The 144,179-nt window shown below is 38.7% G+C and overlaps 1 protein-coding gene and 1 pseudogene across 1 annotated transcript; both read left to right on the top strand.

Moving 5' to 3' along the window:
• The first annotated feature begins 52,554 nt into the window (after positions 1 to 52,554).
• LOC149184662 (mitotic checkpoint protein BUB3.1-like) lies at positions 52,555 to 112,777 on the top strand. The gene is made up of 9 exons (XM_089417645.1): positions 52,555 to 52,831; positions 52,948 to 53,078; positions 87,624 to 87,706; positions 107,547 to 107,813; positions 108,851 to 108,926; positions 111,175 to 111,255; positions 111,365 to 111,443; positions 112,176 to 112,276; positions 112,488 to 112,777. Exons 1-9 carry the CDS (start codon positions 52,706 to 52,708, stop codon positions 112,570 to 112,572), a joined length of 1,029 nt encoding a protein of 342 aa, XP_089273771.1. The 5' UTR covers positions 52,555 to 52,705; the 3' UTR covers positions 112,573 to 112,777.
• Positions 112,778 to 121,433: 8,656 nt separating this feature from the next.
• On the top strand, positions 121,434 to 127,755 carry LOC149184661 (calcium-dependent protein kinase 18 pseudogene; annotated as a pseudogene).
• Positions 127,756 to 144,179: the final 16,424 nt, after the last annotated feature.

Here is a 144,179-nt window from a genome sequence, read left to right as displayed (position 1 = left end):
GAATTAGGAAAAGACCCTTTCTTTACTTCTACAGGAGAACAAATTGTAATCAAGGAAGTAGAATCACCTAAAGAGGAAGAGGGAGAAATTCCTCCTCGTTCGCCATTAGTAGAAGAACCAGAGGACTCTGAAATCTCTGAGGAACTATCATGACAGAGGAAGTAGTAAACGGATTTGGAGGAGGAGGTAGAAGTCAAGGTAGAGGAGGAGGAAACAATGGAGGAGGTAGAGGTAACAACGAGGGAAATAGGGATGGAGATAACTCATTTGGATTTCCTATAGTTGATGAGGAATCTCGTACAACAATGAAAAACATTTCACCATCTGTCCTCCCAAACTTTTATGGGTTGCGAAGTGAGGATCCTGAAACATTTCTATTTGAGTTTGAAGTCGTGTGCCGAACTTATGATTATATGGAAGACTCTCAAAAACTCAAATTGTTTCCTTCAACATTGAAGGGAGTTGCTCTAAAATGGTTCATGGGATTAGTCACTCAATCTATTAGGACTTGGAATTATATGAAACAAACATTTTTGGATAGATACCTGGACTATTGTATGCCCACCAATCATAAGGACGAGGTATTCAAAATGGTGCAAAAAGAAGATGAAAACTTGGAGGATTTACTTGAAAGATTTCAATACAACCTGAAAAGAGAAAAAATGAATAACCTAGATGAGGAAACCTTGAAAGCCCTTCTATTAAAAGCCATTAGAGATGAATGGATAGATATTTTAAACATGATGGGAAAAGGAGATATTTCTCAACTTCCACTTCATGATATAGCAGAACTATGTGTCCATCTCTCAAGGGGAAAATCTAAAACTGGAAAAGGGCCTAGAGATCCTTCTCTCATTAGAGCAAACAAATCTGCAACTGGATCAGTAAGTAGGTTGAGATTGGCAACATGCTTGATGAGTTCGAAACTGATATTTTAGGGAGCCTTAGTGAGCAAATATACACCCTTAAAATACAAAACAAGCAGAAAGCAGAAGCTGAAGCTTTGGCCATATTTTGTCCAAAATGTAGGAAGAAGCATGCTCTAAGGGAATGCCCCTTGGATACAAAATTTGTATAAACATGTCTGATTTGTTCAGAAAGCCATGAGACCAAGGATTGTCCTTCAATTCCTGGGCTCAAAGCTGTCTTTCAAGAAGATCCAAATTCAATTGAGTCTCTCTGCTTTGTTTCAAGGAGTCCTTGGCAGGGGCAACAAAATCAAGGGTTTAACAACCCCATGAACTTTCAACCCCCACCAAATTGGAATCCTTGGCAACAACCTTGGTCCCAACCTCAAAATCCATTTCAATCATGGGTACAAGGTATGCAAAATCCTTATGGGAGACTTGCTCAATTTTATCAATATCCTCCATCTTTTCAAAATCAACAAGTTCCACAACTTCCAAATCGAAATCCACAACTTTCATTGCCATTTCCACAACAACAACAACCTTCTCAACAAAATCCAAATTCCCAACTCTTGCTTCCATTCCAACAAAATACAAATCAACTACCTTCCCAGCCATTGCCGAATCCCAATAATAAAAACCTTCAAAATGCTTACATGGTAGAAGGACAACAATTTCCTACCTATATGATTGTTCCTCTCAATGATGTACAACTCAGATCCGGTAGAGTTTTAGAAAAGCCTTCTATAGATGCTCAAAAGCAAAGCATTTATGAGGAAGATTCTCTTGAAGCCAATAAAGGTTCTGAAGCATCTCTTCAAAACCCAAGCACTCAAAAAGAAAAAGAAAAAGATTCAACCCCCACAACTCCTATAGTTGAGCAACCTGCATCTTCATCCACACCTCATTTTCCTGAAAGATTACAAATTGACAAAGGAGTGGAAAAACAAATCTTGTTGCCTGACTATGATTTTCTAGATGAATTAAAGAATGTTTGTATCAAGATTCCCTTGCTACAAGCCATTAGAGAGATTCCTATTCTAGCAAAAACAATAAAGGAGTTGAGTCTCAAAAGACTAGGGAGGAAACCAAGAGATACAAGAAGAATCCACCTGGTAGGAAAATTTGCAGATATCATGATGGGAAAAATTACCATGCAGAAGTATGTAGATCCCGGTAGTCCAATTGTCAAAACCCATATCAATGGGGTAGAAATTCCAAATACTTTGATTGATTTAGGGGTTGCTATCAACATTATGAGTAGATAGACTATGGAACAGTTAAAACTTCCTAATCTTCTTTTTACACCTACTCTACTGCAACTTGCAGATCGATCAATTATCAAACCAGATGGTGTATTAGAAGACATTTTGGTCTCCTTAGTTTCTTGGGAATATCCAATAGATTTCATGATTTTGACTCCCAAGAGTAATCTAGGAGGGCACCCACTCATTTTAGGAAGACCTTGGCTAGCCACAGCGGATGCTTTCATCAGTTGTAGATCTAGGGATATGTATATTTTTGATGGTAATTCGACAAAGAAATTCAATTTGTATCCTCCAACAAAAGCAATTACAGAAGTAGGAGATAATGAATGGGTCGATAATGAGGACACTATACAACCTGTCTTAACCATTTCTGAAATCAGTAAAGATAGTCAAATTCTGAACACATTAGAAAATTTTGAAACATCTTCAGAATATGACCACACACAATTTCAGTTAGATTCTGACATTGAGTATCTATCATCTAGACAAATGTCTCTTTACTCTATGGAAGAGTTTGGAAGTTCCGCCATTGAGATTTTTCTGGGTAAAACATTGAATATCAACAAAAACTTGGAAAAATCACAACAGGGAGAGCTAACCAAAATCTTGCAAAAACATTCTATTGCATTTCCATGGGAGTATACCGATATGAAAGGTATTGACCCTAAGACTTGCATTCATCACATCTACATCGAGGAAAACAGTATACCAATCAGACAACCTCAGAGAAGGATGAATCCAAACCTTAGGGAGATAGTGAAAGAGGAGCTCCAAAAACTACTCAATGTAAACTTCATTTATCCAATTTCAGATGGCGATGGGTTTCTCTTTTGGTTATAGTACCCAAAAAGAATGGTAAATGGAGGGTATGCATTGATTACAGGGAATTGAATAAAGCAACTTTGAAGGATCACTTTCCTTTGCCCTTTATCGATCAGGTATTAGATACTCTAGCAGGCAAAAAGTACTTTTCATTTTTGGATGGTTTTAGTGGCTATAATCAAATTCAGGTAGCACCTGAAGATCAAGATAAGACCACATTTACCTGTCCATGGGGAACTTTTGCTTACCGAGTGCTTCCTTTTGGATTATGTAATGCACCCGCAACATTTCAAAGAGTAGTACTAGGAATCTTTTCTGATCTAATCCATGATTGTGTAGAGGTTTATATGGATGATTTTACAGTTTATGGTAATTCATTTGAAGAGGCATTAGAGAATTTGGAAAAAGTCCTTATAAGATGTAAAGAAACAAACCTTTCATTGAGTCATGAAAAATTCTTTATGATGTTTACTGAAGGTATTGTTTTGGGACATCACATTTCAGGGGATGGGATTAAAGTTGATAGATCAAAAGTTGAAGTCATCTCCAAGTTGCCTATTCCAAATTGTCAAAAAGATGTTAGAAGTTTTCTAGGATTTACTGGGTACTATAGAAGATTTATAGAAAACTTCACCAAAATAGCATCTCCACTCTTCAAATTGCTTACAAAAGACTGTGAATTCAAATGGGATCCTGATTGTCAATCAGCATTTGAAACTTTGAAAACAAGAATATCTGAAGCACCCATCTTAAGAGGGCCAAATTGGAAACTTCCTTTCCATATTTCTACAGATGCTTTAGATACAGCTCTAGGAGTTGTGTTGGGTCAAAAGGATTTAGTTCCTTATGCCATTTACTATACCAGCAAAAATTTTTTAACTCCCACTGAGTTGAACTATATTGTGACTGAAAAAGAGTTCTTAGTTGTTGTTCATGCAATCAATAAGTTTAGACATTTATAACATGCTATGAAACTTTTGTCCATACTGATCATTCAGCGATTAGATATCTAATGAACAAACCTGTTACTAATGGCAGAGTTACAAGATGGCTCTTACTTTTACAAGAATTAAATATTACTGTGTTGGATAGACCATGGAAACAAAATACAGTAGTTGATTTCTTGTCTAGGATCCAAAATACCAAAGAAGATTCTCCTGTAGAGGATAAAGTTTCCATATGAATATTTATTTGCAGTAACTACTAAGACTCCTTGGTATGCAGATATTGCTAACTATTTGGTTACTGGGAAACTACCTCCACATCTATTTCCTAGTGAAAGAAGAAAGATTATTTAGGAGAGTTCAAAATATTCATGGATTTCTAACGAATTGTTTAAAACAGGGCCAGATTTTGTGATCAAAAGATTTGTTAGGGAAGATGAAATGCCTGACATTCTCAAGGCATGTCATGATGAACCATGCAGTGGACACTTTGCTGACAAAAGGACGGCCTATAAAATCCTTTCTTTAGGATATCATTGGCCTTCCCTCTTCAAAGATACAAAAGAATATGTCAAAAGGTGTGACAGCTGCCAAAGAGTAGGGAGTCTAACTCTTTCAAATGAAATGCCATTACAAGCACAGGTACTCATCGAACCCTTTGAAAAATGGGCTTTAGATTTCATTGGACCCATTAATCCACCATCTAAACAAAAGAAGTATATATTGGTATGTACTGATTATATCACTAAATGGGTAGAAGCCAAAGCATTACTTTCTGCTACTGAAAATTCAGTTGTTATTTTTCTTTATGAGGATATCTTTACTCGCTTTGGTGTCCCAATAGAAATTGTGATAGATCAGGGAAGTCAATTTACATCCAACATGATGGAGAAGCTGATGGAAGAATACAAAATCAAGCACAGAAAATCTACTCCTTACCATCTGCAAGCAAATGGTCAAGTGGAGTCTTCAAACAAAGTTATTGAAAGCATCATCACCAAAACTGTTCATCTACACAGAAGAGATTGGGCAGAAAGGCTTCCTGAAGCCTTATGGGCCTACAGAACTTCATGGAGGAATACAACAGGACATTCTCCCTATGAACTTGTTTATGGGAAAGAAGTCCTGCTCCCCATTGAGTTTCAAGTCAAAACTTTCAAGATAGCAATTCAGTTGGGGATGGATCTATCAGAAGCCCAAAAGCACAGAATGGAGCAGTTGAATGAGCTGGATGAGATCAGACAAGAAGCAATCCTAAGAACTGATCTAGTTCAACATCAAAGAGCTAAGTGGCATGACAAATACATCAAAGAGAAAAAGTTTCAAGAGGGAGATTGGGCATTACTATTTGATTTCAAGTTTAAAGACTTCAAAGGTAAATTTCAGACTCATTGGCTTGGGCCATATGAGATTGACAAAGTCTTTAACAATGGAGCGGTAAGAATCAAGACCATTGATGAATTTCAAACTCCTCTTATTGTGAATGGCCACAGATTAAAGATGTATCATAAGTCACTCTCAAAAGAGGAATTTGTCAAAATGTTTCAAGATAATTCTGCAATAAGGCTGGTGAAGAAGAATCCTTCTTCTCCACCAGCCTAGCCTTTGTTCATTTCTGTTAAAAATAAAAAATAAATAAAAAGTAAAAAAAACAATAAAAATAAATAAATAAAAATAAATAAATTTGTATAAGCCTGAAAACCAATCATTGATTGGCAGTCTTATACAGAAAATATAGAGTGAAAATCAGGAACACCTGACACCCTATATTTTCCAAAAAAAAAAAATCTCTCTTTCTTTCCCATTTTCGATGCACTTCACTTCATTTTCATTCCACTCCATTTCATTTTCATTCCATTCCACTCTATTTCATCCCACTCCATTTCATCCATTTCATCAATAAAAGTCTCTTTCATGACCAATTTCATTCAGTTAGTTATTTCCTAACTATCTTTATTTAGCCAAGTGGTTGTTGTGCTAGTTTTCGCAGCTGGAATCAGTTTCCGCAGCCAGAAGCAGTTTCCGCAGCCACCACTCTGTTTTTCAAATTGACAGTCAAGATGTTAGTTCAATAATCATGAAAATGCAGGTATGACTGAGGATATATTATGAATACATGGAGCATCTAAAGGCATCAATAAGGAGCAGTTGATTAAGGGATAATGGACAACAAATGGCAAAGATTCTAAGGTATGAGTAAAAATTTCTTTCAAATATCAATCAAAGGCACAATTTTGCATAGTTATTAAACCATAAGCTCCACTATATGCAATGATTACCACGATAGCTCCATTACCATTCCACGACATTCCTCCACGAACCATGCATTTATTCCCTAAACGGTCTCATGATTAATTCTCAGGTTTAACTCGTAGATGACTGCACTTTCACACTCCACTTGTAATCATGAGATGTGACCTATTTAATTACGGCTCCTCTCCACCGCATAATTTCCGCAGCCATTTCATAAACGTGTTAACATCTCCTACGCAGTTGTTCAGTTTAAAAATTCCGGGTTCACTTCACTCCCCTGCCATTTTATCAAAGCCACAGCTACATTACCACCTCGTTCACATACGACTCCACTCCATTTCGTGAACTCACCTCGGCTGCCTGTCCTCTGTTTCCGATTACAGTCCTTGAACACTCCCGCTGCCTGTTCTCTAGTTTCCATTTTCAGCCACTGTTTTCTTCTCCATAAACCCCGTAACCTAGCCGTCTTAGCATACGAATTTCAAACAGAAGAAAGGATGGGTTGGTTATTGAGGGCAGAACCGGAAGGGCCCAAGTTCTTAAAAGGATACCTTCAAGTAAAAGACTTGCTGAAAAAGGCAAAATGGCTACGTTTCATTCAAAAATTTAAGGGCCACAATAAGGAGATAACAAAAGCTTTTGCAAGGTCTTTTAATGGCCAGGTGGTGGAAATTGGGGACCTTAAATTCACAGTCACCGAAGCATCCATAGCAGCTGCTACAGACCTGCCCCAGGAAGGTGAACGCTGGTTCAAGAACAAAAGTTTGGACGAGCAGGCTTGGAGAGTCATATTACGCAACCCAGGTATGGACGTAACTGTATTCACAAGAGGAATTCATGTTCATGCATTAAAAGAAGAGTGGGCCAGCTTACTGTTAATCATTCAAAAGTTCATTACTTGTGAAGGCCATTTTGGAGTAATGTACATGTATCATACTCAGTTATTGATGAACTTTTTGGAGAACCAAACCCTCAATCTACCCTACCTCTTATTGCTGAGCTTGAAAAAGATGTGCACAACAGTCCAAAAGAACATAGAAGACATAGAGCCTCATTTATATAATCATGGGCTTGTGAGAATTCTAATTGAATACCAATTAAAGAAAAATAGGGATACCTGGGAATGGCTTTTGGTGAGAAACTGTTGAAAAGTGTGCAACAAGAAATGCTTGTTGAGAATGCAACAAGATGATGGAGCTTAGTGAAAAGAGTCGCCTTCACTAAGTGGGCCTGCAGGCAAATTATGGCGCAAGTTCTATTTTTGATCACAGTGTGGGTGACCACAGTATGAGTGATCACAATGTGGGTGACCACAGTGTGAGTGATCACAATGTGAGTGATCAAAGTCTATTTTTAAACTAGCTGTCAAAAATATAAAAGTCAAATATTATTGTCTCATAATAATATTTGGACTATAAACTTGATCTTATTCCCTTGGAGCACTTCAGGATGAGCTACGGATGTGGTACATGCAGATCCTAGAAGGAAATACGTGGTTACCTATGGGATGACTAATATTTGCATGCAGGACTTCAGTTAGAACTCAAGTGAGTTGAGTTTAGTGGACTGGAGGTGCAGTTGATGGAGTTGTGTTCAGTTTAGCTTTATTAAACTAGTTGTATTTAGTCTAACTGATCAATAGACTAGAGATGAGTTGGGTGAATTAGTTATTAATAATTCACAAGTTATTAAATCATAATGCAACTATATAATACATCAGTTAACTCAGTTTCATGTCAGTGCATGTTCAGTTCAGCAGTGACAGGTGTTAGAGGATCAGATTACTATCAGTTGTGACTATAGCTGTGCATGATGATTTGCACAATCAGAGGGATTGAGTATGCCAATGAATTGGCCAATATCAAGATCTGTAGCCTGTGCTCACGTCCAACAGAGTGTGAGTGATTATTTGCAGGTCAAATACGAGTTTGGTAAGCCATTCTCATCAATTCTTGAGCAGGTATTGAGCAGTGGAGGCAGGCAAGCAATGGAATAGATTTGGATATCAGATCTTAGCTGTATTGTGTGTAACAGGTGGAGCTGGTACTGGATTGCTTGTGATAAGCATTGTACTTTGTAATGTTACATGGTCTCAATCATTAATATATAGATAGTGTGGGGTTTTTAGCGAGATGCTTTCCCCGGGTTACATACTGTGTTAATGTGTGAATGTTCTTGATGTTTTATTGTTATTGATGCTGCTATATTGATGATCAACGTAGAGGAGCTTATGTATTGTGTATGTTTTCCGCAATAGTACATGATCAGGATAATCTCCATTGAATATGTGTTAAATTAATCAAAATTTCTACATGGTATCAGAGCGAGCTAGATAATTGTAGAAAAAGATTCTACATGGTATCGGAGCTGCTTGATTTGTAGAAGAGATTTTTACAGGATATCAAGCGAGGATTGATCATCGGATCTATTATTCAGAAAGTGGTTACATTTTATTTCTTCAGGCAGAGTCTGTAATCGGGCCAGGTAGCCTCTAGATTCATCCTTATTTTGGAAGGTGAGATATCTGGTGAATGCCCAGACAGTCAATCTCTGTACAAGAAATACTTTGTTCTCACGAATTCTAGATCGGAAGTGGTTGCGTTTTTGAGTTCGTGGAATTCGAATTTAATTCCAAAGTAAGAGATAAAACTCAGAAACATTAAGTGTGAGAATGGAGACAGTATGCCCCAGTATCTCACGAAGTTCACCCAATGTCGGGATGAGCTGGGAAGTGTGGGGGTGACTGTCGGATGAGGATGGTGAGTCTAGCACTCCTTGACCTTCCTAAGAGTTGGCATAGCTACCAGGACTCGGTGAATGGAAGGGAGAAACTGCCAAATTGGGAACGACTATGGTCGGATTTGATGCAGGAGGAGATTAGACAGAGCACCAGAGATGGTTCTTCATCCATGCAGGATGAGGAGAACTGTGCCTTAGCGAGTAAGGCGAAGAAGGGAAAGAAGAAGGTTTCTCTTTCCGAATCCAGTTCTTCCAGTGGTGGGAAGAAGGTTGAAAAATCGAAAGTGCGATGCTTTCGTTGTCATGAGGAGGGTTCACGGGTCAAGAACCTGTATGCTCTTGAGGTTCAAGATGCATGCAAAGCCTTGAGTAGTGAGGCAATTGATGGAGACTTGGTGGTTGAGAGGGAAGGTATGTTACCTTTCAACATGCAGAGCCAGAAGAAGTCTCAGACGATTGTGGAGGAGCCATGATTGGTGCAGCAGCTTCAGGAGGTTGTGGAGGAGCCACAACAAGGGAAGCTGAGAGGAGATCGAGTAGAGACATCTACTCATGCAGAGACCTCTAGTAGGGGGAAACTTCGAGCCAGGTGGGCTGAGGGATCGCATGCAGCCATACCTCCAGGTAGGAGGTGGGGTGATGTGGATTGATTGTCCCAAGGAGGAGGGGCAGGATCCTTGAGGTACCCAACCTCTTGGATGAGACCTTGCTACGGGAGCCCCAGATGTGTAGTAGTAGGAACTGACTGATTGGGTAGAGACAGATGCGGATGGAGCGGCAGAGAGAGCGACAGTGCAGGGAATCCCAAGACAGTGCATAGCTAGCAGGCTGCAGCAATGCAAGAGGCACAAGTGTTTTGCACAGTGCTAGGTGGCACAGAGAGGTGTGCAATGGTGCGAGATGCATGGAGATGTTGCAGTAGCGCAGATGTCAGAGAGGGAGCACTTGTCAGCAGCAAGTAGAGCTTCAGCATCAGAGGGTGTTTCTAGCCCAACAGGGAGATCAATTGGGAGGTGCAGTGCAGATGTAATGCTGGGAGATAGAACCAGCAGCAGCACGGATGCAGTTAGAGATCAAAGTGACAGAGGCTAGAGCAGTCAGATACTAAAGAGCACAGAGATGCAGAGTCTTCAGTCGACAAAGGCAATAGCAGTCAGAGACTTTGATGACAAAGCAAGTGGACCGGCCAAATGTGTTGCATGGAGAACATTCCAGAGTTACAGGATCGGGTTTATGAGGAAGCCTTTCTTGGTGAGAGGGAGTGTTGAAAAGTGTGCAACAAGAAATGCTTGTTGAGAATGCAACAAGATGATGGAGCTTAGTGAAAAGAGTCGCCTTCACTAAGTGGGCCCGCAGGCAAATTATGGCGCAAGTTCTATTTTTTATCACAGTGTGGGTGACCACATTATGAGTGATCACAGTGTGGGTGACCACAGTATGAGTGATCACAGTGTGGGTGATCAAAGTCTATTTTTAAACTGGCTGTCAAAAATAGAAAAGTCAAATATTATTGTCTCATAATAATATTTGGACTATAAACTTGATCTTATTCTCTTGGAGCACTTCAGGATGAGCTACGGATGTGGTACATGCAGATCCCATAAGGAAATACGTGGTTACCTATGGGATGACTAATATTTACATGCAGGACTTCAGTTAGAACTCAAGTGAGTTGAGTTTAGTGGACTGGAGGTGCAGTTGATGGAGTTGTGTTCAGTTTAGCTTTGTTAAACTAGTTGTATTTAGTCTAACTGATCAATAGACTAGAGATGGGTTGGGTGAATTAGTTATTAATAATTCACAAGTTATTAACTCATAATGCAACTATATAATACATCAGTTAACTCAGTTGCATGTCAGTGCATGTTCAGTTCAGCAGGGACAGGTGTTAGAGGATCAAATTGCTATCAGTTGTGACTATAGTTGTGCATGATGATTTGCACAATCAGAGGGATTAAGTATGCCAATGAATTGGCCAATATCAAGATTTGTAGCTTGTGCTCACGTCCAACAGAGTGTGAGTGATTATTTGCAGGTCAAATACGAGTTTGGTAAGCTATTCTCATCAATTCTTGAGCAGGTATTGAGCAGTGGAGGCAGGCAAGCAGTGGAATAGATTTGGAGATCAGATCTTAGCTGTATTGTGTGTAACAGGTGGAGCTGGTACTGGATTGCTTGTGATAAGCATTGTACTTTGTAATGTTACATGGTCTCAATCATTAATATATAGATAGTGTGGGGTTTTTAGCGAGATGCTTTCCCCGGGTTACATACTGTGTTAATGTGTGAATGCTCTTGATGTTTTATTGTTATTGATGCTGCTATATTGATGATCAACGTAGAGGAGCTTATGTATTGTGTATGTTTTCCGCAATAGTACATGATCAGGATAATCTCCATTGAATATGTGTTAAATTATTCAAAATTTCTACAGAAACTACTTCCAAGAACCATCCGAGGCACCTGAAACCAGAACACCACAAACACCAAGAAGGAGTAGGAGAAAGGAGAAAAGTGCAATAATTCAAGACTCCCCTATTAGCAAAATTAAAGAAGTTGATCAAAAGGAGAGGGAGGAAAGAACCAAGAATAGAAAACAGAGAAAATTGAAAGGAAAAAGAAGCATAGAGGATGTCTACCAATCACCAGAACCATTTGTAGAAGAAGACTATCAAGTGTTGTATGAAAGACTAGTACATCTTCGAAAACAAGCGGCTACAGCCAAGAAGAAAGAAAAAGGAAAACAGAGTATGGAAGAAGAGAGTACTAGCCCACAGCATTTAAGAAGAAGCAACAGGCTTAGAGGAAAGTGGACGAAAACACAAATAAAAGGACCCCACTTTATTGACTTGGGTGAGGAAACACCCGAGAAACCTCCAGCTGGCCGTAGCCCACCTCATCTTCAGTCAAATATTGAAACCAGTCCTCCAGATGTTGATATAAGTCCTTCTCGGCCAGAGTTAGAAATTAGTCCTCCTCAACAAGACTTTGAGGCCAGCCCAAGGAAAACACCCGAAATAGATCCAAATCAGCAAGAGGTGTATGATTATCTAGACTCCTTAGAGAAGACAGCTGCAGGCCTGAGCACGTCATCCACTCTGCTTCACACAACACAAGAAGCACAAGTCCAATCATTGAAACAAGAAGTGTTTGAATTAGAGGTCTTAAACAGACACATTAAACAAGAAAATGAAGCATTAAATGAGCAAAGCAAAGTGGACAAGATCATTCATGACAACACTATGTTACATCTAGGACTGTGGCAGAAAAAGAACAAGAAATTAAAGAAAAAGTGCAGGAAGTTGAGCAGGGAATTAATCAGTCTCAAATTCAGATGTTTGATGAGGAAGCCCAGGATGGTAATAGCACCAAGGAAGAAGAGAAGAGGACTGGATGTACTGGCAGAAGCTTCAGAACACATGGACTAAAGAGGGGATGATCAAAATTTTGGTTGCATGAGGACATGCAACACCTTCACAGTGGGGGTATGTTGAGACCCAAACTTACATCTTCCCTATACACCTTTCTAAAAAAAAAATCCATTTACTTGGACCTCCTAAGCTGCCAAGTCATTGCATATTAGTTTAAAAAGAGCATATAAAGTTGTTTCCTAACTATGTCTTGTTTCTGCTGTTTGATTTAGATTTTTGCTCATTCAGTTGCGGAATCTTGTCACTTTCCGCAACCAGTTCAACTTTCCGCAGCCTTTTTGTTGAAGTCTATGTTACAGGTGTCTTCAAGCGAATCCGACCACATGAGCAAGTTGCAAATGACGTGGACATGGACCGTGTCCTATTGGTTCAGTCGAATCCGTCAAAGAAGGTCGTGGTCAAAGATAGTCAAACGGTGGTCAACCTAAGAGTCCTACGGTGATAGAACTCTGTTTTTCACCACGTGAAGACTTGCGTGACCGTTTCTAAATCTCAGGAGACGTGTTAACACCTGTGGATTGTTCCATGAACCGAATCCAACAGCCACCCTCCTTAGATTTAATCTTCACCGCTACCATAATGATAGATTCTTGGACGTGGTTGCTTCACGTGTCTTTTATCAGCGCAGATTTTAGGAAAGTAGTTATGTCATCCTTTCTTATAAATAAAGCGTTCTCATACGCATAGTAGTTAGTTCTAATAATGTAATTTTGACTCTTAATGAGCCCACTGTGTCGTGACTTTATCTCTATGTTATGACTGCATTTTAATACATGAGAAGACTCTGTTTATAAGCTCAATTTGTGGTTGATTGCTGACTGCCCGAGGTTGTGCAGAGGGCCCCTGTACACACCAAGGTTTTGTTAATTGTTGTATAGTTTCATGCTTTATTTCTTTTTGTTCATTATGCCATAATCATTTATTTGTATATATATTGCACTGCTTATGGTATTCATGTTGATTGTTGTCCATAATTTGCATGCTTTCTAATGTTGTTAACTGATCAGTGTCTTTGTTTCAGATTACAATAGGCAGCCCGGGCATTTGCACATAGCTTTATAATGACTAATGACATGGAATTATTCTTGTCCTTCTACTGATTTATTTGCTTAGTTCTAATTCCGGCGCTGTTTATTTCTTTCAGTTTTGTTCATTTACTTTTCTGCAAGATAGATATTAGATTACTCATGTCATTTTCAGTTACCTCCAAAAGCCAGAGCGAGTCAAATGGTGAGGGATTGAAGTATGAATGCGTAGTTTGATATTAGTTTATTTTTCTGCAAGTTAGTTATTGAATTGCTCATGTCATTTTCAGTTACCTCCTAAAGCCAGAGCGAGACAAATGGTGACGGATTGGAGTATGAGTGTGTAGTTTAATATTAGTTTAATTTTCTACAAATTAGATATCGGATTGCTCAATTTGTTTATGATTACCTCCTAAAACCAGAGTGAGACAAATGGTGAGGGGTCAAAATATGAGTTGATGTAGTTTGATCTTAGCTTTGCTTTGCTTGCAACTTTTGGATTTCTTTGAGTTTAGTTTCTTTTATATTTACATAGCAGCAAGCATATTGGGTTTCATGGTCACTAGCTCACTATTTGTTTAATTAGAATATTGGTACATTTTCATTCTCTTTTAGGAATTGATTTCAGCATTGCAAGTTTTAAAAACTTTTGAAAATTTTGAAGTTTGGAAATCATTTTAAAGGACACCATTGCCTTGAACACTTATATCCATACTTGACTTCTAGAATTGCCATCTCACATTAGGGAATCAACGAAGATAAACCCAAAAACAAACTAAAAATAAAAAACGACAAAAAAAAGAAAGAAATCGGTTATCTTGCATATATAGTGCACCTCACTTCAGCAGTTTACGACTCCCGGATTGACAATTAATATAGCAATTTAGGACACTCTAAATTGACCAAACAATTACCCTAAGATTCCTTTTAGTATTAGTAGTTATCACCTGCTCTGTAGATACTAAGACTAGGTTCTGAGGATCATTTGGGAAGTATATTCACCTTTGTTGCATCTTGAGCTGATCAAATGTGACATTGCACACATTTATGACTTTGTTTTGAGGTGGAGGAGTGATTCCCATTTCTCCAAATGGGAGATGACCACCCGTGAGAGGAGGTTCTTATGGATAACCCGGTTCATCAACAATGGCTTGGATGGTATCCTCTTCCCCTTCCCCTTCTTTCCTCTTCTTCTTTCAATTTCTTCCTGAGCAAATAATATTGCTTCCTCTTTTCCTCTTCTTCTAATTCTCTCATGTTCTATTCAACTTGAATAGCTCATGTGTTCAAAGGATCAACTTTCCATTTCCTGTTGCTTTCTATTGTCGAATCATACTTGATCCTTTTCCTATGAGCTACACTCTTTACTTAAGGGGTTATCTTCTCTGCCTCCTATACCTGCATATCTTAAGCTTGTGGATCTTGGGGTGAATTAGTATCCATTATTGAATGTATCTTTCTAACTTCATTGTACCAGTTCTTCACTTTCTTGACTTTTGCAGTAGACATCGATGAATATCCCCAATTGTAATTGATCCTTTCAGAATGTTTCTTACACACTCTCTTAGGATCATATCCATGAAAGTCCTTAACTGCGAAGTGCAAGCGATCAAACTCTTATATTTTTATAGTTGTTGCCCTGTGGCTCTTCAATTCATACAATCTGATCCTAAGAGGGAAGGTGGGACAAGAGGCTTTATTCCTTCTCCTTATGTTAAGGACTCTTGAAAAATCTTTGTCCAATTGATATGCTACTTCTTGCAAGACTACCTTATTGGTCACATATTGCGACATGAATTAAGGGGAGATATGACATCCAAAACACCTGATATATGTGCCCTCAGGTGTTGTAAATGAATCTGCAATATCTTGTAGTGACTCCTTCACCTGATCAGTCATGCAAGGAGGATCGATCTCATATATCATATGGAATATGAATGCGAAGGAGTGCCCTGCTAACCTGTCATATGCGCCTCTGAAGCTTGATTCTGACAACACCCTATGGGGGAAATAGACTAGAAACTTGTTATGAGGGGTCTAGTTCCAGTAAATTCATAGAAAAGCATATCATGCACATATCAATCTAATAGAAATGCAGACATATAGAATTGTGGTGTCTAGTTTGCCCTCAAATATGCCTTTACCTACCCCACGTGACATTGTAACTCACAATATATTTGCCCAATTGAAGATCTTACCACAAGTAACCACTATGTTGAGCATACATATCCAATTTTCCTCAAGCACATCAACGTTCTTTCGCCCATGCAACTGACAACACATAACAATAAGATATCAATATGCATCCCTGAGAATCCTGGTAAGATAAATTGCAGATAGGCAGCGATGGAACTTAGTAGGATCGCGACACCAAGATTTGATGATGTCACTTGTGTCGAGATCAACCCATATGGTGTAGAAGTTATTATTTACATATCCTGTGAGCCTTTGCATCTGGTAGTAAGTCTGCATGTCCTCTCCATAAGAGGTGGTGATTTGACCACTGCTTTCACTGTGAAGCATGGGATGAGAATCATCCCCATTTGTAATAAACCACTTAGTCACTTTTGCACAAGGGATTACTTAGAATCTGCATATGATCCTATGCATCCTGGATCGCTTGATATTTGTAGATGCTTGTTAATCTTCCGAGTTTTCAGCAAATTATTTCTACATGAACGTGTCTTTTATATTGTTCCATGTGAGCTCAATAGACTTATCTATGAAGCACTGCATATCTACATATATGGGAATGGTAGGCTTTGTCACTTCAATTGCTTCCTTAGTGCTTGCCTCTGAAGCTTCTTTGGAGGCAGATTTACGTGTAGCAGAAGGCATGGTTCCAATAGATGATGAAAGAGTAACAATATTTGTACCTCGAATACTTGTTTATGGAAGCACACTCATCGTGACAATGATTAACTTTATGAAATATCCTAACTGATAAATTAAGCCTATCAATGACGAGACAAGGTTACTTGCATGGGAATGAAATATGCATGAAAACAAGGAGGGAAAATTTCCAAAGCACGAAAGGAGTTCAAGGGTCATCCAGGGCTTTGAAGTGCACTCAAGCAAGAGAGGGAAAACATCAAGGGCGCAGGGTGCACTGGTGAAGCACAAAGGGGAAACATTCAGGTCCTCAAAGTGTGCTCGCGTGCTCAAGGAGACTGAGAGGGTGCACTCGTGCACTTCAAAGAGATGAATGAATGAACCTTTGGCCCTTAGGCTTTCAAGTTGTGTCCACACGCTCATGGACAAGAAGGGTGCACTGCCACATGTTGAAGGGACAAAGGGAAAACATTCAAGCCTTCAAGGTGTGCTCATTTGCTTAAGGAGGGCGCACTTCTTTGTGATGAAGGAGTGTGCTCAAGAGGAAAACTTGTCTGTTATGGGTACAATTTTATGACCTAGTTGGGCTTTGGGATCCAAAAGTGTGCTCTATCAGGGAATGGCACAAGGACAATTCCAACAACAATATTGCATTATAGAAATGTGGAGAAGAAATATCTACAACTTTTGATGGGCGTTGATATAAAGATGAATAGAATGTGAAGAGTTAAGGAAAATGTAGAGTCACAACACGCAACAACAAATTAACACTTGTAGAGGAAAGAATGATAATAAATGCCAGTAAATAAACTGAAATGAAAATAAATGCCAGCAAGGAAAGCAAGATTAACAACAAAAACATGAAAGGCAACAAACAAATTTGACATGCAAAACTTACTTGGAATGAATATCAACGAAGAGTTTCTTGATCCAAAGATGTGCACCCAAGAATGATTATGAGAATGAACGATTAACTAGTTAATTTTGAAAGATATTACATGCAAATCAATCTCATGCATGCTCGCCACTTGTCGACAAGTGACTAAGCTAGTTAAGAGAAGAGAAGTGGGCTCTTATTTTCTAGGAGTGCGTCCACATGCAGCAAGGAAACTCATGCATGAATTCTAGAAGGGCGCATGTCTTCATGCCTAAGGAATGCACTCAAGGAAGGAGCACTTGCTAAGCAAGGAGTGCACTCAAGGAGGGCACACCTCTTTAGCCTAAAGGAGTGCGCTCAACACAAGAACAAGCCTTCATTAACTTGAAGTGCACTTTTTCCTTAAAGGGTGATTTTCTTGTTTTTGTGAGCTTTCATGTATTTTTTTATGTGTGTACATGGCAATAAAGGCTAGTTTCTAAGTCAAGAAAAGCTATGAGTTCACCTAACCATGGGCTAGATAACACAAGCACTTCTAAGGGTTAGGTGACGACACTTAGGAAACATTGACTTAGGAGGATGTGACACTTAGAGAAAACATAAAAATAATAAATCAAACAAAGTGATAACACTAAGGGGCTTGAAACGATAGTTCATGTAGGCTCCAAAATCCACTTAGGAAAAAAAATAGGAGGGTTGTTGTTGCAACGACAACATAATCAATCCCTTAATGATTCACTAGGGAGGGAGACCTGCTTCCTCCTTGGAAACGACACCAAAATGTTAACTCTCAAACTAGCAATGGTCCTAGGAGGGGTTCCTATAGAGAAACTACTAGGTCAAGTAGAAACAATGGAGCAATAGCCCACTATCACCTCAACTAAAGCTCCCCGCTCTTTATAGACTTTCACTGATGGTAGGGGTTCCAGTATTAGGGAAATCACCAGGAGAAATATATCAATGGTGTTTGGGTAATGATTTCAAAGGCACATTCAAAGGAGAGACTCTAATGATGGGGATTGCTTCCTTTGTAAGCAAGGTGAATGACTCTCCAAGAAGTGATGGAAGAAGACCTAGGATTAGGGTTGAGGGGTATTTCTTAGTGTGAAGTGCCTTAGACAACAAAATCCTATAAGAATAGGGTTTCCAAGCAATCTTTGTGAAATTGGAGTGACAAGGTTACGAGACCACGAAGAAGCCCTAGTGGACCCAAACGAGGTTGAGGGTTTGGTATAAAACTTCAAACAAATGGACTTAACTAAGTGAGGGAGGAGAAAAGGATCAAAGAGATAGGATTTGACTAGGATTTTCAATGCAATGATCCTTAATGAAGCCCATAACTAAAGGAAACCTTGGGAGAAAAGGTTCTTGAGCTAGGGCTTGGGATAAATTTAAATCCCACTGTCAGAATGGCTTGAAAATTAAAGGACCTCTCAAGGACACACCATCACAACTCTTGACCAATTTTCACTAATTTTGGATGCCTACAATTGATGTTATGTGATGCCCTAGGAAGCCTACTATGGTTAAGGCTTAGAAAAAGAAGAAAGAGGTGGAGAATATCTTCATTTTGGTGATCACCTAGGACTAGACCAGTAACTAGCCTATTGGGAGAATGGAGTCAATATAATTCAATGTTTAGAGATGTTTGCACCCAACCAAGGAATTCCCCAACAACTTCGCATGGCTCAGAGGAAACAATTAAGTTACTAGGAAAATTTATACTTCTTTGATGCTGCAATTAGTGACTTATCAAGGTGATTATGAAAAATCATATACCCCTAGGATATTAATTCACTATAATTTGCAATAAACATATGAAAAATCCCTCACAAAGACAATATTAACAAATTCACATTTCATTAATGTAGTTTCACCAACTTCATGAGTGAAATTTCTTCATATATTATACAAGTGACAAAATGCAAAATAGACCATGAAAAATATACTTACAAGTATAGCGAAAATATTCCAATCATCACTAGGCAAAAATCAAAGCTCCAAGATTAACGAAAAGATCTTTCGAAACATCAAAATGCATTAAGATCCAATTCATCCATAAATAAGGCTAGCAAAATTCTCAACAAGCAATAAAGATCCAAAACCAAGTGATGATCAAATGAAATGATCATCGCATCAATATATATCCTCCCTAAGGGGTTCAATTTGCCTAATTAGGCCTACTAATGCCTCAAATAAAAAAATAATGTACAAAAATAACATAACTTGGTGACAAGCCCACCAAGATAGCTCCATAATACAACAATAGGCCTCTCAAGATGGAAAAATAATAGATACAATAGGTCAAAGGGCCATTGAGGAGACTTACTGGAGTCCAATGTGTGCGAAGATGAATGAGTGAGCTCCAAACATAGTGATAGAGGGGTTGGCCCCTTGATATCCAAGCAAATGACCTATGGTGCCCCCAAGTGACTATGGGGCACAAAACATCCTCATGGGTCTCCAAATGGATCAAACATGCCTCTATCCCATCTACAAGGGCTTGAAGAATGATGCAAGCCCTCCCATTGTCTCTCATGGTGAGACACATCCTCATATGGGCCTTGGATCAGCGGCTAAGTGTGTGGTGCAAGAGTGGAGCCGATTGGGCAAGATGGTCCAGGTGCATCATCATTGTCCAATCGGTGGAACATGAGCAAGGAATAAGTGGAACTGAAGAATCCCATGAAGTGGATATCTTCTCTCTATTTTGGTGGAGACCTTTGGCTCTCAACGCTCACCCTACAAATTCTAATATGACCCTCTGGAGGGCTTGGACTCTGTATAGGGAGACCAAACCCCAGACGAAGACCCACTTGCAACCTTGTATAAGATCCAATGTGTCCCCTCACCTTCCATTACAACCAAACATTAGTGCAATGGAGTAAATGAGCTTACAAATCATGGATCCAAGTGGACACTTTCTAGTGGCATGGTCTTCCATAGTGGGCTTTAGAATGTACAAGTGTCTCCAAGTTCAAGAAGAAGGTTAACCAAGGACCTTATTAAGTGGTTTCAACCTCTAAGGTGGGGTGACATGTCCATGGTACATCCATCAAATGGCAGGTGGTATGTGAAATAATGATGGAATGGAGTGGGGCATTAGGAGAAGGCTCCAAGCCACATGCCATAGTACAAGGGTAGCTAAAATAAGGGAAGCCCATACTTAGGTACATGAATGTAGGAGGGAGCAATCATGGTACATGATTTACCATGACCATTGTTTTTCCACCCTTTTTCTTATGCCTTTGCTTTTTATATAATTTCCTTTTATAACTACTTGGGGCTCTAGGGGATGAGAGAATGATATGTAATATATAAAATGAATACCCCCTTAAGGTGGGGCAGTTCGTCGCCCACCAGGGGTCGGTACAATCGTGGTTCTTTAATGATGTAAGGTGCCAATATGAGGGGCCCTAAGAACCAAGGTGATGATCGCGATGATAGGGGCAGAGCTCATGTTTAGCTTTTTCCCATGTGCTAAATTTGTATTCCCAACCATCTTTTGCATTTTATGCTACATTTCCTATTGAGAGTTGCCAAATTATGCTTTTTCTTTTCCTTTAGCAGCATCAACCTCTAGCTCATCATTCTAGGCCCAACCTAGAGTGTGGACAAGGGGAAGGGGAGGCTAACTCCTTCTGGACCCAATGGACAAATGTGGATCCAAATGGGAAATATGGTGAATGGGGTTATAACGAGTAGGGGCGAGTGATGTCTATGGTGTCGGGAAGTGGGACCATGCAACAAAAATTAGGGTTTCCCATGTAGTGCCACCCCCAAATCTAGTAGCCAATAAAGGAGATCCCGCAGGACTAGGATACAAGGTTAACCGTCAAATTGGACAAAGGAGACAAGAGTACAAACCAAGCCCACTCTTTCTGCCAAATACCCACATTAATCCATGCCTAGAAGTGTCCATGATAAGTAAACAAAACTACCCAACTACATAATGAAATTCCATACCTTTGGGGTTGGAAGGCCCACCTTCAAACACACGATCATAATAAATGGGTGAGGGAGCATATGGCTAGCTAAGGTGGCAAAAGATAGTGGCATATCGAGCTAACTCGTGGCTGCAAGGGGTTCTTAGCTTCCGATTGAGGACCATCTAGGAGAAAACAATTCTCCTATGGATATTACCCACGGGTGGTGGGTAACAAAGCCCAACTCTCAAATTCAACATCCATATGGTCTTTGGAAAGCTTATTTCTTTTCTGTAGAACTAAGTTTTGCATCTTGAGTGTCTCATCCTTCACTTCAAAGGAAAATTGTTTTTGGTAAACACTAGTTGCCTTCGTGGTATCCTTGTGGGCTTTGGTTATACATTGAGGAGGCTTCTCGGAAATGAAATTTTGGGCATTTTGCTTAGACCTCCATATGAATCCCCTTTTATTGGACTTTTGACCGATGTCATTACTTTTTTTTACTTTGTTAAATGCAAAAACATGATAGGAACGGTGAAAGGGAGGCAATGAAAAGGGACAAAATAAAGAGAGTGTGCACAAGAGGGAAGGATTAAGGCCTAGGAGCAGTTATAACATGGAAAAAACTAATATGCCATTCTTAATCTCAACAATTTGCATATGTGAAGCATAAATTATAGAACTAGGAAAGGTTGAGCCATGTAACAAGTATTAAGTCTAGCTAACTTCAAACTTGGGGAAGAGACCATCACCACTACTGAATCCAATCACCCCACACCCTTCCATTGACCTTTTGTTTTTGCAATTTGAGAGGGCTAGAAGAACCAAAGCCTTTTTTATTACATGATAATGTTTGAGGTCAGTATGTAAGCATAACTACGTTAGAAATTGAAAGATTGATGAGATTGCTTTGCATTGATACCCCCTATCCTCCTACTCCTCCATAACACTACACCTCAAACACTAATTTTCATGTGCATTGGACTCCTTGAGAAATGTCGGGCTTTTCCATTTCTTAGTAGATGACATCCCATCTAGATGAAGGAAACATAGAAAATGGGAAAACAATATATGTAGAAAAAAGGGAAATTTAAGATGAAATCCTGTAATTACCATCCTCGAAAAAGGGAAATTTGAGAGAAAACCATGTATACATGTCTACTTACTCACCTCTCTTTCCTAAAAAAAAACTCTAGAATGATATAAGAAAATTAAGTGCAAGAAAGTACATCATTAAACATATACAATTTTTTGCACCGAGAGATGCTCTATAACCCAACTGTACATTAAAAAATGAAAATAAAAACAAAGTGGCTTAATTAAATAATAATAATAATAAAAAAGACAAGTCATGTCATGTGCACATATATTAATGCAATTCACTTGGTAGAGCACATAGAAGGCCTTGGGACAAAGCTTGGATATTGCCGAAGTGAGCTTATGAAATAGAAAACATTTGAGGGGGATGAAATATACCTCTATCTATATACACAAGTGTTCAAATACTCTACTATTTTTGAGTATATATCTTACAACTATATTACACACATTAACTCTATTCAAGTTTCTTTTGAGGTTACAAATTGTTATCTTCTCTATAACTAGAAAAGTAATCGAATAACACTCTCCCCTTGAGTACTTATATTGCATCTACAATACACACATTAATTATTTTAGGGTTTCTCTAGCTTATGCATCGTGGAGGGGAGTATTAATGAGTTTCATTCTAGGCAACTAGAATAGTATTAAATATCACTATCCCTTCAAGTACTTATCTCTCTCTCTCACACACACACATGGAATGAAAGGACATGAAATAGGGAGTACTTCCCCACATTTCGTGGATGGTAAACTCGGTAAATTATCGGCCCTAATTACGGAGCCTCACCCCAAGGGAATTGAAGAGACTAAAACTAGTAATCAACAACAACTAGCAACAATATCAAAGCACTAACCCTTGGGGCTAGTACTTATCTTATATATATACATAGGTTAATATTTTCGGGTTTCGTTTTAGCTTATGCATTGATGAACAAGAAATATTTGAAAATTTAAAATCTATTAATGCTAGTATATTAATAGATATCATTCCCACACAAATCTCTCTAACATGAACAACCAAAAATTACACATTTTTATTGCAATAAATATTCTATTTATTATAACTAAAAATAACAAATATAATTTAAAAAATAAAATAACTGTCTCTAACAACTAGACGATTTGCACAGATTTATAAGAAATATCAAATGTGTTATTTTCATAGAAATTTTGTTTATTACAGATAAAACTAACTAAAAAAAAAAAACTATTTCTAACCATTAAAAGTTCCACCCAGAATTTAAAAAAAAAAAAAAAAATATATATATATATATATATATATATATATATATATATATATATATATATATATATATATATATATATATATATATATATATATATATATATATATATATATATATTATACACTAAAACTTATTATAAATTATAATGAATATAAATATTAATACCTTTTAAATTTTATTTAAAACAAATTCAATACCCATCCCAATAATTTCACTTACTTATTAAGCCCCAAGGGTTAGCTCAACTGGTCAAATAAGTGCCTCGCCATTCGGGAGGTCACAGGGTCAATTCTCCCCGAAGCCCTTAGGGTTAGGCCTAGCTATTGGCCGCGGGGCTTGATACCCTTGATCAAACTCAGATATTTCCATGGACGTAGCGGCCACCCAATGACCACAGGTGTCCGTGAACCACCAGAAAAAGAAAAAGAATAAAAATAAAATAAAAATTCCACTTACTTATTATGTGCTATAATAAGTATAGTGTTGTTATTTTCACTGACTCAAAAAATCAGAAAATCAAACACCAGACCATCCGTTGAGAAGATCTCACTTTCCCATAACACTAGGTCATTTCAAATCCCAAGCCTCATGCTTTGAGGAAAATAACTTCTACACATATCTAAGAAAATCAATCCTATGTCATCCTATCTTTTCCTAGAAGATCCATAATAGACCACAGAAGAATTGAAGAAGCCTACAGAAGCTCATCATACTACCATGATCCAAGCATTGTAGATACCGCCTGTTCCAGTTTTGTTTTAAATCATTGCCGCCATATTTCATTATTTGAATCTGCACAGATTGTAATTTTTTCTTCATTAGAAGTAAAATGTCTCGAGTGTTAGTCATCTGTAAATCTAAGCACTCTTGTTGAGTTGGTTATACATGAGAACCATGATCCTCGAACTGGTGAAGCACCTCCTTCCACATCCATAAATCCATGTCCAAACCCGAAATGTACAGATATACCATTTCCACACAAGTCTAACCATGTTCTCGTGATGCATGAACTACCTACTCTAGAAGATCCAAGGCTGACAGAAATGTTTAGTAAAATGAGGCCAGGCAACATGCCTAGATATGGCCTAGGATATCTAGAACAGATGAACGACCTTATTCTAGAGTCTAGATTTTTCTCTTTACCACCTGACTGTAAAAAGCCCTCTATACCAGAGATGCATAAATTCTTTACCTTAATGGATGGTTGCAGAAAGACCAAAATAGAATCCCAGTGGATGAAAGAAATGTTGAATTGGGATATCTACACTCACCCTGAGGCAGAACAATTTGGTCTCAATCATACAGTTGAGGAAAAAATTAAGTTATCTCAGGAATGGAAAAAGTATATGGACAAAACAAATTCCTCGATTTCTTTCTATGTTTGGAAAAGAAATGCCTAGTCAGAAAATGTATTGATGACTGGTACAACATCCTCCTCATCAGCCAAACATTCTTGGACTACTTTAGATGGTAGTAAAGTAGAAACATCATCTACCTTCCCTCCATACAAAGGTATCATCCTTGGAGAAAATCAGAACACTGTAAAGGCCATTCCTTTAGTTCTTAAAGATGACCATGCACTGGGTATAGATGCAAGAATACAAAAACCCAGTGAACAAATTAACTGGACAAATACTGCAGTCAAAGGGCTTGAAATGAGTGCAGCAAAATCAGTTGAAATAAAAGAACAGTTTGACATTGTTCAAGTTTCTCTTAATGATGTAAATAAGTGTCTTAATGATGTACAATACTGATCTTCTGTTGTAAGATCTTATGTAAAAGAATGTCTCAATAAGATTGAAGAAGTAGAAGAAAAGATGGTAGACCACATTGGTACTACTAAGGGATTGTTAACAGACTTAACAGAAAAAGTTGACAAAATGAGTCTGTCAAAGACAGATAAACCAGTCCCTACTTCTTTCTTATGCAAGAGAAATGTACAAATACAGAATCCTGTCAAACCTATTAACAGATTCCCAAAGTTGTTTCCAAAAGAAACAACTCAGACCTCCTCAGATAAATCTGAAGCCACATAACAGATTTCAATAGCCTCCTTATTTAAAGAAGAGAAAGAATCAGAATCTCATATTCTTCCCATCTATGAACCACTAGAAAGTCGATTCCATAAATATCCAGCTCCTGACTTGGACGGAAAAGGAAAAATTCCAGAAACACACACATTCTTTCATGAATCACACAGAGAATGGAATATTGATAATCTTAATATTGGACAGATCAGACAACTGATTGACATGATGTTCACAGAGTACAAATTAATGTGTCTCAGAGGGAAGAATGAAGTTGAAGCTTCTAAAGCTATCATTTAGTGTTTTACTGGAACACTTCTCAGATGATGGGAGACTGAATCATCTCCAAGTTTACTGGTAAAAATGGAGAACGAAATACTCAAAGATGAAGCGGGAGATATTATACACAATTCAGATGGGACAACGCAGAGAAATATGATTAGAGCTCTGACTTCTATGATCTTAGAACACCGATGTGGTTCTAAGACGGAGATTGCTGACAAGCATGAGGTCATACTCATGAACCTCAAATGTAATAAGATGTCACAATTTGAATACTTTCACCGAGATTGGATGCAGAGAATATATGAGGTAAAAGATTCAAAAAATTTGCTATGGAAACAGGTATATCTTGCAGCTTTGCCTTCCAGATTTGTTGATTATATCAGACTGCAAGAAGTATTTCAATTACCATTTGAATCATATACCTGGGGAGAAATTTATTCTCTCATCACCAAAGCATTGGTCAGTCTGTGTACTAGCTCTAAGGTAAATAGATCCTTAGACAAATTATCAAGGCTTCCAGATAGTAAATCTATCTGTAGTAGATATGGTCTAACCATTGATGATCCTCTAGTTAGAAGGAGAAAAGCTAAAAAGAAAGCTAAGAAAGAACACAAACAGGCTGCCAAATATCACAAAGGCAGAAAACAGGTCTCAAATAGACCCAAGGCCTCTTCAAGGCCCAAAAAGGGATATTACGGATATGTCCCTAGAACACATTACTACAAGCCTTCTGATATACACTTGCATACCTCCAAATAGGAGAAATGGAATAAGCTTACATGTTTTCTTTGTGGTAAGACTGGACACACTTCAAATAAATGTCCAGTAGGAGAAGAGTCAAAGAAAAACAGAGGTAAGAAATCTCAATCCTCGTTCAAACGAGGAAAGACTATCAAAACAAAGACCCAAATACAATGTATGAAATGTGGGTCAAAAGGTCATGCAACAAATCACTGTCCTAATTTCGTGATCAGAGAACAAATCCAACAGCAACAGCTGGAGGAATCATTTGTTGATTCATATAGCTCCTCTTCTGATTCTTCATCCATAGAAGAATTAAATACTTATACGCAACCTTGTGATTGCTCAAATTCAGAAAATTGTGAATGTCAGGATTATTCTGACTCTGATTCAGATGCTTAAAGTGAATCCTCCACCGAGGAAACTTATGCAGCACCACAGAAAGAAAAAGTGTTGATGGTCCAGACAGAAGAAGAAGAGATGAAAATCCTTTCCCAAATACACGCCCTGGAAGAAGGCAAAATGAAGAATAGACTCACAGAAGCATTTATGGACCAGCTTCGTTCTTCCAGTTCTTCCAAAAATTCTGCTAAAAAACCATTGTTCGTGGACGCCTCCTTTGAGCGAAACACCAGGTCTTTTTAGAAGCACCAACTGCAGGATAAGGTTCGCTCACTCACCTTGGGGGAGGTAAGCAGAGAAATACATAATCTCAAAACTGAAATCTCTATTTTAAAGTCTAAAATGGCAGAATTAGAAAAAGGAAAACAACCTGTAGAAACAAATGCAAATGAAGGGAATGCCATAACTAACTTCAAAGAGCCAAAAGTTGAGATCATTGAAGGAAAGAAAGATCCTATTTTAGGATTCAGAGAAATGCGAATTCTAGCCATTGAATGTCAGCAGCATCATGTACAGGTGAATATTTGCATACAAGGTGAAATGTTTTCTTTAACTGCACTACTGGATTCTGGTGCAGATGTAAATATATTAAATATGAAAGTTATTCCAACAAAATACTGGATCTCTGCAGAAAGAAAGGTGGTTGGTCTGGGAGACAAAACACTCAAGTATGTGTTGCACTAAAAATTGTTACCTTGACATTTTGCAATCTGTCTGAGTCCATTATCACTCATACTTCCCTCCTTTGTAAGTCTTAAGCCTCAGTTCTTCATATCAAGCCTTGAAAATAAGAGAAAGCCCTCAAAAGTCTATAAAACTCTGGTCCCACACTTTCTCTTAGCATTACCTGCAGTCCCGCACCTAAAGGTCATGTCCCCTGCGCACCTGACTGCTCTGTCTCTGTGTTATGGGTGCAGACCCTTGTAAAAGTCAAAAAGGCGCAAGTATATTCTTAAAAACTCACTTTGAGTCATTTCTAGAAGCTTCTAGAAGGAATCTTGAGGTGGAAAGTTCGCTCCTTTGAGGTTCATGCATCCCATACCTTAAGGAGCTAACCCCTTGATGTGAGGAGCTTAGCCCTTTGAAGGAGGACTCTATCCCTTCATAGGTGGACCTATAACCTCCTTCGTTTGCACTATAAAATGAAGCATTGGGCTGGTTACTTGGGGGGTTGAAAGCTGAATATTTTTGAGGTGAAATGTTGCTGGAACCTGGTCTTCCTAATTGAGCTTTTGTAAGAAAAGATTACATACCTCTTTGATCTCATTTGGAAGAGTGTGAGGCTTGCCAAAGTAGAGGAGATTCCTATTTTGGACCCTAGGAGCTTGTACAACATCAAGGCACCAAAGGTTGTAAAGTTCTTCTATTTTCAAAGTTAATACAATCAATTTTATTTTTCTCAATAAGTTGTGTTTTATGGTTTATTTTATGAATTCCTTGATCATCATAATGAACATGATTTATTATATTAGTTATGCAGGTGTTATTTGATGTGTGCTTGTTTGTGATTGCAGGTTCTCAAAAGGAAACTCTTTAGAGAAAGGTAGAATTGCTTGTTCTACTTGTTGCTAGATATCTTTTGATACTAGGGAGATCGGCCTTGTCCGCAAGATCGATTTATCCGGCCAACAAATTGGCGACTCCGCTGGGGAACTGAATTTGGTTTTTGGTTTTCCTTTTTCTTTGACTTGAGAAACTTGTTCTTGTTTCTGGTTTTTACTTGATGTGTGTGGGATTGGGTGGTTTCTAGGATCTGGATTCTTTTTGTTTTTTCCGAAGTTTACAGGGAACCGCACTTTCGTTTTACAGACAGTGTGGGCATCTTTGCATTTTCGTTTAAAACACAAAGGGGTATCGCTCCTGTTTCTTCTGGAAGCCTACGGACCCTGTCAAATTTTTTAAAAACCTAAAATGTTTTCTTCCAGTAAAGTTTAGGTTTTATTTATAGCTTTTAGTGTCTACCTAGATCTGCATGTGTTCTGTCAAAAATCTCTTGCAAGTAATTTCCATTGGTATTTTTGTTTTAGATGATTTTCTAGAAGTTTTGCATGCCTGGATTAGTTTTCACTTGGTCTTTGTAGTGACTCAGAGATTAGAAGCCTAAGAAACCTTAGATTACCCTGGCCTTTTTTGTCTTCTTGATGAGTCTGACTGGTTTGTGAAATCTGCCCTTGGTGAGAAATAGATTTCGTTTTCTCTTTGCAAAGCTTTGAACGAACTTGGTTATAAGTTTTGAATTTATTTTTATAAAAGAAAACACATTTGGATGTTTTTTGATTGATTTGTTATTCTGAACTAATTGATCCTTAGTTTATTGAATAACTAAGTAAGACAACCTCAAAAAGGTTTGAAGCTTTTATTTCGATTAGGTTTTTAGAAATCTTTAGATCTCAAGATTAGTTTTTTGTAGTTTTGAGTGTTTTCTAAAAATTGTAGAATCTCTTTTGAAAGAATTGTTTTTTGTAGTTTTTGAGTTTTGAAAAAAGAGAAAGGGATTTTTTGTGAGCTTTAATTAGTAGTCTCGTTTTGAGTTTTTATTGAAAAAGACAAAAGGATTTTCTTTTCATTTCTATGTTGAAAGAAGGATTTGTTTCTTAAAGAATTGCATTTTCGAACTCTTTCTTTTAGCTAGAAATTCATTGAAGGAAAAACGAATTGTTTATCATTTTAGGTGCATTTTTAGTGTTTTTGGAGTCGAGTCTTCACACCATCAAAGTTTCATTTCCATACCTATTGACTTAAGAAACAACCCATAAAAGTAACGCTTAATTAAAATTGATCTAGCAATCTTTTTTATTTCTAGGGCTCTTATCACCAATATAGCTTAGGCTAGTATCTTGGAGTAGGGAGTAATTAACTCTCCAAGATAGTTAAAACAAACAAGTAGATATATCTTGCAGTAGGAAATAAATCCAATTGTAATTGATATAATCTGGGAAGCTCCTCTTAAAGGAGTCAATCACAAGATCATGTCCAAACCTTTGAGACAATCAAGTCTGTCTCATTGGGAAAGATAGAAGATTTGCGTGTATTAAAAACGGTAAACCTCGGATTAACCATTGTCGAGGAGCCTGGGGTCACTTGTTGGTAAACCTCAGATTGATCATGTCGAGGAGCCTTCAAGGGGATTGAGCTTTGTTACTCTGCCCTTGCGCGTAGATCAGATCGTAGACTATTCCCCCAGTTGTATTTGTTGTTGTTGGTAACCTTAGTGTCCATATACTTAAGATTATTTCCTAAGGTGATGGTGAAGGACGGGTCTCACTGTACCTGGAGCAGACGTCGACTAGACTCACTTGGACTCTCTGGGGGTTCTCTTCACTCGAGATGGTTATGTGAAGAAACTTGTGCCAGTCTGTTTCGTTAAGCGAGTTGTCAAGGTAACTGTTCCAACTGCCCTTTCTGTATTAAAATTCTACGACGCTGGATTTCATCACCAACTAGTGTTTTTAGTACGGGAAGTTACTGTTTGTGTGTGGTTTGAACTCTTAGATTTTTTAGGCGTGTGATTCAATTGTTTGTTTCTTTAGAGACTCTAGGTGGTTTTATTGAAATTTTCTTTCTTTGTGTGTGATTATTTTCATCCTACACCCAGAGATTATTATTCTTGATCGATCATGTCGAGACAGTCATCTATGTTTTCCCAATCATCGGAAACATTTTTATATGGAGGTCCTACTGTTCCTTTGGGGTACCAATCACTTTCTGGTATTTTTTTAGGAGTAACTCCTCGACCAACTGAACATCAATTATCACCTGGTAATAATGGAACTAAAACGTTGAACGTAGAACAAATCTTTATGATGTCTGGTAGTATTCCAAATCCTCAACCTCAAGGTAGTCAGTTACCGCCTAGGGGGAAAGGTAGTCAGTTACCGCCTGGGGGGCAACCTCAAGGTAGTCAGTTATCACCTGGGGGGTAACCCCAAGGTAGTCAGTTTCCGCTTGGAGGGCTACCTCAAGGTTTTCAACTTTCAGGACAGTACATACCCCAAGGTCAACCCCATATTCCTCAGGATGCTTATCAACCCCAAATTTAGTACGTGCCTCAGGGTTATCAACCTCAAGGTCAGTACCCAACTCAAGGTTTCCAACCGTCTTATGGTCAGTCATTTTTATAAGGAACTAGAAATGTACCTCCTAATTATCAACCCTACGTTCAACCAGGTTATGGTCCTCCTTATGTACAACCTTTTATGGGTCCCAGAATGAATATGGTGTGGGATCCATCTCAAACTCAACAGACTTTGCAACCTAATGTGCAGTTATCTAATCAAACTAGACAACCTTTGGTTTCTGGTCCAACCCAGCAACCTGTCCAACCTACGGTTCAAACCTCTGCACCTAGTTTAGTTTAGCAGCCTGGGCCTAGCTCACCTCAGACTCTGCCTCGAACTGCTGTTGCAACTGCTGCATTTTCTGTTCAATCTACCACACTTGTTTCTGGAGTATCTGTAGCTCCGGTTTCTACTATCCCTGCATCAGTATCAACTCCTCAAGTCTCTGTGCCCCAATCAGGACCTATAGTTCAGACTTCGGTCCAAATGCCTGCAAGACAAGCTGGTCCAAGTACAGTTTCCACGAGTCAACCGTACCAGGGACAGTATCAATCCGGTCCTACTGTACAAAATCCAGTTTATCAGTATCAACCGTACCCTGGCTATACTTATCAACAGCCTCAACAACCCCAGTTTGGTCCAGTTAATCCTGGTTTCCCATGAGGTTATAACATTCCTAATGCAAATCCGATTCCGCGTTATCTTAGATATCCTCCTCCTGGAGCTGGTCTCATTACACAAGGTTTTCGTGAACCTAACTGTCAGTTACCATTTATTGCAACTTTGGATTTACCTGATTTGTCACGCCTTACGAACGATTCGATTTACTATCTTCCGTACTGGTCGCCAATGCCTAATAAGTTGCCCAGTGATATCCCGAAATTCGAGGGTAAGTCAGGTGAGGATCCATCAAATCATGTGATGACTTATCACCTCTAGTGTGCATCTAATTCCATTATTGATGATTCGATTCACTTACGTCTTTTTCAAAGAACTCTTATTGGTCTTGCTGCCAAATGGTACATTGAGTTACCACGAGGCTCTTTTTATAATTTCAGTCAGATAGCTACTTCTTTCTTAACTCATTTTTAGTTGCCTGTCAGATACGACAATGGCACGGAATTGTTAACTTCACTAAAACAATCCACGTCCACATATATTTCTGATCATATTCATGAATGGTGACGTAGAAGGCGTTTAGTGAAAGTTTTCATTCCGGATCAAATTTTAGCAGAATGGTTTGTTAAATAATTGTTACCTAAAATCACTGAAGATGTAGCTAAGGCAGGAGTTGTCACTGAAGAGCAAGTCATTGCTTGGGCTCAGTACCTTGACCTCGTCTATACGCAGTCAGGTACTTTACACGAAAAAATCCCAAATCTTCCAAAAACTACAGCTCTTTTAGGGTCTCATGCTTTTGATGGTATGATTGGTTCAGTTAGTATTAAAAGTAAGAAGAATTCTTCTCCTACAATAACTTTACCTGATTCCCCGAAAGGAGATTCTTTCGCTGAAGTTTCTACCGATGTCCATGTCGTAGATTCATCTATGACCAAATCCGGTAGTAAAGAGAAGGGAAAGAACAAAAACAATATAAATTCAAAAGATAAAACAAATAAGAATGAATATATTGACGAAAAATGAAAACCTCGCTATCCTTGTTTCATCTGCGACGAGGAACATTTCACTAAAGAATGCCCCTATCGAGCAGAGTTTTCAAAGTTCGTTAAAGGTTCTCAAACACCTGTTGTCTTGAAGGATCCTTCTCCTACTCAAGATAGTAAAGCGGTTGCTTCTTCCTTGAATACCTTGGAAGAACCCATTATGATGATGTCTCATGTCAGGATTGCAACGTGATCGCAAGATTATGGTAGTAAAAATCCTGTTGATGGTAAAGAAGCAGAATCTTATAATTCAAACCCATCAACTTCAACTCCTTCTGGTTCTGATCTGCTACAGATCGAGAAACCTAACCCAGACTTAGTAACCAAACTGCCTGCTAAAGGTATATTTCGGAAATCAACTTTCAATCCATATGCAAAAGCTGCTCAGAATTATAACATTGTTGAAGACTTAGCTGTTGCCCCTTCAGCAATGTCAGCTTTGGAAGTGCTGCAATCATGCCCAGCACAGCGTAAATTACTATTGTCTGTTATAGGAGCTGTTGATCTTCAAGATTCGAACCTAATAATCTTCGATTTAGAGGATAATACACCCCGCCTCCCTCATCAAATGGCTTTCCAGATTCCAGTGTTAGTACAAAATAAGCCTTGCTTTCGGACTGTGATTGATGAGGGAGCTTCTACGTGTATTATGTTGATCCAGTGTTGGAAATCGCTTGGTTCTCCTACACTCAATCAGTCTCCGACAATTCTAAAGGCTTTTGATGGCCGAGGGTTCCATCCTGTTGGTATTTTGGAAGATTTATCTATAGGGGTCGAAGGCAAAACTGTAAATCTAGATGTGGAAGTGGTTGATGCCCCTCTAGATTACAACCTTCTCCTGGGTCGCAGTTGGTCTTATGCTATGACTGCTATTGTTTCATCGGTCTTTCGGCTTGTTAAGTTTCCTCATAACGGAAAGATTGTTACGATAGACCAGCTGAGTTATTTCTCATCTGACCCAGCCTCTACTGATAGTGTTCAGCACGTCGGTAAAACAACTATCCCTTACAAGGATGTTGGGGTAGGTTTGATTAAAGATTATGGTTTACTAGGAAATTTTTCCGTCCCTCCTCCTAACGTATCGCCTTCTATTGCATCTATTCATATGATTTCATCGAACACTATTTCTTTTGATGATCCTTGGATCGTACCTTCTGATTCTAAGGTGGATTTATTTGATGGCGCGACACCTTTGAATCCCTTTGTGTTGAGATTGCAACAAGATGATGGAGCTTAGTGAAAAGAGTCGCCTTCACTAAGTGGGCCCACAGGCTATTTTTGGCGCAAGTCTATTTTTTAGACTATGTCTATTTTTAGACATATGGATCATGTCTATGGATTGCAGGTTGTTGTTTATGGATGATTGATCAAGTTGGGAAAAAATAGATGGACTTCTATTTTTGATGAAAGTGTGAGTGATCACAGTGTGAGTGATCAAAGTCTATTTTTAGACTGGCTGTCAAAAATAGAAAAGTCAAATATTATTATATCACAATAATATTTGGACTATAAACTTAATCTTATTCTCTTTGAGCACTTCAGTTTGAGCTACAGAGGTGGAACATGCAGCTGTCAGAAGGAAATACGCTTTTCTTATGAGTCAGTTGAGTTGTTGCATGCATGACTTCAGTTAGAACTCAATCAGTTGAGTTTGGTGGAGTTGATTGTGGAGTTGATGGAGTTGTGTTCAGTTTAGCTTTGTTAAATTGGTTGTATTTAGTCTAACTGGCAAATAGACTAGAGATGAGTTGGGTGAATTAGTTATTAATTAATTCACAAGTTATTAACTCATAATACAACTAATGAATACATCAGTTAACTCAGTTGCATGTCAGTGCATGTTCAGTTCAACGGGGACAGGTGGTAGAGAATCAAATTGCTATCAGTTGTGACTATAGTTGTGCACCAGATCTTGCACAATCAAGGGATTGAGTATGCCAATGAATTTGCTCACGTATTTGCCCACATTATAGCTTGTGCTCACGTCCAGCAAAGTGTGAGTGACTATTTTGCAGGTGAAAAACGAGTTTGGTGAGCCATTCTCATCAGTTCTTGAGCAGGTATTGAGCAGTGGAGGCAGGCAAGCAGTGGAAGAGATTTGGAGATCAGATCTGAGCTGTATTGTGTGTAACAGAGGTGGAGATACTTGTGAGAAGTATTATGTTGTGTAATGTTACATGACTCAATCATTAATATACAGATAGTTGGGGTTTTTAGCGAGATGCTTTCCCCAGGATACATACTATGTTAATGTGTGAATGCTCTTGATGTTTTATTGTTATTGATGATCAACGTAGAGGAGCTTATGTATTGTGTATGCTTTCCGCAATAGTACATGATCAGGATAATTTCCATTGAATATGTGTTAAATTATTCAAAATTTCTACATGGTATCAGAGCTGTTGATCATCAGATCTACTATTCAGGAAGTGTTTACATTCTATTTCTTCAGGCAGAGTTTGTAATCGGGCCAGGTAGCCTCTGGATTCATCCTTCCTTTGGAAGGTGAGATATCTGGTGAATGCCCATATAGTCAATCTCTGTACGAGAAATATTTTGTTCTCACGAATTCTAGATCGGAAGCAGTTGAGTTGGTTGCTGGTGGAATTCGAATTTGCAGCAGTGTTTTCTTGGTGACAACGCAGCAATGTCTTTCAACGGATTGCGATTGGAGTATGCTCTTGAGGGCAGCTCAAACTATATTGCATGGAAGGACAGGATGGAGGCAGTATTGGATGATAACGGGCTGAAGGAGTTCATAGATACGGATATCCCAAAGCCTACTGATGCTGCTGAGGCGGAAGTTTGGCAAAAGAAGACCGCAAAATGTCGAAGGATTCTGTTGGAGGGCGTGAAGGATCACATTGTGTCCAGCCTCCATGGAAAGGCTACTCCATATTTGATGTGGAAATCATTAACAGAATTATTCCAAAGCAAGAGCGATCAGAGGAAGCTGGCGCTCAAAGATAAACTCAGAAACATCAAATGCGAGAAGGGTGACAGTATTCCCAAGTATCTCACGAAGTTCACTCAGTGTCGAGATGAGTTGGGAAGTGTGGGGGTTACTGTCGATGATGAGGACTTGGTGAGCTTGGCTCTCCTTGGTCTTCTGAAGAGTTGGCATTCCTATCAGGACTCTGTCAATGGTCGGGAGAAGTTGCCAGGATGGGAAAGACTATGGTCAGATCTTGTGCAGGAGGAGATCAGGCGGAGTACCAGGGACGGATCTTCGTCAAAGGGAGCTGATGAAGAGAATTGTGCTTTGGCTGCCAAAGCAAAGAAAGGGAAGAGCAAGAAAGCTTCTCAGTCTGGTGCGAAAGGCAAGAAGCAGGATATGTCCAAGGTGAAGTGTTTTCACTGTCACCAGCACGGACACTATGCCACAAATTGTCCGCAGAAGAAGAAGAACAAGCAAGCTGCTGGATCTGCAGGGGGAGAGGCCTTAGCTTCTCAGTTTGAGCTTGATTTTTCATTGATCGCATGCTTGGTTTCAAGTGTGATGGGATCAGTGTGGTTCTTGGACAGTGGTGCGTCTTTTCACATGACGGGAGATAGAGATTTGTTCTCTGATCTGGAGGACAAAGATCTTGGAGTGCACATCGAGATGGGCGATGATGGTAGATACAGTGCGACCGGTATCGGTGCCATTTCCTTTGAGAGGGAGTCTGGTAAACCCTTCGTATTGAAGGAAGTCATGCATGTTCCAGGATTGAAGAAGAATCTCATCTCAGTGGCGATGTTAGAAGACAAGGGGTATGATGTTGTTTTCAGCGAGGGAAAGGCCTTCCTGCGCAGCAAGACAACTGGTGAGACCCGGAAGATAGGGGTTCGAGTGAGGAACCTTTATCAGTTGCATGTAGATGGATGCGCAGCAATGGCAGGCATGGCAGAAGGATTGGTGAGCCGGGATGATGGCGAGTTGTGGCACAGGAGATTGGGTCACCTTCACCATGGAGCCTTGAAGATACTGCAGCAGATCACTACAGGGCTTCCTAAAGGCACACTTGCGCAGTCAGATCAGTGCAAGGGGTGTACTTTGGGGAAGTTTGTGAAAGCCACCTTTCACGAGAAGGATAGTCGCGCCACGACGATCCTTGAGAGAATTCACACAGACGTGTGTGGACCTTTCTCAGTTGCTTCGACAACAAAACACAGGTATTATGTGATTTTTGTTGATGATTTCTCTCGTAAGTGCTGGATCTTCTTCATACAGAAGAAGAGCGAGACATATTCAAAGTTCTGTGAATTCAAAGCACTGGTCGAGAAGGAGTCGGGGAAGAAGGTGAAGGCTCTTAGGAGCGATAATGGTGGTGAATACATCTCGGACGAGTTCAAGGATTTCTGCAAGACAGAAGGGATTCGTAGAGAGCTCATAGCTCCCCATAACCCACAACAGAACGGGGTAGCTGAGCGGAAGAACAGAACGATTGTGGGTGCTGCACGGGCAATGTTGCATGATTAGGGCTTACCCCTTCACTTGTGGGCGGAAGCATGCAATACAACGGTTTATGTGCAGAACCGTTGTCCTCATAGGATACTTGGCATGAGTACACTTGAGGAGACTTATTCTGGTAAGAAGCCTGATCTTTCTCATTTGAGGATTTTTGGTGCTAACGTTTACATGCATGTGACGAAGGATGCCAGGAAGAAGTTGGAGCCGACCGCAGAGGTTGGGATATTTGTGAGGTACACTGATACGCCCCACAACTATCGTGTGTATTTGCTAGACAGTGGTAAAACTGTTGTGCGACGGGATATAAAATTTCAGGAGGAGAAAGCCATGAAGTGTTCGCTTGAGAGGGAGCTACACTTGCATGCAGATGAGGAGTTATTAGTTCCTAAGGATGAGCTTCAGGACGTGGATCAGCCACAGGACGAGGTTCATGGAGTGGAAGAGACCACTCATGCAGCGCCAACCATCAGAGGGCGAAAGCGCTTGACAGAAGCTGAGCGACTGGCTCAAGATGCAGAGAAAGTTGTAGGACCACCTACAGCCCAACGCAGGTAGAGACAGTCACCTGATCGGTACACTGGATACATGGCTCTTATGAGCAAGTGTGTTGTGACTGAGCCATCCTCTTTCGAGGAAGCTGTGGAGGATCCCGCATGGGTAGATGCCATGGTGGAAGAGTATGATTCTATTGTCAGAAACAGTGCATGGGAGATTGTTCCTAGACCGGAAGGGAAATCAGTGGTGGGTTCAAGATGGATCTACAAAGTTAAGTAGGCAGCTGACGGGAGTGTGGAGAAGTACAAGGCAAGATTTGTTGCCCGAGGCTTTTCACAGATTGAGGGGATCGATTATGAGGAGACCTTTGCACCTGTCGCAAGGTATTCTTCCATACGGACGATTCTTGCTCTCTCAGCGCAGATGGGATGGCACATTCATCAGATGGATGTGAAGACTGCATTCCTCAACGGAGTCATTGAGGAGGAGGTGTACATTGAGCAACCCGAAGGCTTTGAAGTCTTCAGCAGCGAGCCGCATGTGTGCAGGCTCAAGAGAGCGCTGTATGGGTTGAAGCAAGCACCACGTGCTTGGTACACACGGATAGACAGCTATTTCACAAGACTTGGATTCTCCAAGAGCGAGGCGGATCCGAACCTATACCAGATTGTGGTGGAGGGTAAGTTGCTTATCATTGTACTGTATGTTGATGATTTGATTCTAACGGTTGATGAGCTGTTGATACTGTCATGCAGGAAGGATCTTGCTACAGAGTTTGAGATGAAGGATTTGGGCCTCCTTCACTATTTCCTGGGATTGGAAATATGGCAGCGTAGTGGTGGACTGTTTGTTTCTCAGGGCAAGTATGCTCGGGAGATACTGGAGAAGTTCAACATGCATGGCTGCAAGCCTGCTGATACTCCTCTTCCTGGAGGTTGGAGGAAGGAGGATGCCACTTCGGGAGAAGAAGTGGATGCCACTGTTTATCGACAGTTGGTGGGGTCGCTGATGTATTTGGTCAATACACGACCTAATATATGCTATGCAGTTAACCAACTTTCACAAGCTATGGTTAAGCCTACCAAGCTCTTCTGGAAGGAGGGCAAGCATGTATTGCGCTACTTGAGAGGCACATCGGGATATGGTTTGTGGTACAGACAGGAGGATGAGGTGAAACTATGTGGCTTCACGGATGCAGGTTGGGCAGGGAGCCCAACGGACAAAAAGAGCACATCAGGAGGGGTCTTCAGTATTGGATCGACAACAGTTTCTTGGTACAGCAGGAAGCAGAGATCCGTGGCACTCAGTTCAGCGAAGGCCGAGTATATGGCAGCAAGTTTGGCTGCATGCAAGGCTATATGGATGAGGAAGATCCTAGTTGGTTTGTTCAGTTCTCATTTGGATCCTACTGTGATTTACTGTGATAACCAGAGTTGCATTAAACTCTCGGCTAATCCTGTATTTCATGATAGATCTAAACATATTGACATCAGGTACCATCATATCAGAGATTGTGTGCAGCGGAGCATCATGTTACTTTCGTACATTCCAACGGAGGATCAGGATGCTGATATTCTGACGAAGGCTCTCACCAGGAGCAAATTCGAGTACCACCGAGGCAGGATAGGGGTTGCTGATAATCCATATCTTGTCGAGAGGGAGTGTTGAGATTGCAACAAGATGATGGAGCTTAGTGAAAAGAGTCGCCTTCACTAAGTGGGCCCGCAGGCTATTTTTGGCGCAAGTCTATTTTTTAGACTATGTCTACTTTTAGACATATGGATCATGTCTATGGATTGCAGGTTGTTGTTTATGGATGATTGATCAAGTTGGGAAAAAATAGGTGGACTTCTATTTTTGATGAAAGTGTGAGTGATCAAAGTCTATTTTTAGACTGGCTGTCAAAAATAGAAAAGTCAAATATTATTATCTCACAATAATATTTGGACTATAAACTTAATCTTATTCTCTTGGAGCACTTCAGTTTGAGCTACAGAGGTGGAACATGCAGCTGTCAGAAGGAAATACGCTTTTCTTATGAGTCAGTTGAGTTGTTGCATGCATGACTTCAGTTAGAACTCAATCAGTTGAGTTTGGTGGAGTTGATTGTGGAGTTGATGGAGTTGTGTTCAGTTTAGCTTTGTTAAACTGGTTGTATTTAGTCTAACTGGCAAATAGACTAGAGATGAGTTGGGTGAATTAGTTATTAATTAATTCACAAGTTATTAACTCATAATACAACTAATGAATACATTAGTTAACTCAGTTGCATGTCAGTGCATGTTCAGTTCAACAGGGACAGGTGGTAGAGAATCAAATTGCTATCAGTTGTGACTATAGTTGTGCACCAGATCTTGCACAATCAAGGGATTGAGTATGCCAATGAGTTTGCTCACGTATTTTCCCACATTATAGCTTGTGCTCACGTCCAACAAAGTGTGAGTGACTATTTTGCAGGTGAAAAACGAGTTTGGTGAGCCATTCTCATCAGTTCTTGAGCAGGTATTGAGCAGTGGAGGTAGGCAAGTAGTGGAAGAGATTTAGAGATCAGATCTGAGCTGTATTGTGTGTAACAGAGGTGGAGATACTTGTGAGAAGTATTATGTTGTGTAATGTTACATGACTCAATCATTAATATACAGATAGTTGGGGTTTTTAGCGAGATGCTTTCCCCGGGATACATACTGTGTTAATGTGTGAATGCTCTTGATGTTTTATTGTTATTGATGCTGCTATATTGATGATCAACGTAGAGGAGCTTATGTATTGTGTATGTTTTCCGCAATAGTACATGATCAGGATAATCTCCATTGAATATGTGTTAAATTATTCAAAATTTCTACACTTTGAAATTGCATATCAAGCTATACAGTGGTTTTCTGATTCCTGACCTATTGCGAGGATAGTTTTTTCCTGTCTCAACCTCGTTAAAAAATGAAACCGGATGTTGCGAGGATAGTTTGTTCCGGTGTCAACCTCGTTAGAAAATGAAATTGGATGTCATGAGCATAGTTCCTCGTCTTGTGTCAAGCTCGTTAAAAAATGAAACAAGGAGCCGCGAGGATAGTTTCTTCCTATATCAACCTCGTTAAAAAATGAAACTGGATGTCTCGAGCATAGTTCTTCGTCTTGTGTCAAGCTCGTTAAAAAATGAAACAAGGAGTCATGAGCACAGTTCCTTGTCTTGTGTTAAGCTCGTTAAAAAATGAATCAAGGATTTTAGAGCATAGTTCCTTGTCTTGTGTCAAGCTCATTTAAAAAATGAAACAAGGGTTTTGAGGATAGTTCTTTTCCTGTGTCAACCTCATTTAAAAATGAAACAACTCCCTTTCCAAATTGACTCTTTGAGTCTTTCCAAGATCTCGAAAGTGAACCTTCATTCCATCCACCTCGTTGAATGTAATGAAGCTTGGGGGGCATGTACCTTGTTTTGAGTCATACCTCGTATTGAGTCATTATGCTGGGGGCATGTGAACTTATAACAAGCATAGTTTTTCGTTTCAAGCTTGCGTAAACATGAAACCGAATCCAAGCAGAGTTCTCTATGGTTCAAGCTTGTGTAAAAATGAACCCATACCCGATTTACATCTCATGATTGTCGTCTTTATCCGCTAAATTCTGTTAGATGAACCTTGGTTGTTTTCATTCCATCGCTACCATCTCTTTGGCTAATCATATGTTTTCACTTGGTTGTTTACCCTTTTAGAGGGACCGCATCTATGAGTGGTTTTATTAGCTAGCCTCTTAACCATTACATGTTTTGAGCAGTTCCTCCTTTACCGGAACCAGTTGCTACGCTTTATACCACTCGTTCCTCTAGGACGAGTCCTCTTTAAGCTCTTTTCTGACTCATAAAATATGAAAAGATTGCCGAGTTTTTTCCTTGTTAACTCGTTAAACGAAATTAAAAAGATGGTCCACTTACAACTCTTTTATGACTGTATAAACATGAAAAGATCACTGGACTTTTGTCATTTCAAGTTCGATATTGGTTATAAAACGACGTGTCTTTGATCACTTTTTTACTTTTTCGGATTAGGGCCACTAATTATGAAAAGTACTCCTTGATCATAATGGTCAAGCAGTTCTCTCAAGTATTATTTTATACTTTTTCGGGCTTGGGAGACACAAATTTACGAAAAAGGACACCTATGGAGTTTTCTTAAGTTTTTCTTCTGACTCCCTAAAATTGAAAAACACCAAGTTTTTCCTATACTGGACTCGTTAAAATTTAACAGTAAAGGACCTGTTAAAAAACAGGAAAGAACCACTCCTTCTTAGGGTTCGAATTTTAAACTAAGTTGGACTCATCCAAAGGATGAGCTTATAAACAAGCAAATGTTATCCTCCTCAAGCTTGTCAAAAATAAAGAGGTACTTGCTAGAAATGGTGGGGGAAAAGAGAGAAAAATGAACCTGTTTGTTATACTTTGTGTTTTAGAAAAGCAGTTAACCACTCTTGAACATGACACTTTTTGTTTACCTGGGTTGGGAAATCCTTTGCCTAACAGTTAATCAAACCATATTGAAAGTCTTCAGCCAGTTTCTGGGTATTAGCTTTGGGTCAATTGTCACCAAACCATCTGCAGTGTCGTTATGTGTTCAAGAGGTCAGTTCAAATAAACCATTCATTTGTAAAATATCTGTCATCCATTTTGACCATCCCTGAGTTAGTCCTTGCCAAATATATTTCTTCAAACTTGATCTATGATTTCGTGTTGTGGGCTTGCCTACGACAGATCGATTTCTATCGACTTCAGCTCATTATCTAGAAAGATGATCTAGAAATCATCGGTACCTTGGAATCTGCATGCCCTAATGGCAGGTTTCTCGCCTTCGACAACAGGTTACATCATTGACCTTCGATCAAAGGATTCTATGACATGTTCGACATCAACTCATCTATTCACATTTCATGGATTGTACTGAGTACTTTGAGAGCCATTGACATTACTGGTGGTTTCTCTCACACTTGTTAACAGTTCACATTATTGACTGGTAATCAAGTGGTTTCTACCATGTTCGACTTCAACACATTCATTCACATGGATAGAATCGTACTAGTTCGGGAAGCAGAAATCAAGACCCTGGATCTAGTTTCCACCATCCAGACTGCGAGGAATTTTGTTATTTAGTGGACTATCCATAAACAGATGGTTGCGTCCATACTGTGTCTACACATGTCTATACTCGTGATGTATTACAAAATCATTCCTGTACCAGAGTAGTTTAGTTAGTTTTCTAGTCATTTTTAATCTGAGTATGGGAATGCCTACCTCAGCGATGATATGTTCACATATATATTTTGCATTGAATGTTTTTACACGTTCCGACTGGGGTGTCCACTGGATGATCCTTGAAATGATAAAGTACTTTCACTCTTAGTACATGAAAGACTTCATTTTCATCTATTATAGACTTCGCACTTTAGGGGGCAATCTGTTGCACTAAAAATTGTCACCTTGACATTCTATAATATGTATGAGTCCATTATCACTCATACTTCCCTCCTTTGCAAGTCTTAAGCCTCAGTTCTTCATATCAAGCCCTAAAAATAAGAGAAAGCCCTCAAAAGTCTATAAAACTCTGGTTCTGCACTTTCTCTTAGCCTTACTTGCGGTCCCGCACCTAAAGGTCATGTCCCCTGCGCACCTGACCGCTCTGTCTTTGTGTTATGGGTGCGGATCCCTGTAAAAGTAAAAAAGGCGCAAGTATATTCTTAAAAACTCACTTTGAGTCATTTCTAGAAGCTTTTGGAAGGAATCTTGAGGTGGCAAGTTCGCTCCTTTAAGGTTCATGCATCCCATACCTTAAGGAGCTAACCCCTTGATGTGAGGAGCTTATCCCTGTAAAGGAGGACTCTATCCCTTCATAGGTGGACCTATAACCTCCTTCATTTGCACTATAAAATGAAGCATTGGGCTGGTTACTTGGGGGGTTGAAAGCTGAATATTTTTGAGGTGAAATGCTGTTGGAACTTAGTCTTCCTAATTGAGCTTTTGTGAGGAAAGATTACATACCTCTTTGATCTCATTTGGAAGAGTGTGAGGCTTGTCAAAGTAGAGGAGATTCCTATTTCGGACCTTGGGAGGAGCTTGTACAACATCAAGGCACCAAAGGTTGTAAAGTTCTTCTATTTTCAAAGTTAATACAATCAAGTTTATTTTTCTCAATAAGCTGTGTTTTATGGTTTATTTTATGAATTCCTTGATCATCATAATGAACATGATTTATTATATTAGCTATGCAGGTGTTATTTGATGTGTGCTTGTTTGTGATTGTAGGTTCTCAAAAGGAAACTCTTTCGGATGGTTGAAGGATGGCTGCTACAAACTAGCGTTGGACTTAAGGTAGGGTCTAAACACCTCTATAGTTTTTATTAATGAATCGCAATATGTTTAGAGAAAGGTAGATTTGCTTGTTCTGCTTGTTGCTAGATATCTTTTGATACTAGGGAGATCGGCCTTGTCCGCAAGATCGATTTATCCGGCCAACAATATGAAGTACCAAAGGCCTCTATCTGTTTCGACCAACATTGTATAAAGCTAAAGTTTGCAGTTGCAAATATTCCAGTAGATTGTATTTTGGGCAATATCTTTTTGGGCGTAGTTGAACCACATGGTTCAATAAGACTGAAAGAAAATAGAGCTAGCTATTTTATCATTGTTCCAACTTCTAAAGGAAGTTCAAAAAGAATAGAGATGCCATACATCTTGTTGGGCAGTGGAGGTCCCGCGTAACTGTTTTGGGGCTGAGAGCCTATAATTTAGGATAAAAATATTGTAAAACTCCGAAATATGCAGAACGCGAAATGCAAAAAGTAGAGTCAAAGGGTTGTACGCCCAAAGAAATAATATAGAATAATAGGGAGTTAGTTGGCCTACCCATGGTCCGTGGACCATGGGAATGTATAAATAGAGTGGGGCTCTAAGGGTAGAAAGCAATTTTTCGGAATTGGAATGAAATATAGTGCTATGGGTCTGTGAAGATTGGATGTGCGTCTGTAAGTCCGAGTCGAGGGTATTGGGTGGTAGATAGAGGCTCTGCAGCTGAGTGCGCAGAGGCCTGGTAGAGTCCACAGCTGTGTGTGCGGACCCCTGCAGCTGAGTGCGCATGGTAGATCTAGATGTATCGATGATAAAGTGGAAATAAAAGATAAGTTGATTCTGAAATACTGTGTTAAATCTGAACTATTGTGGATCTGCTTGATTTATGATTAATATCTTTGATGAATCTATATGCGAATGTTTATGTTCTGGGTTAAGGCAAATCTATATCTTTTCTGAATGCGCGCACTAGTTACCTTGATTAAATGTTTGCTTAAAGACCCTCATAAGTAGATCTGATCAATTAAGTAATAGTCTTAAGGAGTAGCCCTAGTTCGGATCTGTGCAGAAGCAGAGCAACGCGAGGCCACTAACGGTGCGTGAAACCTCTAGATCACATCAAGACATCCCAAGGGTTTGGAAACCTGGTTACAGCACCCTCCCCTGCTACCTTAGGTGAGACCTCAGTTCGCGCTCCGCAGGCTGTTGCCGAAAGGGACGGTAGCTGCGGGATTTGTTTGGCTAATTACGTCATCCGAACCTGAGTCAGGCCCATACAAGCCAACACATCTCTATCTAAGAGTTTCTACTATGGTCCAGACAATTAAAGACTGGAAAAAGTTGAAGCTAAATTGACAGATCTCAAAGATCTGAAATCTACAATACAGGTAGAAGAGCAGTTGAAAAATCCTCTGATCAAAAGAAAAATTGTTGATCTCAAAAAGAGGATAGAAGATGATTGTTGTTCAGAAGAGCCAAATGCCTTCTGGCACAGAAAGCAGCACACAATGGAACTGCCTTATAAAGCAGAATATACTGGGAAACCTTGCAAAAGTAGAGCAAACCCAATGAATAAGGAATACAAAGAACTGTGTGAAAAAGAAATCAAGCAGTTACTAGACCAGAAGGTTATCAAAGAATCTGATAGTCCATGGAATTGCTATGGATTTTATGTAAACAAAAGGTCAAAGCAAATCAGGGGTATTCCAAGACTTGTGATAAATTATAAACCTTTAAACTTTGTCCTTGCTGATAACACCTATCCTATTCCTCACAAAGGAGACCTTATAGGAAGGATAGCAGGAGCAAAAGTATTTTCAAAATTTGATTTAAAATCAAGTTTCTGGCAGGTTGCCATTTCTGAGAAGGATAAATTCAAGACTGCTTTCAGCTTTCCCGTAGGACATTATGAATGGAACGTAATGCCTTTTGGTTTGAAGCATGCTCCCTCAAAATTCCAAAAGGTGATGGACTCCATTTTTAAGCCGTATTTTGACTGGATTTTGGTCTATATTGATGATATTTTAATCTTCTCCAAAAATATCCAAGATCACTTTAAACATGTACAGACATTTGTACAAATAGTCAAGAGAAATGGTTTGGTCTTGAGTAAAAAGAAGATAGAAGTATTTCAAACTTCTGTAAAATTCCTTGGGCATACTATATTTAATGGCCAAATATCACTGCAAAAACATGCCCTGGAATTTTCTGATAAATTTCCAGATGTCATCACTGATAAGACCCAACTTCAGAGGTTTTTGAGATGTCTCAACTATGTTAGCAATTTCTATCAAGACTATGCAAAAGACAATAGCTTGTTGAATCAAAGATTGAAGAAAGAACCACCTCAGTGGTTAGAAGAACACACCAGAGCAGTTCGACAAATCAAGGCCAAGGTAAAAACACTCCCTATTTTGTATGTTGCTGATGATGACGCTTTCAAGATTGTTGAATCTGATGCCATTGACATTGGATGGGGAGGCATCCTTAAACAAAGAAAGGAAGGAAGAGAGCAAATTGTTTAATTTGATTCAGGAACATGGAACCTTGCAGAACGAAACTATTCCACCATAGAAAAAGAAGTTAAAGCTGCGTGGAATTGTATAGATAAGTTTGAAGTCCATATGGTTAACAAAAAGTTTCTACTTAGGACAAATGCCTTGGCTTTAAAAAAGGTATTAACCAAAGATATAAAAAAGCCAGGTGAAGCTAAGTTTGCTAGATGGCAAGCCTTATTTGCTAACTTCGATTTTGAAGTAGAGCACATTAAGGGAGTAGAAAATTGTTTGCCAGATTTTCTCAGCAGGGAATATATCCAGCAACAAGAACATGTGATGGTGATTGTTACAGAATGGGATCAAAGTCAAAAACAAGAAACTCTGAGAACAATCCCTGATAATCAGAGTTGGTTTGAGTATAGAGAAAATTGGAAGCCAACCTGGCAGTTGAGAAATACAAAAGTATTAGATGCAAACTTGCAAGCACATACAGATATTTTGCATCTAGTACCCGAAAGGAAAGTGTACCCTAAAGGTAGGAAATGGATCCATGACATGGTCTATACAAAAGTAGAATAGATGCACTCCTTGCAGAAGATGCCCTTAAAAGTGATTTCCACGACATCACTATGATTTGGTCCCATGGTGGAATTCAAAGAGGAATCTATAACAGATATATCAATATAAATCGCACTAGAAATCTTTCTTGGCCAATAATGACACGTAATGCAGCCTTATGGCCTAGAAATGATCCTAAGCTTATTTTTCCTAACACGGTCTATGACTTTGCAGGATATAAGAAGCTCTGGTGGGACATGCTAAATGTTGATGGAAAATATGAAACCCACTACACCAAAGTAAAATTTGGGACAACTAGGATTATGTAAAGGAACCAACAGTGCGAGTGGTTCCAAAAATGGTGGACAGATTACGGGGTTAATAGAACAACTATTGATCCAATGTACTATGAGGCATACATGAGGCTAGGTTGCAACATATATTTTGAACATAATTTTCCTGATTGCTTTCACTCTCCCTATAACACTGTTAAAGATATGATGCCACTCTCTAATAATGAAATCCTAAGAGAATATATGGGAAGGCATTATGAATGGCTTGTCCTGACAAAAATAAAACATCAAGTTATTTTAAATAAACCCATGATTGTCAGGAGGATTTTTACTAAAGCATGGGATGAAAATCTATACAAAAGATTTCGGTTCCCCGAAATCACAGTCTTTTGAAGGTTCCCGTGGGCCTGTCCTTAAAAGGTTCCACTTTGTAATAATGATGTTCAGTCATGAGGACTATTCATGACCAATTTTCTCGTGGGCTTTTCTGTACAAAAGCATCCACATTGTAAAAATCTTGTTAGAATATTTTCCGTGGGATTTGATAAATCATCCACAGTGTATTCCAGTACAAAGATTCTTCAGTCACGAGACTCGGAGCACTTCTCCGACTTTTGGTGTGCTTTGAGCCACATCTCCATGACTGACAGAATATTGGTACAAAAGTTTGTCGGCCCAATGTCTGGATGTTTGTCCCCTCCTTTTCCTATATAAGAAAGGGGTAAGGCTCATTCAAGGCATTCGAAGTTTGAGAGTCTTAGAGTCTTAGAGTTTAAGAGTCATAGAGTCTTAGATTTTAAGAGTCTTAGAGATCTGAGAAGCCTGCGGATCAGTGTGCTCGGCATTGGTAAGAACCTAAAGTGGCCGGATCTAGTGGAGTTTTAGAGTCTTTAGTCTGTATATCCCAAGACAGAGTCCGTGTGTTGCCAAGAAGCCTTCGGTAGTGCTTTCTCCTCTATGAGAAGCCGAAGGTCCGATAAATGCAAACATAGTCAATCTCTGGAAGGGATACTTGTTAATCAGTTCCATTTTCAGAAATAATATAAGAAGAGTGTTATCCTTCATTCTGCATCTGAGTACTCGTGAGCTTACATAAATGTTTTGCTGTGTAGTAGTTGTTTTCTATTTATCTTTGCCTTGAAGTTCGCCAGAGGTTCGCCAAAGGATAGAAGGGACGCCAGACCGTTAAAAGGCGAGGGAAGTCGTGTGAAAGGTCGACAGAGCGTGAAATATCCAAGTAGGTTCGTGTATGGGTTCATGTTGGGTTCATGTAAAGGAAGATAGTTGAAGACAAGCGAAGAGGCACAGCAAGGCCAAAGGTGAAGCAAGCTTGTGTGAGAAGCCCCTGCTACACTTATATTAATAATAAATTTTGTGATAAAGAAAATAAACAACAAAATCTTAGTATTTATACACTTATATTAATAATAAACTCTGTGATAAAGAAAATAAACAACAAAATCTTTTTTGTTCTCATGGAACATGGACGTAATAAATAAAATATAAAAAATACAATAATGCTTGGATATTGCCGAAGTGAGCTTATGAAATGGAAAACAGTTGAAGGGAATGAAATATACCTTTATCTACATACACAAGTTTTCAAATACTATTTTTGAATATGTATTTTAAATCTATATCACACATTAACTTTCTTCAAGATTATTTAGTGGTTACAAATTGTTATTTTCTCTATAACTAGAAAAGTGTTTGAATAATACTTTCCTTTTGAGTATTTATATTTTATCTATAATACATACATTAATTATTTTAGTGGTTTTTTAGTTTATGTATTGTGGAGGGGAATATTAAAGAGTTTTATCTCTCACACACAGATGGAATGAAAGTAAATGAAACAGGGAGTACTTCTCCACATTTCGTGGATGCTAAATTGGATAAATTGTCGGCCTTGATTATAGAGCCTTGCCCCAAGGGAATTGAAGAGACTCAAACTAATAATCAACAACAACTATAAACAATATCAAGGCACTAACCCTCTCAAACTAGTAATCAACAACAACTATCAACAATATCAAAGCATTAACCCTCTCAAACTAGTAATCAACAACAACTATCAACAATATCAAAGCACTAACCCTTGGGGCTAGTACTTATCTTACATATATACATAGGTTAAATATTTCGGGTTTCTTTTTAGCTTATGCATTGATGAACAAGAATATTTGAAAATTTAAAAATTAATAATACCATCGATAGATATCATTCCAACATAAATCTTTCTAAAGTGAACAACAGAAAATTACTCATTTTTATTGCAATAAATGTTCTATTTATTATAAGTAATAAATATAATTTCAAAAATAAAATAATTGTCTCTAACTATTAGAGGATATGCACATATTTACAAAAAATATCAAATTTTATTTTCATGGAAATTTTATTTCTTACCACTAAAATTAACATATAAAACTTGAAAAAAAAAAAAAAACAAGGATCTCTAACACTTAAAAGTTTCATTCAAAATTATAGAAAATGTCAAATTAAGAAAGACAATATTATATATTAAAAATTACTCTAAATTATAATAAATATAAATATTAATACATTTTAAATTTTATTTCAAACAAATTCAACACCCATTACAATTAATTTTACTTACTTATTATGAGCTATAATGATTATATAGTATTTATATGCTTACATTAATCATAAAATTTGTGATTAAGAAGATAAACAACCATTTTTTTTGTTTTCATGGACCTAATAAATAGAAAATCAAAAACGAAATAACAAGTTTCGTCATTGAATAAGAAAGAAAGAAATAAAATTATTTTAACGTCCACGAGGCTAAAGATAGCCTATTGGACATATTACTTCTTCATTTGGTTGATGTATTCGACCCTTTTCCCATGAAGCCTCACAATAAGCTCTCCCAACTTTTCGACAAACCCCTGGCTAAATAGATTATCCCAAGAGCTAGTTGCCATAATATCTACATAACTTTCCCTTTTGTCTTTAAAGGCCTCACATTCTAAAATGAATTTATTATTATTATTATTATTATTTTATTTTTTAATTTTAATTTTAATTTTATTATTATTATTTTAATTATTATTATTTTATTTATTTTTATTTTTTATTTCGGAAGAACAAAAAATGCATACTCTTTCCTCCCACACTTCTTTTGGCCTTTTCCAGCGCCCTGTTTCACAACGGAGTTGATGAGAATTAGTCCTTAATTGAGCAATAAGAATTTTGGCTCTCCAATAAATATTGACCTCTATGAACACTTTTTATCGATGACTATGAGTGAGATTAAACACTTCAATATAGTATTTTTTCTTTCTCTCCAACTCCTTATCCCAAGTACGCTTGTGGAACTTATCCATTACAAAAGCTTTTATCCTTTTACTGTTTATGGGACACGTGTTCAAGCAAATACCCCATTTACTAAACCATTTGTTATTTTGCTGCATCCAAGTCTTTTTTCTTTTGCACAATATGTCATTAAAGTCCACCTTGGGCCATCTTCCCTCTTCCATTTGCTCAATTTTTTTTAAATACCTTATGACTTGCACCATAACAATTGCTTCAATAGGAGCAACCCTTGTTTCACTTAACAAGATAGCATAAGGATCTAGACTTTTAATTTTGAATTTGTTTGTAATCAAACACTTTTAAATTTTCTCAATTTGTTTTCACTGCATGTCAGATGTACTGTTAGCCCACCGTTCACAACCATAAAGAATCACCAGAATCACTAGAAGCCCAAAAAAGAGTTTGAGTGGTTTTCCAATCCCATAACTCTGCCTCTCTACACCTATTTTGAAAAACACAAAATGCTTTCCACCCCCCCAAAGTTTTTTTCTTTCTACATCCATCCCAACTTAGATTTTTGTTGAAGTCAATTCCGAGGTATTTTTAATCCGCAACTTCTTCCAAAATGTTGCCTCCAAAGTATAACTTATGCTGGTTATGTTTTCTTTTTTTAGAGAAAACCACTACAAATATTGACTTGCATCCCCGCCCTTCTACAAAAATGATTAAGGGATAGTAAGTGCTCTTGTAAACCACGAGCAGATTTAGCAATCATAATAAGGTCATCTGCATACAAAAGAAGCCTTATAACAAACTTGCCCAAATAGATACCATCACCCCCTTGCAAATTTAACCACTCCTAAAGCTTGTTGATATATAAACCAAAAAGGGTAGGAGACAGTGGGCAACCTTGCTTGACCCTGATATCACTTCTAAAACTTTTAGAAATGCCTATTGAAGTTTTAATTTTGACTTTCACTTCTTCATACAACCTATGCACAATTGCTCTCAAATGTTTAGGAACCCCAAGTTCCTCCATTTTGTGCCGAAGCTTATCCCTAGGAACTGTGTCAAACGCTTTTTTTTGAAATCAACAAAGCAACAAAAGACTTCTTCCTTTTTCTCCCAAACATTTTCAATGATGTGTCTTAAGGTTATACAATGGTCAACTGTGGAATGTTTATGTCTAAAACCTACTTGCCCTTTAGCACATTTATCTCTTTCTTCTGCCCACTTGCTAATTTTATTTTCTGGCATGCTTCCACATAACTTTGCAAACAAAGGGTTTATCACTATGGTCCTATAATTAGAGGTATTATTGACGTCACTGCTCTTGAAAAGAGGTATTGCTAGAATAGTTGTCCAATCTATGGAAACCCCTGTTGTATGATGTTACTGATTTTTTTTGTTTTTCCAGCATCCAACTTCTTGATACCCATCTCTACCTCTTGCACCATGAAAAGTTCAATATCAATGTTGACCAAGAGGAGAGGGTCAACCTTGGGATCCTCCTCATAGAGTTGTCTTGCATAGTCAAACCATTTCGAAGTTGTAATACTATTTTTAGTTTGCATCTTTCTTGGTTGGAGCTCATTCCAAAATAATTTGGGATTATTTTTCCAAAGCTCGAAACCATGAAATTGACCTTTTTCTTTTTTAATATCTACTTATAAGCTTTGAGTTTTATGTTATCTTTATTTGGTTCTTTCCACATTCTCCTTGCCTTTTTGCATTCCTCATCAAACCAAGCATTCACCCGAAAACAATTTATTTTAGACTTCTTAGTTTTTACTCTTTACAAAATGCCAAGTTATAGAAATCTTTACCAAGATAAATAATAATTATTATTTTTTAACTTTTTACACCATATTTACATTTCAATAAATTCAATTGAAATTTGTTTCTTCACTCCACTTGATAATTTTTAAATTACAATACATTCAGATTACTTCAAACCAAATCCTACCAAAATCTTAAACTCCTCCAGAAAGAAAATAAATTAAATAAATATTTATATCGAAAACTCATCATTCTGCTGGGTAATGGGGGGAAGTGGGTTCGTATTCAAATTTGTGAGCTAGCAGGCCCGCCATTTGTTGATACATGAGCAAGGTCCGAGGGTACCAAAACTGGAGCTACAGTGTTAAAAATCACTTTTTTAAATATTTAAAACAGTTCGGCTTATATTGGCCAGCGATCAAAGTCTGCCAGAAGAAGCGTCGATTTAACCTCAGGAGGAAAGGGGGAGGAAATCATGGCGGCAACGTCTCCCGTTGGTGCCGGCTCGGGACGGGAGCTCGCGAATCCTCCCACTGACGGCATTTCTAACTTGAGATTTTCCAATCACAGCGACCATTTGCTCGTCTCCTCATGGGACAGAGTGAGTAAATCGTTTTATTATTCTTCTTCTTCAATGGCTGCCTTCCCGCATTATCGGTACCTACAAGAAACTCACATTTTTATTATCGTTAACCCTTTTATTTTTATATTTGACAGAAGGTGCGATTATATGATGCAAGCGCGAATTCGTTAAAGGGTCAATTCGTACACGGAGGTCCGGTTTTAGATTGCTGTTTTCACGACGACGCATCGGGTTTCAGTGGAAGTGCTGACAACACTGTGAGAAGGTATGGCTATTCAGCTTCGTGTTGTTTCTTTCTCGTCCTTGAGGGATACTAGGGAAATTTCAGTGGTTACTTAGACACAAATGCAATGCCCAGATTTAAATAAAGTTAGGGTATTTCAGCATGTTCCGCGAGGGTTTTAGCGAAGCTTAGGGTTTTTGAGCAATTCCGCTAAATAATGTGCCGAAGTTCTCCAGGTTATCCTGGTGGCTGTACGTCTACCACAGAGCTTTAAGTACATTTAAGGTCCTTAGGTTCAAGTTGAATTAAATTTAGGGTATTTTGGCAAGTTTCTTTGAAGGCTTATGTGAAGTTTAGGGTTTTTGGTAACATCCACTCGACAATTTGGCGATGTTTTCCTAGGTCATCTTGGTGATTGTATGTCTACCACAGAGCTTTAATTACCGAGCTCGGTTTGCTGATAGGCACAGCGTCGGTGTTTTCATCCAAGTTTAGCCTGACCGCACTGTGTGCGTGTGTGTGTACGCGTCCGTGAGCACAATTCCTTGTGCAGTTTAAAATGCATCTGTTGGCAATGGCATAGTGTTGCTGTAATTATATTGGCAATTTCATCATCACTTAACTAGTTGACTACCATTTGCAGGCGAGTGGTAACTACTGCACGGAAACTCAAACATTGTTAATTAAAATATAGTATAAGCCACGTAATTTATAGCTACAAATGTTCCTTTTTCTTTTTCATTACAGCGTACAACCTAATGACATTCTTTCTTTGTCAACCAGCGCTGTTTTTCCACAATGTGACAAAACTAACTGCATTTGATTAATGAATAACTCAACTGCAGACAATTTTCTTGTTTCAACATACTTCACTTCCAAATGCATGGGATTAAATGACGCTCTATAACTACACTAATTCCTTGTAATGGCAGAAACTGAAGTCACATTTGGAAATGGCCAGCCTAGCTGCTGTGCCACTCCATCTTATGTCTAGAAGTGGAACGGATATGCTGTAACAGCTTCATTTCAGTTGGCTGCTCAATCTTTCATGTGCACGTATTATAAAACTAGTTCCACCTGTGTTGACAATATGCCATTCCATTTGTCTAACCGAACAGATAATTTGTGTGATTTGACATTTAACCATTGTATTCTTCTTAGAACACTTGTCTAATGCTCAAGAAGAGTATTCAGTGGCTCCTTCTCTAAGCAAATATTCACATGTAGACTAGGACACTCTTAGTTGTGAGCTTGTGCCTTTTACTATAATCATCAAGAGAGTTTGTGGTCACAAGCAGATAATGCGAATACTTGTTTTGGCATTTTAGAATTGTTGCATTTTGTGGCAACGATTGAATTCTATCCAGCAAAAAACCGCTCTGAATTGTATAGATTCCATCACACCAATAGTTTGCAGCATTCCAGTATTTCATCACCATAAGAAAAGGTGCTCTTTTTTTTTCATAGCTCACTATATTGAAGTGTTAGACGTTTGCATAGGCACATTCTTTCAAATTTAAGCATGTACAGAGTTAAACACGTGTTCTAATTAATGCGTGCCGAGAATTTTGTATAACAATATAGTGTCTGTAAAGTACAATAGACCTATGTTGCAGGAACTGCACCCTCGGTCCTCCCCCTACTCCCCCCCTCCCCCTGCCTGTCCTGGTTCTGGAGCCTGGAACCTCACTCTGGACAGAACCACTCTTGAGTCTGTGGTTCCAAACTTTGGGACCACGGTCCCTTGAAATTAAGACGCTCCCTGGTTCAGTATTGCAATGTTTAGGCTATGTTATGATCTGCAACATCTCATGATGCTAAAGGCAGGGGAACGACCTAATGTTTGGGCGAAACTGATAGCATTCTTAGCACCTAAATTCATCTAAAGCTTGACGTCCAGGTTCAAGTTTACTATTTCAGATCTGAGTTCATCACTATGGTTACTGCTATGATATTTCACCTAAACGCTGCACATAACACATGATCACATCATCTAGTGAAGCATTGAGTAACTTGACACACTGTTTCATCTGGTTTTGGGGTCTTAACTCTGTTACTGCATCAGTTATGATGAACATGTGATTTCTGTTGTCATTTCTTTGGTCCTAACTTATGTAGAAATACACATGTTTTCATATATTGTGCAACTAGTTTGAAATTTTGGATGTTTCTTCCCCATTATATATATATATATATATATATAATGTTTTTGGAAAATGACATTTCCGATGCTTCTGTTCTCAAAAATGTTCTCGCTCCATGCAACCTTGCAATAGACACCACTTTTGCAAATTATTGACTTGAATATGAAATGATAGCAAAAATAAACTCAGAAGAAATAAAAGAAGGAGATATTTATCTAATGCATTGATCCAGGTGGATATTGGTGGCCACTCGCCAATTCCACTTGGACCCCCACCATTGCTTCTTTCAATTTTTCAGTTTTCTTAATTGTAGCACAATTTACTATTTTTAGCAGTTTTTGGGTCCTAAACTTCTGGAGCCGTTTTGAGACCCTAAATGGCGTTTTTTGGAAATCTATTGCCAATGATTTTTTTGTCTAAAATCGTCTTTTCCGTCGTAGTCCTTGGAGAGATCTTTTCAACGGGCTATCATGCGCGTCAAACGGAGATCATATGACCAAGTCACGATGTGGGGAAGTTGGTTTCCAACTCACCCCAACGGGGCCCATAAACTCTTGGTGTTATGTCTCCTCGGGTTAGGGTTTTGGTTGTTTAGGGTTTGCTCTTATTGTTCAATAATAAAAAGGTCCTTGAGCCTCATTGTAAGGCAGTTCAGAGGCATGTAGCCTCCACATCTCTTCTCAGAGATAAGCTACTATCGCCCTAGCTGGTTTATTTCCATTTCTGTTTGTAAGCATATTTCAGTATTTCACATTAATGAAATGAAGTATTATTTCCGCTGCATCTCTGTGTTTATGGTTATCTCTGTAATTTGTTGCGTTCCTATTTAAATCCTGATCAGTGGTATCAGAGCAGTTTGCTTTTCTTCTCTGTTTTCCTTTGCATGTCCTCAACGAAGTCGGGATATAAGGAGTTAGGGCTTGAACTGGTCGAACCTTTGCAAGACTAGCCTCGTAAATCCCGACGGCCTCCCATGGTGGATGAAAAGAAAGACGAGGGGCCAGGAGATCCTATCAAAATCTTGCTCGAAGAAGCCCTTGAGTGACAAAGGAACGCGATGATGGACAACTTTGCCCAGATCCTTCAGCGGCTACCCGAGGCGAGCATCGGCTTCCAACAGCTACTCTGAAAACTCCACACCGTTTAAGGTACAAGTTAATTTTGAAATCCCCATATTCGAGGGTCAGATAGACGTAGATGCCGTCGATAAATGGTTAAATGTGCTAGAGGGTTATTTTTCTGTTCATGATTTTTCCAGTTGGGAAAAGATTATTTTCACTCTTCTCAAAGCAGCCCCCCATGTCAAGAACTGGTGGGAAACCTACTGCGAGCAGAAGGATGAAAGTACATGCTCACTATTTTCAGCCGCACCCACTTGGAATTCATTTCGGGATGCCATCAAGGAGCAGTACTACCCTGTCGGAAGCTATGAAGATCAATACATAAAGTGGACCACGCTGCGGCAGGGAAGGGACCAAGACGCGTCTGAGTTTACTAATGTTTTCCATACCCTTCGCACAAAGTTGGGTATTAAGGATTCAGAGCAGCATTTGGTACTCAAATACCGCGGCTGCTTGCACAAGTATATCTAGGAAGAAATAGAATTCCCGAACATCTTCTCGCTTGGCACGACATACCGATATGTTGTCAAGGTCGAACAAAAGTTTAAATAGAAGAAGCGAGACTTTGGATCTGCGAATTTGAAGCAAGGGAAAGGTGCCCCCAAACTGCAGAACAAGGACAAAGCCAAGGCGGGGCGGTCCAACATACTAGACACTCTTGGAGGGTCAGCATGTTCCAGATTTTCACCTCCAGGATGCCCTGTTATGCCACTAGGGTCACCTTTGTGTTCCTTCAAGCGAGCGTGCCAAGATGATTTGGGAAGCACACTTTAGTCAGTTGCCGAGCATTTCGGGGTTGAGAAAACGGTGGGAGTACTGCAGAAGTATTTTTCTTGGCTGAATCTTCGACAGGATGTCGGGAAGTACTTCAGATCATGCATTCCCTGCACCATTGCCAAACCGACCATCAAAAAGCAAGGCCTCTATACCCCGTTGCCTACCCCTAGTTGACCTTGGGAATCCATCTCCATGGATTACATGTCAGGGTTTCCTTCCACCAAGCATGGAAATGACTGTGTTTTTGTGGTCGTCTACAGATTCTTGAAAATGGCCATTATGGCGGCTTGCAAGAAGAATATCACAGCAGAAGCCACTGCTAAACTCTTCTTTGAACGAGTGTGGGTACACTTTGGGATCCCACAGAATATCATCTCAGATCGGGACAACAAGTTCCTCAGTACATTTTGGTCCAGTCTTTGGTCGATGCTGGACACCAAAGTCACTAAGTCCACAGCCTTTCCATCCTCATATTGATGGCCAGATAGAGGTTGTCAACAGGATGATCGTACACATTCTGCGGATGTACAACTCAAAGCATCCACGCACATTGGACGAGAGCCTCCCCTGTGTTTGGCACAGCTACAATCGCGCTCTCCACAGCTCGATTGGCCACAACCCTTTTCAGGTGGGCTTGGGATTCCAGCCACTATGTCCCATTGATGTGGCCATGCCATTTGCAGCTATTCATGCAGATTCGGCTCATGTCCAGTCGGAAACAGATAAGGCAAACAACTTCATTGAGCACATCCAACATATTCGCCAACAGGTCCATGACATTCTGGAGAAATCAAATGCCAAGTACAAGCAGCGACATGATCAACATCGGGTACCACACAAGTTTCAAGTGGGAAACAAAGTCTGATTGCATTTGCAAAAGGAACGCCTTACCGGAGCCTATCAGAAATTTAGACCATTTCGATATGGTCCTTACACCATTAACAAGGCCGTGGGAGACAATGCATTTGAGCTCAACATTCCCCCATTCCTTGGCTTGCACCCAGTGTTCAATGTGGACCGCCTTCGGCCATACTTTTCGCCATTACTAGACACATCTGACATTGCAGAACAGCTCACACCCATAGAGTTAAATCCAGATTGCATGGAACAAGCTGCAATTGATCAGATCATGGACACATAGATCAAGCACAGTCGCCAGTAGAATATCCAACTGTATCGAGTTGTCAAAGTAGGCTAACTCCTTCACCAGGGCAAGTGGCTCACCAGGGACCAAGTTCAGCAAAAGTTCCCTCATCTCATGGAGGAACTCAACGCAATGGGGACCATTGCTTCCTAAGAGGGGGAGGAATGATCCAGGTGGATATTGGTGGCCACCAGCCAATTCCACTTGGACCCCCACCATTGCTTCTTTCAGTTTTTCAGTTTCTTAATTGTAGCACAGTTTACTATTTTTAGTAGTGTTTTGGATCCTAAACTTCTAGAGTTGTTTTGAGGCCTTAAACGACATTTTTTTGGAAATCTACAACCAATGTTTTTTTTTTGTCTAAAATCGTTTTTTTCCGTCGTAGTCCTCGGAGAGATCTTTCCAACGGGCTATCATGCGTGTCAAACGGAGATAATATGACAAAGTCGCAACCCCGGGAAGTTGGTTGTCCAACTCACCCCAATGGGGCCCATAAACTCTTGGTGTTACATCTCCTCGGGTTAGGGTTTGCTCTTATTGTTCAATAATAAAAAGGCCCTTGAGCCTAATTGTAAGGCAGTTCAGAGGCATGTAGACGCCACATCTCTTCTCAGAGATAAGCTACCATTGCCCTAGCTGGTTTATTTCTATTCCTGTTTGTAAGCATATTTCAGTATTTTACACTAATGAAATGAAGTATTATTTCTGCTGCATCTCTGTGTTTATGGTTATCTTTGTAATTTGTTGCGTTCTTGTTTAAATCCGGATCATGCATACAAATTGCAGAAGGGTTGGGGGTACTTGCACATTGAAGTAGATTGCACTTGCAAATCCAAGTATTGGAGGCCGAGTTTTCTAAGAGATCTCAATGAAGAGTCAAAAGTAGATTTCATTGATTGATTGTTAGACAAAATCAAAACAATGAGGGGCAAATCCCAATACAAGATAGAGTGTTCAATCCTTAACTCATGGCCCCAGCTACCTTTATGGGGCAATTAGTCCTTTGTTCTAAACAGATTAATTATCCATTCTTCAGAAAATAATCCATCAATTTTTTTTTGCATCAATTTATACCATGCAAATTTTATAGAACTATAAAAGAATCAATGATTGTTTAATTAAATTTGCCATTTTTTTTTTTAATTTAACTCTCAATTTTTAGTTACTTTAAATAGTTTTCTTTTAGTATTGAAAAAATATCAAAACACGACAAAATAATTTTATGTTATTATAAATCCCTAAGTTGTATTCACTATTGCATCCCATGGCTTGTCATTTTCTTGAGGATTTAACCATTTACTTGTAGCTTGGTGACTTTGCTTGATGCCGTTGCGGCTTGTAACCTTCATGCTTGAGCCTTGACTATTTGAGTTGCAGTTTGTGTTATGTGTGTTGCAGCCAACATGTGCCCAGTCCTCAACAAGGGGCACGATTATTCTAACTTCTACAGGTTGCATGATTCATATGAGTTTGGACAAACTGTTTTGCACTTGACCCATGACTCTTTTGCAAGAAATAATCTCTTTCCACGATTGGATTCTATCTTAAAGTTATATCATGCGTAGAATATCATATAAGGTTTCTTTTCAAACTTAGAAATTTTATGTCTTTAGAGATTCCATGAATCCAATACCTGTGAGTTATCAGCCCATTGTCAACAAGTTTCAAGTTTCAACCCTTTAGGACAATCTTTTCATGTATAAGCCAAATCTGAAATCTCTGCAATTAATGCAGATTTACATCAGTAAATTTGTCCTATTATTGTTCAATATCAATGTTAAATTCTCTAACAATTCTAACCTTTGCTAATGTTACATCAACAAAACATACAAGTGTTGGAAATTACCAAACCATGAAGACAATGATAGCGAAAACTCAAATCTATGATAAGACAATTTGGACCGCTGAAAGCTTCATAAGAGATGAAGTTCAAATACATCCTCTTAGCTTGGGCTTTTAAATACATATTCTTAGCTTATCCCAAATTGGCATGGCCCTTCAAGCTCTCCAAAACCTTAGCTAGGGAAAACTAAGAAAAACCCTAGTTTCGTTATAGATACTTCAACAAGCTAGAATCACCTACAACAAGTCCTCCTTGTCCTCATGTAAGGCATCTTCTTTTCTCTTCTTCAGCAAGGGTCTATCACCAAGCTCTAACTCCAATGCCTTCTTAGGGATTAAAACCTAGCCCTCGACTTTAGATAAAGATTGTTAAAGTACAAATAAGATTTTGTGTGTGTGTGTGCGTGAGAGAGAGAGAGAGAGAGAGAGAGAGAGAGATTAGTGATCCTCTTACATATCTAACCCAACTGTGAAAAATAGTAACCATAAGTGAATGATTGTATATGATAAAGATTCTCTTTTTCCTCCTCTATTTATACAAGAGGTAAGGGATGTCTATAATGACAAGTGGATGTAGCCCACTACAAGCAACCAACATGTTACGAACAAAGTTCGTACTCACAAGTTAAATACTCCAGAATACTTGGAATATGAAGATGTTTGTTGAAGATATACATATCTATATATATATATATATATATATATATATGTATACATATATATATATATATATATATATATATATATATATACACACACATGATGAGAGTGTCACAATGAGGGCCCGCTTATATACCTAGGCAAACACCCTTTCATGAATGGTCACGTTCGTAGAGACATGCCTCTTCTATACTAATCACTAATTAATCATTATTATGATTGTTTATTGTTATTTATATTTACATTATTTTTATATATATTATATTCATAACATCGCCTTCCTTTCTAGGAAACTTTGTCTTCAAAGCTTATTGCTGATAAGACTTGTCATTTGTTTCTTTGTCTTGTAATCTATTCACATTTTTCAGATTTTTTTGTGTTGTCATCTTTGATGATACAAGATGTGTTGAAAATGTAGCGAGCAAGGTCTTTTGGCTTGTGCCTTAGACAATGAAGACCTTGAATTGTCCTTCGGAGTTAGACTTCAGTTGTGATGAGTTATTTCTAGTTTACTAGAATAATCATCAAGTGAACATGCATAGAGTTGGAGCTTTAGTTAAGTGGAGTCTTCATCAGTTTGTCTACAAAATGAGGTGGCAATTAACAGTTTAGTTAGAACGAGTTAGTCTTCAGTCTTGATTGAAGGAAGAGTGAGTTAGATCTCCAGTGTTGATTGGAGAGAGCACAAGTTAACAACTGCAATGATTATAGGAAGGAGAGGGATTAACACTCTTAATTAACTCGCTATTAGAGCTTGAGTTCTAAATTTGAACTAGCCTAATTTAGCATGGATCAAATCTATAAAAGAAGGACGAAGACACAAGGAAAATACAATTGTTTTGTGCACGAAGGATTGTGACAAGATGGAGCTCAGGAATTAGTGTGAGAGAGCCTTGATTGTGGAGCGCAAGAATGGTGTCCTAAAGAATAGGAACACAAGTGCGCTAGAAAATAGGAGATTGATTGTGCACAAAGACGAGGAGTCAGGTCCTAAGAATAAGAGGCAGGAAGTGCACAATGATATAGGGATTTCCCTTATAGAATAGGAGTTGATCTGCGCTAGAGAATAGGGCTCATGTGCGCTACGAAATAGGGACCTAGTGCACAAGGATTAAGGAGCCTCTAGTGAACAAAGATCAAGTTGAAGAAAATAGGATTTGTAGAGCAAGTCAAGGAGGCAATAAAGGAACAATTGTGTGCTAGAGGGCTGAGATCAAGCAGGATCAAGGCTAGCCAAAGATTGTATCAACTGAGAATTGTGTGAGAAGCAGAATGCTCTCTCAAAGAGAGACAAATTGCTTTGTAATAGATTCAATTGCTCCAAGAACAATCAATAAAATAACCACATCATGTAAGCAGGTTTTCCTGAGAAAAGTATGTCAATTTGTGTGATGTGTTTTTATCTTTGTGTTTTTATTCTGCTGCATATGAATTGCTAAGAAACTCTGTATCTTGGTGAAAGTTGATTAGTTTCAATTTTCAGTTATTCATCTAAGTAGTTGCAGAGTTTCATGGAAACTTTAAGAAGATGATAGGATCCTCTGAGTGATAAACAAAATTGTCGCACTAAGAAGGGATTTGACCATCCTAAATCAATATTTTGTGGAACTTTGCAATTATTTGATAGCTGGGATAAATTGTTATAAGAAGAGTGGATTATGCAGACATCAGTGTTCTTTGGAACATAAGTTTGTTGTTTCTATTTTGAGGGACAACAAGTTAAATTCTCCAGAACACTTGGAATATGAAGATGTCCATTGAGGATATATATATATATATATATATTGTATGAATGAGAATATGATGATGAGATTGTTACAAATGAGGGCCCACTTATATACCTAGGCAGGTGCCCCTTCATGAATGGTCATGTCCTTAGAGACATGCTTCTTTTACACTAATCACCAATTAATCATTATTATGATTGTTTATTAGTATTTATATTTACATTATTTTTATATGTACTATATTCATAACATAGCAAGACAGAAGTAGGTCAACACATCAATGAATATGAATAAGGAAGGCTCCAAGGCATGAGTGCCACTCCCCAAGGTTCAACTCACTTCCTCTAAGGTTCTAAAGCTCCATGGATCTCCAAGATCATGTGCTTCCTTGGGGACTAACACACCTACATGTCCACTTCCTTAACCTAAGCATCCTTAAATCTAGTGCAAGCCTCCATGCAAGAAGTCAAGATACCCCATGTTGTCTAGGGCTGAACTCTCACCTTTGGAATCCTTAACACCCCTCCAGTGAAAGGTGTTCTCCAAGTAGGTAACCTTCCTCCATGTGCCAACAAAATAAAGAAGTCTTCAAACTGCTTAAGTCTCCAACGTTCTTAGGAAAAATGTCATACAAGCATCCACAAAAGATCTAGCATCTAGCAACTCAAGGGTTAGCCACCTCCATTATATAATTCCATCATGAAACATCAAGGGTTAACCATACACTATGCACCCCGCCTCTCATGAAGTATCCCCAAACATGGTATAAACATGACTTTTAGAGTGACCTTTCTTTTGTAAATAAGATAAGTTATATTACTGAATAGAAGAGGTATTTACAAAAGTTGGTTTGTGCGAGACTATTTCTCCAGCACAAGAACCAACGATCCTGGCGATTTTGACAGTTAAATTGACAGACATTGAGACTTAACAAAAAAGAAGCTTGGTTTGCTTTGAGAATTACAGTGATCAAAACAAGGTAGACAAATAGAGACCAAAATTGTTGTTGACTCCAAAAAGAGACCAGCAGACTGAGTTGAGTCGAGACTGTTAGCACTAAGAGCCTTTATTTTCTGCTCTGTAGTCGTTGTCGCGTTCTTTGCCGCGACCTTGCATCTAAAAGGGAGACATATCAAAAAGGATCTTGCTGCACTCATTAGGGGTTGGGACTTTTAGAGTAACCTTGAATGGTAACACTATATGTTTTTAAAATTTGAAAGTTTTGAAATAGTTATCATGATGACCTTAATGACAATTTTTTTCATAGATTTTTCCATTATATATATATATATATATATATATATATATATATATATATGAATTTCGTTGTTATTGAATTTGAACATGAATGCAAACCCTTGTACAAATTTATAATACATGTTAAGCACATAGTGCCCATGACCTATGACCTCGCATTAAAAATAATGAGCTTATTAACGATAGCTCATTTACATATGATTTTGTTTTAATAACAAAATTGGTGTTTTTGGAGACACAACATGCTCTTCCTCTTGGGAAATTTTGTTTCCAAAGGTTGAGTCTTTGGCCTTTTATTAGACAAGTTCACTTGCATCAAATCTTAGGTTGGAAATTGAAGAAGCATCTTGTGAGGTCACGTGAAATGATGGTAGCTTGAAGGTTGATTTGCACTAAGAAGTTGAATAGGATGGTAATTTGCTCAATGTTGGAAATGTTCCAAGTGGTTGTAAGGATCTAGGTATGTCTTAGACATTTTGTTCAACAGGTCTGCATTACACATGTACTAGTATGCTTGAGATGAAGAGAAATACAACTCTTGTATTTTTCCACCTGAGAGCTCGATGTGCTACTATTCTTCGCCACCTGAGCCAACCATTGTGCACCCTCGCTCATCTGTTATGATTGTATGTTTGAAGGTGGGCCATCCAACCCCGAAGGTATGATCTTTCGTTATGTAATTGAGTGCTTATGTTTGCTTTTCTTGGGCACATTTGGGCATGGATTAGCGGGGGGATTTGGTGGAAAGAACAAACTTTGAATGTACTCTTATTCCCTTACCTCCACCTGGGGGTTAATTTTGTATCCTAGTCCTGTGGGATCTCTTTTATTGGCTATTAGCTTTAGGAGTGGCATTACATGGGAAACCCTGATTTTGCATGGTCTCGCTTCTCGATACCATTACAGGCCCTTTTCACATTTTCCCCACCTTGGTCACAATTTTTCCATTGGGTCCACAAGGTGTTAGCCTCCTCTTCCCCTAGTCCACATTTTGGGTTGGGCTTGGAACGATGCCCCAAAAGTTGATGCAGCTAAAAAGAAAGATAAACGCATAATATGATCACATACTACAAGAAATGTACCACAAAATGCAAAAGATGGTCGGGACAATAAAATTTAGCACGTGGACAAAAGCCAAACATGAGCTCTACCCCTTATCATTATGGCCATCACCTTGGTTCCTAGGGCCCCTATGAGTGCTCCTTGTATCATTAAGGAACCCATGAATGTCCCAACCCCTGGTGGGCGATGAACTGCCCCACCTTAAGGGGGTAATCACTACTATATCTTACACATCATGCTCTCATCCCCTTGAGCCTCGAGCAGTAAAATGAAGAAAAATCAATAAAAGGAAAAAGGCAAATGACGAAGGGTGTGAAAACAAAGGTCGAGGTAACTCATGCACCACGATTGCTCCCTCCTTGCCTTCATACACCCAAGGTGTGGGCCTCCTTCATCATAGTTACCCTTGAACCATGGCATGTGGCTTGGAGCCTCCCCTTTTGCCCCCACTTTGTTCCATCACTATTTCACATGACACCTGCCATTTGATGGATGTACCATGGACTTGTCACTCCCTTAGAGGTTGAAATCTCCTAATGGGGTCATTCATTAACCGCTCCTACCAGGACGGTAACATTAGTACATGCTCAAAGCCCAAATTTGAAAGGGCATGCCACTATGAAGTGTCCACTTTTGCCCTTGATTAACAAGCTTATTTAATCGATTGCACTAGTGAATTGTGTTGGAGGGTGAGGAGACACATTGGATCTTATACAAGATTGCAGGTGGATTTTCATCCTAGACTTGGTCTCCCTAGACGGGATCCAAGCCCTCCAGATGGTCATAATGGCACTTGTAGGGTGAAAGTTGAGAGCTAAGGTTCTCCAACCATGCATAGCATTGATTGACACACCATGGTCTTCTTTAGCACCACCACATTGCTTGTTCGTGCCCTAGTTATACAGAGATGATGTTGCACTTGGATCACGTTGCCTAGTCGACTACACATTGTACCCAACACATGGCAACTAATCCAGGGCCTAGAGGAGGTTTTGTCTTTTTCAAGGAGACATAGGAGGGCATGTGTTCTCTTCTAGCCCTCATTGATTGAGCATCGACTTGATTATGAGCCCTAGGAGATGCATTAGCGCATTGCTTTTGCCCTAGAGCCATTTGGAGCACCACATGATGTTTTGCTTGGAAATTAAGGGGCCATCCCCTTGATCATCATTCATGAAGCCCTTTTCTTCGTTATAACACTTTGAGGACTCATTTAGGTTGTCCAACGACCCTCCTACCCCATTGTTTCATCATTGCGACTAGTTTTGGATGGCTTATCATTCACTTTTTGAGCTATTTGGTGGGCTTGTCACCAAAGACATGTTATTTTTACACGCTAAAATAATATTAGGGGAATTCTTAGGTTGATTCTAACTTGAAGAGGCTCATATAAATAGAGATAATCCTCATTCATTTGGATCATCATCACTTGAACTTAGATATCTCTTCTTGAGAATTCCACACTTCCTTTTTGGTTGTCTATTGGAGATCTCTTGATGCATTTCGATATTTTTGGAGTTGAAATTTCGTTCTCTTGGAACCATCTTCTTGAACTTGGATTGGATACATCTCTTGTTGTCTTGTGAGTAATCTTGTTGAAGATGTTTACATGAAAAATGTCTAATGTGTGGAAATTTTGTAACTATCTCTTTCTCTTGTGTCCTAATAATTGAATATCATTGTAAAGGATTGTTAGATTGCAAATTTATACATGTTACTTGTTGATAACAAGTAGATGAATGTTCCTATTGGAGTAGAACTTGTCTTCTTTCCATGAAAATCCGTTAATCTTGGGTGGGTAAATGCTAGAAAGTGCTCGCTAGGGCATCATTTTCTTGCCTCCTTGAAGGCAATTTTGGCCAAATTTTGAATCATATAGACTCCATAGCTCAAGGACAAGGCACTAATCTAAGTAAATTTGGTGATCATCCCTTCTTCCCTTCTCTTTTTCTCCTCCAAATGTTTCGGCCTCCAAACCTTATGACCTAGCTAGGGCTTATTGCGAAATTCTTTATGGAAGGAATTTTTCACATCCACTTGGATAAAGTACTAAGCTGGTGTCTCCCTTAGGATTCCTCAAGGTTTCATGAAATTTCCACTGTTCATTTGCAAGAAATCAGAAGCCATAGCTCTAACCTTGGAAACTCATCTTGAATGTTTTAGTGTGTTGGCTTTCTTGAGGGTTTTGGCGCATAGTAGTCGGTGGAATAAATCATTCAAACACTTTCTTTCATCCCACCTTGACCTAGAGTGTGCTTTGAAGAGTCTTCTCCCAAGATTATACGTAAGCCATAGGTTTCGTGTGGTCCTATTCTAGGTCCTTCTCAAGAATAGCGTAAGCTTATGTAAAGGGATATAACCATCTTACAAAGCTTCTTGAAAGGTCCCTATCATCTTTGGAGCCTTGAATTTAGGTCTTCTTCTCATCATTGAATATCATAAGCCCTAGGTCTAGGTCTCCTCATAGGTCTTTCTTGGAGAGCCCTTTTGCTTCTCTTGAAGCATTGAGGCTTTATTTGAACTTCTCTTATGAATGGGCCTTGGAAATCACATCATAATTTGTTATTGATTCTATCATTGTTGATGATTTCCATCATATCGTGACTCCTCCCATCGGTGAAAGTCCGTAAAGAGTAGGGGACACTGACTGAGGTGACAGTGGGTCTTTGTCCTGTTGTTGTCACTTGGCCTAGTAGTTGTCCCTTAGGTACCCCTCTTAAGGCCCTTGCTAGATTGTGTGGTAACAATGCCCTATCTACTTTGAGATCGAGTGATGGTTCTATTGCTTCTTTAGGGAGTCTTAGAGTTTGATTCTTACTTCATGGAGAGCCAAAACTAAAGTATATCTTCACTACCTTTTCGCTTTCTATTCCTTCCTTGCCCATGTGGGTTCCATGCTTGTGTGAGATTAGCTCCTCGCTAATGTCTATGCCGAAGGTTCTCCCTTACTTATGGATTCTCACCTCCTTATACGTGCCTATGTACCCTTTTGTGCATGGTTACTTGTACATCCCCCTTCTCTTACTAACATGAACTTTTGCCCGGTTCTTATGCAAGGATTCTCCTCACACTTGCATCTTCTTCTCACATTGCACCCTCTTCTTCATAGCTTGACAATCCTCCCTCTATTTCTCTATGACCGCTTTCTCCCACTTGTCTTCTCCCCCTTCTTCCCTTCCCAATCCGCGACCCTAACTCCCATGTCGCCTCGTCCTTTCTCCTTTCTCCCACTCGTATCCTTATCCTTGTGCTTCATTCCCTGTCCTTCCTTGTTTGCGCAAACCTCCCTTTCCTTCTCATTATCTCTCGAATTTTCCTGATACAAAAGAAACTTAAGGACACAACAGGCAGGCTGCCCACTGTCACCTTGGTAGCCTTGCCCCTCACTTTTAGGTCTTGAAAGATGGTTTCCTACCTAAGGAGGATTCCCTAGACTAAATCCTAAGTCTACCATTTTAATACAAGCGAGTGAAGGTGGCTAATATTTGATTATATAAAAGGAGTTGACTTAAATATTTATTAATTTGAATGCCTCAAATGGTAGTTTTCAATAGGTATGAGTAAAAAGATTAACCCTTAAGCATTGTTTCCAAGGTCATTCATATTCAAGTACTTGTAAAATGAAGATGCCTGGGCAATACACAAGAGAAGAAAATGGCTTTCAGTCAAAAGGTATGCTTGGTGCTACAACTCTCAAGTATATCGACATGGCATGAACAATAGTACTTGGCCCAATCTCTCAAAGCACCAAGCAAGGAGATTAGACCATACCCTTGGCCATACTAATCTATCACCATGGTACGAGAGGGTAATCTTTCTGAGTGTTATTTTCGATGCACTATAATGGTTTGATGACCGAATGGATAGTTTTAGGATACTTAGGGGAACTTTTGATGCACTCAAGTTATGTGGAAGTAATGTCTGTGTTCAGGTGTGTCTAATGCAATGGTACTTGAAAAGGTACCAACAATGGTTACATGGACCTCTAATAAGGCTAGTCTTAACCTCAATGAATAGCCTTCTAAAGTCTCTGTTATCCTTGCATGTGTGCTTCCCAAACTACAATTTTAAATGCTTAACAATAGATCTTGTTGTTATTTAGAGACATTAGAACATATCTTATAGCCTAAAATTTACTAATGAACTTGTCCAAGAAAATATTCATATCCATCACAACTTGCATTGTAAAAGAAATGTTTACAGGTAAATTATCAGAAATTAAAGTGCATGAAAGGAAATTGTTGTTTATTGAAGTTAGAGATGGAAGGGTTTTGCTAAATTTAGTTGTGTGCTAAGTTTGGCAGTGGAATCCACAAGTGAAGCTAAGGCGTAGTTATGAGGTTATTTTCAGCTGGGGAAAGGCCTTTCTTAAGCCCCTAAATTCTGGAGCCATGAAGTAGATTGGAGTTAGTGTGAAGAACCTCTACAAGTTACAGTGTGAGACAAAAGCAACTTTGAGCAGTACAAAGATCAGTGTGCATAGATCCGACCTTGGAGAACTTTGGCATAGGCATATGGGTCACTTACACCATGGAGCGTTGAAGCTTTTGAGGGAGATTGCCACAAGGTTACCACAATGCATCGTAGATCAACATGATGTGTGCAAGGGCTGAACACTAGGCAAGTATGCCAAGACATCCTTTTCTAGTAGAGACATCAGGGCCAAGAGCATCTTGGAGTTGGTACATTCAAATGTATGCAGACCATTTTCCTCTCCATCCATAATGGAGTACAGATACTATGTCACCTTTATTGATGACCACTTGAGAAAGACATGGATCTTCTTCATGAAGAAGAAAGATTAGGTCTTCTTGAAGTTCGTGGAGTTCAAGGCCTTGGTGGAGAACCAGACTGGTAGGAGGAGTCAGACAATGTCGGGGAGTACATCTCTAACTTCTTCAGAGACTTGTGTGTCGAGGAGGGCATCCGGAGAGCTCACGACACCTCATAACCCCCAACAGAATGGGGTGGCTGAGCGCGAGAACCAGAGCATTGTTGGAGCGATTAGGGCTATATTGCATGACTAAGGGCTACCTATGTTTCTTTGGGCAGAGGCATATAACACTGCAGCCTTTTTGTAGAACAAGAGTCCACACAGAGTGCTAGGCAAAATCCCTCTAGAGGAGGCTTTCACAGGCGTGAAACTTGACGTGTCTCACTTTTGGTTCTTTTGTAGCCTTTTTTACTGCCATGTGTCTTCTGATAACTGAAAGAAGTTGGAGCCACAAAAAAGAAGGGCATTTTTGTGAGCTACGGTAAGTCATCTAAGGCATACAAGGTTTATATTCTAGCACTGAGGAAGACAATGATCATATGTGATGTGAAGTTCAAGGAAGAGAGGGCTCTCAGGGAGTCCTTGGAGCGTGAGCAGGGTGCAACATAAGAGGAGGAGCGACATGCTCCCAAGAAGGAGGCCCAACCAAGAGGATTTTTAAATGAATTTGGATGAATTGAAATCTGAATATTTGGATGATTATGGCATATTAGTGATGTGGCAAGTTTGATGTGGATTTTACATAGTGGATGATGTGGTGTGACACAATCTACATGTTGATGACATGGATCTGACTTCAAGGATGATGCAGCGTCTGGGATCCAAAATTTTGGTATCTTATAGAAAGGGGACTTTTTGAGAGATCTCAAATTTGAAAGTCGATTATTGATTGAGCGTGAGCCTGGATTCAAAGGTATCCAGATTTTTGGAAATCCAGAATACCAGAGGTTCAAAACTTTTGTAAAAGGGGCCTAACATGGATTAGGATGTGACTTGGCAGCTCATGTGCTTGTCCTGGAGAGGTGGCATAATGTAGTGGTGACGTGGGTTCATGTAGATCACATGTCAAGATGATGACATGGCATAGTATGGAGTGACACGTAGGGAGGATTGCCACATGTCAACTTTATAGATGCTAATGTGGCATATAGTTGCAAATCTTTTGAGAGCTTAAATTTGTTACCAAAGCTTGAAATGATGTAATATTTATATTGTTCGAAAGTTCTTCATTAGTAGATGAGGACAATGATCTTAGAAAGAAGATTGGAGATGGTAAAAAAATACTTTTTTTTATAGGCCACCTTCGTAAAATGTCCTTGGTGGTTAGGTATGCTACATGAGCCTTCTAGTTGTTCATTGGAGGAGAGGTTTGATATGTTGAAGAGGATGATGCTAATATAGATTCTAGAGTTGTTGATGGGAGTATTAAAGAGTATAGAGCCAAGGATGATGGGTTTCAGGAGACCTTTTGAGTGTTAAAATTGACAAATAGGGAGAAATTCCCATTGAGCCCCTTCCTGCATTTGATCCGGAAATTTAATTAGTCCAAAGAAATATTGATGATGCTAAAGTGGACTCCAATTTTAAAAGGGAAACTTAAAAAAAGGGAATTTGAATTTCCCTCCACAAGTCGACTTTATAATGTCAGCTTGCTCCAAGGTACTTTTCCCTCTATATGAAGATCAACTATAAAATCTCCATTGATGTGCCTCATTTGAGGAAAAACAGTGGCATACATCTCTCTATGATTCGTATGGTTCGATATAGTGTTGTGGAGGCTTGCATAATTTTCTGAGGCACGCGCTGTTCTCTTTGTGGCTTGTTCATTAGTGACTCTCTTATTTTTTGAGCTCGCATGTACATCTAAGGTTCACATTTCTCTAAGGTAACATCTATCTTTGTTGTGGATCGAACATAGTGGCACATAGAGTCCGTATACTCTGTTTTATGGCTCACTTTTATTTGTAGTGGCTTGTATAATCATTTTTGAAGCCTGAATAACTTTTGTGGGTCACAACTTTCTTGAAGCCTGCATTACATTTTTAGTGTTGGCTCACACATATTCTTGAGCTCGCTTGACTAGTTCTGACTTGCTCCATATATAATCTCTTTTGTACAATGATTCACTATTTTTGCTCTATGGTGCACACATATTGCATAACGTATGGGTCAAATCATTATAGGGACGAATAACTCAGATGATAGATCATTACAGTGACATATCATTACAGTAACACATTACAATGACTTATAGTAACATATTACAGTGATAGATTATTACAGTGACAAATCATTACAGTTACTGATTATTACAATGATGTATGAGTCAGATCATTACAATGATGTGTGGCTTGTTATATGGCTCGCATTACAGTGAATTAGTTCTACCATGCATATGGTTTGACTTGATTACATAGCTCGTTCTTTATTGTGAGTCAATTTTAGTTCATGTATGAGACTCACATATATTTTTGTGGTTTGAGGTTCAATATATGTCCCTATGGACTCTTGATAACTATGTATCATGATATGTGATATAATAAAACTAATGTTCTTGGTATTGCAGTCAATTTGTTACATAATAGTGATCTTATGAACAATGCGTCAGTGACCTAGTTGACAGTGTGACAATGGCACCATAACTACAATGGTGATGTGTCAGTGATTTTGAATATGGTCGTGACCTATAGTAATAGACCCTGTGATGAACATAACAAAGATCTTCATGCATATGATATGATGACTTTGCTCTGTATCAATGATTGATGTAATACATGTAACATTGACCTTAGTGAGGTATGATATAATGATCTGCTCTTATGAGATATGATGCCAATGCTCTTAGTCTTGTGATTCATATGAAAATGTTCCTCGATACATATGACAAGGTCTTTTATTTTTCATATGTGATTATGTTATGACTCATGTGATAGTAACCTTGCACTTATATGATGGTAGTGACCTTGGACAATGCTCTTACTCCATGATAGATGATGACAATGCACAATGGTGATGTTACGTATGATGCCACTCTAGACAGTGATGTGATAACAATACTCTCTTGGACTTGTTTTGTCCAGTTCACAAACGAAGTTGTGAATTGACTTGGGTTGGCCCTGGGAGGCTTGATGTAGTTGATGAATCTTGTTATGGATGTACTATGTATCTCAGCTAAACAATTGATGAATATCTAATAAAAGAAGAATCTGGTTGGGTTTTCCCCCTTGTGGGGTTTTTCCTTGTCTTTGACCTAACTCCCAGTGTCTCTATTTGTTTATGTTCTTCTTCTATTGTCCTTTATTGTTCCGCTGCATTGTTGATGTTATTGTTCTTTCTACATAATTGCTAATGATGTTAAGATGTTAGGGGTGAATGTGATAAGTAAATGAATAAAAAGTTTCAAATGCGATTATTTACAACAAAGAACAATCCAACCCTAAGAAAATTAACATGGGATCATAGTTGGGCTGAAGAAAAGTCCTTGAGAACACCCCCTTAAAGACACCGATGATGGAAGCAGATGAAGATCGTTGAGACCTAAAAGAATGCTAAGGTTTGAAGGAAACCCTAGGGAGACCTTTTGATCTTGCAATTATAGGCTAGGGTTTGGGAGAAACCCTAGTAGTGGCCTTCCTATGAAAGAGGCCTGGTATGATTCATAATTATTAATGATATGATATGAATTTTAAGATGCCATTCAATTATTCAAGTACTTGATAGACTCATAGAAACCCTAGTATGACATGATTGGTGAGAAGCCCATGATAGATTCATAGAAACCCTAAGAGAGGGTATGATGCAAATTCAATGGTCATCATATGCATTGATAGTTGAGCTTGGTTGCCATTGTAACAATCAAGGATACAAGTGAAGCATTTCTTCTTTTGCAGATGATATTAACACATGGATGATAGTCCGTGGTGCAGGATCAACAGGGAGTCGATAATCCTCGTTAAAGATAAGTACTTTCAAGACATGTTATTTTTGCTCTTGTTTAGATTCATCATTTTAAACTATTGCTTATTCTTTTTGCATGATTATTTGAATGCTTCTTTCACTAATCTATTGGATGAGATCAAGGAAAGTAGATCCCTCTCAAGAACATTGTAGGAATTGTTAGCTCCAAGAGGGAAATGGTGCGGGAAGAGTAAACTTCAAAAGGGGGTTGGTGCCGGAAAATGAAGGAGCCACTCTTTACATCTAGAAAAGAAAGACAGCCCTGCCTCATCACGAGGTACACTTTCATGATGATTATTTACTTTGCCATTATTGCTCTTGCTCTTGTTTTGGGGTCACATGTACATTTAATGCACGTGAGGATCAAGCCCTCCATATTAAAGATTGAGGATGATATAGAGCCATCCCATGACTTATGAAATGGTCAAGAGCTCAAGACCTCAAAGGAAGGATTGTAGTCTCATTGGTTGATTGAAGAAGCTTCCTATTCAGAGGGAGTAGATTGAGGGCAACAATATGATATGATGCTGAGAGCAATATGTCCTTCATGAAAGTACTATTCTTGATATCTGAGATGTAGCAGTGTCTGATGCTTTTGCGATATGGTTCAAACTATGAATAGTAATATGCTCTCAGAGAAAGAAGACTATCCTAGCTCCTATTGCGTGGTACCTTAGATATATATGTAAAAGTGAGCTTCCTCTATGATGTACGTGTAGAACTTTAAGGTGCATGAGTAGAGGACTCACAATTACAGACTGAGGAAACCCCCACCTAGACTCTAGAAAGTTCCCTGGGTGTGGCAGGCTAGAATGATGAACATTTGATGCGACCTTCGATCTCTCTTATTGAAGGTATGCATTTGATATTTGGTTTTATAAGCTAACAAATTATTTCTGACAGGATTAAGATTATTTCAGCATTTAGTGCCAAAGGGAGTTAACCCTTGATGATCCACTTCCTGAGATTAGAAGTATAACAAAGAGATGATAAGGACTTCCTTGTCAAGGGAAGCATGTTGTCAGAGATGGTTTACACTGAAGCAGTTGAGAGAGCCTCCTCTTCAGATACAGTTTTGATGGAATCCCATGATGAGCCGACAACTAGATGGATTCTTGATTTGTAGTATGTTCTTTGAGAAATACGGTGGATGGATATGTATATTGGAATGTTGCACAAATGGTATTTGGATACCTAGACAATGTAGTCTTTCATGAACTGGGACACACTGGCATATACGTGAGACTTTATGGATAAATTGATGTTGAGAATGCTGTTGACCAGAAAAACACATATGAGCGTTGTCTTAGATCTGCCTTGGTTTCTTGGATGATTTCTCAATGTAGAAATTTGTTGCTTTGAGAGGCAATGTGCACTGTTGCTAACATGGCTGATTGCAAGACAATATGGTTGAGAAAGCTCTTTGGAGAGTTGTTTGAGCATATGCTGGGCACGGCTGTGATATATTGTGTCATATTATGAGATCTGACATTCAAAGAGCCTTGTGTTCCATGACAGGTTCTAGCACATTGAGATCAGATATCACTATATCAGGGATATGGTGAAGAAAATAGCAATGAGACTTGACATTTTGATTAATGAGCAGGCAGACAATTGGATCCTTGTGTTGCAACATGTAAGGTTGTGGTTGACTTGATATTCTCTAGGTGTCATGCACTATGGCTAGGACTAGTAGTTGTAAGCCTAGTGAAGGCACCAATGAGAGGAAAGGGTCCCGGCTGATTGAGAACACTGAGATATGCTCTTCCCCCCCTGTTTGAGTTCCCAGGGAGATGAATTGAGCCTTAGAATTCTTGGGGTTGAGGGAACTATGGATAATAGGATGGGGTGTGATCCTTACCTTGATGGTAGATAGATCTCGCCTATTGTCATTGTAGGGCGTGTGTGTGATCCTTGTCATTAATGACAAGTGGGTATCTCCTCCTACAATCAATTCTAGGACTTGGCAGAGTATACCCCGGTTGGCATCCTACCTTGAAGCTGGGCTTGTTGGGATTGTTCCTCCCCATCTGGCCAATGGGTTGAGGTTACTTGAGATAGGGTGTGATCCTTACCACTTATGGTAAGTGATGGGATGCAGGTGTTCTACCACTTGAATCTTGAGGGTCTAGGTGGGAAGGATCAACAGGCAATAGGACAGAGTGTGATCACCTCTCATGGTAAGTAGATCTTTCCTATTGTCATAGGTCAATAGGATAGAGTGTGATCCTTACTTGTGTGATAAGTGGATCTCACCTATTGTCCTTGGATATAAGGTGGTAGTTGAATCTCACCTACGATGATTCTTCTTCTTTAGATTGAGACATCATTGTTCAACTGATGATCAAAGGAACCAAGTTATGTTGAGATATGATGAGATGGATGGCTTGTTGATATAGCTGAGATGAAGGTCCTGAGATTTGACTTTGAGACTAGTAGGGTTTAGAAGATTGATGGACTACTCTTGTTCTATGAGATGAGACAAGATGAGATGAGTCGAGACATGTCGCTGTTGACCTGGACATTTGAGATAAAATTTATGATTCAGATGGAAATTCCTCCCTAGCTAAGAGGGAGTGTTGAAATCAATAGCCAAGGAGAAATTCCCATTGAGCCCCTTCTTGCATTTGATCTTGAAATTTAATTAGGCAAAAGAAATATTGATGATGCTAAAGTCGGCTCCAATTTTTAAAAGGGAAAACTATTAAAAATGGAATTTGAATTTCCCTCCACAAGTCGACTTTATAATGTTGGCTTGCTCCAAGGTATGCCTCCATCCATATGAAGATCAACTATAAAATCCCCATCGATGTGCCACATTTGAAGGAAAAACACTTGAGTACATCTCTCTGCGATTCGTATGGCTCGATATAATACTATGGTGGATCACATAATTTTCTGAGGCATGCACTGTTCTCTTTGTGGCTCGCTCATTAGTAACTCTTATTTTCTGAGCTTGCATGTACATCTAAGGTTCACATTTCTCTAAGGTAACATCTATCTATGGTTTGTTGTAGATCGAACATAGTGGCACGTATAACTCGTATACCCTGTTTTGTGGCCCACTTTTTTTTGTAGTGGCTCGTATAATCATTTCTAAAGCTCGCATAACTTCTGGGGGTCACATATTTCTTGAAGCCCGCATTACATTTTTGAGTTGGCTCACACATATATTCCTGAGCTTGTATGACTAGTTTGACTCACTATATATATAATCTCTATGGTACAATGATCCACTATTTTTGCTCTTTGGTGCGCACATATTACATAATGTATGGGATTATTAGAGGGATGATTATAGTGACAAATCATTATAGTGATTTGCAGTGGCATATTACAATTATAGATCATTACAGTGACTTACAGTAACATATTACAATTGTAGATCATTACAGTGACTGATTATTACAGTGATGTATGAGTCAGATCATTACAGTGATGTGTGGCTTGTTCTATGGCTCACATTACAATGGATTGGTTCTATCTCCCATGTGGTTTGACTTGATTACATAAGAACTTGATTGCATAACTCGTTCTTTATCGTGAGTCAACTTTAGTTCATGTATGAGACTCACATATATTTCTGTGGTTTGAGGTTCGATATATGTCCTTGTGGACTCTTGATAACTATGTATTGTGATATATGATATAACAACACTAATATTTTTGGTATGGCACTGAATTTATTACTTAATAGTGATCTTGTGAACAATGCCTCTGTGACCTAGTTGACAATATGATAGTGACACCATAACTACAATGGTGATGTGTCAGTGATTTTGAATATGGTCGTGACCTATGGTAACAAACCCTTTGATGGACATAACAAAGATCTTCATGCATATGATACAATGACTTTGCTGTGTATCAATGATTGCTGTAATACATGTAACAATGACCCTAGTCAAGTATGATACAATGACCCTAGTCTTGTGGTTCATATGACAATGTTCTTTGATTCATATGATAGAGGTCTTCTATGGTTCATATGGTAGTGATTATGATATGACTCGTGACAATAACCTTGCACTTATATGATGGCAGTGACCTTGGACAATGCTCTTACTCCATGATAGATGATGACATTGAACAATCATGATGTTACTTATGATGCCACTCTAGATGGTGATGTGATAACAACTCTCTCAGATTAATTTCGTTCAGTTCAAAAACGAAGTTGTGAACTAGCTTGGGTTGGCCCTAGGTGAACTGATGTAGTTGATGAATCTTGTTATGGATGTACTTTGTATCTCAGCGGAACAATTGATGAATATCTAATAGAAGAAGAGTCTAGTCGGGTTTTCCCCCTTGTGGGGTTTTGCCCTAGTCTCTGTTCTAACTCCTAGTGTCTCTTGTGTATGCATTTCCTCTACTGTCCTTTATTGTTCCGCTGCATTGTTGATGTTGTTTTTCTTTCTGCATAATTGTTAATGATGTTAAGATGTTATGGGGTGAATGCGATAAGTAAATGACGAAAACGTTTAAAATGCAATTATCAACAACAAAGAACAATCTAACCCTAAGAAAATTAAACAGGGAGGTGTTTTACCCCCTTCAACAAGACCCATTTGGAGCTATTTTCTCAGGTCTTAGGATAGGGGTCATCCTTTCTATATATAACCATTTGATTCTAGACAATAGTAGCAAGCCCCTTCCTCGAGACAATGAGACATTTAGTAGATTTAATTCTTCTTTTAGCACCTCTGGACAATGCTTTATTGGGTGTTTCTTCTTTTCGACCTTTGATGCTTTGAGAGATACATATACAAAGTTGGATAGCCTACAAAGCTAGGTTGGCTTATTTTCTTTTATCGATAGGGTTAGGGGTGATTGATCTTCTTCTACCCTTCTTGACATCTCTCCAATGATTTTTTTTTCCTTGAATCCTTATCAATTCTTGTATTTGTACAAATTTTCTAGTAGCATTTTTACCCTTGTTTATATACTCGAGATCTTAGATTAAATTTGATTCTAGCTTTTATAAGAGTGACCTTAGACTCCTAATGTGTCGATACATTTGTACTTAGTAGATTGATTGGCCTATTTACGTTCATTTGTTAGACTTAAATAAAGTTTTCTTATCTTATTATTCTTCCATTGGATCCTTAATTTTTATGTGAACCACTTTTAGCTCTCTTTAATGCATCGATGGGGACTACTTTTGTTCCCAAGGTGGCTTGATAAAGTTCCTTCCCAATGAAATCTCCATATTGGATTTTCAGGTGAAATAAATTATGTTTATAAAGATCTCACTTGTTTTGGCCATTGTACAATTTATAAATAATATTATTTTAAATTAGAAATTGATTGTCCAAATAAAAAGGGCTAGTAGAAAAGGTAAGCAAAAATAACTTTGGTACCGTGTTCGAAAAATAGGGCATATTCATACAGGTGGAATTTTGATGTTTGTAGCTCGGGCATGTACTTTTGCACAGGCCCAAGTGTCTAGGCATGTAGAATTTATTGATTTGTGGTAGCATCAGATGCCCTCTAAGCCTCAAATTTTGCAGGGAGGCTCAGGCACAAGTATTCCAAGGAACCCAGTAAGCGTTTTGGGAAATTCCACCCAAAATGATTTTATTAAAATAATTAATATTTTTAATGGGGTTCCTAAGTCTGAACTTAGGAAAATTAAAATATTAATGGGTATTAATCTAATCAGTGGTGAAACTTCTAGAAAAAGCCATAGATCAAGTCAAAACGATCGAAGCCATTGATTATGTTTTAATCTAGGCCGTTGGTTGTCCAATAGGCAGATATAAGAAGGGGCTTGAGGGTCATTTGGAAAACACATAGAGAGATTGAAAAAATCAATTTTCTGAAGTGAGAAGTTCTCAAGAGGAAAATCAATTGAGGAGATCTTGTAGCAGAGGGGTAGTGAGAATCCGGGAGAAGGAATTTCTGGAGAGTACAAGGCAGAGAGAGGATAGAAAGATGTCCAGAGGAAGGCTGACACTAGCCTACGCAGTGCTGACACAGAGGCAGCGCAGTCAGTGAGGGGAAGTTGAGTTTCTGCTGAGGGAAGTCTAAGTTCAGTTGCCGGAAGCAAGGGTGAGAGTCTGGGAGGCAAGAAAGTTGATTTCTTAGCCAATAGAGGATCCAGAGCATAGAGGCGACATAATACCTAGGAGGGGTGACGCAGAAGTTGCCCAGGGTAACGTAGTTTTGCGCAGAAGCCATGTAAAGGGTGATGCAGAGCCTCTAGAGCTGAAGGATTAGTTACTGATTCTCCAGTGATAGGGTGAGATCATTTCAATATTCTCTCTGTATTGGATTACTAGTTCAACATCCTAAGAATTGTACTTAGAATTTTCTCCTACATAATAAAAAACCCTCAGAGTTGTTGCATCGATTTTCCCACATTGGGTTTTTCCGGGGATTATTTGTCCAAAAATAACTGTGTTCTAGGTGTTGTATTTTCTTTCTTGCTCAGTATTTTGTTCCGCATATATGTAAATTAATTGAAGGTTGTATATGTATTTACTTTGAAATTTACCGTAGAAGACGATAAATAACTTGTATGATTTAATTAAGTAGGAGAAGTAACATCAGTTTGCTACAGTAGGGATTCCAGCTTAGGATTTTTCACAGAAGTTGCCCAAAGTCTCCTTAGACACTTGCTTTAGTGTGAGCAAATTGCATTTGTAACTTAGCGTAAAGTAAGAGAAGCACATCATTGTTATCTTTGCTAATTGAGCTAAAGAAACATTAGAAAAAAATAAAGTATTTACTTTAGTCATTATGTTTTTAATCTTTGCTCGTGATCTCAAGTGAGGTGAGATCTAATCTTGGCTGTGAATCACCTTGGAGATTAGGGTTAGGGATTTAGTTCAATGTAAAGTTGTAAAAGCAAAAGGTTAAGGAGAGGGAGAAGAGACAACAGACAACAATACAAGTCTAAGAGAGGCATCTTAGTGAGGCATGTAATTCTCTAGTGTGTTGGGTGTGCAAAAGGGAGGAAACAAAGAGATCCAAACCAACCAAGGAAGGCTTTATTCCCTGGATTAGATCCAGTGTTGTACATGTATTTTTTCAGTTGGGCCATTATCTTAGGACTAGAGCCCATGTAGGTTCTGTATCAATTTAATGGTGAATTGATTTTATTGGGTAGAATAGGTTGTGTCATTTATTTTGTGGGATTGGTTCTGTTTTACTTCCTCTAATTAATGTTAGGAACCTAGCTATGCAATTCATTTAGTAGATTTGTAATCTACTAGGTTAATGGCTTTGTTGTTTTGCTTCTGCTAATTAATGTTAGGAATGAATATTGAGGTGCTAGTGTTGTATAGGATCATTGGGGCTAGGATTGGACAGGATTGTACGAAGCAATTTTTTTTTAAAGGATGAAAGGATTTTGGTCACACAAATTTGTTTTTTGCAGGCCAAGAAGGCCATATGATGTACAATGTAGAAGCTTTAAGCAAAAGTCTAAAAATTAAAAAAAAATTGATTTGGCTTGTGTAAAAGTTCATTTAAACAAAAAGGTAAAGAAAAAAATATAAAGGGGGTTGGCGGCTATTAGGCTCGCCACTAGGCGACCCATCCTGGAGCCGCCAACCACGGTTGACTGAATTGGTGGACACTACAACATTACCTTACGAGAGCCCAAGTCAATGGATTAGACAACAAGATTTTAGAGCACAAAGACTATCCACAAGTGCGTTAGTCTGGTCAGAGAGAGTGCTAGCAACTCATGTAGGTAGAAGTGAGCGGTTGAGTTGACATCTAGGATATCAGAAACGTTCCTCCCAACTGCCAGAAACATTGTTCAACATTTTAGAAACAAATACTTGTACGATTCAACATTGAAATGTCAAAAATAGATTTCCTGGGCATTTAATTTTTTTGGAAACGACAAATCTTTGTTTAGAAATGTTTTGGGCCATTCTTTAATAATTTTATATATGTTTTGGATACAAAAATAGTGATACATATCCGGATTTCCAGAAACATATTTATGGAATTTCTGAAGTTGGAGCCCTTGAAGGTACCTAAACTTTAAAGTTTATTTCATTAATTCTAATTTCTATGACTCTAAATTCAAATATGTAAATTGGATTCTCAAATAAGTCATGATTCGTGAATTAGAATAGGTATTCAATCAATGATGATTTTTAATTTATTGAAACATAGGCACTTCAGGTTGCTGAGACTTGTTTTTCTTCTCACAACATGGTTTTAACAAGGCTTATGCAGGTGAAAGAAGCATTACAATCAATGGTATGCAATTCTCTTTGGAATCAATGGAGGCAATCCCAAACTAGAAGAGCACAAGCAATGAAAAGGTTGGGTTTTGAAGATGAATGGTGGGTAGGATAGAGTACAATGTGGCATTTATTAAGCCAATTGTGGATTTGCTACACATGTTTGACACATATATGCCTAATTTGGGAGAGGTGTTTGAAGGCATTGACTGCATGATAGAAAAGATAAGGGTGGTTATAAATGTCAAGGGGAATGACCCAGAGGAAGTCTTTTACAAAGAAGTAAAAGATATATTGGCCAAAAGGTGGAACAAGATGACCAACCCATTGCACCTTTTGGCCTATGCAATGAATCCAAAATATTATTTTGTAGAGTTGCTAATTAATCTAGAAAGAACCTTACCAAACAAGACCTAGAAGTCTCACAAGAATTTAAGAAAGATTTTAGAAAGCTATTTGTAGATCCTGATATTGGGATTCAAATTCGTTTGGAGTTTGCTCATTTGGTGGGATCAGACGGTTTGGGTGCAGATTTTGATTCTATGTGAGACAAGACTATATAAAATCCAATTAATTGGTGGAACTACTATGGTGGGGAACTTCCGCATATCCAAAAATTTTGGCCATAAGGATCTTGTCACAAGTTGCTAGGTCCTTTTCAGCAGAGAGAAATTGGAGTACATATGGCTTCATCCATTAGGTGAAGCGAAATTGATTGGGCTCCAAGAAGGTTGAGGAACTAGTGTATGTTCATTCGAACTTTCACCTTCTGTCACACAAGAGTGACAAATACAAATTTTCGTCCACCAAACTATGGGATGTGGAGTGAGAGCTTCCTAACTTGGATATGATATTGAATGCCATGTCCAATATGACTTTTTTGATGAGGATGCACCAATAATTGCATCTTCAAGTGGACATGGCAACAATGCTTCCATTCTCGGAGAGGGTTCAAATGTTGATGTGGATCTTAATTACATGGATGAAGACATATTTGATGATATTTTAAACTTTTGAACAATGAACATTGAATACCATAATATGTCATATGACTGTAGATTGCCAATCATAGTTCATTTTGCAATTTTTACAATGTAATGTGCATTATTAATTTTGGTGATGATGTTGATGATTGAAATTTAAAACATAAATTTGATAATTGTTGAATGTTATAATAATCATTGATGATGATGACACTATTTATGTTGAATTCATGATGATGATTATGTATTTTTAAATATAGAATCTAGATTCTAAAAGATGAATGGCGATATGAAATTTTTGTCTTTTATATATATATATAGTTTCTTAGGAACCTAGCTTTGCAATTAATTCAACAGATTTATAATCTTCTAGGTTAATGGTTTGCTGGGTTCTAGGTTCGTAGGAAAAACTAACATGGAACACACACACACACACACGTGTGTGTGTCTATATATATATATAGAGTCTCTTAGGAACCTAGCTTTGCAATTAATTCAGTAGATTTGTAATCTTCTAGTTTAATGGTTTGCTGGGTTCTAGGGTCTTTGGAAAAACTAACATGGAACACATTTAGGCAATTGTTCTTTGATTAGAGATAACTACATTAATGTTTTTATTTCTTAAAACCCTCAAAGAAGAAAATAGTCCATGGTCCCAATTAACACAACCACCTGAGGCAATACCTTAATGCAAGAAAATGAATACATTACATGAATATATCTTTATATGGATCAACAACAAATTACCCTCTATGCTCTTTAAACATATATTATGGACTAATTAGGTGCTAAGCTATGGGGCAAGTGTTGCTAAGATTGAGGAGATGTTTGAATCATCAAATCACTTATGTGTAGGACATGATTATGGCAGTAGGATTAGTAAAGTACTAAAGCACACCAGTGAAATACACTAAAATCATACTTTATCCTAACATTACATTAGACCAAGTTGACATTAACTATTTCCTAGTGTCTAGATATCCAAACAAAATCAGAGAGTTGACCTATTGCTCCTATTTGTATGTCCTAGTTGCAAATGCCCTTTGTTACCTCCTTGATGCATAAAAAATGTATAGATGGGTAAGAGGAATTCCCTTACATGGCGGGGAGGGGTGGGGCGGGGGCGGGGGGATATTGAACAACCATTTTGTAGATGGATTTTTTTACTCTCTTGAAGTTTCTCAAGTATTTGTTGTTGTGACACTAGATTTTTTGGATGTGTTTTGCTCTTTGGCTAGGGTTGTTGTGAGTGACTACAATTCAATGTTTTTGTAGATCATGATAGATGGGAAATTGGAATGGCTTAGTTTTCCTTGGGAGTGTATGAGGAATTTAGATATTGTTATATATCTTGCAATCTTATTTGGAGTTGATGTATCCCTTGGCTACATGTGGGAGTCGTGCCTCCAAAAGTTGCGCCAAGAGTGTTGAAAAAGGTACCAAGGAGAATACTAAAGTTTGTCAGTTCGAAATTTGAGGAGAGATTCCTCATCTAGAAGCCCAAATTTTGGGGTGATATTAGCAGACCGGTGGCACACAGTTTGAGGAGAGATTCCTCATCTGACAACGCTGAAATCAAGGGGTTAGTCTGTTGAAGGTGACACGATTTTCTTAGCAGTAGAGGTTTGGCAATGGCACACAATTTGAAGTGTAGAGGTCATAACAAATGCACAGGGCCCAATCGGCCCGGGGTGACGAGGGGCTGATTCTGGGAATCGGCCCGGCCCCTCGCCACCCTGGTCCAGTTGGCCTGCGGGGTGGGTAGGGAGCAAATTACTAGAAAGTTGACACAAACTTCAAGAGAGAGATAAGTACATGAAGTGTATTTAATGTTGTGTAAATTTCTTTGAGATTAAAAGCGATATAACTCCTCTTCAAATTGATTTTCCCCACAGGGGTTTTTCTAGGGTCTGAGATTGACCAAAGTCAAGTGTTCACTTGTGTGCATGCGTGTGTTTCTTATCAGCTGAATGTGAAATGAAAGAGTAGTGGTAGCCTAGTAATGTTTTAGTTGCAATTTTATATTCATGTTTTAGTGTGAAAATGAACCATGGGTTTGGGCATTAAACAATGATGAGTAAAACTAATTAAAATAAGAGGGGTTATAGGGACCTAACAATTTTCTACAAAAAGTTCAAAGGTGGAAGTACAAGTTTCTTCTATTTGTAGGGAAATAGTCACTAGTCAAACCCTTGGATTCCTTGTACTTGCTAGTTTGCCCCTTGGAAAGGCTTCAAAGGGGGTTTTCATTGGCTATTGGTTTGATGGCGATAGATCACTTTTCATCGCCCCTTGGAGTGTCTATACTTTTCCGAAGCAGGATGGTTGCTTGGGCTTGATTGATCTTAGTCGACAAGGTCCTATCTTCACAGTGAAATGGATTGTTCAATGTTTTGTTGGTGATGAACTGTGTAAAGTGTTCATTAGGCATATAATTGTCCATGGGAGACATAAACCTAGTATTTGAGGGCCATTTCAGATATGCGATGCGATGAATACACTAGATGATTTTAAGATTGGATGCCCACCCTTTCTCAAAGTATTTGGCAAGCTTGGAAAATAACTATATCATATATTTCTTGCTAGTGGTCTAGGCTTGAGTGGGTTGTTGATATCCCTTTTTATTTAGAAAGGGATTGGAAGGTTTAGAATTTTGTTACTCCTCACATCAATAGTTTCCTTCCTCCGATACTGTTTAGGAATGGACTATTTTCTTGGAAGGATTTGTGGGATGATGGCTAGGAAGGACACTTTTCCTCTTGCTAAGCATTCTAGTTGGTTAAACATATGTTTTAATAATTGCACTTTATACTCCATTGACTAGATTGGATATCGTTTTAGGATTAGCCTTTTGGATTTACAACTCTCATAGATTGTATGAATCTCTTTGCATGAAATACGCCTTTAAAGGAACACTTAGCAAGAGATGGGGCCTTATAGATGAAAAAGCTAATTGGGTTGATTGTCTAGGGGCATTGTTATGTTTTAGATTCTCTTGTTGATTCAAGAGATTTTCATGTGTGTTGTTTTATTATGGATGACTCTCGAAGGAGAGACTGTTGAGTGCTAAGTTTATTGATCCTTCATGCTTGCATTTTGGGAGGATAGAAATGGTTTGCGACATTGTGTGGAATTGTAAGCATTCTTAATAGTGTTAGAATTTTGTATGGGCCACTTGGCAACATATCTTGTATAAAAATATTTTATAGAATGCTAGCTAGTTAGGTGTTATTGACTTTGTTGCTTCTTCTCACTTCCATGCAATGTGGCATTGGATTATATACACTACCTTATATCATATATGATATTTGAAAGATTAGGTGTGAAGTTGTATTTATAAGGTCTAACTTCTCTATTCTTTTGCTTAGAAAATGCTTTATTTTGATTACTTGGCTTAATATAGACGAAAGACATTCTTTCTCCTTAAGTTTTTTTCCACTGGAAAAATCCGTAATATTTCATTAAATATGAAAGATTACATATGTAGATGCTGTTTAAGCATATGCCTTGATTCACTGTTTGTCTGTACATTTTCCAAAAATTAGCTTATCTATAACTGTTTGTTTTTCTGTTAACAGTTCTCTGTATGCTGTGCAAAATTTGATGCCATTTTTGCATCCTTCAGTCTATACAAAAATTTATACATAGTGTACTTTCATTTCTAATAGCTGCTGTCAAAACTGTGAGTTGTTTGAAGTACTTTTAGTTTATATTCTTTTGTTGTATTATGGTGTTTTTAATATATTAATATAAACAACATCTCCCCCCCCAAAGAAACCTTGTAGTCTTTTGGGGATAATTCAAATTTCCCATAGATTCTCATATGTGTCTTGGAGTTGTAATTTTTTTTAGGCATGGACTACAATCAAGAATGGTTAGGCTTGGTAACTAAATATAAATGCTTAGAAAGAAAAGAAGGAAAAACTAAACCAAGAATGGATTGTCGAACACAATCAACATTTTTGTAGAAAAGTCTTCTACATAATGGGAGAAAATTACAAAGGTGTTATGGCATACCCATTGATCACAGTTGACAATTGTGAGACTTGTATTAGGATCCTAAAAAGTGGCCAAGCAAAAGCCCTTGGTAAAGGTTCCAAATTCCCCAGAAAAGTGAACCATTTGGATTTAATAGATCCTTCATGCATTTTGTAATCATGTTTTCATAGGAAATCATTCTTACAGAGTAATTGAGCAGGGTACATTGGGTTCGTTTAATTTGCGCAACATTATATTTCTTAACACCTATGATGGTTGGAGGTTCAATGTGAGAGTGAGATTGATATCGTTTTGGCATATCTTGGGAATGAACTTTTTAGATTGGTTGGGGGTACTCTTAGAACCTACAACATCGCCATCATGAGTGTGAGCTCTATAGGTGATACTATTTGATGGGCAAGAGAAATTTGGGTTGGAAGCAAATCTTAATAATTATGAACTTTGGCTAGAAGCATGCAACATTTTTTTCCAAAAATGTTTGTCACCAATCTTGAACATGATTGCAAATCCAATGAGTTAGCGTAAATGTGATAATAAGGGTAGTATTTTAAAGATAATATCTTAGATGATATTACTTTTATCAATCCATACTTTGAAAGCATTTCAGTTGTAGCATGTTTGTTTCGCTTTCTGATTGTATTGCATACATCTGTTGTAGTGATTATGAATGGTTTTCCCTACTTGTATCTTCTCTCTTAGCATTTCAAGTTTGTCTTCTACAAGATTGTTGCTTACTATAGATTGTTTCTTTCTCTGGTGTACCTAACAGACTTTGCATTGTGTCACATATTTGGTGATGTCATGCATTTTCATTACCAGTAGGTTAGTACAATCATAGGAGCAAAGAGCAGAGATCAAAGAATCTAATTTTTGTTTGATCTGAGTAGAATCTAACAGAATAAGAAGGTATTATTTAACATGCTGTTAAATGATCAGGTATGATTTCAGCACCCGGAAGGAGGATATATTGGGCAGGCATGAAGCTCCTGTTCGTTGTGTTGAGTATTCATATGCAGCAGGTAAGAAAAGCCCATGGCTTTACCTTGCTTCTACTTTAGATTTAAAGCTTGTTAAAAATATCATTTACATTCACGTATGTAACGGTTGAATAAAGGCATGATTGAACTGGCATAAAGACTGAATATTCACTATTGAATGTAAATGATATCCTTAGACTTGCATTCTGATTTCAGATATGCAATTTTCTACTTTACAATTCACTAAAACCCGTAAAACAAGTAAAACCAACAATGCAAAGAAGCAATTGTACTGTAGAACCCATCCATCACAAGCTCAATGCCCATTGGCAGCATCATATCAGCGTCTCCCTTGGAAATGTGAAGGGAAGTGACCCTTGATAGGTTAAACTGCAACACACAACCCATTCAAATTCTAAACTGCACAACTGTAATCACAACCAACTTTTTGATTGTAATATCCTTGTACTTACTACTTATGAGTGACCGCAAGCATAAGCCCACATATGCTTGTGTGCTTCAATTCTGGATCCGGAAATAAAATTTTTCTGTACGACAGCTTATGCTTTTTTCATATAATCTCATAGCAATCACAAGAAAAACACCTTAGCACTTGCATCTTCATTAGAGAATTTTCTTTTGTATTGCTTCTGTTATTCAGGTGCAATAGTGTTACTGTTTTCTGGGCTTCAGGCCATCCCTTTATCAATGTCAATGAATACAGGGACCCATTTTTGTGTTCTTGTCATTGCTCGATGGCTTTGTCATCCTTGCTCGACGGTTTTGTCGTCCTTGCTGACCGTGTTCTATTTTCTATGAGTTGAATGTTTGAATGTGCTGGAATAGGTGTACCTGAATGGGTTGCTGCAGAATACTTCTCTGCTTCAAAATGTGTCAGCCATTTTTAGTAAAACAAGTAAAACCAACAATGCAAAGAAGAAATTGTACAGTAGAACCCATCCATCACAAGCTCAGTGCCCATTGGCAGCATCATATCAGGATCTCCCTTGGACGTGTGAAGGAAAGTGACCCTTGACAGGCTAACCTGCAACACACGACCCATTCAAATTCTAAAATGCACAAGTATGATCACAACCAACTAGTTGATTGTAATATCCTTGTACTTAACTATGATCTACTTATGAGTGACTGCTGGCATAAGGCCACATATCTTGTGTGCTTTAATTCTGGATCCGGAAATAAAATTTCTCTGTATGACAGCTTATGCTCTTTTCATATAATCTCACAGCAATCACAAGAAAAACACCTTAGCTCTTGAATCTTCATTAAAGAATTTTCTTTAGTATTGCTTCTGCTATTCAGGTGCAATAGTGTTACTGTTTTCTGGGCTGCAGGCCATCCCTTTATCAATGTCAATGAATAGAGGGAGCCATCTTTTGTGTTCTTGTCATTGCTCGACGGCTTTGTCGTCCTTGCTCACTGTGTTCTATTTTCTACGAGTTGAATGTCTGAATGTGCTGGAATAGGTGTACCTGAATGGGTTGCTGCAGAACACTATTCTCTGCTTCAAAATATGTCAGCCATTTTCTGCTAGAAGCTTCCCAAATTTCCTTATTTATTTTTTCACTATCTCACCAGGACTGGGCAGGCATGATGTTGTGGGTTTTAATTACTATAGCACGATTCAGTCATTGTCTATTTATTATAATCCTCTTCCTCTTCCAGAGTTGGCTAAGTTACAACTGCTAGCTCTCTGTCTTTGATACTCCTCTTCTGGTGTTGGGTAGGTGGCTTCTGATACTTCTCTGTCTTTGATGGCACCACAAATTCTTCCTTAGTCTTCAACATCTCTCTTTCTCTCTGCGATGGCAATGAGAATCCTTTTCCTTCTTTGTGATGTTTTAACTTTTCTCTTAATAAAAATCTTTATATGGCTTCCTAAGATTTAAAAAACCGTTCTTCAATAGGTAAAAGTTTTTTTTTTTCAAAATGATTGCCTTATGAATTCATATCTCTTTGTGAACCTTAGTGTCACAATCACAATCATGCAGAACTTAAGATCTTACTGTTGAAAGTTTATACCTCTCACAGAATGCCAAACTTTTGAGCATATAAGAAAAGCGGAAACGTCATAAGAAACAGACTTATGTAAAATATTTGCCTTTACTACAATGAAGTCAGCTGATACAATGGGATTGATTGTCCTTTATTTCTTTGGCTAGATAGTCGAGCCCATATGATTAATTGATCTCTATTTTTTTAATTGGTCACTTGTGTTATTGTTACTGTTACATTAGATTGTCATTAGATTGGGCACACTGTTCGAGCATTGTACTCCAATTGGGCTGTAAGTCCCTGTGTCACTTTGACCTAATTAGGAAGAATGGTCCTGTGGACAAACATTTTCTTCTGTCATTGCATAGTGACCTGATTAGGGCTGTAGTCCCTGTGTCACTTTGACCTGTATAGGAAAATTGGTTCGGCCGAGGATAATCATTCTCTCTGTCATTGTATAGTGATCTGATTAGGGAGGTTATCCCTGTGTCGCTTTGACCTGATTAGAGAGAATGGTCCTAAAGGCTGTAGCCTCCCAGCATCATGCTCTGATCTCTTTCTAGAGTAAGCTTGCTTATCAAACGATGCATTTGTGCCATACATCGGGGATACTGACTGGGTTATGGCAATGTGGTTGATGCCGTTGATGATATTGTGATGATGCTTATCGTAATCTTGATGATCCTTTCTTATAGAAGTCTTCAACTTGAGAACATCTTGATAGTCATTATGAATACCTCCCCAGTTAAGAGGGAGTGTTGAATTTTGTAACTAGGTTCAGTCTTCCTAATGTATGATGTTGTAAAAATTAAAAAATAATTTATTTGAGATGTAAAAGAAAACGAAAAATTAATTTTTTATGTACTTTTTGGGTCAAATTCGAACTGCCAAGTCGGCCCTCCAGAGGACAAGTCGACTCAATCTTAAGAGACATCTTTTCGGACATGGAAACAACTATATATTGGCATCTATTCTCCGCCATTTGGCAACCAATTCAGTCTGTCTTCTGTGGAAAAGAATTCAGGCCCGTGGCATACAAATCTGAGGCACATTCTTTTGGTTAATGCGAGTTTTCTGTGGCACCTTCTCTCTATAATTATTTGAGCTTCGTGTGGCAGATCCTGAGACACAGACCTGAGCTTTGAAGCTGGTATTTATGTGATGAAGTACAAAGTTCCTGAAACATATTCTCTGTGCTTGAGCGAAGTTCCTGAGGCACTCTATTTCAGTGATATATGTCATCCTAAGGACAGATTTGTGGACAGTCTCGTGAACAATATTATGGACAGATGGAGGGCTGACATGGCACTTGGTTACTGGTTGGTTTGACTTGGATTTCTCTTGTTGACTAAAGATTCTATAAGAAAAGGATTGCTGGGTTTTCCCCTTGTGGGGTTTTCAACTTTTCCCTAGCCTCTGGCCTAATTTTTGGAATCTCGTCTTTTTGTGCATTATACCTGTACAATTGCTTGATGACCTAATGAATGAAATAAGTGATAAATGAAAGATATAAAAATAGTCACAAGTAATTATCTTGATTAGAAATTCTAGTTTGCACTTGAATTTCAACAGGCCCAACGGCTTAAGTATAGATTTTGCTAGAATGGATGGAGTCCGTGAAGAAAGGTTGTATAGACTTTTGAAACAACCAGCGTAAGCATTAGTGCATATTGACATCAATCCATGTGAACTTTGGCATATAAGATATGCACACCCCCACTATGAGCTTTTCTTGCTTTAAAACATATGGTTATAGGTGTTCCAGATTTGCAGGTAGAACATGAAGAAGTTTGTAAAGGTTGTGCACTGGGGATGAATGTTAAGAGCCCTTTCCCAGCGGCGAAAGTAGGACCAAGGAAATTTTAGATCTAGTTCATTTTGATGTGTGTGGACCAATGACAATGAAATATCTTGGAGGCTCTTTGTACTATGTAACCTTTATTGATGACTTCTTTTGCAAGACATGGATTTACTTCATGAAAACAAAGGATGAAGTCTTCAACAAGTTTCAAAAATTTAAGGCTGAAGTGGAAAATTCGAAGGGAAAAAAAATCAAGATCTTGAGATTTGATAATGGAGGAGAATATACATCCAAGGAGTTCATTGCCTTTTCTAAAGAAGTTGGGATTAAGGGGAGTTGATAGTTCCTTAAGTCCACAACAAAATGGAGTTGATGAAAGAAAGAAAAAAACCATTGAAGAATCTGTTAAGACAATGATGCATGATTAAGACTTGCCTATGTTTCTATGGAGTGAAGCATCTATGACAACCGTCTATATTCAAAACAGAAGTTGTCATCGAGTTTTGGAAAACAAGACTCTTAAAGAAGCGTTCATTGAATAGAAACCATAGGTTGGACATTTGAGAATATTTGGTTGTCTAGTTTATATTCACATACCCAAAGATATGAGAAACAAGCTAGAGCCTTCAGGTAAGAAAGGAATGTTAGTTGGATACAATGAGTCATCAAATCCTTATAGAATCTATCGTATAGGACAAAAATAAGTTGAAATCAACAAGGATGTTATTTTTTTTGAAAATGTTGCTTATTGGAAATCTAAAGAAGTTCCCATGGATTTTGATGAGGACAAAGAACATGAAGCCCCCAGGGAAGAAGGTCCTGGTCCATCCAATTCTTCAGAACATGCTATGGATCATCAAGAAGAGCCAAAAGGGCCTAGTGATTCATTGGACCCAGTTGTTGTCCCTGAAATTAGGAAAAGGCCAACCTTGCTTAGATCCACTTTGCGGGAAGCAAAAGGACATGCAACACCACGTGGCACCTTCAAGGAAAGCAAGAGACCAAAGAGGTATTCTAGATATGCAACGTTGATGACTAATCTCATTGATTCTAAACCTTCCACCTTTGAAGGAGCAAACTAGCCAACAATTTTGGAAGGATGCGATATTGGAAGAATACCAATCTTTTATGAAGAATGATGTATGGGAAATTGTGCCGAGACCTTAAGGGAATTTTTGGTAACCTCCAATGCAGTGGATGGAAGTATTGACAAATACAAGGCGAGATTTGTGGCTGGAGAGTTCTCCCAGAAGAGGGAGAATATTATGATGAGACCTTTGCTCCAGTTGCCAAGTACACTACCATTAGATCCATTATTTCTATTCCTTTTTCTATGGTTTAAAATTTACATTAGATGGATGTAAAGACTACTTTCCTCATTGGTGTGATTGAGGAAGAAGTGTACATAGAACAACCTAAAGGTTTTGAGTTTCATGTGTTGATATGTGTAATCGTGTTCGGTCTTCATAATGTCTATTATAATCATGATTTTATGTATTTGATGAAAAGAGAAAAAGAAATTTATTATTTCATTCCCGATGCATGGGTTTCATGCTCAAGGTAAATTTATTTGTAGGTCAAGCACCCGTTGAGTGCTTTTAGGTTTGTCATAGATCTATGAAGTCAAAAGAGTTATTATCATACATGTAAGACCCCATTGGGCATCTTGTATTATGTAATTTTTTTTATTTGAGTCATAAAAGACCCTCCAAGACCTTGTCAAGTCTGCCTCATGGAGGCAATGCGTACCCCCGAAAAGCCTATATATAAGAAAGAACTCCACCTCATTTGGACACACAACAAGCAAATTCGATCTCTAGAAGAAAGATGCAGCAAGACTAGAAGAGAAGGATGAAAATGAAGGATAAGAACAAAAGAAGCAAGATCGAAATTCTGGACATCTCTCCCTTGTGTTAGGGTTTGTAAAGTTGTTAGAAGTTTGTTGGGCAAGGAAATTGTTGGAAGTTGTTGGGCAAGTCGAAGTTGCTGGAAAAGTTGCTCGGGTCGAAGTTTTTGGGGTCAAAGCTGTTGATGGAAAGGTCAAAGTTGTTGCTGTAAGCTGTGTAAGGAAAGCTCATCAAGAAGGAAGGTTGACTTGGTCTTGGAGGGGACTTTGTCAAGAGTCCTAGGTCTTGGAATTCGTCATTTGGAGATTCGATAAGAAGAGAAGAATTCTTGTGCGTTTTCTTCTCAAAAGGAGAGGTTTTGGACCTGGCTAGCAACCAACATTTTGTGTCCTCATCTCATTGATCTTCATTGTTTGGTAGTTGTTTGATGATAGAGAACACTATAATAATCAAGTGAAAGAAGAAGTTTTTAAGTTAAGTAAAAATCCATCACAAATAGTTATCAAAGAAAGAGAAATCACCTAATCTAGCTGCCCCTAGATTTCTCAACATGGTATTAGAGCTAAATTGAAAACAACAAGGAAAGACAGTTTGAAGATTACATCATTGAAGAAGGATACATAAGGACCGAGCACAAGGAAATCATTAATGAGGACTAAGAAGCACCAAGGAGAAGTACTCATCTCAAAGATCACATCGTCACAAGGAGAAGAAGACCTCAAGGACCCTACCTCCACTCAAAGAAAGAAGGACTGCACTTTTGAAGCATTTTGAAGTCTCCATACTCTACATTTCTACATCCAAAGAAAGCAAGAGGAAGCATTGTCATCATCTTCAAAGAAATCAAGGTGATCTCCCTCTCATTGAAGAAAGGATCACATTTCAAGCATACTTGAAGGAAGACATCTTCATCAAGAAGGCATCTTCTATTATCAACATCATCAAGAAGGCATCAAGTTGAAGATATCATCATCAAGGAGCATCTTCTCTTGACAAGTAAGTATCTTTATAATTATATCTGAATCTACTATCAAAATGACTTCATTTTGCAAGGAAAGCAATAAACTGGTTGGGTCATCAAATTTCCTTGCATGGATGAAGAGGATAGATTTGATCCTCATAGAAAATGAAGTTATTGAATATGTATAGGGCTCCATCACTAAACCTTCTCAAGAACAAGCTCAAGCATTATCGAAGTATATGAAAGGGGAAATAAAGGCTCAAAGAATCTTCATAGAATCAATAAAGGATTCACTCATCCCTTATGTAGCATAGTTGGAGAAATCAGAGGATATCTATGGAAAGTTGGTAGAATTGTTTTCTATAAGCACTGTAGGAGAAGTTATATTGCTGAGAACCAATTGATGCAAGATGAGGGTATCAAAGGAAGAAGGGAGAACCTAATACCTTATGAGGGTGTCACAAATAAGAGATCGACTACAAGAACTAGGAGAAATAATGTTTGATAAAGAGATGACCACTGTTGTGCTCAATGCACTACCTGATTAATGGGGCAACTTTGTACCAAGTATATATGGAAAGAAGCAAGCCACTCCATTCAGTGAACTTTGGTCATTATGTAAGATTGAATAAACTAGATTGAAGGCAAAGAGCGATGTTGGATCAAATGAACAAGTTCAAACATATGCTGCCATGACTAGGAGAAAAGGAAAGTTTGGAAAGTTTAGTCCTCATAAAAATAAGAAAATCGATATGTCAAAGATACAATGCTATGAGTGTAATGAATATGGGCACTATAAAAGGAATTGTTGCAAACTGAAAAAGGACAACAAGAAGAGAAAGGAAAAAATGAAGCCCGTGTTATCGATGAAGAGGAAGAAATAGAAAAGAAGAAATCATGGAGGAAGTGAAAGATCTCTACTCTGAATGAGATAATCTTATTCACTTAGTTATTTTCAGTTATCGAAGATGATAGAAAGCATCACAAGTATGATAGGGTGTATTATAGCAAGAAAGGGATGACATCATCATAGAAGCATGGAAGGATAGCTGAAGTAGAAAGTCTACATGGTTTAGTAGTCATCCTAATAGAAAGGAAGTAGCTCATGTCATCTCCATTGAAAGCATATAAGGACAACCGAACTAGAAGTACATATGGTTGGAAGAAAGTCATCTAGCAAGATGGAGGATAAAGAAAGGTCATCATAATCATTATTAGAAAGGAGCATTTGTAGAATGAGGATCATCGACATCCTCCACTTGAATCTTTATGAGAAGGTTCACCTCTACTTGGAAGAAGCAAGTGTCTCGCTTATTGTCTACATTGCACCTTTTGTGGGATCCATTGTTTAGAAGAATGATGATATGGTGACATAGGAGTGCAACATGTCCAGTTGGTTGAAGAAATTTCATCTTCAAGCAAGAAAAGGAAGTTGCTAGAAGGAAGTCTAAATGACCAAAAGGAGAAAGAGGTATGTATATACTTAATAAATAAATTCATGTCATCATATAGTTCTAGATAACATGGTTGAATGCTTTATCTCATGAGCATGATCGAAGAAGAAGGATCTCTTCCATTAGAATGATGCATTAAGGCATAAACACAAGGTACCTTGAACTCTTCATATCAATAAGATGAAATGAGCATAATATGACCTCATATGGAATATGAGGTGGTTGACAATCATGGTTCCTATGATGAAGATCGTAAGGTGAGCAATATGTGAAGAAAGGTAGGAGAGTTCATGAAAGATGCAACTATAGATGAGATAATTGATCAACATCCCAGAACAAAAAGAATTACCTATGACATTTGCATAGTAGAAGAAGGTATGAAGGCCTTGATAGATATGTTGGAAAAAGAAAACCTTGGTAATATGTGTCTTGGAGATAGATTCATACGTGTGTAGGATGTTGATGTGGCAAGAAGCTGATGCCATGACGAAATGCCATCATAAAAAGGTAAGTTTGACTTTATGTTCATTTTGATTTTTTGAAAACATTTGGTTGGGTTGTTACATGGCTACCGAAATAAGGTTGTAGAAGTCACCTACAACTAATACTCATGTGATTGGATGGAAGATCTTGAAATAAACATGACTTGGAAGAGGTAACTGTGTAAATAAAAGCTAGATGTGGACTAGATCACTTTCCAATGAAGAGAAGGATGAAATGATTATTGGTTCAACACTATGGTTCATTGAAGGGAAAGTGATGAAAAAGATTGCCGTTGCCCTACGATAAAGTGATTATGAAGAAGGCGCCATGATGAAGAAGATGAAGTTCATGACATGATGATGAAAGGAGGAGCCCTAGAAGCAGATGATAGTATCATGATCTCCACCAAATAGAAGATAATTGCTGTTGGTAAGTCCCTAGATAAGAGGGAGCTTGAGTATATTCCTTTTATAGGAATGATTAGATCCTCCCTGGTTGAGAGGGAGTGACGTATATGGCTCTCTACTTCATGTGTCATGCACTAGACCAAGACTAACAACTGTAAGTCTTACTGAAGACCATGTGTAAGAGATTGACATCATTCTTGCCTTCATGTTATGAAGAAAGAATGGAGTATTGGGTAAGCATTTGGTTTCCGATACTCTTTTGAGGATGTGGTAGGGCATCCAATAGGTAAGAGTAGTCGAAGAGGAAATTCCTTGAGGTTGTGTTATTCCATGACATGAATTGTTCTAGAAGGACATACCTTGTGAACATCTGGATGGGGTATGTGCTTTGAGAGATAATGATTATGGTGTCTATCAGTCATTTTCTCACCAGCATTGTGCTCGAATATTATGGAGAGATAGAGTTGTTAGTCAAGGCCTTGCTATGTGATAATGTTGGTTGGTATGATGAGATGCAATGAGAGAAGTTGAAATAATAGCTTATGCGATGGCTTACCAATCTGACTCTTATGAGAATTCATCAGTATGAGAATGTCCAAGTACCATGTATGGATTATGAATACCTCCCTAGTTAAGAGGGAGTGTTCAAATGTGTAACTAGGTTCGGTCTTCATAATGGCTATTATAATCATGATTTTATGTATTTGATGAAAAGAGAAAAATAAATTTATTATGTCCTTCTTGATGCACGAGTTTCATGCTCAAGTTAAATATATTTGTAGGTCAAGCACCCATTGAGTGCTTCTAGGTTTGTCATAGAATTATGAAGTCAAAAGAGTCATTGTCATACCTATAAGACCCCTTTGGGCATCTTGTATTATGTAAAAGAAATTTATGAGTCATAAAAGACCCTCCAAGACCTTGTCAACGAGTTGCAACAAATCAACCTACATGAAAGATCCAGTCAGCGTCATGGAGTCAATTCGTACCCTTGGAAAGCTTATATATAAGAAAGAACTCGACCTCATTTGGACACACAACAAGCAAGTTCGATCTCCAGAAGAAAGAAGTAGCAAGACCAAAAGAAAAGGACAAAGATGAAGGATAAGAAGAAAATAAGCAAGATCGAAGTTCTAGAGCTCTCTCTCTCTCTCTCTTGTGTTAGGGTTTCTAAAGTTGTTGGGCAAGTCGAAGTTGCTGTAAGTTTGTTGGGCAAGTCGAAGTTGTTGGAAGTTACTGGAAGTTTTTGGGTAAGTCAAAGTTGTTGGAAGTTGTTGAGCAAGTCAAAATTGCTCGGCAAGTCAAAGTTGCTGGAAAAATTGTTAGGGTCAAAGTTGCTGGGGTCGAAGCTATTGCTGGAAAGGTCAAAGTTTGTTGTTGTAAGTTGTGTAAGGAAAGCTCATCAAGAAGGAAGGTTGACTTGGCCTTGGAGGGGTCTTTGTCAAGCGTCTCAGGTCATTTGAAGGTTATATAAGAAGAGAAGAATTCTTGTGGGTTTTCCTCTCAAAAGGAGAGGTTTCGACCTTGGCCAGCAACCTATATTTTGTGTCCTCTTGTCTCATTGATCTTCATTGTTTGGTAGCTATTTGTTGTAGAGAACACTAATAATAATCAAGTGAAAGAATAAGTTAATCAAGTTAAGCAAAAATACATCACAAGTAGTTATCAAAGAAAGAAAAATCACCTAATCTAACTGTCCCTAGATTTCTCAACATCATGGGAGAGAATCTCATGTCTACAAATTGAAGAAAGCCTTGTATGGACTTAGGCAAGCACCTAGAGCTTGGTACTCTTGAATTGACAACTACCTGACAAGACTTGGTTTCCCCAAATGTGATGCCGATTCAAACTTATATATCAAGGTTGAGAAGAATGAACATGTGATTCTATTATTGTATGTTGATGACTTATTTTTGATAGGAGTGGAGCATCTCATTATTCAGTGTAAGAGGAGGTTGTCCTCTAAATTCGATATGAATAATCTTGGTTTGATGCACTATTATTTTGGGCTAGAAGTATGGCATAAGCTTGGCAAAATCTTCCTTGGTCAAGGAAAATATATTGTCAATATCCTGTAGAAGATTGGGATGATGGACTGTAAATCGATGGCAACTCCCATGGTGACAAATTTGAGAATGTAGACACTAAGTCAGATTTGGTAGATCCATCCATGTACAGATAGCTGATTGGTTCACTAATGTATTTGGTTAATACCAAGCCGGATATTTGCTTTGCAATAAATACTCTAACCCAGTTCTCGGTGGAACTAAGACATGATCATTGGATTGCAGCAAGGCATGTATTAAGATATTTGCGTGGTACAATTGCTTATGGTTTGAGATATGTCTCAAATGATGGTGTACAATTGCAGGGTTATACATATGCAGATTGGGCAGGAGTGTTTAAGACGGAAAGTGTATGTCTAGAGGTTGCTTCAGTTTGGGCTCTGTTATGCTTTTGTGGATGAGTAGGAAACATACATTTATCACACTCAACACTGCTGAGATAAAGTATATTGCAACCAAATTAGCAAGTTTTGAAGTAGTATGGTTTCAAAATTTACTCGCAAGACTATTTAATTAGGTGCTAGAACTGACCATGCTATATTGTGACAATCAAAGTTGTGTGAAGCTGACAAAGAATCTAGTTTTTCATGACAAGTTAAAGCACATCAAGATCAAATACCACTTCATCCGTGACATGGTGTAGAAGGGAGCGGTGAAGCTACGGTATGTTTCTACTGATGAGCAAATCGCTGATATTCTTACAAAGCCTATGTGCAAAGCAAAGTTTGTATACTTTAGAGACAAGCTTGGACTTGTTTGCTTTGCAGAAAATACTCTAAGCTAGTTCCAGGTGGAACCAAGACATGATCATTGGATTGCAGCGAGGCATGTATTGAGATATTTACATGGTACAACTGGTTATGGTTTGAATATGTCTCAAATGATGATATACAATTGCAGGGTTATACAAATGCAGATTGGACAGGGAGTGTTGAAGACAGAGAGAGTACATCCAGAGGTTGCTCAAATGTGGGCTCCACTATGATTTCATGGATGAATAAGAAACATACATTTATCGCTCTCAACACTGCTGAGACAAATTATATTGCAGCCAATTTAACAAGTTTTGAAGTAGTATGGTTTCATATTTTACTCGCAAGACTATTTGATTAGGTGCTAGAACCGACCAAGATATATTGTGACAATCAAAGCTGTGTGAAGCTGACAAAGAATCTAGTTTTCCATGTCAGGTTGAAGCACATCAAGGTCAAGTACCACTTCATCTGTGATATGGTGTAGAAGGGATCAGTGAAGCTCTGGTATGTTTCTATTGATGAGCAAATAACAAATATTCTTACAAAGCCTTTGTCCAGAGCGAAATTTGTATACTTCAAAGACAAGCTTGGACTTGTTGAAAATGCCTCTCTTAGTGAGAGGGAGTGTTGATGAGATAGCATCATGGACTGACATTCTCCCTGTGTCAATTATATTGACCCGAATTAGGGAGAATGGTTTGGTAGAGGACAATCACTCTTCCTGTGTCTAGTATGTTGACCCGAATGAGGAAGAATTGTCCTAGAGCATCAAGTTCGTTTAGCATCATGCCTCAAATTACGAAGTTAGAGTGTGGCCTTTGGAGATTCACCATGTGTCAAAGATATTGACTCGAATGATGGTGAACTGAGAGTAGTATGGATACCAAGTGTATGGCACTGACTCGTATTATCTTGACAAGTTGATGCTAAATTATGTACCATGTGTTTGAAGTATCGATTAAGACTATTGTGAGGATATACCATAGGTCGGTATTGACCTGAATTATGGTAACTTGTTGATGTTGTTGACTTACCATGTGTCAAAGTTGTTTTACCAGATTATGGTAATTGATTGATGCCACTGGTTTACCATGTGTCACATTTTTGTTGACCTGATTATGGTGATGATTTGTTATAACCTTTTCTTAGAGAATTTTGTCAAGAAAAGAACAACTGCCTAGTCATTATGAATACTTCCCTATCTAAGCGATAGTGTTGAATTTTTGTAGCTATGGTTGGTCTTCATAATTTATATTTTAGCCCATGGAATATATAATGTCATTGTAAGACATGTTCTTCATGTAATTTTCATTGATTAGCCCTTGAAATTTGTTAAGTCGGCCCTTCTTCAAGTCAAGTTTGCTGCAATCTAAGTCACCGCGTCCGTGTTCGTGTTCGAGTTCGGTAACCTTGAAATTTGAATAAAGTTCGGCGCTTAAAATTTTGTTGATAAAATTCAGCATAAAATTCAACATATAAAATTTGAAATATTATATGCAATTTAAGTTTAAGCAAGCTGAAAAACACATTTAGCCATAGTTCTTCTCAAATAAATCATGTAGATTAACCCCATAAAAAGAAAAAATTCACCATTAACTTTCACTAAATCCATACAAACAATTACAATTTATTTCGCCGACAATACATCACAATGGAATTATATGCTGATTAACATAACTATAAATTGACAAAAAAATAATTGTTATTTTAGTTGGTGAATTCTATTAACTGAACTAGACAAAAATTCATTATTCATCTCGATGATTCAACCCTCTCAATGTGTTGGTTGACAAAAACATCAATGAAGAAGATTGATTATTGTTCCCATTAGAAAAGTTTGTTAATTGGATCAAAAACCTTTCTCGTTTTTCATTGATTCCAAATGCCCCAGTGGCCGAGCGACCTAGTTATCCAACTTCCCGGTGGCTAGTTATCCAACTCCCAAAGGCCTGATTATTTCAATGGTTGGTTGTGGGGTGAGCGAGTGTGACTGTGAGTGAGGTAGATTTTTGCGTGTCGCCAAGTTTTAGCCTCAAGTTCATTAGGGTTACCAAACTTACCATTTTTTTTAATTATAAATGATGGAAAAATGTCGAACCGCAAAACCTTGAAATGAACTTCAATGAATTTTTGGCGAATTTCATGGAATTTGTTCGTGTTCGTGTTCAACATAAAGTTCGTGTTCATGTTTGGCATAAAGTTTGGCAAACATAAATGAATTTGTTCGAATTGTTTTTAGGTTCGACGAATTTCGAATTCGAAGGATTAAATTCGCCGAACCCGGTGACTTAGGCTGCAGTGAAGAGACACATCCATTCAGACATGAAAAAACCATATATAGAGCATTCAACCTCCTCCATAAGACACCTTTCTACTTCACACAAGACAAGTAATATTTTAGGCATCTTAGCGAAGAAGAAGGACGAAGGAGGACACATTCATCTCTAGCATTTATCTCTCTCTCTCTCTCTCTCTTGACTTCAGACGTGTGACTTTCTAGGTAGTTTCTAGGACACAAGTCAAACTTTTGGGCAACATTTTATGGGCAGTAGGGCTGAAATTCTAGGCAGATTGTTTTGGGTAACAGGGCCGAAATTGAGTTGGACTATCCACTACACCCGCAACTTCATCCACATTAAGATCAACTTCATTTGGATTCTCATCTTGATCTGTATTATTTTCATATTCATGATTTTGATCAAAATCTTCTTCTTCTGCTTCACCTTGTTTCATTTCTTCACTATCACTCTTATCTTCCTTATTATCGATTTCCTTTCGACATGCTTTAACTTTTGCAATTGATTTTTTTAAACGCTGAAATGCTTCTTTAATTTTACTAAATTGCTTCGTGAATTCAGGACGTGAATGTAATGGCATATTGTGTGGCGAACAACGTTCAAAGAATCGCATGATTATGTTGTGCGCCATGGCTCTGACACCACTAAAGCAACAAAACCTATAGCTTGTTGACTTAAACATGAAATACACAAGAGGTGTATATATATACAAGTGATATAAAATGTTACAAAGAGGATATGCATATATACCTAAGAAGGTGTCCTTTCGTGACTGGGCACGCCTTTTAGACATGCCTTTTCACTTAAGTAATGACTAAAGATAATCATTACTTGATTATTTATTATTTACATTTATTTATGTTTTTTTTAATGAACATAATTAATGTAAAATAGATAAAAATAGATAATAAATAATAGTTATAATTATATAAATATAATAATAAATAATAAGTAAATTAACTAATGGTTAGTTAGGTAATAATGAAAGGGCATGTCTTAGAGACATGCCTATTCGTGAAAGGGTACTTACCTAGCTATATATACAAGACTCTCATTCTCAATTGTAATCACCTTACATCAATTCTTTAATACAATATGCAATTTACACTTACTATCCTACGATGGATGTATTTGTCTACAAAGTATTTTAATATTTCCACTGCGTATACAACTAGTGGTCGTTACATTGGTATCAGAGCTGTTTGATCCTTTGGTTGCTCAACCGCTGCATAGAGTTGTGTTCTCCGATGCAGGTCTTTTACCGTACAAAAGGAAAAAAACGGAAGTAGAAATATATAAAAAGAATACAAAGGAGTTTTAAAATATTAAGGATAATAGGAAATTGGATTAGAAGAGTTTTGAAGAAATAGAGAAAAAAATATATTAAAAATGCACTTTTAAAGGAGGCTTGAAGTACAAAGTCCAAAGGGACTTTAAATATATACCTAAAGTCATCTCGACAAAACAAAATGGGATCAATCAGTGAAAAAATGATGGAGCGCAATTCTAAAATGACGAAGGAAGAAAGGTTTTCCTATAATGGTCTTTCAGTTACAAATCACAGAGTAATTACACTAAAAGGAAGTATCCAAGGAAGAGAAGTTAATGGTGCCAACATCAACTTAGCAAATGAACTATTAATTCTAGAGCTAATGAAAAAACTATATCAAAGAAGCAAAAAGAGCTTGAAGAAGTCATCTGCAGCTTAGACAAAGAAATTTCGCGCCTCAGAGATCATCAAGAAAAACTACTTGAACAAGTCAAGAAAGCTAAAACATCAAAGAAGGAACTCAAGGAGTGTTTATTAGAACAAGAAGAAAATTTTTTACGTTTAAAGAGCCTTAACCAAACATTAGTAGAACAAACCAAGTGTTTAAAAGAAGAAAAGTGTGAAGACCAAAATAAAGTTGACTCAGAGAATGAGGAATGCTTACGTCTCAAAAATCATAATCAAAATCTGCTCAAACAGATTAAAAAATTTAAGGACGAAAAGAAATCATTGACGAATAGGTGCAAAGAACTTGTCGCAAAGGAAGTATCATAATCTCCAGATGTAACAATCCAAACTGAAGAAACAAACATCAATAACACTAATCTCGTAGTTTAGGCAAATCCAAACCCTATTGAAGTAAAAATGTACTTATAGGTTGTCGTTCAAACAGAGGAGACACCAAATAAGGATTCAGTAGTTAAGTCAACAACAACAATGCCTGATGGAAATCACGAAACTGCCATAAAAACGTTTAAGGAAGTTCAAACAAGAAAAATTCGTTATCTAAATCCGAATCACAAGAGTAGACACCTTAATTAATTTACAAATCTATATCACGTAGAACATAAACAAACTTATATTCCAAAGAATATTGAAGTGAGCTCAATTCGGTCATACGATAATTATTCACCACACATCTCCAAGGGTCAGAAGATTCCCCAGAAGATTAATCTAGGATGGTCTGATCTGTTTTTAGTACGACAATTCTGTCTATCGCTCAGAACATCATATCGTCTTGTATCAACAAAGATAAAAGCTCAGAAACAAGAAGATATTCCGAACGACAGAAGAGATCCGATCCTTCATCAGTAAGCTTTGAGGACAAAGATTTTTTGAAGGAGAAGGCAATGTTATGAACATAAATTATGTAAAAATAGATAAAAATAGATAATAACTAATAATCATAATAATATAAATATAATAATAAATAATAAGTAAATTAACTAATGTTTAGTTAATAATGAAAAGACATGTCTTAGAGACATAATTGTTTGTGAAAGGGTACTTACCTGGCTATATATACAAGACCCTCATTCTCAATTGTAATCATCCTACATCAATTCTTTAATACAATATACAATTTACACTTATTATCCTAGGATGGATGTATTTGTTTTCGAAGTATTTTAATATTTCCACTGTGTATACGACTAGTGGTCGTTACAAAGTTCCAAGTGACCACTGAGATTATTGGTGAATTGCTCTCCAAGTGATGACTTGTTGAACATGATGCTAATGCAGGATGGTTTCCAAAGATAGTGGATTGACACATCAACATAGCTAGCTCATTCAACCTTTCCTTAGAGAATTTTTTCAACAAGAGAACATTTGTGGAAGTCATTAAGAATACCTCCCTAGCTAAGAGGGAGTGTTGGAGTTTTTGTAGCTTCGGTTGGTCTTCATAATTTGTATTAGCCCTCCAAAATTGACAAATACAAATGTACTTCAAGTCGGCTTCATAAGAAAATTTGAATTTCAAAAACATGAATTTTGCCTCTAAAATGTAAAGTCGGCCCTAGTGAAGGGAAACACCCATTCAGGCTCTTGAAATGCCTATATATAGGCCATTTGTTGTTCTCAACAGAGCAAGAATTCAGATCACTTTTGTGACAATTCAGACCAATCTAAGGCAGAATTTCGGGCTAATCTGAGACTTAATCTAGGGTTGGAAAGAAGGATGAATCTGAGGCCTAATTTAGGAATGGAAAGAAGGACAAATTTTCTGAGGCTACTCTTATGTTGGTTGACCAAGTTTGACTTGGGGCTTGATTTTGATTATCATTGTTTCTTATTTTGACTAGAAAGAATAGATGTATTCCTTTTTGAATGGACAAATCGCTTTACGGTAAAGGTTGTTTGGGTTCCCCCCATGTGGGTTTTCCCAGGGTAAATTTTGTGTCCTATTGTTTGGCTCTCTTTTTGAACTTATCGGCATTATTGTTTATTGTTGAAGATTTTCTACATGTAATTACTTAATGATGAATATGAGATAAATTAATGCATAAAATCGTTGGAAGTTATTATCAGTGTAGGAAATCTGGGAAATCAACAATAGTTATGTTTACATGATTCGCCATTAATGCAACCTCCACTAATGGTACAATATATGTCTAATAAATTTGATAAGTAGAAGTGAGCAAAGGAGCATGAAAAAATGATACTGCCAAGTGATCTCATAGCAATGTCACCTCGATTGGCGAAGGGTTAGTTAAACAATGGAGGTAACACAAAATAACATGTGCAATAACAAAGCCCCCTAGATCTATAATTGATTCATTGATTGAGATTGGATCACTATATAATTTTTGATCCACCTTGATGCTTTCAAAGTGGAAAAATTGAAGGAATCAATTTACGGGAGCAGTTTTATTGGTGGGGCCCAGTTTGGAGGATTGGGGTTTGAAACCTTTTGGGGCTAGTTTGAAGCCTTAAACGACCTTTTTTTGGGGGTTAAAACTTTCCTGCTTAAGCATCAAACCTTCTGATGTTCTATACGTGAAGACCTTTCCAATGATGGAAGAGTCATGTCAATCAGAGTTCAAATGGAAAAGTTATGCCTCATGGAAACTGATCTATCGTGATTGACCACCATAATTTGAGAGGATACCACGTTAGCCCCTCGTGGAAAAGGGGCAAGCCATGTGGGTACTATGAAGAAGATTCTAGAAGGGTCAAGTTGGTTATGGAGTTGTGATATTTCAAGGTACTAGGAGGAAAAGGAGTTCCGTTTTATGTGCTTGCATTTTGTTTTTAGTAGAGTAGTTGAATGTAGATAGAGAGAGAGAGCATAATAGAGGGAGTTTGTGTTTTGTAGAAGCCCATGGGCCACAAGTCTCAGGAAACTCCATAGAGAATGCCTTCTCTTTTGTACTTGCATCATTTCCATTCTAGAAAGAGGAGAGTGGAGCAGCCTCACCTTATAGCTGGGTTTTCTCCCGTATGGATTTCCAAGAGCATATCGTGGTGTTCATTGTGGTTTGTGAGTCATCATGTTTACCTGTTTTATAAGCAAAACAACAAAATTGAAAACAGTAATAACAAATCTGGAATTTAAAAGGAATTATTCCTTGCATAGTATGGATTTAGGTTTATTTTAATAGATCTATTGTGATGAATTGTCCAATGGAATATCCATGGCAGTTTACAGACCATTCATAGCAAGTCCATGGGTGTCATCTTGCAAGGTGTCATGAATTGGTCCTTGGATACAGCATATAATATGTGGTGTACAAACCAAAAAATGAAAATGGAAGGATATATACAATGGTACCTTGTATCCTCAGCATAAGAGCAAGTAGGGAAACAATAAACTGAGATTAGGCTAAAGTATCTAACGCTTTCGCATTTTTAACCAAGGGATAGCCTTTGCCAAAAGTGACAAAAATATTGGGTTGAACTATCGTCATCAGAAAAAGCATACTTGCATCTTAGCTTCCAGATTGCAATAAGGCTGCAATCTGAAAACAGTGCCAGATGCCCATGAAGTGACTAAGGATCCCTGAGTCACCAAAAAGAGTTGCGTGACAATGAAGTTGTCCCTGAAGCACTGAATGCTGATTCCGAACATATCTCCGGTAACATCTTCAGCTTTCCATAGCATTGTTAATGATTATCCATTTTTCTAGCTTATGGTCTAGGTTCTACACTTCATGTTTCCTTATACTCTGTTGTCCATTCTCGTATGGTTCTTGTAGATGTGCAGTGTGCACCCATTTTGTTTGACGACTTTGTTATCCTTGGCATCATATTTTTGTTTATGTTGTCATCAATACCTGTAGTTTTTACGTCTTGATTTATTCATTTTGTTGATGCTTGAGGTTCTCAAAGGGATTGATGCATTGAACATATGCTATCTAAACAATGGCATCAAAGTTCAAACTGTCTAACTTTAACTTTTTTGTTTGGAATTTTTTGAACATGTATGTTTGAAAATTGAAAACAAAGTGGGGAAATTACTTCATTTTTTGTAATATTTTATGAATTGAAGGTTTTTAAATAATCTCAAAATTTGTATTTTTTCTAGGGCAAGTGATAACGGGGAGTTGGGACAAGACATTGAAATGTTGGGACCCTAGAGGTGCAAGTGGGCAGGAGAAGACTCTTGTTGGTACATATTCACAACCGGAGCGCGTGTACTCTATGTCACTAGTTGGTCACCGGTTGGTGGTAGCCACAGCTGGCAGGCATATAAATGTTTATGATCTCCGTAACATGTCACAACCTGAACAACGAAGGGAATCGTCCTTGAAGTATCAAACTAGATGTGTGCGTTGCTATCCAAATGGAACAGGTAAATATACTTTGTATGGACTTCGATCTGTAAGAATCTCATCCTTTTCCTGGGTATAAGCCAAAATGATGTGGTTATGTTAATGTATTTGATATAGTTTTAAAAATAAATGTTTGAAGATCTGAAGCAGTGTTCAAATTATGTGAAGTCTATAAAATACCATGTCTGGATATTGCTTTGTATTTAAATTTCAACTGGTATGGTGATACAGAATTCCCAACTTTACTGTCTTTCAAGCACATGCATAAAGACTTAAAATGAAACTATTAGAAGTTAGAATTTATCTTACATCTTTATTTAATAGTAGGTAGCCACATATCTGAGTTGATTTCTTGTGACATATTTATTAACTTCCATGATTTTGGTCTTAAAGATCATGCATGGATACTGGTTTTTATTGGACTTGTAGTTCATATGGTATTTTCTATTGTCTTTAACATCAAAGAAGTGGATGCAAGCAAAGTATTAAAAATTGTGCATTTACAGTATTTAGCAATGTTCAGATACAGATTTGAGTTTCTTTTGTCTTCCCATCAGTCTGAAATTTGAATATACATTCAATGATGATTTAAAATGAAAATTGCATGCTCGTTTATGGTTCTTCTAGTAAGGCCATAAATAACACCTCATGGTTTCTTGAAAACTCTTTAAATTTCTAGCTGATTTAAGTATTAGTTGCTTCTATGTATGTATGTTTAATATGAAGTTATGAACTGCATGCCTAGTATGAATAAAGCTCAAATAACAATGTTAATAAAAACCTTTCTACATAAGTTTTTGTTCTTCCTTTGCGTTATTTCGATGTTCTACATATTATTCAATTGTGATTCTCATAGTTTCAGTAAAATGCCATCTAGAGTATAGCCCCTTGCATCTGACTCACCCTCCACTTCGCAGTAAGAGGCTTGGTTACTGGGGATTTGTATATGGGCCTGTTTTGATCTTCGTGTTTAGTCTTTTTCAAGGATAAGTAAACAATTTAAGATTTGAATACTGGGTGTCTCATAGAACACTAAACTGAAAGAACATTGTTACAGGTTTTGCCCTTAGTTCTGTGGAAGGTCGTGTGGCTATGGAGTTTTTTGATTTATCTGAAGCTGGTCAAGCTAAAAAGTAGGTATTCTTTTTTCCACCTTTTTCACGGTGTAAAGGTTATTTTTTTTTTTTAAAGAATGGTTACATTATTTTGCCATATTGGATGCTTTGACGAGCTGTTGCCTTTTTAGTACTCTTTTGGAAAAATAGGAGTATAAATTTGCATTGTCTGATGAGTGCCATATTTAGAGTAATCTGCGGCATTTGACTCTGTTATATTATGATTTGTTTTTATTTTTATTTTTAAACGAAACGGTTAGGTTTTTTCTATTAATTTCAATCTGGTTTCAAGGTCAGAATCTAACATCTGCAACAGTATCTTCATCTACGAAATTCAAAAACGTCCAAAAAAGACTTGCTTTCTTCCTACAATGTCTACATATAGCACTACTAAACTGATATTGCCTATAAACCCTACAAAAGACTCCTAAAATTAATACATATTTGCAATACATGAATTAACACAAAAGACAAACTAGCCTGCACTGTTTGAATCAGATTCATGGTTAAATTCTTCATTTTTCTCTTCAGACTGCCTTGGTTGCAATGGAGCAGGATCCTGGACCTCTTTCGCCACCTCAGCATCCCTCTTCAGCATACCTGCGACTATGACCTGCTGTGCCTCCAGTGCTACACTGCTGACCTCTTCCACTCCTACTGTAGCTGCACCATTTTGACAGGAGGGTTCCATTGTTGCCAAATGAAGCTCCAGTAGATCAGCTTCTGACTGCAGTCTGTCTATCTTGGTCTGTACCAGGCCAATTTTCTGATTTAGTGGAGCAAATTGAGCTTGAACCTTGACGGCCCCCATTACCCCCTGCCTGGTTAACAAAGTCAAAATGTATTCCATTGTTTCTGTGTGATTGTCCAGGTGCCGACCGAAATCATCCTTTTCACAGCCAGACAACCTTTTCATGTTGACGCCAATGCAACAATCCTCCTTCCCTGCAGAGACTTTGATGAACCAGACCTGAACTGCGGATGAAATGGTGTTGAATGCCTGTGACTTATAACCAGAGATTTCTGTCCCCACCATGTCATCAAATCTCTTGCCATCTTTAATGCAACTAACTGCCCTGTACATTTTCAGACTCAGACATCCGAATTCTGTTTTAAATTCATTGCAAACTATTTCCATCGCCATTAAAGCTCTGTACCCTGAGCATGCCCGCCTCTCCTTGGATTTGGAAACAACGCTCCTTTGTATCCTCCCACATTTATTGAAGTTTTGAGCAAACATCCATCTGCCCCAGGACTTGCATGTGATCTCACATGGACAGGCCAGGTGTACGCACAGACCTGGATCTCGTCAGCAAGGAGAGGCTGCCAATATGCCGAGGGAAGAGTTTGGAAATTCGAAATACATGGCTGTGGTCAGTCATAAGGCCATCAGACTGCCACCCAAATAATTCTCCCTTTTTTACTACTTGAAAAATTTAAAGCACCTAAACTCTGATTTATGCTTAGAATTTTCACGGTAACCATTTATACACAACACTTATATCGTCGTGAGCCAAGATCCCTTGTTCAAAGGAGGCTCCTTTATTTGCTAATGCATCCGCTTTTGAGCTGAGATGCCTCTTGACATGGTAGATCTCAACAGCCTCAAATTTTGCTATTTGTAAGCTTATTCCTTGCAGAATAGAGGATTGGACCTGGCGTGGATTCTCCTTGAGTTTACACACTTGTTGAATGACAATCATTCAGTCTCCATACACTGTTAACTGCCCAATTTTCCTTGAGATAGCAAATTCTAACCCCTGCCACAAAGCTAGAAATTCAGCTTGATTTAAGTAGCATTCCCCAAGCTGCATGCATATTGTATCTCTATTTCTTTATCAGGGCGATAGATAACCTTTCCCGCTCCCGCCTCCACTCTGTTATATAGTATGATTTGTTATAAACCTACTTTTAATAATTTTTTGTCCAAAATTATTGTCTTAGAGCCATTGGTATACATAAGCATTTACTGAAATAAATCTAACATCTATGGTAATGCAATTATGTAAAGCTCCGGAATGTGTATTACTGTTTTCAAATTTATGATAATACGTTTATATGATTGCCTCAGGTTCTATATAAGAGGTAAACAACATTGATTAAACATAACTTCAAGTCCTGGATAATCAGTGGCAAACATTAAACCTAGCATTATGGCTGTACACCATTGAATATTGAAATGTTATTATTTTCCATCATAACCTATATAAGCCACTCAATTTCTTCATGTTAATTTACTGACAAGACATTGATGTGGAAATATCAGATATGCCTTTAAATGTCATCGCAAGTCAGAGGCTGGCAGAGATACTGTTTATCCAGTAAACGCAATTGCCTTTCATCCCATGTAAGTTGCTTAATAGTTTTAGCTTCTCCCTCCCCTAATGCCTATTGCTTGCTTTTTTAGTTGTATTTTATTTTCTTGTAGGAAAGTTAGTTTTATAATGTTTTTGCAGCTATGGTACTTTTGCCACTGGGGGCTGTGATGGCTATGTTAATGTATGGGATGGCAACAACAAAAAGAGGTTATACCAGGTAATTCATTCTGTTTTGTTTTCTCTGTTTAGTGCCTATAAATTATTCTGCCTTTATCAAATTGTATGTCCACTATATCTGTAACTTGTTATTTGACATTGACTGTTGTATATAAAAATGTCATTGGCACATATAGTTTTTGCTTTATCAACCTTTGATCCCGATGTTACTAATTTGATACAAGGTGTGATAGGATGTTACAAATGGTGTACATACCGTACACTAGATGATTTTTTTAGCATTTATACCTGTCAGATTCTGTCAATGGCTCCATTTCTTTAGGTTTTTGGCATTGGGGTCCATCCTTTGTAGAGAGGAAACATGCTGTCTGGTTAGTATTAGCCAGTGTTTGTACTATTGATTATGCAATCCAATTACTGTGTTTTTGCTTAAGGGTGTACTGAATTTTTTGAGATACACAAGGCCTAGAATAAAGACCCACCTGTATGCTTTATTAAAATAATATCTTGAAGCCCCTTTATACTTATGATCTAGACAGGAGTCATAAATTAGAAACCTCTTTTGCATCCATGGATCTATGTATATTTACATTTAGGGTCAAAATGCACAATTCTTAAGACTCTATTCACACTTACGGGCTTTTACATTATGTTTTCCTAGAGGAGAAGAGCTTTTTGTTATGCTAAATATTATTTACATTTTTTTTGGAAATGTTTGTGAATTCACCAGGGTATTCAGTCCAACTGACAGGTTTTTGATTGTTTTGATCAGTATTCAAAATATCCTACAAGCATTGCTGCTTTATCATTTAGTAGAGATGGTCGTTTGTTGGCTGTGGCATCAAGCTACACATTTGAGGAGGGAGAAAAACCGTAATTTCTAAATCCCTTTATCTTTTAAATTTCACGTCAGATAGTTGATTTCTGTGGCAAATGTCTTTACCCAGTCTAATAACTTTTTAAAGTTTCTTGTATGCTTTTTTCTTCACTACTGAACTTCTTTTTCTATATTTTTGTGACATGACTCACTGGAATAAGTGAGTTTCAACAAAGTTGTCTTACAGAATAAATTTCCATTTTGCAGGCATGAGCCAGATGCCGTTTTTGTACGAAGTGTAAATGAAGCTGAAGTGAAACCAAAGCCCAAAGTTTATGCTGCACCCCCATGAGGCCCGTCCACATTAATATTCTTTCGTAGAGTATGCTTTCTAGTACATCTGTCCTTGTCTTCCTGATGTACTTGATTGTTACATTGTTACTGTGTTGGGTATATAAGATACGAGATTCTCTGCTTTTGTTGGCTGCTATGGTGTTTCTTTTATAATTTAATACTATGGATTAATCTCTTGATTCTAAACTACTACCTTGCGGACATGACTGAGCATCTCTCTAACAGTTTGTGTGGGATGCCTCACTTTTTTTAGGGTTTTTGTTTGTACTAAATTGTACAGTTGAATTTTCTTACCTTCAAGCGTCTTTTACATATTAATAAATCCCAAGTGTCAGTCAAAGTTACCATTGAAATAAAAAGCTTGTGAATCAAGAGAGAGGCCTAATACTTATGGCTGGAAAGGTAACATATATTTCTTTTTAGAAAGAGCAAGCTGGTTTATCTGAAATCCTTTAAGATTATGGAAAACGAATATATGGTGGCATTTTAGGGTTTAACACCAAATGATGGCTAAATGACAGATTGTTGTAGAAAGCCGAGAAAGGTTTTAGCTTGCAGGGATTAGATGGGTCACGTTGGGATTTAAATTGACAAGTTCAAACAGGGTAACAATGTCAAGGGAACCTTCATTTCAACCTAATACCGATTAAGTCTGCCCTGTTTTCTGTAGTGAAGTAAAGTGCTTTATTGTGATATACGTTCATCTGCAAATCTGTTTTGTTTGATTAGTTTTCGTAGCTACCTGTCTATTGGGTTCATTCTCTTTGAACACATGCCTTGATGTAAGGTGAACCAAGGCCTTGGAATAGGTCTAGCAGGCTGTTGCTGACGGAAATAATACATTCACTATCTGTGCAGATTCTACTAAATTGTACACTAAACAATTGTGCAGCATGCTGGTGTTTTTGTATCATTCATCTCCTTTTCTATAGTGTGTGATTGCTAAGTCACCTGACAAGGGGATTCTAGATTCGACGGATACAGGGATTCGAGTGTCGGATATGGACACGTTAATGCCCCGGAACACGATACGTTTGGATATGATATATATATATATTAAAAATTAGATATTTCTTACACAAATTCTCATTCATGATACAAATTCATTGATTCCAACATAGATCTTCATCTAGATGTAAGTTTTTGTTAAGTTTAGGTATGTTCTATGCTAGGGCAATTTATTTCAATTTTCACAGTTAGCTCAATATCTTTTCGAGATTAGGAATCACATCAGCGTTAAAGTAAACTGCAGATGGAACATAAATATAAATCGCAGAAGACAAGCCAAGACAAGAGGACACAAGATGTGGTGCTAGCTAGGGACAAACCCCAATGTCGGGAAACCCTTGATCAATTCTTCTTATATGTTCTTCAATAGTTCAGCAGAGAGAGAGAGATAGTACATTTACAACAGAAGTCAACACTTTGACTTATCTAGATAAGAGCATAGATCATCTCCTAGGATGATGATACATGAGATCAGTTGAAGACATGCTGCTTCAACTGATTCTCCAAGGTGACTCCTTCACCTATCATAGTGCTGCATCTCGTCATCATGCTGCACCTCACCGTGCTGCACCATGCTGCACCCATCATCACAATGCTGGACCTCATGCTGCTGCTGTCCCAGTGTTTAGCACTGCTGTACATAGTGCCACTGCTGCACCATGCTCACTGCTATCCATGCTTTACCGTGCTACTGCTGTCCATGATTCTTCATGCCCAAATAGTGTCATTGCAGCTGTCCCATTTACTATGCTGCTGTCCCATAATATGTCCAGCAACACTGAGTTATAGTCTACACCAACATGCCCAAATAGTCTACAATTAGGCCTTGCTGTCACCTACAGTAATGTGGTATTATGACAGCAGTTAAAGTGATTGCAACTAGGTCTCTTTGGGCAGTGAATAAGAGTCTTTACAAGACTGATAATGGACCTCCCTTAACAGCGGATTGGGGCTGCCTTCAAACTGTATATAAAGCTTATATTCCACTGCTGATCAACCCTCCCTTTGCTTCGGATTATGGCTGCACTTTACAACCATCAAACTGACTCAACACATACAAGACTCATTCCAAGATGTGTGCACTAGCTCACTGTTCTAGGGTAATTAGGCTGCTGCAATTCTGGACTGATTAGGGCAACCAACCACAGTCCTTAACAACCCGCAAGCTAACCCATAATTGCTTCCTCTTGCTGCGGCTGTCCTTAAATAGGATGCTGCCCTCCACGCTGCACCTTGAGGGCAGTTCCAAGCCCAACGTATGGACTTGTCACCCTAAAATAGTTGTTGCACCCTCCAGCAAACCCTCCTTGCCTCGGCCTCCAAGAACAGTCACTTTGTCCTCTAAACGGACCCCTGAAATAGCCCTCAAATGACCTCGCTGTCCAGACTTCTCCTTGCTGTGGCTAGGGCTTGCTTTAGCTGCAGTTAAGGGCTTCTTCTACCTTTCCTCTTGCGGCAGATGTGGCCTTTCCTTGCTACGGAATTATGGCCTCCTTTTTGACAGCAAATAGGGCCTCTTGACAGCGGATAGATGACCTTAGATTAGGTCTCTCTAGACTGCGTTTTAGGCCTCCTTTAGACAGCGGATTAGGGCTCCTTTTGGCTGCGAATTGGAGCTCCCTTTGACTGCAGCTAGGGCTGCCTTCTTTGACTGCGGCTAGGGCTAGATCTCCACTCTAGGATTGCGGCCATATCCTCCTCTTCATCTGCGGCTAGGTCTCCTTCCCTTAGGACTGCGGCTAGGGCTCTTTCCTTTCTAGACCTCTCTTTCCACCTAAACCCAAACGAGTGGAGAGAGATCACAAGAGATGAGTGTGTGAAATGACTCTCAAGTCATCTCCTTTTATACTAAAACGTTGAGCACTTGTGGGGTTTATTTGGTTGCTGGCCGACCTTGACGATTTGTCCAATAACACAAATAAATTCATATCTCCATGAATAATTATCGGAATCGGATGATCTTTAGATCAATCTTAATCTCTCGATGAGAGGAATCCAAGAAAAATGTGAGCTGCCATAAATAAGATGACCCACATGGAGTTTGGCCCTAGTTGCCAATTTTAACAGTTTTACAAAGTAACATTATGTATATAAAATTACAAATACAATTGTGACATAAATGAGAAATGAGAAATTATAAATTTATAATACATATTCAATTCATCAATGATCCAATAGGAGAAAGAAAAGATAGTAAGATAAAGATATTGTAGTTTTCTCATTAAGTCATCAAAATCAAAATGTGTTACTGTTTACATAGGTAGTGCAATGCCAATGGCAAATAGAAATAGCAAATACAAAACAACCACAACTACAAGTCTACAAGCCTCAAGGCAGTAGGTAGCTCGTGACTCATGAGTCATCAATCCTCATTGTCATCATCAAAATCAGCGTCACTGTCCTCATCATCAGAGTCACCACTGCGCTCCTCTGCTGCATCCTCCTCCTCTGTATCCAAAGTCAACTCTGCATCTGCTGGTGTGGAGGATGACCCCTCTATAGTATCACCATCATCAAATCTGACAGGATCTAGCACGCACTTGTTGCTTGAATCTCCTTGAAAATGGTCCCACACCCTTTGCTCCTTGCTCCCAAACACCCACAACAAATCCACAACAAACTAAACAAGTGAGTGTGCAAATAGAATGGGGAAATACACCTTTATAACCCCGCATGGGTTCTTGATTTTCAGATTCTTGTTCGATAATCAGGGCACGTTCCGGATTCGAAGTGTCCCGATTTTTGGACACGAATCCGCCCAATCCGTGTCCGATTTGCCAGATTTGGGACACATAGGGCCTGGGGAACGAATCCGGTTTCATAGTGTGATTGTAATAATTTAAGTCTGTTTTATTAAAGAAAAAATAAAAACAGAGACATTTGGGGGTAGCATCAATGTTTATGGGAGTATATTTGGATGTGTTGTATTTATTTTTTAAATTCAACATTTCAGTCTAGTGTGCCATCATTAAGTATGATTCTTGAAAAGAAAATCCAGTGAAAGTTTGTATTAATATGTGATTAACTAGAATTTTCATCTATAATGAAAGTTGGATTAATTAAATTTTCTAAACTCAAGGTTGGGTTAATTAATGGTTTTTTATTTTTTATCTTAAATTTTAAGTTTAGCTTTGATTTTAATTTTAATTTTTACATGTGGTAGTAATAATAATATGTATTTTAAAAACTTTTATTATTATTATTTTTAAAATTATATTCATAATTATAATTTCACATTACAATTGTGATACCTAATATGACTCACTTGCATGGTGTAATGTTGGAATTCAGCAAGTATAATGGTACATGTTATGTTATTGGGATGTTTTTCAATCTCAATAGCCTTTCTAGATTTACATTTCGAGTAGTGTTGATGTTGGCTAAGTATAATGGTACATGTTATGTTATTGGGATGTTTTTCAATCTCAATAGCCTTTCTAGATTTACATTTCGAGTAGTGTTGATGTTGGCTAAGACCATGGTATCTTCAATATAAATGGGTACATGGTCTTGTTTGAGTGCTAGTGAAGGTTGAAGCATGATCATGGTTGTGATTAATGCTGATCATGTGATTTTTTTACTTTGATGTTGATGGAATAACCCATTTCATCAATATAGTGTGAATCACATGGACAAGAAAAAATGTAAACACCTTTTGTTTTGTCTGATTAATGGAATCCCTAACAAATTTGAGGAAATGGAAATTCCTTCTTGTTGTTAGAGGTTTAAGAGTATTCGCAATAATATTCTTTTAAAAAATTGAGGTTTAAGAGTATTCACAATAATATTCTTTTAAAAAACTGAGGTTTAAGAGTATTCACAATAATATTCTTTTAAAAAACTTAGACAATCATATGAGTAGTCTCTTAAACGGAGTATAAAAACACTGCAGAGGTGCCTTCAAGTTCAATTTTTACTAGATGCGTTTAACATGCATTTTGGATAGCTTTCATTACTTGATGTTCTTTGTAACTATTATCCTTGGAAATTTTAAGATGGATTTCCTTTTTGTATAAATGCTCCATCATTTGAGATTTATGTGCTCTTGTTGTTGTTGAGGACCCTTAGTTTCTACGATGGATGATGATTGGAATTGACATGAAGGACATCATGTCCATGAACACAACTATTAGCATTTGTGTTTGATGGTGATTGGATTTTGGCATGAACAATATGTTCATGAACAATGCCATTATATTTTTACAATTGTGTAACAGTGTCTTGTAATGAAGTAATAAAAGGATTATGAATAGGTTGAGTTTAAGAAGCATAGCTATAAATGACTTTTATCATCATCTTTATAATGATTTTATCGTTGAATTGTTAAAGTAAGTTCCTTGATTTATCATTGTTGTATAATTAATGACAGTGTAACAAAAATAATGTTTTGTGATAATGACAATGTTGTCAATTTGGACCCAAAAGAGGGGTTAATATGACCTAAATTCATTGTATTAACCAAAAGAAAAAGAAAAACAATGTAATACAATAGATTATGTAATATGACCTAAATTCATTGTATTAACCAAAAGAAAAAGAAAAACAATGTAATACAATAGATTATGTAATATGTCAATATACAATGCCATTGTTGATTATGGGGGATTTGAGGGCTTAGGGATTTCATTCATTCTCGATGTAAAATGAAAGGTTAAGGTTCAAATAAATAGGGGCAAGTTTTAGAGTGTGTGTAAGTTGTTTTTTATTTTAAAATAGAGGTTTATAGTTTATGAGAGATTTTTCGGCGTAAATCACATGACATTTCATTTGTTGACACATTTCGAACCAACCAGTGTAGTTCATCGTTAGGACAAGTTGAAGAATCAGATCAAGCATTGCATATTAAATAGTCCGAGCAGAACCTCCAATGGCTACAATTCTTAACTAGGCAACAACTATATTGACTAACGACTAAATATGACTGGGGAATAGTTAGGCGGACCAGGGGCATAAAATAAGTTAATTTCATTGCTAGTTAGTTATATTATTATTAAATTAAAAGTCAAAGGGACATACGAATTTTCTTAGGGGTTTTATATATATATATATATATAAATTTTAAATGATTATTAAGTTAATAGTTAGTTATAAAAAGTATCAAGTATTTAATAAAAATATATAAATATAAATATTAGAATAAGTCAAGTGTTAGAAAAAAAAATAACTTGATATGGATCATAGAAGTCTGAATTCAACAAGAGGTTTATAGTGTTATGTGTCAAATTCTTTTAAGATAAATTACAAATAATTATTTAAAGGGAAAATGCTCATGGTAAAGACTTGCTCAAACAAAAAGGGCGGGGGGCGAGGAAGGTGTTAATGGATAATGAGGTTAAGGTTCAAATAAATAGGGGCAAGTTTTAGAGTGTGTGTTTTAAGTTATTTTTCTTTTAAAATAGATGTTTATTGTGTTATGTATCAAATTCTCCTAAGATAAATTACAAATAATTATTATAAGGGAAAATGCTCATCTCAAAAGAAAAGGGCGGGGGCGAGGAAGGTGTTAGTGGATAATGAAACAATAATAGCGGAAGATAATGACATGAAATGGTGTACACGAGTGGAACATGTTTGTCATTTTCCACCTGTGTGGTAGTTGGTAAGGGTAACAAACAAAGAGTGGGGGATAATGACATTAATAGAGGAAGATAGTGGCATGAAATGATGTACACGAGCAAAATTTGTTTGTCATTTTCCACTTGTGTGGTAATGGGTAAGAGTGACAAAAGTATGCAATATTTTTGTGTCCATGATTGTTGAGTTAGATGAGTTCTCATAATATCATAAACTTGTGTTTTTAATTGAGTGTAGTTGGTGGGAAAATGGGACATATTAGATTTGTACTTCTAAGCTGTCGTTCTTTTAGCTAGTGGAGCTCCCATGTTATTCTTTAATGTGGATACTATTAAATCATTGTATGCTGAAACAATAATAGGGGAGATAGTGGCATGAAATTATGTACATGAGTGGAACATGCTTGTCATTTTCCACAAGTTTCTGTGGGTAAGGATGACAAAATGATGCTTAGGGATGGAGAAAGGGGAGGTCAGAGGAGGGTGACTAGTGTAGAAGGGAAGGCTATAATTGTGTAATTAGGGCAAGCAGAAAGGGGGATTATGGAAATTTATACATAGAAATTTTCATTAATAGAATTTGTTCTAGTTTGTTCAATCACATAGAAATTGTAGTCCAATTTTTTTAGTTACATCGTTTGGTATCAAAGTAGGAAGATGGTTGGGAGAGGAAGAGCAAGTCTTGCTTAGGTGTGTAGTGATATGCATAATCTCTAATGACAAGTAGTAGGTCTTACAAACATGTTGGCAAATCAAGGAATGATTCCAAGAGGAGATGCATCTAATGAATAGATAAACCACAAATATGTAGATGAACTTGCAAAACTTGAAGAAGAACAGTTAGAGCGCTTGCCCTTTCAAGAGAGATTACTCGAGGCTCCAGAAGAAAAAAGTGATAGGATCTAAATGGAAGTTTGAGAGTATGCATGTAGTCTTAAACTAGAGGAGTTAATAGATTTGTTGAACAACATGGGATTTTTCTTTTGAAAGGAAACATGTGACAAATGAAAAGAATGTAAAATTCGCATGCACCAAGTTGAAAGCTCATGTAATGATTTGGATATGGAAAGAAAGAACGAAAAAGGTAAAAGACAAAATTAGGATATGGAATAAGATGGAGAATAAGTTGAAATAGAAATTTCTTCCTTGGGACTATGCACAAACTCGTTTTCGTAGAATTCAAAATTTGGAGTAAAACCAACTTTCCATGGAAGATCTTAAGAAGTTGTTTTATGAATTGTCCATTCATGTGGATCACCAAGAAATTGATGGGCAATTGGTTGCAAGGTATGTGAACTTTCTAATTTCTTCTATCCAAGATGAATTGAGCATGCACAAGTTAGGAACATGGAAGAGGAATACTAGTTAGCCTTAAAGGTTGAGGAAAAACAAAACTGACAATAATTTCAAAGGAATAGAGGAGTAATGAGGGGTACATGATCTCTGTTGCGAGGTGGGTTCAAACTATATTAAAGGAGAACCATCTCAAGGAGTAGAGAAATCAAAAGATGCTCGATAAACTAACCTAAATCAACAAAGAGGAAGAGTATTTCGAAGGGGTGGAGGTTACAATGGTGGAAAAGGATTGGGAAACCAACAAAGACACTTTGTTTCTTTTAGGTGTGGTGAAGAGGGTCATATAGCATGTGAATGCCCAAATTATATCATGCAAGAGCATGAACAAGGAACGCAACCAAGATTGAACTTGGCCCAAGTGGAGAATGAAGGAGGAGTTGAATGTCAAGTTCCACCAGACGTGGGGGAGAATCTCATGATGAGGAGAGCAAGGGTGGTTCTAGAAAAGGAATAATGACAGGCGGGAAACAATGGACATTCTTGTCTTCAGATGAATATCTTTCCAACTAGGTGCACTTTGAGGGAAAGGTATGTCAAGTTATTGTTGATAGTGGTAGTTGTGAGAAGATGGCTTCTAGAGAGATGGTAGATAAATTGAACCTACACTGTGATAAACTTTCCCATCCTTATCGAATTTCACGGTTTAAAAAGGGGAATGGATTCGTTGTTGACAAAAGTTGTTTGGTCAAGTTTTCCATATAGCGTGATGTCATCCCAATGGATGCATGCCATATGTTGTTGGGAAGGCCATGACAATATGAGAGAAGAGTCATGCATGATGGTGAGCAAAATACAAATACATTTTGGAAGGATGGATCTAAAGTCATTTTATTGCCCCTTAAGGATGAAGGGAAAGTTAAGAATATGTTGTTTGAAAGACAACTTGTTAAGGAAGTGAAGGTAATAGGATTTTGTTGTGTTAATGGTGCAAAAGGAGAAGGAGAAGGAGAAAGTGAAGGAGAAGGTGAACAATAATGATGGGATTGCCTCGCTGGGGAAGCAAACCTATTTTGGTTATGAGAGGGATTTTGAGAGCAAATATTAGATTGGGAAATTGCTTGGGCATGGTTAATTTAGCTGCATTTATGTTGCTACAGACGAGGCTATAAACGAAATAGTTACAATTGTAAGAGAATCGAAAAGCAAAAGATGGGTTTTCCCATTACTATCGAAGATGTTAAGAGAGAGGTGAAGCCTATTGCAAGCCTTGACTGGGCATGAGAATATGGTTTAGTTTTACAATGTATTTGAGAATGGTGATTTTGTTTACATTGTAATGGAGTTATGTGAGGGAGGGGAACTCCTAGATCATATATTGTTAAAGAAGGATAGTAGGTAGAGTGGAAAAGATGCAACAAGAGTTGTATGACAAATGCTAAAAGTTTTCGCTCAATATCATTTATATGTCGTTCATTAGGACATGAAACCTCAAATTGTTCTTTCTAAGTATACACAAGAAGATTCACCTCGTAGATTTTATAAAACTAGGCACAAAATTTCAGGACATTGTAGGTAATGTGTATTATGTTGCATTAGAAGTTCTAAAACACAAATCTAGGCTTGAATATGATGTTTGGAGTATTGGTGTCATAACATACATTTCACTTTGTGGGAGGCGTCCATTTTGGGACAAGATAGAGGATGACATATTTAAAGAGATTTTAAGGAAGAAATCTGAATTTCGTGGAAAGCCATGGAAAAATTTAGCAATAGCACTAAGGATTTTGTCGAGAAATTGTTTTAAAGGATCCTCGTGCTAGGCTTGCTGCAACTCAAGCACTATCACATCCATGGGTGAGAAATCCCACTGGATATATCCATATGCCAAATGTGTGATTTTGTTAAATACATCCACCTAAAGCAGTGTGCACCCAGGGCATTGGCATCTACACTAGCACAAGAAGAGCTTGCAGGTCTTTCAGGTCAGTTTGATGCAATTGATATAGACAAGAGTGGATCAATAACTCTAGGAGAAATCAAACTTGCACTTGCAAAATATCAACCTCAGACCTTAAAGGAGTCACGTGTCCTTGAGATTCTTCAAGTGATGGACAACAACATAGATGGCCTTGTAGATTTTAATGATTTTGTAGCTGCCACACTTTATGTGCATCAACTTGAGGAACATGACTATGAAAAATGGCAATAGCTATCTCGAGTTGCTTTTGATAAATTTGATTTTGACAAGGATGGATATATCACTCAGTGTGAGGACAACTTGCAGGAGCTACGTTCTTTTCAACCAGAGGAGAATGAGGCATGGCTACCGGGAAACGAGATGTCAGAGGAGGAGGGTGACAAGGGTAGAAGGGAAGGCCATCATCGTTGTGTAATCGTGCCAAGGAGAAAGGAGGATTGCGTAAATATATACAAATAAATTTTGATTAATAGAATTTGTTCAAGTATGTTTAATCCAATAGAAATTGCAGTTCACTTTTTTTTGGTAACATCACAAAAGAAGAGGAGGATAATGAAATAGTAATAGGATATAATGGCATGAAATGATGTAAGTGAAACATGTTTGTCATTTTCCACTTGTATGGTAATGGGTAAGGGTGAAAAAAGTAATGGGTATGCATTTTTTTGTGTCATGATTGTTAAGTTAGACGATCTCTAATAATATCATCAACTTATGTTTTTAACTGAGTGTAGTCGGTGGAAAAGTGGGACATATCATATTTGTACTTCTAAGTTGTGATTCTTTTAGCTAGTGGAGTTCCTATGTTATTCTCCTAATATGGATACTATTTAATCCTTGTCCTTTGCGCTTTCATTTCCCTTAAAGAGAGGAGGTCTTCCATCACTCTTTATGTATGTTTGTGCCTGTGTTGTATTTGTATTCATGGATGTTACCATTTGTATGTTTATATTATGTTGTACCATGTGTTTTATGTTGAGAGAATTTTGGTTGGAGTATGATGTCTTAGAGGAATAGAGATTTTTAAGTTTGGGAAGGATGGTTATGCAAAGTGAATCATAACTACGTTGGGTTGCAAGAGAGCCAAAATTTGTTGGATTTGCGAATGGTTTTCTTTATTGAGAAACTCCAATAGTTGTATCAATAGACAACCATCTCTGATGTAATTATTTGTGCATAATAACATTCCTGCTCGAACTACTAACTTGGTAAATGAGGGATTCTAGAGGGAGCATCAATATAATAAGGGTTCCTTGAGGTTTAGAGAATGGATGAGAGGAAGGTGTCCAAGGGGAAGATCAAGTGATGTGTAGATGCATGAAGATTCATAGCGGATATTCAATTTTCATTGAACTTTGTAGCACTGTGTGTGGGTTTGGGTTGAGGTAGACAGTTGTTGGTAGATTTCTTACTTTCCATTTCATATCTTGGATTGTGGGTATTCTCTTAATTGATATCTATGTTTGGGTGTTGGAGTATTCATTTCTAATGGGTCAACACACACACACACACACAACACACACACACACACACACACACATATATATATATATATATTATTGTATACAAGTATCATCGTTTTTTAATCCATTGTGTAAAATTTTCAATATAATTCTATTTATAGATTACTTGTGTTGTCTTTTTAAATTTTTGAGTAAGTCTTAACAAAGTTTATATAAATTATAATTGCATTTCCCTAAGTATTTGTTGAAAATGGCTAAAAACAATTGGATTGTGTTTAGACTTAGATTGTATTTGAATGAATCATGATCAATTTAAAACCTACCCAGTTGAGTACAACAAATAATATTTGATCAATTGGTAATTCCTATTAATGTTAAATTTTTTTGATGTTCAGGTTGTACTCTTTAATATGTAAATGGAATATAATTTAAAGTCACGTAGATGATATATTAGAATGGTATCTTGAAAACATGTTGAATATGGTTTCTACAATTTGGATTAGGATTCTGAATGGTGGAAGGAGGAAAATACAAAATTCTTTATGTTTTGTAAGATGTTTGAAGTCATTTGGTGTTAGTAGATTTCACATTTACAAAAAAAAATATTTTTCAAAAGTATAATACCCCTAGTTAGTAATCTTTTGGAAGTTTAGAAGTGATGTTTAAAAATACATTTCAAAATTGTAAATCTAACTATATATTGAGCTCTAGAAGTAAGATATTGTCTTTTATTATAGGAAAGGAATTTTATTGATATGTTATATAGAGATAATTTTATGACCATTTTTTTAAGATATTTTTGAAACATTTTGACAATTTTTGTTAAATGAGATGTAAAAACACAACTTCAATTCATTATTATTATTATTTATTTACGTTTTATTCCTTATTTATCATTTTGTTAATATAAACTTGAGCACATCAGTTGTGTGAGATTATGTTCACTTATGTAAGTGATAGATACACACATAGGAATCACTTATGTATGAGTGATAGATACACACATAGGAATCACTTATGTATGAGTGATAGATACACACATAGGAAACATTTAGTTGCACGAGTGTGTAAATGCGTTGCTTATACATGCAAGAGAGTTGGTCATGTTATTGATCATATTAACAATGTTGTCAAGGTCGAAGCAGCTTTGCTACATCGACACACATAGGGCAAGGGCCCACCATTACCTCGCGCCAAGCTCTTGCTATTCAGATCCAACATCTTCTAAACATAAGTGATCAGAGACTTCGACAATTATTCATATTGTTGGAGATTTCCGGAAGAGAACTTTGTAATTGGTTTAGTCCATCCAAAGTTTCAGATGGTACTCTATCCATCATCAGGGACCAAATGCTTGTGAATGAACGAGTGTTGAAGAGCCTTTTTATAGGAGATAGAGAAGCAAGAATCTGTTAGAGAATCAACATGGTCAGGGTCAAAATGGTAACAAATTAGCACAAATAATTGTTCAGTACATTGATTTTTGACTTAATTGATATTTAAGAAATTAAAGAAATACATTAAAATGATAGTTTAAGTTATAATTTGACCAAAATCATAAAAGAGTATTAATTAATTTTGAAAATATGAAATATGAATTAATTAAAAATAATAATTGATAATAATTTAAGAAATAATAAAAAAATTGGATTAAGAGTTAAAAATCAAATAATATTTAAGAAATTAAAGGAATAAATTAAATTCATAGTTTGAGTTTGAAATTTCTGATTTTGCTCAAATTCAAACTTAAATTGTCAACTTAATTTATTCATTTAATTTCTTAAATATGATTTGATTATTAATTATTAATTCTTTTTTTTTATTATTCCTTAAATAACTATTAATAATTATTTTTAATTAATTCTTATTCCAAATTTTCCAATTTTTTTTTTTTTTTTTTTTTTTTTTTTTTTTTGTGATTTTGGTCAAATTAACACTTAAATTGTTATTTTAATTTATTCCTTTAATTACTTAAGTATCAATTAAGTAAAAATTTGGTTTTCTAAACGATTATTTTTACTAATTTATTACCATTTTGACTCGACCATGTTTATTCTCTAACGAATAATTGGTTCTCTATCTCCTTTAAAAAGGCTCTTCAACAATCGTTCACTCACAAGCTCTTTGGTCCTTGATGATAGATGGAGTAATCATCCGAAACACTGGATGGACTCAATCAATTACACAGTTCTCTTTCGGAAATCTCCAACCATCTTCTAAATAGTTAAGGGAGCAGTGCTTAAATAACCTCCAACAATTATGATGCAAGATTAGTGTCTTATATGGAGTTAAATGGGGTGAAGGTATTCACTTTATACTTGTTGCCTACCCTGTAAATCGTCACTATAATAACATATTTCTAAACAATAGATATTAGTAGCCAAAACTTAATGAACATAACACATGCAATTTATGGATTTTGGTCTACTTTAAAAATCTTAACCAATTTTTTTTTTGGTGTTAATATTAAATTTAGGCTTTTTTGCTGCTGCACGCGTGATCTGCATCGGCAAGTAGTTACAGAGCACATCCGCGTGTTGCTCTGTCGATATGGCCCCAGGAGGGGGCCCCGAGGCTGATCCATCTCTTCCACCTAAGCTGATGGCATTCAGGAAACTCATAGCTGCCTGCAACAAACGCCCGACCAATGAGAAACAACATAAATTCGTCAAAAGGTTGGAAACCATCCCCACGGTTGCCCTACCGACTGAAGAACCATGTAGATCGGCTCTAAACCTAGCAGAACGAGGGCTCATAGGCCAGTTCACGAGGCTTTGGCCCTCTCCCAAAGCCGTGGATGCCTGGGTGCAAAGGAATTGGAGATCTCTGGTAAAAGAAGGAATCAAAATCCATTTAGTAGGCAAGGGCTTCTTTGTGTTTGTCTTCGGCTTGATAGAGGACAGGAATCTCATATTCAGAAATGGCCCGTATTTCATCGGCCCTGAGGGACTGTACCTGAATCAGTGGACCCCAGATTTTGACCGAACTCAGGATGTTCCCTCGACTGTCCCTATTTGGTACGCCTGCCTCACTTACCTCTACACTACTGGACCTCGAAATCTCTAAAAACCATAGGAAATAAGCTCGACAAATACATAGATCGTGCAGAAAGGAAGGATCAGTACTCCTGCGCGAGAATTTGTGTAGAAGTCGATCTGGAGGAAGGCCTCCCTGAAGCTATAAAGCTTACGGTGGCTGATTGGTCCCACATTCAAGTGCTGGACTACGAGAAACTCCCGTTTAAATGCAGGCATTGCCATGGCTACAGACACTTTGCCAGACATTGCAAAAAGAAAACAGAGGAAGAGGCCGAGAACTCGAAGGGAGAACAATGGATCCAGGTCCAAAAAACAACACCAGCTAAACAGAACAACAGAACCAAAGGGAAAGGAGTGCCCACTGGGAGCAGAGCACCTCCCTTGGTACAAGGGGAGGGAAGCACAGGCCCTCCAAGAGTAGAGATCTCCAACAATCCCTTTGAAATTCTCAGCACATCAGAAGAACCCCTAGTCCCAACAGCCGAAGAAAAGGCCGAACAACAACCCATTACTATGGTAGAAGATAAAAGAGCGGAGGAAACAGATCCTCTACAAGCTGGACCTCCAAAAGGTGCCTCTAGTTCCCCATCCTATGCAGATATGACAAGGAAGAAGCTTCCAAAGAACTCTGGATCCTCGGAAGATGAGACAATCGAGAGGCCCTCGAAAAGAGTTGGGAGGAAATCTCACAAGGAGGCAAGGGAAGAAGAGGTTGAGAGACAAAAAATGCAAGGCATCCAGCCCACGATTGAGATGTCCATCGACATAAATACTAGAACCAGGCCTCCCAAGGGAGGGTTTGCTCCCCCCTCTGCCAGTAAATAATGCGATTAGTCTCTTGGAATTGCAGAGGCCCGGGGAATCCCTTAAAAGCTGAAGCAGTGAAGAACCTTTTGAAATCAGAATCCCCCGAGATCCTCATGCTCCAAGAGGCTAAAATAGAAGGGGATGCCCTTATAGATCTTTATAAAGCAAAATGGAAAACAAAAGTTGGAAAAATAGCAAGTGCAAGGGGTACATGCGGTGGGCTCGCCATCCTCTGGGAGGAAGAGAAATTCCAGCTTGAGAGTTCCTTCCAAACACAACACTGGATCTACACCAAACTTCGTCACCTTGCAAGTAAGATCACCTTCGCCCTTTTTAATCTCTATGTCCCAGTCCTCTATGCAGAAAAGACACATTGTTGGCAAACCCTGTCTGATTTTCTAGATGCTTACTCCCCCAAGAACATAATTCTAGCAGGAGATTACAATCTAATCCTTGAGCCAAAGGAAAAAAGAGGAGGAAACAACAGTAGAGACCATTTCCTTCCCTTCGTGGAAGATCTGATTCAACAATGGGATCTACTGGATTTCAAGCCAAAAAAAGGGCTCTACACTTGGTCAAATAACAGAGCTGGGGCGGAGCACATTTCAGCTCGGTTGGACAAATTTTTACTACAAAGCACCTTCCTCTCTGAAAAGAAGATTATCTCCACTAAAATTCTGCCAAAGTTGACATCAGATCACAAACCCATTCTTTTGATGTTCGAAGAAGAGGAAAATCTGGGGCCCATCCCCTTCTGGTTTAGCCCCCTCTGGGCACAAAGGGATGGGTTTATGGACACAGTCTTGAAGGCTTGGTCCATCCATGTTCTTGGTTCGCCCAACTATGTGTGGGAAAAAAAACTAAAGGCCACCAAAACAACCTTGAAAGAATGGATAAAAAAGCCCTCAGACTCCCCCACTAGTCTTAGTAGCGGTTCAATCTGCAACTGGATATGGAGAAGCACCACATTACCTATTCAGAAATTCAGAATGAGCAAGCAACCCAACTCAACACTCTTCGTTCCTTTAGAGCGGAGGAAGAATCCTTGAGGCTCAAATCTCGTAATCTATGGCTCCCGTCTGGAGACAAAAATACTGCCTTCTTCCATAAACAAATTCGAGCTCGTCTTTCCATAAATCACATTGCTGAAATTACCTCCCCTGATGGGACTGTCCTCAAAGGCACAACTCTGTTAAAAGAGGCTGCAACCTCTCACTTCCAGCAGTTGTACAAAGAAGAAGGTTCGGACGACGATGAGGAATCAACAGACTTCCTCTCCCACGTTCCAAGAATGGTAAATGAGGAGGATAACTCAAGACTTCTGAAGCCCTTCACCGAAGATGAAATCAACAATGTCATCTGGATGATGGAACCATACAAAGCTCCAAGACCTGATGGGTTTTCCATTCATTTCTATAGAATATGTCGGGACATCATCAAAGGCTTCCTCCACAAAGCCAAAGTGGGAGGAAGTGCAAACTCCACTTTCCTAACGCTAATCCCAAAAGAAGCCAACCCGACGGCTTTTGATCGATTTAGGCCAATTTCGCTGTGCAATTCATCCTACAAAATTCTCTCCAAACTTCTCGCGAATAGAATCAAGCCTTTGCTGGAAAAACTCATCTCTCCCAACCAAGGAGGATTTGTTAAAGGCAGACATATCCTGGATAATGTGATCCTAGTGCAGGAAATCATCCATTCCAGCCATCAACGCAAAGAGCAAGGGATGCTCATAAAGCTGGACATGGCGAACGCCTTTGACCGAGTAAGGCACTCTTTCCTCCTCCAAGTTCTTTCCGCTTTTGGCTTCAGCTCTGATTTTATAAAATTGATTAAAGCATGTATTGGAGAGCCATGGATAGCCCCTTTAGTAAATGGCAGGCCGGCCAACTACTTCAAAGCTTCAAGGGGCATTAGGCAAGGCTGCCCACTGTCCCCCTTCCTGTACATTCTGATGGTAGATTCCCTAAGCCGAAAGCTGACAGCAGAGAAGTTAAATGGGACACTTCCAGGCATCAGGGCGATGAGAGGAACAAACTCAATTAACCATGCCTTGTTCGCCGATGACTCTCTGCTCATGGGAGGTGCCTCCATTAAAATAGCAAGGGCGTTTAACGATGTTATACAAAGTTTCTATAGAGTTTCTGGAGCTCTAGTCAATAGAAGGAAAAGTGTTGTGTATGGTTGGGCAATAGATCAGCACACTGTCCATCGGATTGCTCAATCCTTGGGCTTCATGGGCTTTGCCTCTTGGGATAAACTCAAGTACTTAGGCCTGCCTGTAACTTTGGGAGCCAGCAAGGCCCCTCATTGGCTGGAAATTATCAGCAAAATCAAGGCAAAAATGACTGCTTGGGGCGGCCAGTGGCTCACCACAGCCGGGAAGTTTATCCTTGTAAAATCTGTCCTCTCCTCCCTTCCAATCTACCAGGCTTCGTTTCTATTGGCTCCAAAAATGATCACCGAGCAGCTTTCTAAGCTGATTCGAAACTTCCTGTGGCAAGGAGGAAAGGGGAATAAAAAAAAATTCACCTAGTTAGCTGGGACATAGTGAAAAGGCCAATATTAGAAGGTGGTCTTCAAGTCAGAGACCCCGGGTTGGCCAATCTGGCTTTGGGAGGAAAGATTCTTTGGAAAATATTCTCAAATCATCGTCACCCGGTAAGCCAAGTTCTCATTAAAAAGTATATGTGTGGACTCTCAATAAACAATATGGATGAAGGAGCCTCTTGCAAAGGAACCACTCTATGGAAGCTTTGCAGCCGTGGCTGGGAGTTCTTTAAAGATCACCTGTACAAAATCCCTGGAAATGGGAAAATAATAGGGTTGCGGGAAGACAAGATCATGGGCGTCGAAATCCACCCCTGAAATTGAAGATCTGCAGGACTGGCTCATTCAGCAAGGCATCCACAAGCTGGAAAATATATCTTCATGGGACTCTGATGGGAATTGGACCGGATGGGCTCTCCACCGCCTCCCAGATAGGTTGCTTCCTCAACTTCGCCTCTTCCTTGCTGCGATCTCGGGAATGGCTTGTGTGCACCTCCGTTCAAAGGACATTTGGGGTTGGGGGAAGACTAGTGCTTACACAGCATCACAGGGCTTTGTAACACTTCAAGAACAACATCCGCAGATCCATTCTCCTTCGCTATGGAAGCATGTCTGGGATCCCTTTGGCCTCCCAAAGATAAATTTCTTCTGCTGGGTTCTCATGCACAGAAGGGTCCTAACAGAAGATAACTTAGCGAAACGAGGAATTATTGGGCCCTACAGATGCCCTCTTTGTTGCTTGTCTCAAGAAACACTTGAACACTTGTTTATCGACTGCCCCTTCACCTAAGAAGTATGGACGTAGGCTATGCATGAGCATAGAGTTCAAACTCCAACATAGCTCACAGTGGTTAACTTATTCGCCTCCTGGAAAGGGCGTTCCCCTCACGCGTTGAAGAGAAAATCCACATGGGACAAGATCTGGTATGCAATACCAAAATACATTTGTTGGGAACTGTGGCTAGCAAGGAATGAAGCCATATTCAAGAACAGTCTACGCACCCCCATTGTAGTGGCTGCCAAAGCAAAAGCATTTTTGTTGGAAACTATCGAGAATCGGCCACATAAGCCAGACAATGAGCTCCTCCTAGAAGAGATTAGTTGGCTAGGTGGACCTCTGAGATGTGCCAGCAATAAAAAGAACCCCACTCGACCTTGCTCCAACCCAGAGTGGAGGCTCCGGACCTCTGAACTGGATTTTCAAAAGTGGTGGAAGAAACAAGGCAAAGTCACGATATTCTTCGACGGAGCCTCCAAAGGAAATCCAGGAATATCAGGAGCAGGGGGAGTAATCTACTCCCTGGACGGGCACAACAAAGACAACTTCAGCTGGGGTCTAGGACAGAGCTCTAACAACCAGGCAGAAGCCTTAGGATTGCTCAAAGCTTGCTCAAGGGAATGGAGGAAAAAACATCCAAGTCTTTGGGGATTCGTAAATACTGATAAAAATCCTAAATATAGGTGGTTACCTCAACAATCCAGCGCTTAATAAGACCCTATAGAGAATTAGGAAAGTGCTGCAGAACTTCACCACCAACGCCTTCTACCACATCCTCCAAAATCTAAACAGGGAAGTGGATATAAAGGCAAACATGGGCTGCCTCTTAGCCCAAGGAGAAATTTCTAAGAATGAAGATGCACCTGTCTGGGAACCTATTCCATAAGAGAGAAGATCCCCGAGCTGTGCAAAACAGGACAATGGCGGCAATGTTCTCCCTGCAGAGCCCTCCAATCGGCAAAGCACCTGTCCCCATGTTCTTCCAATGCAGGCTACAAACAAAACTCAATACATCCGATCTCTGTTGATTGTCCGGCCTATGTATTGGCACTGCTACAGCATAACAAACATGATCTCATTCCCTGTTCGTCCCTCTCAGTTTGGCTACTTCTTCTCGCCCAAGGCATTATCTATGCATACAAAAACAAGAATGTTCATAAAATAGCGATTCAGTCAAAAAATTTCCATGAAGGAAGACGTAGAACAATGCTGACGCGGGGAATGGATTCGTCGCTGGATGCCTTTAGGTTTCGCTTCTCGAAATTAAACGCTTCTGTGTAGGGTAGCTTGTGTAACACAACAACACGAATTCACTGATGCGGTGTTGCTTGGACTTATCACTGTACGCCTTCAAGCTTCGCCCCTCCCCATCACAGTGAAATGAAATGAAATTTCTGTGCAAGGTGTCCTGTGTAATACAACAACATTGATTTTTTGCTGATGTTGTGTGGATTGGGAACAAACTACAAAAGGAATGTAATAGAGGTTGTTTAGGCTCCGACCCAACTCTCCATCTCTAAATAAAAACTTATCTGTTCATGTTAAAAAAAAAATCCTAACCAACGAAGGTTTTTTCTTTCAATTTGGGTGTCAAATTAGAGAGATACGACTTAGAATAATGTGTTGTCTATGAAAGGCAGTAAAACCGACGTAAGTTGTAGGGACAACAATATGAAGCCACTGTTATAACCACCCTACAAGTTCCTAGACACTTATAGACGGTTATTTTGTGGGCTGGAAAGATTAGAGGTTTAATGTAGAGGTCTTTGGGTCTCTGCCTCTACCAAAATGTGCTTGAAAAGTCAATTTTCAGTTGGCTAGCAATTGAATTTCATATTTTTGGGTGAATTATAAATGCTTTTATATGCCTAGAGATTTTCCTAGTATGATATGTTAGGGTCCCACCCTAACCCCTTTATTTATGTCATGGGATCACGTCATAGTCAAGAGTCAATAAAGCCCATATTAATATTTGTAAGTGGTTAACCCGCAATTAATGACGGGACCACAATTAGTTGCAAATGGGCCGTAGTATTAGATAGATGGTATTAATAAAACCCACGGTATTGGCCCGTGGTATTGCATGTATGAGTCATATATAAAGGATAGAGACTCCCTGCGAGGAGCATTGTGTCTTATTTTGTAGTCGAGCTCTGCTCTATTGGAGGTTGCCCCCTCGAAGAGGCAAGTGAACATTACTCTCTGAATAATAAAATCATTGCTATTCTGTGTTCTGGGTATCTTCGCATATTCTGTATTTGGGTATCATTTTGCAGGTTAAGAGCATAAAAAGTGGTATCAGAGCACTTTCCAGGGCCGGTGGGATCTCCAATTCTTAGCAATTTTTTTTTTTTTTGGCTAGAGACGTGTTCTGGCGTCTTTAAACCACGGGATCTGTCGTTTAGCGCATAAACCTGCGGATTTGGGGAGGCATGCACGCAGGAAATACAAGAGGTGGTCACGTCTGTTGGACTCCCTTGTAACCCCTGTGGGTACCCCTTCGAGTAGTAGCGCATTAGACAGAACCGCGCACGGACTGTCTTCCATGTACCCTCTGGGTATATCGGAAGCCCCCTAGGCTCCCTTGCAACCTCGCCATAGATAAACCGTCGGCCGTCTTGTGGCTACAGTACACCGAGAACAGCACTCGGAGAGATTACTCGCCCGTATGATAGGGAAGTCGGGTTGTACAGCTAAGGATACGGTCGATCCTCCTTAGTTAGATCCCTGAAACATTGGGCCGAGTACTACTGCCAGACCCTTATGTATATTGCGATCTGTAGCACCTGACACTCCTCACGACCATAGTTTCCTTTTCTATCGGGGGATCACACATCATCTATTCCCGATCCGCGTGTGCAAAGAGGTGCAGCAGCAGCAGACATCAGTCCCGCAGATCCATCAGATCCGTCGCAGCAGTTGTTCCGCCATTCAGATCTCTCAGACCCACCAGATCGGAGTTGTTGTGAAGGGTTCCTATACCGGGGTATACTTTTCGCAGGACTTTTGGCAGCATTGACATTTTGAGGATTTGGCGACTGCAGTATTGATCAAGAAGGAGTAAAACTCTGTTAGGAGTTTTCCAAAAAAAAAAAAAGAGTTTGAGATCTTCCGGGGCGCTTATTGGTGATCTAGCCCATCAGAATCAGGACGACGAGCTGAGCAAGGTGGTACCATTCAATTTATTAGTACAAAATTTTTAGGCGGTCCCAATTTTTCATCAGGTTGGTGTATGGTAGAAACTAGAGCTCAAGCGATGGCCAATGAAAGGATGGACAAACTTGAAGACACTGTGAACTCCATCCAAACTGCGATGAACTCCGTCCAAACTGAGATTCGCGGACTAAGTCTCCAGATACAGCAATTCCTCCCGAAGGGCAAGGAGCAAGCCCACGAGGAGGCGTATAATGGCCATGAATACAATGAGGGTGAGTCTAGCCACTCTCCTCACGTCTGGCACACCCATCCACCACCCAGTCAGCGACCTCCCAAGTTGGATGTGCAGAAATTTGACGGTTCTCACCCGTCCGCATGGCTAGCACAAATGGAGCAGTATTTCAAATTGAATCATATCCCAGATGATGCTAATAAGCTTATGTTGGGGAGCATGTACTTAGACAATGAACGGTGGCAATGGTGGGAATGGCATCAGCGTTGCAATGGACCTTTTAGGACCTGGACCCAATTTACCAAAGCTCTTCGAGATCGCTTTGAACAGGAAGACTCTTTTTTGGGTCGTCTCACTAAGCTCCGACAGACTGGTACAGTGGATGAATATATTAACGCTTTTGAAGCCTTAGCCTTCTGCACTAGGGGTCTCACAGATGAGTTCTACACGGAATGTTTTATCAGCGGTCTTAAAGAAGCCATCAAAGCTCAAGTTCTACTTCACCACCCTCCCACGTGGACGGAGGCTTGCCAGGTAGCTCGTAAGGTGGAACGTGCATTAGCAGCCCAATACAGTCGCCCAAATTTCCCCACTAAAGGTCGTCCCCCACAAGCTCACAACACGACTCAAACACTTAAGGTCCAAAAGGTGTCACCTGTGGAAATGGCCGAAAGAAGGAAGCAAGGACTATGTTACTACTGTGAAGAAAAATACGCCCCAGGTCATAAATGCAAGGAGCCCAAATTTTTTCAAATAGATGCCACTGAGTATAGCTCAACAGAGGAAGATCCATCACTTGAGGAACATGAGGCGCTAGAAGAAGACAACCCAAAGGAGAATGTCTCTGACGAACCAGTTATTTCGCTGCATGCGTTGGCAGGGATTTCTTCCCCTCAAACTCTCAAAATCTGGGGTTTTCTTAAACATCGCCTAGTAGTAGTCTTGATTGATAGTGGAAGTACCCATAATTTCATCCATCAAAAAATCGCAGAAGCAGCGCATTGTTTTGTACAAGCAGTTTCTAACTTCCAAGTCCAAATTGCGGATGGGGGCACAATGAAATGTGAAGGCCGCTGTGAAAATGTCAAACTTCAAATGGGGGATTATCAGTTGAAAACCCACATGTTTGCCATACACATGGGGGGTTGCGACATTGTCCTCGGCGCTGAATGGCTCCGCACTCTTGGGCCAATCACAATGGATTTCCAAGAGTTATATATGAGTTTTAAGCAGAACAACTCCACACATACCCTCCGTGGACTCCAGGCGGGAGCCCCCTCTATCATCAGCTCGCATAGGATGGAAAAATTGTTAAAAAAGGGCCATCATGGAGTAGTAGCTCAATTTAATGTCATCCAGGTAGTCGAAACCATGTCTCTGCTAATTCATCATGAGATGCAACAGATTTTAAATAACCATCGGATGGTCTTTGACAAGCCTAAGGAGCTTCCACCCTCGCGAGGGGAACATGAGCATAGCATCACCTTGGTTCCAGGGGCCCAACCCCCAAATGTGAGGTCATACAGATATCCGTTCACCCAAAAGAATGAAATAGAAAAAATCATCAAGGAACTGTTGGAAGCAGGTGTCATTCGTCCCAGCATTAGTCCTTATTCATCCCCAGTGGTCATGGTGCTCAAGAAAGATGGGGAGTGGCGGATGTGTCCCGACTTCAGGGCCCTCAATAAGTTGACAGTCAAAGATAAATTTCCCATCCCGGTGGTTGACGATTTGTTGGACGAACTCAATGGGGCTCAATTCTTCACTAAGTTGGATCTTCGCTCAGGCTACCACTAATTCGCATGAAGGAAGTCGACATTCCCAAGACGACTTTCAGAACTCATGAAGGCCATTATGAGTTCCTGGTCATGCCATTTGGTCTTTGTAATGCCCCCTCTACTTTTCAGAGCCTTATGAATCACATTCTCAAACCATATCTCAGAAAATTTGTCCTTGTCTTCTTCGATGACATCCTCATCTATAGTGGCACTTGCGCTGCACATCTTCAGCATGTAGATCTACTCTTGCAACTGCTCCGCAAGCATAAATTATTTGTCAAGATGTCCAAGTGTTCGTTTGGCATGGAAGAAGTTGAGTATTTGGGCCACATTGTGGGGCGTGAAGGTGTCAAGGTGGACCCCAAAAAGATCCAGGCAATGCAAGAATGGCCTCAACCTAAGACCTTGAAGGGCTTGAGAGGATTTTTGGGTCTCACAGGCTATTCTCGTAAATTTGTTCGCAACTAACAATGTAAACTTTGAAACGGGAACTATAAACTCAAAACGGGAACTCTTGCCAAAAAACCCCAAAAAAACATCAAAAACAGTGCTAAAAACGAAAAGTGTGTATACTGGAACGATGTTTTTTTTTTTTTAGGTGTCAATTTTGAACGTGTTTTGAAAATGGCAGTGACTACGAAATTTACTGCGAAATTTTCATGCAAAATATAGCTTCAAAACGAAAGTGTTGATACTGGAATAATGAATTTTTTTTTTAGGGTCAATTTTCAAACTTTTTAAAAAATGTTAATAAAACCAATTTCTTATGTCTCAAACAAAGTTAAATTTTAAGGAAAAAACACATTAATGTTTCTGGTAGAATATCATTTTTCTTTCCTAAGTATAAATTTAACATGTTTTCAACCACAACATGCTAGATACAAAAGAATTTGAAATTTTTTCAACTATAAAACTAAAAAAACATGACATTATGAACAAATTATATCACTGAATGAATTCAAAAGTCTTTATTTGTATACTGAATAAAATAGACATTATATCTCTAATTTGATATTGCATTGTAGATATTTAAACAATAAAATTTATCATACTTAAGACATAATCCAACAACATAAAAATGCTTCATAACTTCTCATTTAACAAAATATGGGAAACATTAATTTTATTTGAAAATACGATGCATACATCAGTTATATAAACTGTCTTAAACAATTATTCAAACTCAATCACCCAATAACCGTGGGTAGGCCGTCGTCGTGCCCCCTTCCCCCAACCCATTACCGATCTTTCCCATTCACCCATGCCCTCTTCCCCCTTCTGCCCTACCCATGCGCCAACCTTTGCTACCCCCAACTCACCCACCCATGCACCATTTCCCCAACTCTTCCTTCCCTAACCCACAACTCTCCTCCCCATAAGCCCACCCCCTAACTCCCATTCCCCTCCAATCTCAACTCCTCCGCCCCGCCCTACCCCTACCCCCCTTACCCCCCTCCCTCCCCCTTACCCTCCCCCCTACCCCCCACCCCCCTTACCCCCCCCCCCCCTACCCCCTACCCCTACCCCCCGCATTCCCCCCCCCCCGCCCCCTCCCCACCTGCCCATCCTCGGCTCCCTCCCCAGCCCCAGCCCAGCCCACCCCGCCCACCCCCGCTCCCCCTCCCCCTCCCCCTCTCCACCACCACCGCCCCGCCCACCCCTCCCCTGCCATCGCCCCCTCCCTGGCCTCCCTGCCCACCCCGCCCACACCGCCCCCTCCTCGCCCACTGCCACCGCCCCCTGCCCACCTACCCATCCCCCGCCACTGCCCTCTCCCCGGCCCCCCGCCCACCCCTCCCCCGCCACCGCCCCCTCCCCGCCCACCCATCCCCCACCACCGCCCCCTCCCGGCCCCCCCGCCCACCCCTCCACCGCCACCACCCCCTCCCCGCCCACCCCTCACCCTCCCCCTCCCCCTCCGCGGCAGCGGCACCCCCGGGCCGCCCCGCCCCGCCCGACCGGCGGCGGGTCGATTCCCCGGAATCGACCCGCCGCCGGTCGGGCGGGGCAGGGCGGCCCGGGGGTGCCGCTGCCGCGGAGGGGGCGGTGGCGGTGGAGGGGTGGGTGGGGGGGCCGGTGGTGGGGGATGAGTGGGCGGGGAGGGGGCGGTGGCGGGGGATGGGTGGGCGGTGTGGGTGGAGGGGTGGGCGGGGGGGCCCGGGAGGGGGCGGTGGCGGGGCAGGGGTGTGCGGGGCGGTGGAGGGGTGGGCCGGGGGGGGGGGGGGGGTGGTGGCGGGGGATGGGTGGGCAGGGAGGGGGCGGTGGCGGTGGAGGGGTGGGCCAGGGAGGGGGAGGGGGGGGGCTGGGTGGGCCGGGGAGGGGGGGGGTGGGGGGGGGCGGTAAGGGTAGGGGATGGGGGGGTGTAGGGGGTTGGGGGAGGGGTAAGGGGGGCGGCGCGGTTAGGGGGTAAGGTGGGCGGTGGGGGGGGGGGGTAGGGGATGGGGGGGTGTAGGGGGTAGGGGGTAAGGGGGGTGTGCGGATAGGGGGTAGGGGGTAAGGTGGGGAGGGGGGGTAGGGGGTAGGGGGTGGGCGGGGGTGTGAGGGGGGGGGGGGGGGCGCGCGGGTAGTGGGTTGGGGGGGGGTAAGGTGGGGGGTAGGGGGTGGTCGGGGGGGGGGGGTAAGGGTAGGGCGCGGGTAGGGTGTAAGGGGGGGGGGGGAGGGGGTAGGGGTAGGGCACGGGGGTAGGGGTGGGTAGGGGCTGGGGAAGGGTACAATTGGGCGGGGTTGGGGGGTGGGCGCAGTGGCGAGGGGCGGCCGCGGGGAGGGGTTGGGGGGTGTAGGGGGTTTGGGGGGATGGGGGGGGCACGGGGTTTGGGGGGATGGAGGGGGGCAGGGGGCGGGGGGCGAGGGGGGATGGGGCGCGGGAGTGTGGGGGGACGATAGGGGGTAGGGTGAGGGAAGGGGAGGGGGGCCGGGGAGGGGGGGAAGCTTCGTTCAAACAGAAAATTCAGCTGAAAACAAACATCTAGCGTGACATGCAAAGGATGGACCACGAAGAAATACAGAGTTGGCGAGCGAAACAAAGAGAAAACACAGATTTGATGGATGCAGGGAGTACAATAACTTGGTAATCATATCGAGGGATTTGTCATCATCATCATTTTCGGAGATTAGATCAGGCGTGTTACTTTAATTATTAATGTGTAGTGAATCCAGACAAGAGATCTCTCGTGAGAGGAATAAGTTAATGGGGTCGGGGCTTCAATGTAGTCGTCAGGGGGTTGTGGGGGGCGCATGGGTAGGGGCTCGCCCATACTTGCCTAATTGTGCACTTAGTCTCATTATCCCTCACCTGACCTCCCGCTCGCCCATCGACCCGCCTGCCTGTTAGAGGTGGCTGGGCAATTCTAATTATACAAATAAAAAATTTATGGTATATTTTTGTTGTTAATTTAAGTTAATATGTTTTTTTATTTACTAATTTATGAGTTTTTTTTAGGAAAATGGCATCAAGGAAAATTTATGTGAATCTTTCTGGACCAAAGAGTCTTAAAGGTGTATCTTCAAAAAACATTGGTGAACGAACTCCACCTGAGCTTATGCCTACAAATATTTCAAGTGCTTTAAGTGATAAGAAGCTAATCTCAGATTGGAAAAGTTCAAAAGAGGTGAAATTTCCATCAAGAGTCTGGTATGTGAAAGAAAGAGAGAGCACAACTGTGATTTTCGCATTGATTTTTAAGTTAATTATTATTTTTTGAAAAAAAAAGTTGTTATTATTATTTTTTTGACATGAAATTCATAAAAAAAACTATTATTTGACCATTTTTAGTTAATATTTTTGTATAAAAATTGTGATTTTGACATGTTAATTCTAGCAAAAAATTATCAAAACGTTTAGTTTTTTTGTTATATTTATGTTAAAAATGGTTATTTTTATGTCCATTGTTAAAAAATGTTGTTTTTTAGAAACAATTATTTCATGTGGATTGAAAAATTAATTAAAGATGTATAAATATGTAGATTATCTAAAATTCAAACTATCGACTTTCTAATTTAAAAACGCAAAACAATAAAAACCCCACTAAAAAAAAAAAAAAGATAGAGAACAAGAAAATATGAATAAAATGACCACTTCAAAAACTATCAAATTTAGAAAATAATTTTTTACATTTCACACACTAGAAAATTTAAAGTCAAAAAATAGGTCTTTTAAAAAAAGGGTGTGATGCAGAATACTCACTTTTTAAAATCAGCATGAAAATCACTACCATTCTAAAACTTAATGCACATGAAAAAAATTAAAGTTCCAAAAACCATGTTCTAAAAAAAACATGTGTATTCTGCATCACCACTTTTGAAAATCGGGTCATTTTTTTGCTACCTCTATGAAACGGGTAATAGTATCAGTTCCCGTTTCAAAGTTTACATTGTTAACTATGGCCGCATAGCGAAACCCCTCACTCAACTCCTAAAGAAAAATTCCTTCTTTTGGAACAAGGAAGCACAACAGGCATTTACCGCTCTCAAAAACGCCATGTGTTCCACTCCAGTCTTAGCACTACCGGACTTCACCAAATCCTTTGTCATTGAATGTGATGCTTCGGGTACAGGTATTGGGGCGGTCTTAATGCAGGAAGGGCGACCGTTGGCCTTCACAAGCCAACAACTCAGTGGGAGGAATCTGGGCCAATCTACCTACGAGAAGGAAATGATGGCCATCTTACATGCAGTTGAGACCTGGCGACCTTACTTATTGGGGCGACGTTTCCAAATCCGCACAGATCATCACAGTCTTAAATATTTTTTGGAGCAACGCCTATCCTCCCCACAACAAAATAAATGGTTAGCCAAAATGCTGGGATATGATTATGAGATCATTTACAAGAAAGGGAAAGACAATAGTGTAGTAGATGCATTATCTCGCCAATTTGAGGAGGAAAGTACTCTGCTCGCAATTTCCCTCCCCATTCCAGACTGGATTGAAGAGGCTCGCAGGGAATGGTTTTCACACCCCGGGCTCTCCCAACTCATTTCTCAATTGCAGGTAGATCCTAATTCCACCAAGGGCTACTCGTGGCAGAATGATATTCTTCGCTACAAGGACAGAGTCGTAATCTCACCAACATCCACCCTCAAAAGTCGCATTTTGGCAGAATTGCACTCATCTCCCATTGCATGACATTCGGGCTTTCAGAAGACGTATGCTCGCACTAGAAGATCATTTTTTTGGACAGGCATGAAAAAGGACATCCTCACCTTCGTAGCAGAATGTGATATCTGTCAACGCCACAAAGGGGAAACCGTCAACACACCAGGCACATTACAACCATTGCCCATTCCGGCATCAATTTGGACGGATGTTTCTATGGATTTCATTATAGGCCTTCCAAAGTCAGGGAACAAGTCAGTCATCATGGTGGTGGTGGACCGACTGTCGAAGTATGCTCAATTCTGCGCCCTACCCCACCCGTTTACACCAACTTTGGTTGCTCAATCTTTCATGGATCAGATCTTCAAATTGCATGGCATGCCCACTTCTATTGTGTCCGACCGCGACCCGATCTTCACCAGTAATTTTTGGCAGGAACTCTTCAGAATACAAGGCACTCAACTCAAACTCAGTACTTCATATCATCCGCAAACAGATGGTCAAACCGAAGCAGTCAACAAATGTCTAGAAACCTACCTTAGGTGTTTCACTTCAGAAAAGCAACACCTTTGGGTACAGTGGTTACCTCTGGCTGAATGGTGGTATAACACCAACTATCATGCCACCACCAAAATGACTCCCTATGAAGCAGTATACGGTCAACTTCCGCCTTCCCCTACTTCTTATCTCAAGGGGTGCTCCAAAGTACAAGCAGTGGATCAACTACTACAACACCGCGGGACCATGCTCGCCCATCTTAGAGAGAATCTTCATCAAGCTCAGAACCGCATGAAGCAACAGGTCGACCAGCATCGCTCAGAGCGCCAATTTCAAGAAGGAGATCAGGTCTTTTTGAGGCTGCAACCATATAAGCAAACATCACTCAAAGACAAGGGTTGTCAAAAGCTCTCTCCAAAATTCTACGGACCATACCAAGTACTTCAGTGCATTGGAGAAGTGGCTTACAAGTTGGCTTTGCCACCTACGGCAAAAATCCATCCAGTTTTCCGTGTATCGTGCCTCAAGAAAGTGATTGGGAACAATTGCCGAGTTCAAACCAGTCTACCTGAATTGGACGACGAAGGGTCAATCTGGCTTCAACCCGAACAGGTTCTAGACACACGAGACAAGCACCTGCGCGGCCACATGATTAAGGAAGTCCTCGTCAAATGGAAAGACACCTCTCCGGAAGATGCAACTTGGGAACCAGCCACTATTCTTCAGCAGTTTTCGCAGCTTCAACCTTGAGGACAAGGCTAGTCTTAAGGGGGAGGGCATGTTAGGGTCCCACCCTAACCCCCTTATTTATGTCATGGGATCACGTCATAGTCAAGAGTCAATAAAGCCCATATTAATATTTGTAAGTGGTTAACCGGCAATTAATGACGGGACCACAGTTAGTTGCAAATGGGCTGTAGTATTAGATAGATGGTATTAATAAAACCCACGGTATTGGCCCGTGGTATTGCATGTATGAGTCATATATAAAGGATAGAGACTCCCTGCGAGGAGCATTGTGTCTTATTTTGTAGTCGAGCTCTGCTCTATTGGAAGTTGCCCCCTCGAAGAGGCAAGTGAACATTACTCTCTGAATAATAAAATCATTGCTATTCTGTGTTCTGGGTATCTTTTCTTCGCATATTCTGTATTTGGGTATCATTTTGCAGGTTAAGAGCATAACATGATATGCCTAGTTAGTAATCTTTTGGAAGCTTAGAAATGATGTTTAAAGATATACTTCAAAATTGTAAATCTAATTATATGTTGAGAATTAGAAGTAGGATATCGTCCTTTATTATAGAGAAGAACTTTTATGGATATTCTATATAGAGATAATTTTATGACCACTCTTTCTACGTACAATTTTTTTAAACACAACTTTTAATTAGGTAAGATGTAAAAACCTAACTTCAATGTATCAATTTTTTAATTTATATTTTATACTTTTTTTATATTTTTGTTAATATAAATTTGAGCAAATCAATTGTGTGGGATTGTATTTTCACTTATGTGTGTAAGTGATAGAAACATACATGCAACACTTAGGTCCATGAGTGTGTGAGTGTATTGCTTATGCATGTGTGGGTCATGTTACCGACCATATTAGCAATGTTGCTAAGGTCCAAGCAACCTTGTAAGATGGACACACAAGGTAGGGATCCATTGTTACCTTGGTCCAACCCCCACTATTTAGGTCTTGTACCTTCTAAACGACTAACGAAGGAGTCCTTCAATAATCCCCAACGACTCCGGTGCAAGATAGGTGCCTTATATGGAGTCAAATGGGGTGAAGACATACACTTTGTACATGTTATCTAGCTATACAATCGTCACTATAGCGGTTTAATCCAAAACAATAGATATTAGTAGCCAAAACTTAATAAAGATATAGCATGTAGTCTTTGGAGCTTGGTCTACTCTGAAAATTCTAATTATTGAAGGTGTTATCCTTCAGATTGGGTGTGTAGGTATGAAGATACAACTCATAAAATTTTGTTGTCTTATATGATACACTATAAAACCTGTTTAAATTTCAAGGACACCAATTTGAATCAATTATCATAACCACCCCACAAAGGCCTAAACACTCCTAGAGGGTTAGTCTAGGGGATTGAATGGTTAGAAGTTTAATGTAGAGGCCTTTTGGACCTTCCCTCTACTAAAATTTGTCAAAAAACTTAATTTTTAGTTGGTTAGAAATTGAATTTCAGATTTCTGGGTGAATTATCAATGTGCTCAGAATTTTCTCTTGTATGATATCCCTTATTAGTAATATTTACTATAAAGAATGAATTTTATGGATATGTTTTATAATTTTTTTGTATTTTGTATTTTGTTTTTTGTTTTTTGAGCAAG

This window comes from Pinus tabuliformis, chromosome 3_2 (genome assembly GCF_031772625.1).
Source record: "Pinus tabuliformis cultivar Carrire ecotype Pingquan chromosome 3_2, CPIR1, whole genome shotgun sequence".
NCBI classification, from domain to species: domain Eukaryota; kingdom Viridiplantae; phylum Streptophyta; class Pinopsida; order Pinales; family Pinaceae; genus Pinus; species Pinus tabuliformis.
Note: the sequence above shows the minus strand (reverse complement) of the source record. Positions and strands in the feature narration are given on the sequence as shown.

Excerpts from the sequence above, each read along its gene's own strand:
- LOC149184662 (XM_089417645.1), top strand. The coding sequence starts at position 52,706 with ATGGCGGCAACGTCTCCCGTTGGTGCCGGCTCGGGACGGGAGCTCGCG. Across the intron at positions 53,079-87,623 it reads GCTGACAACACTGTGAGAAG|GTATGATTTCAGCACCCGGA; the intron begins GTATGGCTATTC and ends TTAAATGATCAG. Across the intron at positions 111,256-111,364 it reads GCAATTGCCTTTCATCCCAT|CTATGGTACTTTTGCCACTG; the intron begins GTAAGTTGCTTA and ends ATGTTTTTGCAG.